Source organism: Amphiura filiformis, chromosome 7 (genome assembly GCF_039555335.1).
Source record: "Amphiura filiformis chromosome 7, Afil_fr2py, whole genome shotgun sequence".
Lineage (NCBI taxonomy): Eukaryota > Metazoa > Echinodermata > Ophiuroidea > Amphilepidida > Amphiuridae > Amphiura > Amphiura filiformis.
In genome coordinates, this window is record NC_092634.1 from 55,133,126 (window position 1) to 55,255,437 (window position 122,312).

At 38.2% G+C, this 122,312-nt stretch overlaps 2 protein-coding genes and 1 non-coding gene across 3 annotated transcripts; 1 reads left to right on the forward strand and 2 right to left on the reverse strand.

The window, feature by feature from the left end:
• Nucleotides 1–1,821: 1,821 nt before the first annotated feature.
• On the forward strand, nt 1,822–69,697 carry LOC140157361 (brefeldin A-inhibited guanine nucleotide-exchange protein 3-like). The gene is given in 34 exon segments (XM_072180531.1): nt 1,822–1,884; nt 8,823–9,072; nt 9,796–9,929; nt 11,901–12,035; nt 13,782–13,850; nt 18,805–18,918; nt 25,801–25,926; nt 28,018–28,075; nt 29,475–29,568; nt 30,682–30,807; nt 32,340–32,652; nt 33,835–33,962; nt 34,926–35,125; nt 36,383–37,417; nt 38,423–38,610; nt 39,091–39,256; nt 41,613–41,729; nt 43,145–43,357; nt 43,663–43,806; nt 43,809–43,908; nt 44,377–44,712; nt 45,275–45,438; nt 46,715–46,842; nt 47,543–47,722; nt 48,520–48,823; nt 50,352–50,521; nt 55,072–55,387; nt 56,051–56,339; nt 62,517–62,745; nt 63,685–63,818; nt 66,098–66,365; nt 67,742–68,275; nt 68,277–68,702; nt 68,704–69,697. Coding segments are annotated over 33 exon segments (7,404 nt in total). The 5' UTR covers nt 1,822–1,884; nt 8,823–8,984; the 3' UTR covers nt 69,082–69,697.
• Nucleotides 67,499–67,579, reverse strand: Trnat-ugu (transfer RNA threonine (anticodon UGU)). Its single transcript has one exon. It is a non-coding gene; the product is annotated as a tRNA-Thr (tRNA).
• An 18,820-nt stretch (nt 69,698–88,517) lies between the features above and the next one.
• Nucleotides 88,518–119,465, reverse strand: LOC140157961 (WD and tetratricopeptide repeats protein 1-like). Its single transcript, XM_072181208.1, is given in 17 exon segments — nt 88,518–88,700; nt 93,635–93,711; nt 93,714–93,799; nt 94,225–94,393; nt 102,186–102,421; nt 103,983–104,156; nt 105,397–105,544; nt 107,187–107,367; nt 107,369–107,397; nt 108,355–108,522; nt 110,355–110,491; nt 111,136–111,323; nt 112,180–112,291; nt 113,362–113,408; nt 114,242–114,325; nt 115,182–115,281; nt 119,368–119,465. Coding segments are annotated over 16 exon segments (2,073 nt in total). The 5' UTR covers nt 115,236–115,281; nt 119,368–119,465.
• Nucleotides 119,466–122,312: the final 2,847 nt, after the last annotated feature.

Genomic DNA, 122,312 nt, shown 5'->3' on the forward strand with positions numbered 1-122,312 from the left:
TTGGCAAAGAGTATTTATGAAGTAAATCTACTGCCGAACTACAGTATTATTGAAGTAACTTGCTACGGTACTGCTGATAACACTATAACAGTGTTGATGAGGTATGGCTAAAATTGGCTATATCTGCTGCTGATATCAGAACTGATAAAGTAGCTGTCTGGTGCTGATAAGGGAATTGATGAAGTAGTAATAATGTTATCAGTATTCATGACGTAGTTTATATCCACTGCAGCTGATATGAAGTTATTTACTGCTGCTATAGGGGCCTAATGGATGGTATAGTTTTCCGGCCCTGGGTTATCACTCATTTCACTCATTGGCGTCCGTCCGGGCGTGGTTTAAACACCTTGATTTCGTGCGCTTCGCGAGAAATGAACATCAATCAACTTTGACTTCACATTATGAAAATGTTCACTCGCTGAGCACGCAGATATTCCAACTGGGCCGAAATAATACTCACTGGGCAATTTGTTTTTGCCCCCCCCCCCAACAAAAAGTCCAGTATTCCACCAACGCAGTCACTAAAAACATATGCATTTTATGCCTACTTAGGCCTATATGAATTTCAAGAGGTCATAGGTCAAAAACCGTAGGTCAAAGAAAAATATTGTGTTTGACTTTTTTTATCCAACCATCCATATCTCCATAAATTCATCTCTCCATGATGCATAAATCATTTTCCCCATAAAACTAATATAGGCCTATAGGCCTACTAGTATAGTAACTAACTAAACTAATCAAACTAATTTGGTAATAGAATCAGGAGCATTGGCGTAACCAGTGGGGGCAAGCTCCCCCCCCCCCCGGCCACAAAAAAACTGGGAAGAAGTGAAAAAATTGGGAAGGTGGAAAAGGGAAGGAGAGAAAAGAGGGAAGAGAAAGGGAAAGAAGAGAAAAAGAGAGAAGAAAGAGGGAAGAAGAAAAGGGAAAGAAGAAGAAAAAAGAGGGAAAAAGGAAGGAGAAGAGAAAGGGAATTAAGGGGAAGAGACCGGTCCCTGCACTCCGTGCATCCGCGGGTATTCATGCTTGTCGGTGAACTTTAAAAACACCCCCTTTGCATCTCATTTCGCGAAGTTTCAAATAGGGGAAAAACGCCCCTTTTTTCAGCGATTTCGCGAATTATTTGCCCTTCGACAATACCCCTATTTTCGCTAAAACGCGAACGATATTTCTAATATACCCTTTTCTGGCAGAAATACCCTTTTTTGCAATTTCGCGAACACGCGGTTTGAAAAAACACCCCTTCTTGTGTGTGTTCCCGAATTCGCGTTTCTTCATCTGAAAACACCCCTTATCTCGCGATATTTTCGACGAGCATGAATACCCGCGCGGGATGCACGGAGTGCGGGGACCGGGGGAAGAGAAAAGGGAAAGAAAGATGGAAGAAGATCTATAGGCCTACTACTTTTTTCATTGTGAAATTTGTACTCTGAAACACTGATTTTTTAGCTTCTAATATGCCAAAAACCAGGAGCTCAGGGGCTCCGCCCCTAGTGACCCCCGCGCCGGGGCTTTACCCCTGGACCGTCCGTTTAACGTTTCGCGGCAAGCCGCTCGCTATCGCTCGCACATAAATACTACAACTTTTGATCAGAAATTAAGAAATTTGTCAATCTTGAGACGAAACCCCACTCCAAGTATGTTAATTTTCCACCCGATTTTCCATTTGTAATTGCTAACCGTGTATTTTGAATGGGGCTATGATCAGCCCTGTATCTTCGCCAGCCTCGTACGTCATGTGTTGCGCTTCCTATGCCTGCTGAGACGAAAAAAGAAAAAGTTTGCGCCCTCTGTTGACAAGACAAAGCTCCATGACCTTATCAATTAGAAAGGTCAAATCTATTTTTATCCCGTACACATTTCTATTGGTAACAGCTGTGTAAGGTAAGCTTAAATCGGTAATAATTGCGCAGTGTTCCGTGGCATATATTTTGAAATCATTACTGGGGGAAGTAGTTAACATATCTGGCAATATATTGTATGTTTGTGAGGGATGCAATAACCCTCGTAACACGATTTTTTCTGCGACAGATGGAGTGACCAATTTACAAAATCATGTCATGTCCATACCAATTAAAATTGACAACAAACATTACAAATTATTGAGTTATAATTTATTTGTTTAAATATAAATCTATATCTCAGCTCAGTCATAGACCTTAAGCATCATATTTCGAGGCGCGGAAAGACACCAAATTGGTGTCGTATGACCTTTGACATTCTTTTGTGGCGAGTGACATGGTCTTTCAATTCACGCTTGGTCTTGGAGTGTCCTTGACAGGCGTGACTATGCTTCAGTGGTCATGAAAGAATTCAAAAGATAACCTCTGCCCCAATAATCCCAAGCTATTGTCTGAAACTGCACCTCGGAAAATGTACGTATGGTAAGATTTAAGAAGTTAGAACTCAGTCTCAGTCCTCAAATGATAGTCATATTATAACGACCAATTTTAGATAAAGTGACTGACTATCATTGAGGACTGAGTTCCGCAGTCTAATCTCAGCTCTGCAGCTGCATAGGTCTATACTCTGTTTGTTAAACACATGTGTTTTTCACCTGTATTAAACCTTTGTTTACAAAAACCATAATGTACGATTTCCTTCAAATTTTTAATTTGTTAAATTCATGCATTCTGATTTTAAGTGATTCTATACTCAAATGCTGAATTGATACTACAGGTAAATTAAGTAATTATTGGCCAAGCTCGAACATACCTACTGCATCCATGCAGCGTACTAAGCGTGTACATAATGTAATGCGCATGCATGCTTTCTACTGCACCGCGCAATCACGTACAGTGACAGTGTGTACACATCACATACATTTATTGTGGAGCCACTAGATAGGTATGCCAGGTGAATTCAAATTTGCCATCAAACTGCATCATTTTATATATCAAATTAAAGCCCTGGAGTAAAGAAAGCCAACACTGAAAACCTTTTTGTCATAGCACTTTCCATAACAAAGTTACATCTAGTCAAAGATTGACTTTCATCAAAAAGATTCTGCTAGCAAAATTCCCCAAAACTGCATTACAGGGGGGTTTCTAGATCTTAGTCTCATGACGATAGCAGCTTTTTTTAATGGAACTGCTATCAAAATCCCTCTGAAATTCCATGAGAAGTATGTGAAGTATAGACAACATATTTATGAAGGTTTCCTTGAGCAAGCGGTTCTTTTAAATTTCAATGTAAATTTGTATTGCGGTTTAGGCCATTTTGGCTGACTAGCAAATGTGTTAACTGAGGTTTCCTGTCATACCTACACTAGACTAGTCTATATGCCCATCAGTCTGGTCACGTCGTATGACGTGCCCAGCCAATCTAAAAACTAGCTTATAAAACGGATCATTTTGCATGACGGATTTACGCATCCTGAAACACTCTTGTACATAAATAACCAACGAAACCACAAACTCACTAACTTCAACTTACACTACTCACAAAACTAAACATATATTAAGGTCGTGCGCCATGAATTGGGGGCCAAATGCGTTACATACTAAAAAATTGAACAATTTACATGGGTTTGTACTAAAACTGATCTAATTCATAAACTGTTCATCAAAACCCTACAAAATTATATATCACTGTCAAGCTTAGAGTACCAGGAATACACACATACAAACAATTGGTCAATATACAGGGTGCCATAAATGTCATATAGGGTGGAAAAGTTAAATTTTGGTTCAAAAAGTATAAAATTTTGTTCCTCTCTTATTTACTAACGTAAATACTTTTTCTGCTAAAACCTTTTCAGACATTGTAGGCTTCCAAAAAAAGCAAACATGTAATGATGAGTTATGTTGCCTTAGGCCAAGAAAAAAAAATTGTTTGCTTGCCCTCAATTGAATTTTAACAATTGGGTTGATCGGTCTGGATTTCTTTTTTTTTTTTTTCTTCTTTTTTTTAAAATTACTAGGAAACTCTAATGTTTGTATTAATTAAGGCTCAAAATATGAAAAATCAGACAATTTTGGTGTCAAAATGAATCAACTAATATTAGAAAACAACTAAAATGTTGAACACAAGCTCTAAAATACATTTTTTTACATCTTCAGAATGCAAAATTTGAAAAGAAAAAAAAAAACTTTTTCAGGAATTTCCAAAAATAGGGTCGGTATTCTTTTGTACAGTAAATAGAAAAAAACACCTTTTTCTGATTTCCAAAATTAGGGTCGGTCGGTTGAGGGCAAGCAAACATCTTTTTTTTTTTGGCCTTACTGAGATACAGGGTGTTCAAAAGTCGTACATAATTTTTTTGATTTTTATAACCTTATCAATCAAAACTTTTTTCCTCCAGGCCCTGTACACAAAACCAGTGGCATATTTGAATTCCTCATCAAATTTCCATCAAGAAAATGCTAACTTTCACAGCAGTAGGGAAACTCCTTCAAGAAATATGATAGTCAGAACATTTCGGAGCATAAATAAATACCTAGTACAGTAACATATAGGAAACGTCTAGAACCCAATGACACAGAATGCAGCACACTTGCAACAAATTAATTTTACTTGGAGTAAATCTAGTCACACTTCAAACTAGACAGAAATACCAAAACAATGGTACATAATCCATCCCAATACCTTGCTGGATTATGAAGTTACAGTAAAAAATATATTTGAGAGTCACCAAAAAACAATATTCCCTATACTTTAACACATGCCTCAGCCGTAGGCTCCTCATCCGTAGGCTCCACCACCCCTGACTTAACATCCTTTGATTGGCAATATCTCACTTTAGTACAAATAGTATGAAAGTTTTACCTTCCACAATTTTAGCCTGATAAATTAGCAAGAAAATAAGACTAAAACCAGTTCAGTACCCCTATCCATTCTTGAGATCTGTGACAAAATGTTTGGGAAAAAAATTAAAAAATGTAACACCGCCACCTTTTCCTATACCCCAATTCATGGCGCATGACCTTAATTATCCGATCCTTCAGAATAACTTGCATACGTATATATATTGGAAATTTCATGGAATCCCGTTGCTGAGAATCACAAATTTCACAAAGAAACATCAGATACACATGTACGGTTCATAAATCACAGGTGTGCGTGACTCTGAAGCTAGAATGTATACCATTCGATTGCATTATGCAGGGGTGTGAAATCTCCAGCTGATTTCCTCTTTTTTGGAAATTTCTTTGAGGCAAAATTTCAGTTTTTTCTTTCATTTTCGGCCCATTTTGAGCATATTTCAGTGCTTTTCCTCTTTTTTCCTCTTTTTTGAACAAAGTTCCTCTTTTTTCAATAGAGGTCACCCACACCCCTGATTATGACACTAGGACGTGACGTTGGCAAAATTCCGACGTGCGCAACAACCCGTTTTGTGATTTGTTGCATCAATCATTTTTCCCACTCGTAAGCCAATCAATGAACGCGACGATCCGACCACGAAAAAGCGAAGTACGTCTCTCCTGATTGGTTTTAAAAATTACTTGGACAATTGCTAAGCCAGCCAGCGTGCTCGATTCTTAACAACCATGTGGAGTTGATTTCCCGGTGGTGATTCAGCGATCTTGATCTTGATCTGGCTAACACTCCTCCTGGAGTCAGACGGTCAGGGAATGTGCGTGCGGAGTGCTTAAGTTAGTCTTGATGTTGTTCTTCGATGTGGTGGGCAACAGCTTCTTTAAACTGTGGTATTTTTTCTATTTGAGTTATTTGTTCAGGTAGATTGTCCCAGTTGAGAATTTCAAGCAATCTTTGCTGAGTGGTAATTGTTGTGTAAGCGTTGCAGTGGAGATGCCGTGATTGATGTTGGACAGGCTGTAGTAGTGTTCCAGGTGGAAGGAATAAGTGGCTTAGGTGAGATTGCTGCAGGATGGTTAATCTGTGAGAGGTTCTTCTTTTCTCCAGCGAGTCCCATTCAATTGGTTTTCAACATATTAGTAACTATTCCAGGGGTGCGAGATGAATAGTCATTGAAGACAAAGCGAGCGGCTCTTTTCTGTATCATTTCAAGAAAAAAAATTTCAATCTGGTTTATAGAATCTTTGGTGTGAGGATCCCATGCAGCCGATGAATATTCTAGAAGTAGTCTAACGAGGGATCTGTAAGCAGCTTCCTTGGTGGATTTAGGACATGAATAAAAAGCCAGTGTCCGGTTTGCCTTAGCAGATATCTGTTTAATATGTTTTTTCTAATTGAGCTTGTTGGTAATGAAGACATGTACATCGAACAACTGAATACATGCACAACGTGTGGACCAATATATTTTTGTAAACATTTTAGGCCTATAACAAAATGTATATTTTCAGTACAATTGTACAACTATCGTTTCTACCCTATGACCTATTAAAGTTACCTGTTATCAAAGTGTCCGCAAAAAAACTGGTCATCGCATAAGTATCTTTGATGCTGAAAACTAACAATATTCACACAGGGACAGGCCGAAAACCTTACCTCGTTCGTAAAATCCAGCCCATGCATGTCATAAATAATTCATTATTTTATTGTGTAAATGTCAATGATTGTGTCCATGTATTGTTATTGCACTTGCGAGAGCTAGTCCTTCAAGAATGACTCTCGGCTTGAGAAGTTTAAAACTACATGTATACTACTTCTACTACTAGTATTGAGGCAACGGCCTTCGGCCTCGCTACTTTACTGGCGGGTCACATGCTTTACTGGCGGGTCACATGGGGGTCACATTAATTAATACCGTAAAAGGCGTTCATTGATTGGCTTACGATTGCAATGAATGGTTTTTGTAACCAATCACAAAACGGGTTATATGGCGCCCATCTGAAATTTTGCACACGTCCATGATGACGTCATGCCACGAGGTGCCGGAGGTGGTATAAAGTCAGTTTCACACCTGTGATTGATGAAGCACATCATAAAATCTCTGAGCACATCCACAGCGCATTTGACAGATAAAAATTCTGAGCAACAGGATTCCATGAAATTGACGATTATGTAAGTTATTCTGCAGGATCGGTAATAATTAACAGCTGGTCTGCTTTATTTGAAGTGCATATTGAAGTTTGTAAGTTTGTGACTTCGTATGTTATGTGCAATTGATAATATTATAGGAAGCTTAAATTGGCAGGCTGTCATGCAATTTATCCGTCGCTTCCGAAAATATATTGACGTTCTGGCACCGCAAGTGTGACATGACCTCGCTGGACATAATGAAGACACCTAAGTAGGGGTGGCCACCCGTTTCATTTAAAACAGAGTCACCCAGCGATCAGGTATTAATTCAGCTGTACACGGAGACAATCACTGACACTACAACAATGGATATAGTGACTTGTTTATGACATGCATCAGGTGGATTTTACGATCGAGGTAAGGTTTCAGCCTGTTCCAGCGTGAATATTCTCATTTTTCTTCATCAAAGATGCTAGCGATGACTAGTTTTTTGCAGACATTTTCATAACAGGAAACTTTCAAAAGTCACTGGGTAGAAATGATAGCTGTACAATTGTCCAAAATATACATCTTGATATAAGGTCTAAAATTATGTGCACAAAATTTCTTGTCCATACATTGCCAAAGGCTTGGGATGTAATACGCATATGGAGCCACTAGCGTTCTGAGTGTTATGGTTGAGCTTAACTGCATGCTTAAATGTCCAAAATAACCAGTGGGGTTTCTTTCACTTCACCTTTTAAAATATTTCAGCTTATGAACAGAAACCCTGCCCGACAATTGAATACATGAATACAAAAGCCACCTAAGTCCATGCGAAGTTATTTTGAGAGAAAAACCTGTGTATCATTTTAATTCCTTCAGTTAGATTTACCTGGTCAATATGGTAAGTTTTACGTGCAAATGAGTGGATTAACCTGTATTAGGTATGACGATTAGCATTTCAGGGACTTCATTGGGGTTCATTTTAAATTTTGGACTTAGGTGGTTTTTTGAATCATATACAAAGACAACAATGTTAGAATGAGATTACCACTAGTAAGATAATACAAAATAAAGCACACAGGTATGTATAATGTTGATAAGCATTCTGCCATGTAATATAAACAACACACTTTCCTTTATTAAACCCATTTTTTGTTCAAAAGTCATTCTCTAGCAATGAATGTGTTACAAGTGGACTTTTATACATACTGGATTTCAATCCATGTGTTACAAGACTCAAATCATGGAATTGGGTGATTCTTTCATACATGCTTATTTTCACATGCCCAATAGACACAGAGAATGAATTTGAGTTGTTCTTTCATGCATATGACAGGCCTATGTATAGCAACAATTTCCCATGCTTAACTCAATTTGGCCAAAGTATGGACTTAGGTGGCTTTTGTATTCATATATTCAATTGTTACTACAGGTGAATTAGGTTTTCCAGCATTGATGTGATCAGTGTTTTCAATCTAACATTGACAACATTGAAATCATCAAATTGTCAATGTTTTTGACATGAAGGGAATTCAATAGTACTTTCCTAACATTTTAGTATACATTTTCTTGATTAATAAAAGCTAAAGGGAACAAAATTACAACCAAATCAGTGAAATCACAGTATACAGCATGTACATTTTGTACAAGCACGGTATGCCATTGTTACAAGTGACTGATGGACGATTGGTATGATTTTAAAGCTTGTAAGTAAAGATTGAAAAGTGTTTTACAAAAATGGAAAAAAATGTTTTACTTTTTACATGAATATTTACTATGTATGGTGTTCACTACCCATATCTTCGGACGACCTATCTATGACCGCCACCTCAATTTTTAAGATTTAAATGTTTAATTGAATTTAAAGTCACTGCTCGGCCATTGCACTAACAGCTGGTTATACCAGCTATATTTAATTACAATGATTTTACACATGCTGTTTGGTATTCCAGATCCATTGAGGTATAGAATCTACATACATCTACAGTTGATGACAAAACGTGGTGGCTAGGAGGTAACAGCATGTTGGTAACACGCTAAGTTAATAGACTATTCTGTAGTCTGTGACGTGGGTTTTCCCACATGTATCAAGACGGGGATTATTGATTGCAATCATGGAAGAAATTCTTGGTGAGATTTCAAAAGAGGCGTCTGGCGCACCAAGATTGAGACACGTGAAAGAGATTTCCACACAGGCACAAGGTAGGTTTAGCTTTGATTTACTTCAAAAATATAATTGTAATTTAAGAAAAGTCGTTAGATTTTGTGTGTGTTAATTTGATGGAGTTGAGGGAGCAATTTCCGAATAAGTTGCAATTCTACTAGTCTTATTACAAGACTGCCCTACCCCAACCCTAAACCCTATTCCTAAACTCTGTAAACGAGGACTAGACTCAAGTCTAGCAAGTTGCAACCTATTCTGCAATTGTACCAAGTTGAGTGCTTCGTGTAAATAAATGTCCCCTCCAAAAAATTGACAAAAATGCAAACATTACCATCCTGTAATATCATGTGAGTAAGCTTAAAACTGGCATCAGTCAGTCAGTCTTGTCAGGGACGATCGCTAAATTGCATGGACAAAACCTCGCACTTCCATCCATTCCATTGCCTAATTATGGTAGAATTTTTACCAGATTCTTGCTTGATAATGCACTTACGGGTGTAATTTTGATGTATTTACCACGAAAATGATATTTTCCATGGGCGTCGCCATAATACTATATTAGTATAGCCGTAAATCCCTCCTTTCTACCGGAGCCCCATCGGGAAATTTAACCCGATTTTAAAGTTTTTTTCACTGACAATTCACCTTCAATAAACGCCCCCCTTTTGGAAAAAATGCAATGCCCCGAGGCGTTTATAACAAACAAACAATACGGTATCCATATTTAATCAATATACAATGCTTGCATTTTTTTTATGTAGAAATCTTGATAGCACAGAAGGATGCGCCTACATTAATAGCATTTGAGTTGAGAGACAAGTGTCTACATCCCCTGAGACTGGCATTGGAGTCTAAGAGCACTAAACTCTCTGGACATGCACTGGCTGGGCTAAAGGTAAGAAATGCCTGCATCCACTGAGACTGGTGTTGGAGTCTAAGAGCACTAAACTCTCTGGACATGCACTGGCTGGGCTAAAGGTAAGAAATGCCTGGCTTTGCCTGCATCCACTGAGACTGGTGTTGGAGTCTAAGAGCACTAAACTCTCTGGACATGCACTGGCTGGGCTAAAGGTAAGAAATGCCTGCATCCACTGAGACTGGTGTTGGAGTCTAAGAGCACTAAACTCTCAGGACATGCACTGGCTGGGCTAAAGGTAAGAAATGTCTGCATCCACTGAGACTGGTGTTGGAGTCTAAGAGTACTAAACTCTCAGGATATTCACTGGCTGGGCTAAAGGTAAGAAATATCTACATCCACTGAGACTGGCACTGGAGTCTAAGAGTACTAAACTCTCAGGACATGCACTGGCTGGGCTAAAGATAAGAAATGTCTGCAATCTCTGCATCCACTGAGACTGGCATTGGAGTCTAAGAGCACTAAACGCTCAGGACATGCACTGGCTGGGCTAAAGGTAAGAAATGCCTACATCCACTGAGACTGGCATTGGAGTCTAAGAGCACTAAACGCTCAGGACATGCACTGGCTGGGCTAAAGGTAAGAAATGCCTACATCCACTGAGACTGGTGTTGGAGTCTAAGAGCACAAAACTCTCAGGACATGCACTGGCTGGGCTAAAGGTAAGAAATGCCTCCATCCACTGAGACTGGCATTGGAGTCTAACATTTCTAAACACTCAGGACATGCACTGGCATGGCTACAGGTTAGAAACAAATGCCTATACATAACTTGTCATAAGGACATAGTGGTCAAGGGTTTGACTGCTATCATAACCACAAGGTACTTTGAGGTTATGGTTTGAATCTCTGTGCACGTGGACAATGTGCTTAACCTCACTTATCTCACTCTACCCAGGTGGAATGGGGAGCTGTTTTCTTTGGATTATTACAGTTTAAGTGGTGAGAGTATCTGTGTTATGTTTGCGCACTTGGTGGTGTGAAATGTTTCAAGTTGCACCGTTGGTCACTAGCACTGTGGATATGTGCTCAAGTGGTCTTTACAATTGTCCACCCTGTATGGCTAGCTGCTGAATCCAATCTTGATAATAATATAATGGGTATTATATACCTCATATATAGATTCCTGTCATCTGATTGGTTAAAAGTGCAGTCATTGAATTAGCTATGCCCTCATTTTTAAGAATTACGTAAAAACTGAACTATTTCCTGGGCAATAGTCTTTTAAAAAGACTATACCCCGGGCATAGTCATTTTAACATCATCAGCGTGCGTCCCGATCAAACTCTATGTGCGCGATGGCGTGTTCGCATTACGCACGCGGCGCCAACGCGCTGCCTGCCAGTTGCGGTGACGCGATCGGTTCATAACAAAAAACTTTCTTTGTAAATTTTACCATGGCCTATGAACAATAAAATAGGCCTTTTAACCAATCAGATGACAAAAAATCTATATTAATGAGGTATATGAAACAAATATTGACTGCTTTATTCGGGGCATGGTTAACATTATAGGCCCGCAGTGATCTCAAAACCATGCTATGACCCTCGGCTGTGCCTGGTGTCATAGCATGGTTTTGAGATCACTGCGGGCCTATAATGTTAACCATGACCCGAATAAAGCAGTCAAAATTTGTATAATATGATTTGGCAGGTGTCTTATGATCACAAAGATGGAATTCAGTATTTATGATATTTGATAGGGAGGGAAATCAAAGAGGTTACACCATAATACTTTCCAGGTGTGGGAGTGAGGTGGTAAAGAGAATTTCAAGAGGACACAGATCTGAAAATACGTCTTAAAATTTAGCAGTATTCAATTGATTTGTGTTTTGAATTGGTGGGTGCAATGGAGAAACCCCAAATTTGGTGCCAAATGCCCCCAATGCATGCATTGCCATAAATCTATGAACAGACATGTTTATTTTTTTTATCTGTTTGCCATTTCGCAGACGTTGATATCCGACAGCAGATTTCAGGGTGATCCAATGCAGGAAAATGAAGAGCAAAGACTACCATTTCAAGTTCTGCAAGCATTAGCTATCACTCCTACTCTCCATGAAGATCTACAGGTTGAAATTATGAAGGTAATGTTTCCATACATGTAGATACATTTGTTGGTCACTAGGGCCGGCATCGACATGCCTTATGTCAACATAATGTCGACATCAGCACCTATCACGACATGTCGACATCTTTACCACAATCCAAACAAAAAATTAACATTATAAGCTTACTGAAAAACAACATTGAAAATATGTACTGAACATGGCCACTAGTATACGAATATATCGACATGTCGACATTAAAAAATTGTGCCAACGCCGCCCTATTGGTCACCAGGGTGGTCAAATGTACTGCTCTCTCTGGGTTTCTCCCTGAACGGTCATGAATTCTGTCCAAAATAGAGTCATGAATTTGATTGAGATGTTCCCATTATCAGCCCTCATGAAAGCCAGACTGACACCCTCATACCGACATAATAATAGGCTATTTTTGAGTCGGAATTACCTCTAGGATCTACAAATGTAGGGAACCGATTCTCCGTAATTATGTCCAATTATGCGCAGAGAAGTTGAACTCTATGTGGGTGGAAACCACAGTCGTCATATATGTATTTTTTTGTCCAGCATTTTTAGATCATCTTTTTTCAGTCATTAACAAGCATGAAACAATTCAGGTTCAGGTAGTTTAGTTTATAATGCATATTTTCAGAGATTCCTTGAGTGCTATCTTGAGTGCTATAATCAGGGCATAATTTAGTGTCAGAATTTTGCATAGAAAAATTGTGACAAAGTTTTATCTGTATAACAATAATTATGTATAGTAATGACATACATATATGTTTAAAAATGTGATTGCATAGCAATTTGGCTAAAATTGTGTAGTAAAATGGGATGCGATACCGATTATGTTATGCCCTGGCTATAATCCTTTTACTTGCTGTAATATGTCCAGTGGTGTTCCGAAACCACAACAGCATTCTGTTTCAGTACATCCACTTACTGTGTGTTAGAGTTGGACTGTCTGCCACAGGTAAGCTATAAAGGATTATAAACACAGCCAAATTAACCCCATGAAAACTACATGCCAATTGGACAAAAAGAAGTTTTCATTATCAATTGGACCAATCAGTAACATTGTTAAAATAATTTCACCACACATTGGGGTGAATTATTTGCAAAGCTCCATTCTGATTGGTGATTTAAGTGAAGATATCATATAATTGACCAATCAGTGGCAATGTTAGATCAGCAGGTAGTGCTCAGGGGGTTAAAAAGTCACCACTAGTTCCATCCCTATTTATTCAGAGTCTGATGAGTTTATGGTAAAATAATTTATATAATAATTTTCTATACACTTTCCTTCGAAGGTTGATACCAAATTTGATATCAAAAGTTTAATCAATCGTGAGCATAGGAACCGTTGTTTGGAAATTTGTGCAATTGTAAAAATGACATAGCAGTTGTATCACGCGGCGGAGCTAGCGTGAGTGCCAGGAATTATGTCGCCTGAATTACGTCGGCAGGTTAATCTATTATAAAGCGTGACTGTTTGTGACTGCGGGAATTTTCAATGTGGTACAAGATGTCGGGGTGTGTGTAGCTGTTTTCAGTTTACCCATGCATGTCAAAATGCAAATCAATACCCCGCTCTTTTAATTGTGCGCACGCAAGTGTAAAATGATTCCTGTACGGGTTGCTTTGGGCCACATAATAAGTTGATACCATGCATTGGCTTTTGCGTGGTCAATGCGCAATTTGATGGGCAGCCAGTGAAGCCCGATGAGGATTGGTCTAATATGCTCATCATCATGCTTTCTTTTTTTTCAGCTCCTGTTGACAGTAACCTGTTCTGCATCCTGTCCTGTGACGGCATTATCCATCATCAGAGTGGCAGAGGTAAGCCTCTTACTTACACTATAAATGGGCTAAAATAGTCTCATACAATGGCAAAGTTCAATATTCACCATAGCTACAATTATAGCTCAGAATTGACCTCAGGTGGTAGAGTTTGAGTTTTAGTACCCAGAATATTCAAAGGTCATCTCATCGATGTACAACCATATTGTGGTTGAAGTCATTTGTCCTGGAGGATGAGCATGAATGCGAATCCAGTGTTAATGATAACTTTATAAGTAAATCTTTTCATGATGGAGAGGTTTATGTTGACAGCATCATACTTTTATTTTGGCTGTTGCATATATACGGTTGTAAAAGTGCTGTGGAATTTGGAAGATATCAGGAGATCAATTGGGAGATTTTAGATCATTTCAAAGCATCACCAAAGTCACATGGTTTAGGAATGTTATCTGTATTCCATGTGACTTGGTCTTGGGGATGATTTGAAATGACCTCCACTTGAGATAATTATAAGTCTGGTATTTATTCCTAGCTATTTTGTAAAAAGTGACGCATGTAGCAGCCGACAAGTGCGTCCTTTTGATATGGTTGTACACATGTTTTGTTTGGATTTTATAAGCCAAAATGTGTCAAAAGTGGGTCAACCCTCAACCTTCCAATTACAGACTACTACAGACTATGTATCAACAGTCAAAGTCGCAGTGCTTTGTATGCTGTGAATTCTCGCATATTCATGAGGGCCAAAGTTCGTTCGTGCATGTCTAACAATCTTGCCAGCATTTCATGCCTTCATGCGTGTCAGTAAAATTATTGCGGTATGTGCGTAGCAGTTTCGTCTGCCGCAATTTGTGGAACGATTGGCCCTCATTATCGAGTGATGCTGAGACTTCAACTGTTTGTGATTTATCTGTAGTAGTCTGTTGTTACAATACACACTTTTGGCTCTTGTATCAAAAGGAAATGAAGCACCAGATTAGCTGGGATAAGTTCTGCTTCAGTATTCTAGTATTGAGGGAGGTTGTTTGGGCATATGCATTACTAACCTCCCCCCCTGTGGTAGGTAGTAAGGGGCAAGATCAGACCATCTTCCTTTAAGGGGAGTGTGCACTCTCAGAAATTTACATTAATTAAATGTGCTGTAACTTTTTAATTATTCATGCAAGATTTAAGTATACATTTATGCAAAGAAAATTAGTCATGGAATACATGTATAAATTGAAGCACTTGGTGTAAAAACAAAATATTTTGGAGAAAATCACAAAAAAAAAAAGAAACTTTTTGCCTTAAAATATTTGTAAAATACTATTTTAAAGTCTAGCACCCTAGCACGAACATATGGACTACCCAAGAACTTTCCTTGGTATTCTGCCGATGCATTAAGCTCATGCCATTTTATTTTGGGCCCAAAAAAGGAAGATTTGTCTCTCAAATTTGCATGCATAAGTATGTGAAAGCCATATACGCTGGGCCTTTTTTACAGGCTTTTTTTGTTTGTTTAAAAAAAAAAAAAAAAAGTGGCCGTGTAACAAAAAAACAACAAGACAAAGTGGGCAAAAAATATTTAAAAAAAAAATTTAAAAAAATTGATAAAAATTGAATCCCTATTTAGCATGTAGCTTTTCAATAAAAAAAAAAGGGCCTAGCACATAGCTTATTTGCTAAATGTTTGCGAGACAAACTTTTAGTCTAAATATGGTTTACCCCACGCCATGTATGTTATAGTTACGGTTAGGACGGTTATATTCCAGAATTATTCCCTTTCATCTGGTACAGTGGAAAAGGGATTACATTCAAACTGTTATTGCCATGCAGCACATCAAACAGGGGACTTTGCAGGTGAAGTCAATTTTGAGCTCAGTATTTCTGCTTTGAAAGCATTTTGCTAGCTTTAAAATGACACCTCATTTACTAAAATGGATCAAGGCATTCATATATCAAAACATCCCAAATTCTTAATACTTTCCTTATTTTTTTCTGTCTATTTTAATCAATATCTTGAAATGCTCATACTCCCCCTTTTGATTTGCTGCATCGTAATTTAGTTGAACTGATACTGAATAATATGAAATTACAGTCAACTAAGTCTATGCACATTCTGTATAATGTTATTGTAATTTTGTATTGACGTTAAGTAAGTATATTTATTCTATTGTTTTATTGCTAGCCTATAAAAGCTATAAAGCAGTTAGTGCCAGCTGTTGATTTGCTTTATAGTAAAGCCGAGTTTTGTATTTTTCTGTTATTTTATATTGTACTAGCAATGGCATAACTCATATATGACCTGTACCATGTAATCTAATTAGTGTCTGGACAGTGGATGTTATTATTTATTTATTTTTGAGTTGATCTGGGTTGTCATACATGTGTTTTGTGTTGCAAAAGAATCTAGGTTTGTAATGTAGCTCACATATTTATTATTTTACTATAAAACTGGTTTCAGTTGTAATTTTTTTTTTCATGTTCTGCAATATTATTGTGACAATTTACGTATATTAAGAAGAGTAAGGCAATGGGAAAAAACCTGAATTCTGAATACAAAGAATGTCCATCTGATATCAAATTTTTTTTTTTTTTTGAAATTCGCAATGTAATACACATTTTATGGCAAATGATTAAAAATTGACATTTTTGATAAATTAACAGTACTCGAAGTAAACTTTATAAATTTATTGATATGTACTTAAAGTGTATGTAGCTGGGATGAAAAGCTGATGATCAATTAAAAATTGTGACCTTTCATATTGAAGATATGAATTTTGTCCTCCTCTTTTGGGGAACAAAATGTAAGTATTAAATATAAGTACATATGGATTTAGAAAGTTTACTTTGTGGACTGGTAAGTATCAAAAATTTTAATAATTTGTCATAAAATTTGTATTATATACATAATTTTTTTTTTAAATCAAAATTATTTGATATTAGAAGGACATTCCTTGTATTCAGAATTCAATTTGATATGTCTGATGTGCTCTTATGTCCCACAAAAAATACTGTCGAAACGTTCACACCAGAGCCTTTGCCAATGTGTAATTGTGATATTTAGGAATTGAAAGGCTAAAAAGGAAAAAGGAAAGGAAAAGATAGAAAGGCTCAATTCAATCGTTTGTACCATATTCATTCCATTAACCACCCAGGGCATTTAACAAAGTCATTTCGGGTGGGCGCTGCGCTTATTTTTTACATTGTTTACATAATTGCGTACATAAAAAAATGGCCCAAAACATTCATCCATCATCATCAGTGTGCCACATGTTTTAGACCATGATTCAGATTTGCATAGGCAGTTAATAATATCACAGTTAACTTGTTGTGAAGTCACTGGGTGGGCGCGTATAGAGGTATGGGTGGTTAATAGAATGAATTCGGTATTTGATAACAAAGATTTTTGTTACAGATTTTGTGACTCCAGCATTTTTAGATTCCATACTTGATAGGCAGGCCCTTAGGAAGATGTTGGGTCTTGTGTTTCTGATGGCCTTTCTGTGCTACTGTAATATTTGACTGACTACAATAAGCCAAAGAATTAAGGTACCAGTTATGTTTACCCCTGTATATCTTAAACAAAGACAAATATGTCAAAATTTAAATAAGCAGCCAATACCTGTACTGTTTTGCTCTTATTTAAGGCCTTGTTTTTTTAATTGGTTAAGAATTTAAAGAAGCGGTGATAAGGAAGAAACAAAATCAGTTTTTAACGTGCTATTCAATGGAAGCATGGTGCTAGTCCTCTTGTTCAAGAACGCTTGTGTACAAATCAATAGGGCATGCAATGGCGCAATCTGCAACTTTTTAATTTGAATCTTCCTTGGGATTTGGGGTCTTTATTTCTTAAATTCGAGTTAAAAGATGCAGCTATATTGGCTGCTGGTTCCACTTATGACATATCTGTCTTTGTTCAGGATATACAGGGGGTGAACATAACTGGTACCTTAATTCTTAGGCTTACTGTATATTATGTGAGTTTTTGCCAGTATTTCAATTTTTGCTGGTTTAAACCAGGCAGAAAATAGCATTTTGCCAGTTTTTGCTACTTTGCCAGCAAAAACAGGTTTTTGCTGGCAATAATCAAACCCTGAATTGCAACAAAGCTTTGTTATTTTAATGAGGCAAATTACCAAGGCCTTGGTCACTGGCCTACTTTCGGGCGGTAGCTTTAGTATACTATCTAGAGAGGTTGCACTTTGCTCTCAGTTGAGTCCTCCGGGCTGGGCTTCCACTCTGCGCAGACTGCAGTTAGGCTGCATGCACCAAGCCAATGTAGGAGTGTATTTAATCTTTTACTAAAGGTATTAATGTAGTGGTTTAACCAATCTTGCTGCATCTATACCTAAAAACATCCAGTTGGGCTATTTGCAGCTTCATTTGAAATTCAACCTCCCTCTGTGGAAGATTCCGGTTGAATCTCTCTCAGAGGATGTATGAAATTCAAACGGAGAAATGTTCATTCCATTTAAAATTCATACTCCCCTGGGGAAGATATTTCCAAAATCTTCCACAGGAGTAGTGTGGATTTAAAATGGAATAGCCCAATAGACCTTTTCATCAGCAGCTGATTGGATATGCAGAAATCAGATTAGAAAGATGTGGCAAAAACACCACAACCAATCACACACTGTCGACAGTGCGTTCAATGAGTACCTGGCGTGTTATATGATTGTTCACACCAATTCATGTACCGTGATTTTTCTTACTTGACACAGCGTATTGAACGCATTGTCCACATGCTTGTCAAAAGCGCATTCAAAACATAATAAATTGATTGGTTGAATATGTTGTGAAGGTCGGTGTTTTTTCATTAAAGTCCTGAAAAGTCTATACTGTTTTTCAAAGATGATTAGTTGGAAAACATTTCTGAGTATTAAAACTCAGCTCACTTAAATCAAACCAGTGACTTACGATATTGATCTAAATCCAATTAAAATCCAAGATGGCTGCCGTTTTCTTCATTTCTTTTGTCTGACTTATTGTATCCCACTTACCCTTCCCCCCGCAGTTCTGCTTATCAGTATACGGCACTAGCAAACAAGAGGTACACAGAGCCTGCCAGGTTACCTTACTCCAGATAGTCAGCATTCTGGCCCAGAATGCAACATACTATATGAACCAGGTAAATGGTGTTTATAATACAAAATGGCCGCCAAATTATAAAATGGCTGCCATTTTGTCATCTCGATATGTGTTATGTTCATATTAGTGGAATGTAGTGTGTGTAGTTTGCAACAAGAAGTGCATAGTGCCTGCCGTGTTTACCGTATACCAGATAGTCATCATTCTAGCCCATAATGCAACATTCAATATGAATCAGGTATATACAAAATGGCCGCCAAATTGTAGAGTGGTTGCTAATTTGTTATGTCTCTCTATGTTTTCTTAACTAACAGGTTTTGTATGTTGAGACCATTAAAGGAAATCTGTACCATAAACTAATCAATGGCTAATATAGTTATATACCCCTAAATTAAACATACCAGACGGTCTATATGAATTTGGAATATTCCTAACAAAGAAAAAAGCACTTTTAATCCTTCGTTATCTGCGATTCATGGAAGCCGCCATGATAGCTGCTTCTGCCACAAGCAGTAGCGTAACCTTTCACACAGACCCACGGCGAGCGTATGTTGCTATGGCATTCGCGACCCCACAGCGAAATTTGGTTTTTAGTGCTATTTTTACTTTTCGTTCTCAAAAGACATTGTTGATCATAAATATTACTTAAAATACATTTTTTTATGTTCTTCTGTAGTTTTATGGGTAAAAATTGTCGCGTTTTTTTTTTTGAACAAATGTTGAATCTGAACTTTGGTAGTATTAAACCGTGTCACCAAAGTTCACGGCCGCCGAGTGCTGGTGGCAGGGATTTCGCTGGTTTCAATATCGGGTACCGTTACAGCGTAATAAAAATACATCGGTATCAATATGGCGCCGCCATGAATTGCAAAATGACCGTTCATCGTCGTGAGGAATTAAGAATTTCTCCTTTATTTGTGCATTATATAAGCTTGGGACTTTTACTGTTTGTCGTTTTTATTATTACTGCAACTATATAGCCATTGATTAGTTTATGGTACAGATTTCCTTTAACATTCTAACTATTAAATCAAGATCTCAAGGTTTGCAATATACATGTGAAAAGAAATAAACTTTACATAGTTGCACCATTACTGGTATGGGGATTTACAAATTCGGCAAATAGTTACAGCTTTAAATGATTTTTTAAATACTTTTGTGCATTGATGAAGTACTAAAAGTCAAATTCTATTAAAGGCCTCTATCTCAAAATTAGGTATATATCACAGAATTAAACCAGAGAACCAGGACTCGACGTACCGCCATCTTGATACAGGCATGGGGCAAAAATTGGGGGTATTCGGTTTCCCTCGGAATGCGCTCGAGGCATTCGTTGTCATGCAAGCACGACATGGATGATGGGCGTATTTGAGAGGCGCACTTGATGCGACCAGCATGTGCAGTATGACAACGCTTTAGATGAGATGCAGAACTGTTTTCATTCGTCTCCTCGCACTGTCGACAAGGACCCGAATACCCCCAATTTTTCCCCATAGATGACGGCGCGATTGTACATGGCGGTATTGGGAGTCCCGGTTCTCCTTCTCTAATTCTATATATAAATTATCATATTAAGGAGTGCGATATATGCTGGGATTATGGTTCAATATACATGTACCGACAAATTATATACATGTACCGACAGCACACCAGAAACATTTTGATGGGTGAGATGATTCTCAAAAGACAAGGCCTGATTTTACGTTAATAATAATGAGTGATTGTGATTTATATGTAGTGATGTCAAGTGCTAGTCACGCAGCATGCAAGTGATGCATCATTTTCCAGTTGTAGTGTTTTAGTATTCTGACCGTATTATTTTTTTTAAAGCTCACATACTGATGCTATTGTTTTCCTTTCTACCAGTTAAGGCAATGCTAAATAAACTTTTTTTTTGCCTTTGTCTACAGTATTTACTATATAGGCCTAGTAACTGTTTCATTATTTCCTTCTCATTGTTATTTAATTGTTTTTAGGGAGCGGTCATTATTTATGCAGAGGGAATCCGGATTTTAGATGGAATGCACAAGTTTTTGTGAACAAAAGGGGGGAAATCTAAATTTTTTTTGCTAGGAAAGAGCGGGGAATGTGACATTTTAATGGAGAAATTTCATAAAATAAGGTAAATGTGGAATTTCTGAACGGAAGTGAAGGGTGAAACACATTTTTTTGTCGGAAAAAATTGAAATCCCCCATTCCCTCCGGTGTAAATAGTAACCTGTCCCTAACTAATATCATTCTGCACGTTGTGATGTATACTGAGATGCTAACATACTTATTACTTATTTTTTAACATACCGTAAAAATTACCTAATGGCGCACTTGGGCTCCTTTGCCTAAGGGTAAATTTTATGTACAAATGGAGAGTGCCCTCCTCTGAAAATCCCAACAAGACTTGGGGTCCATACCCATTTTGGCTGGTTGGATTTTACAGGAGAGCACTTTTCGTTTGTGCCTAAAATTCCGGTTATGTTAAGGGAGCCCATGTGTAACATTAGACAAATCTTGACGGTGTTGCCATAATTCAGCATCAAAGCCTCGAAATGTTACTTGTTAGTACTGCTTTTACAATGAACATCTAATGAGGGCATTGACATAGTGTATAAGAAGTTGGAAGTATACGTTCCTCATATTGTAAAGAGCTGTGTTTATTTAATATTGGGCAGTAACTGAGTGCTTATCTGGCAGAAATTAAAGCCAGCTATGGCAAATTAACCTCAATACAATATCGTCCTTGGGCAGAAAAAAACCTATGTGTCATTGGCCCCTGAACATGTTTAAAGCAAAACCTCCTATGTAACCGCTTGGCTGTTTTGTTTAAACATGTTCAAGGAAGTACATGGGGGTCTTTCCTGCCCAATGACAATATATTTTATAACATATTTTATATTTCATGTATGTTAGTGCCACCATAATACCATAACTTAATGTAGATCATTCACTACCATTAGAACTAGTTTTACTAAACCATGCAACCCTGATACGTACTAATTAACATTTTCATAAATTTCATTGTCAAGATTTTCTGCTTTATCAAGATTTTTAATGTGATATGTAAGCAAATATAATTGGTCAAATATATAGAAAATAATACAAACATATGTGCTGCTTTTGATATAGAGCAGGTTTTGATGGCATTGACTCAAAAATTGTGAAAATGGAGTTAATCGGCTTTGTCATCTATTAGCTTTTTTTGGTGGATATGCTCCCCCGGAATTCAGAGATGGTGGGTCTTTGGCAGCTGATCACATACCTGTAAAAGGGGGGAGGGGTCTTGAGCTGTGAACAGTCAAAATCAAGGATCTTTCTTGGCTGTTTGGTTGCATCTGATAATCTTCTGGGGAAAATCAGAAATGAACAATTTGGGAGTCTTTTAGATCTGAAATTATTAAAAACAGGGCTCTTTTAGCATTCTGTTTGGGTCAAATTTAGCAGTCTGTAGGACCTGCGCAGTCTAATACTGGGGGTCTTTCCAAGGGCGCATACCCATATGGGTATTGGTGTTAAGTGCCCATTACTTCATCTGCCTATGGAGAAAAGAAATGCAGATATTAAAATTTAACTCCTACAGTGTAGATGTGTGGAAATATTTATTTTTATTATAAAATTCTCCCAAGCAAGTGGCCATATATGCCACGTGTTGAACCAGAATTAGGGAGCATTTTAAAAGTGGTAATTTTCGCGCAAGTAATTGTTCACACTGTAAATTTTGGATGGTTTCGCATGTTGTTAAATTCACAATTGTAAGCTGCCTTACATTTACTTATAGGCTATACAAAAGGAATATATATTTGGCAGTTGTTATTTTCACTGTAGTAGTTACTTTTAAAGGCGAAAATAAATGTTGTGCAAAAATTAGCTTTAGTAAGCTGCTGCATGTGCTAGCCATACTATGAAATTACTATCTCATTGTTGTTGTTTTTTTACAAAATTGAAAGAGATAGTTTGCTACAATCACTCACTTTACCGAAGTGTAATTGTAGTAATGCTTGTTCCATATGTTGGTGATTTATGTCCAATTATTGTATCCCACAGTGCATTGCAAATTGGGTACATTTGTTCATATATTTACTGCTGCTGATGGTGTGTCATCCATATGGGGTTTGTGTATTTTGCTGCTTTGCATTTTGGTTAGAGGTAGTAATAAAGTATTTCACAAAACACATTATCCTGTGGAATATTATTCAGAAAAGCAGAAAATGTGGGAATGGGCCATTCCAGTTGAAATCCATACAACCAGGTATGGAACCCTACTCTGCCCTATGGAAAACATGGCCATAATCTCCCACATACACAAGGATGTAGTGTGGAACCATCCGAATCACCCATTTAGGTAACCCCATCTCCCTGTATGCATGGAAGTGCACTAGCCTAGTGCCACTTCCCTGCTGTATGGGAGGTTAATGTCATGTCTTCCATAGGGGGTGTTTGGATTTCAACTGGAAGAGCCCAATTAAAGGAAACTTAGAACCACAAATTTAAAAAACAAGGGAAACCGTTCAAAATTAGCCAAATGCGAAAAATTAATCTCGCAAAAATGTTCCACTTTTACAGCATCAGTTGCGGGTCACATCATTCCTGCGTCATCAATGGAGGCAATAACTCATTGACATTTCTACAGTTTGATATGTAATGGATATCCCAGGTGTTTGGGTAATTGGAAATATACGGTGTCCCAGGATCCTTTGCAGTTCTATTGGACATGTGTGAACATACGCTAGAACATTTTAGTCAATGAAGTAGAAATTAATTTCAGTGACAGTGAATGTTCCTGCTGAATTTGATTTGTGTAAAAGTGCATGTGGAGTGCATTAGTGGTAATTTTAGCAGAGTGTTTATTATCGTTGTTAGTTAGGTTGCGAATTTAACAATACCCAAATATGAACTTTTAACCATATACTGTAAAAGTTGAAATTTTCACGTTATTAATTTTTCACGTTTTCAGTGCCAATTTTGAACTGTTTCCCTTGTTTTTAAATTTGCGATTCTTAGTTTCCTTACATTGGCCTATACACAAAAGGAATATAGTCGCAAATTGTTATTTCCGCGGTAACAGCTTGGAATGCGAAAAGCGCGAAAATAAATGAAGCGCAAAAATGTCCACTTTTATAGTAATATACCAACATGTACAAATGGTTCACTTTGTCGGAAATCATAAACTCTTATACAGTATACCGTAAAAATTAGTTGATAAGCATAATGTGCCTATTAACAAGTTGCTTGGACAAGAACACATTTTCAGGGTAGTTTGTTATTTTTTTCCTTTAAAGCCATATTATAACATTTGCTGAGGAGAACGCCCTCAGAAAATTTTTAAATTCTGGTTTTTACATGATTGTAATGTACTTTAACCAATAAAGATACTCTGCAAAAATCAAGACCTTAAGGTGCTGTAGTTTTGTCAAAATCCGAGATTTTGAATAAAAGGCTGGAACCGGTGTTTTATTATTGCAATGGAAATATTAGTTGAACACGTATGCACAGTACGTACACGGCGTGTGGGATACACATACACACACACCACGAGGATCGTACCGTATTACAACCGCGGGAGGAACATGCATGGGTACTAGTAGTAAATTCCAATTTTCTATGCTTTACCTCATTTGCTCGGCTCAAAATTAAAAGGGGACATATCTGAAGCTAACATTTTATGGAAAATAAATACTAATTAATCTATTTTTACAGAAATGTTATAATATGGCTTTAAATTAACATATTACAAATGACCACTACTGAAAATCAGTTCTTGTCCAAACAACTCGTTAATAGGCACATATGCTTATTAACCAATTTTTACGATATGACAAGGAAAATATTAACTTATCCATTAATTTTGATGCACTTTTCTTTTAATTCGGATATTTCATAGTAATACCTTTACAAGTTATAAGCTTGCTTGCCTCTTTCTATGCATACTAGTTGTGCCTTTGTTTAACATACTAATAATTGTAGCTTTTCTGCTTAATTTGATTTACATATAGTCATAATGCACTTTGTAACCCAACGTATTGTTTATTTAAAATCTAAGTTATATATCTGCTACAGCAGCTGCCAGTCAACAACTCGACAAAGTCATAAATTTTTACTACCCAATCAAAATTACTGGAGTACAAATCACACAACGATATGTGTAAAGACGAAAGCTTTGGAAATTTAGTTTCAAACTGTTAACATTTAACATGGTACTAATAATAAAACGTTACAGTGAATAATTTTATCTGGACGTGGTATGAATAAAGTACCATCACTTTGATGCAGAAAATTTGGCTATATTCCAATTGAAGTCCACACTACCCCTGTGGAAGATTCTGGAAATGTCTTCCACAGGGGGAGTATGTTTTTCAATTGTAATTGGTCAGGGTTAATCATTTTGAAACCCACACTCCCCCTGTTTCATGGCTTTACCTATATTTTCAACAAATGGGGTGAGTATTTCAAATAGAAGTTATCCAAATGTCTTCTCTATTTGAAACTCATACTCCCTCTGTATAAGACTTTAGCTAAATCTTCCACAGGGGTAGTGTGGATTTTAAATGGAATAGCCCAATGCTCACCAATCTCCTGCAGTATTACAGGCAATGGATGGAAATTAATACTCATAAGAAATGCATTCTCCAATTTTGAATAACTTTGAGAAATTTTCACCAAAATGGTTGAAAATGAATGAATTTTGCACAAAAATTAATAGTTTTGTGAAAATTTCAACCATTTTTGGTTTCCATAAGTTTCCATAATTTTAGGGTTAAGATCAACCATAATGTAGTTCCACAAGTAACCATCACTAAACCAAACTGCATCATGGGACATCATTATTATTAACCCAGTACTTGACAAAGCAATATACCTATCACCACTTGATATTAACTTCATAAAGGTAATTCCTTTTGGCCTTTTATTTTTAATCTTCATTTTCATATAGCTATGTATGGAAGCGTTCCAACGCAGCACTCAGCCGGCTGTCCGAGCAGCGGCCAAAGTCACCGTCACACAGATGCTTGGAGCAAGCGATTTAGCTGTTGGTATGCAGAAAGAAGGCGAAAGTGAGGTAAGTTGTGGCATATTTACCAATTTAGTTGTAAAGTTTTAGTCTCAAGCAATTTCTTACGTTTCACATGACTTGCAAGAGGCAAGTGATGTAATTGGACGCTAGCATATGGTGCAGACTTTATGCAGTTTTGTTGGAATTTCTTTAGGCAAGTTGGCTTCTGTACAATGGTTTGGTTCAATTGGTTGTATTGCATAACAATAGTTTTGGTCAAAGCCGTCAAACCTGTAAGAATTGAAATGTTGTAATGTGTTCATTACCCATGACAACCCGCAAATGCGAGAAAGTACCCATTTTTGGCGAGAAATGGCGAGGCTAGGCGAGGAGAGGTGAGGTAGCCTATTAAAAAGGCGAGTTAGTCGAGTTAGTCTATTAAGGGATCTGGAATGAGCGTTTCGACAGTATTTTTTGTGGGACATGAGAGCACATCAGACATATCGAATAGCATTCTGAATACGAAGAATGTCTTTCTGATATCAAATAATTTTCATTTTTTGAAATTCACGATATAATACAAATTTTATGACAAATTATTAAAATTTGATATTTGTCACATTTTTGATATATAACAGTCCTCGACGTAAATTTTATATTTTGAGATATTTGAGGTTGAGATAACTAATTTAAGCATAACTAAATTAAGTCTTAATTTAGTTTTCTCAACCTCGCCATTCCTTACTTTTTTTTACTAGGCTTCCTCGCCTAGCCTCGCCATATCTTGCCATAAATGGATACTTTCTTGCCTTTGTGGGTTTCTAGTGTCTATTTATGTCTTGAATACCAACATAACAACTGTTTTTCAACTTGAAATCTCTATTTTCAAATGTTATTAGTCATCACAATGTATCCCACAGTGCAATAAAAACTGACCGTGCAGCTTGTTGTGCATGTGTTTTTGTTCGTGGTCGAGTGATAGAGCATGACAGTGATGGCACTTAGGAGTACCATGCTCTGGTGGCTGAGCTCAAACGTCATTATCTCTGGCAAACATGACCAGTAGAGCAAAACTATTGATGTAAACATTGGCATCTCTTTTTCTTAATGCTTTGTATATTAGCCATAGGTTTCAACATTGAAAGTCCCAAGTTTTGAGATTTTCTGTGGTGGTACTACAGGAAGGGGATGGGGGATATTCCCCCCATATTTTTCTAACCCTACCCCACCCAGTTTTCTCCCACTTTTAAGGCCTTGTCAGCCTTAAAAACCCAAACTTTTTGCTGCAATTTAAAGAATGATAAATTTTATTTTTCCCCTGAAATTCACTTCCCCATGCCCCCCCAAAAAAAAAAAAATACTCATTGTGCCACCACTGTCAATACAAAGCTTGTTTGTACTCATTCTAATGCATTTTTCATGCATTTTCATGACCAAATATGGTCATGAAAATGTACTATTCTGGACAATTTGAAATTTGTCGTCTGCTGTTGACACCAGCATGGAGAGGATTAACATTTGTTTCTGTTTTTACTCTTCCATATTGTCCCCTGTTCAATTTATTCTCAGAGGCATTACAGGGGTGAATTGTCAGGGAGGGGAGGTCTTTGACGGAGTAACATAATGTTTAGAATTTTCATGGCATGTGTGTTCAGTGGTGTATACACACTGGGAAAATGTAATATCTTCTGGTTGACCTGATCCAAAAATGACTTTATTTAGTCAATTGCATGCAAAGCAGTTTGTAATTTTGGTCCTGGAAGATATCTGAAAATGTTTTGCTCTCCTTTCCAAAAAAATCCAAAATATTTTGCATTGATTGAATGAAAGGGGTCACAAACCTAGAGATTGTTGGAAAATGTCCCTTCTTGTCCCTTCCATCAATGTCAATGGAAGACATGACCTTAATCTCCCACACAGGGGTGTGGATTTCAAATGGAGTCATTCAGTCAATCAATCAATCTTTCTGGGTATTGAAAAGCATGAAATTGCCTCTCTAGGTTCTGCTTGGATTTAGCTGCATTTTATTATTCTAAATTTGAGCCCTGGATGAGTGTTATGTACTAAAAATAATTGATCACTTTGGATTCAAAGTTAGTAGTCAATAATTATTTAGTTATTTCATTGTATGAATTTGTTTGTTTGATTTATCATCAGCTTCCCAATGGGACCAAGTCGGATGAGATGGAGGAGGAAACCAAGGATGCTATGCTGGGTAAGAGGATTAATGCTCTGCATGCTAGCCATAAGCTTCAACATAAAAAAATCCAAGTTATGAGATATTTTCTCAAAATATCAAGAGCTATCTCAAGAACCACTGAACCGATACCAGGCTTGTTTGTACTCATTTTAATGCATATTTTATGCTGATTTCAAATATGTTCATGAAAATGAACAAATCTGACATTTTTGAATTTGTTAAAAAAAAATTTGAAACATGTCATCTGCAGTCGCATTTTTGTGCTATAAATATATAATAGTTATTATATACCTCATATAGATTCCTGTCATTTGATTGGTTGAAAGTGCGGTCATTGAATTAGCTATTCCTTCAAAATGAACTATGGACCGGTCATGGAAATGAACTATGGACCGGTCATGTGTGTCTCAATCAAACTGCGCAATCGCAACATCCACTTACATCCATTCGGTATTATAACAAATATTGACTGCTTTATATTCGGGACATGGTTAAAATTATAGGCCTGCGGTAATTTCAAAAAAATTTGAGATCACCTTGGGCCTATAATTTTAACCATGCCCTGCATAGCAGTCAATATTTGTATACTGTTGACCTGTGATAATGCTATATTGTGCTATTTGTTACCAATACTAAGCACATTCCCGGTCAATTTGAAATGGGCTCACTGTGGTGTGATGGTTTAAGAGACTTTGGTGTGTTCATTATTTGCATATGGGAAGAAAATCAGTGAAAATTTTGTCATTTTTGAAGCTCTACCTTTTGTCAATTAAAATGGGTATAAATTGCTGACATTTAGTGGAATAGGGCCCAGTTGAAATCCATACACCCCCTGTGGAAGACATGGCCTTAACTTTACAGAAAAGGGGTGTAGATTTCAAATGGAGTCACTCATTCAGGTAACCCCATTTGAAATACACCCTCCCTGTGTGGAAGATTAAGGTCATGTCTTCTATAGGGGGTGTATGGATTTCAATTGGAATAGCCCAATAACACTCTCTTTGTGCAATTGACCTTCTTGGTAAATCCCCTAAGCCTTTGCGAGTACACCTGAGATGTTGTCATTTGACGTCATGCCGATCTGTGCCGATGCGCACATTGTTTAGCGAACATGTTACTGTGCATTGCAAGTCGGCGTGACGTCAAATGACGACATCTCAGGTGTACGCCCATAAGCCTTTGCGAGTACACCTGAGATATTGTCATTTGACGTCACGCCGATGCGCACATCGTTTAGTGAATATCATACTGCTCATTGCAAGTCGGCGTGACGTCAAATGATGACATCTCGGGTGTACGCGCAAAGGCTTAAATGGGATTTATCAAAGAGGTCAATTTAGTTGTATCAAAGATGGGTACAAAGAGTCTTTCTAATTTGTGATTTTGGTTCTTTCCTTTTTATTTACAACTCCAGCTGAAGATGAGATAGCCAGATTAGCAGAGGTTCCCTGTGATGCCTTTATCCGAGTGCTTAGCTTCTTCTGTACCAAACTCACTGAATCACAAAGGTAAAAAGAGGGGGTGAGGAATTGGAAGGGGAAAGGTGGGAAATGAGATAATTAAGCTTACGATTGTTGCATAGATATTACTTTCATGAAATTTCATTTGAATGAACACGGCTGCAAACAGCATGACAATTGTCCGAGTACACTGTGATGAACGCCTGTGTGTGCGCAATGTGAATCCAACTCATCATGCTCATTTGCGATTGGACAGCATTTTTATTCAGTATCCCAGGTTGCGCATTCACATTGTACTTAGAATATGACAGTGGTTGGATTGTGTGTAGCTGTTGGCAGCTGTTTTCATTTAATTGAAATTTTTACTTTTGTTAGCTTTTCCACATAGTTAACACCCCAGGGTATTCTTACTTAGAATTAGTCCTGGTAGGGGTTACCTCCAGGAAGCCAGAATCTAGCATGGGTACCCAGAAAATGCTTTAGTTCCCTAAGACGATTTGAACATCATCAATCTTTTGGTTTGTACCCACAAAGGAGAGGGAAAACAGAGCCCGTACAACCAGTCAAAGTCTCAGCATCATCCGATAATGAGGGCCGATTGTTCCATGAAATGCGACAGGCGAGACTCCTACGCAATTACCGTGTATTTTCACGGTCTATCGCGTAATCGCGAAATCACGCAACTCTTTATTGCATATACGCGAATGCACGCAGATAAAAACAATTTATCGCGTCTGACGTCATCTGTCAATCAAATTCGAGCACGGTTTGTTTACAAGTGTCGTGATGATGACTTGCTGAACGCGGATTTATAACCGGGCGCCTTATTGTTAATTTTGCACCTTTCGACATGCAAACCATCTCAAAAGTTAGGTCTTTATAGTAGGAAACTTTGGTGAAGGCACCATGTCCACAATGCCTAGAAAAGCTGCTTTTTGCCTTGTAAAAGTACTGAAATTTTTCGCCATTTGCTGCTATTCCTTTTCTCCGATCAGCACCAGATAGATCGGTCTTCCTTTTACGTGCTGATTAACCTGTGTAAACCAATCAAGGATCGTAATTGACAGTGACATCAGACGCGATAAATTGTTTTTATCTCTGTCTTTAATTATAGTCTTTGTACCCTAAGATGATAAGCATTTTCTTTTTGTTATGCTACAGATTTGGTCATCTGAGTAACAGTGCTAATCAGCCACTACTAACACTGCAGTTGGAAGCTATACTAGCTATGGTGAGCAATGCAGGCCCGGAGCTTAGAAGAAGTCAAAACTTTCTCAAAGTTACATGGTAAGATATGCTTTAATAATGTAGATCAGTTAGACAGAGTTAATGTAAGCACTAGTGGTGGTCAGTGAATTGGTGTTGGGCTTGCAACCTGTACATTTGTAAAGCCAAGAATCAAACAAAAATAGAGCCCCGACTCAAGATCTGTCATATCAGTTCGGGGGCACTCGTAATAACCGGACGTCTCTGATTTCAAAGACGGGTCGGTGATTTCACATACGGGGGTCTGTGATATCACATACGTCGAGCTTTGTTGACAGCTGGGCACTCGATGCAGCACATCGGAACGAAGCTGAGTGTATTAGAATAAGCTTTCCTATGTTTAGCAAATATCTACCTGTGCAAAAATTATATCTATCTGTGCAAATTCTGACAAATGGTCCCAGAACACACTTAGATTGCAATGGCCAAAATCAAATGTTTTGAAGTAAAAAAAAATCCCAATTTTACTATCCAATTCATGAATTGGATAGTAAAATTAGCAGGCACTCAACATGCTCAACTTGGGCTTGCTACAACCCTGATAAGGCCTATACACAAAATTATTCCCACTGCGCTGCCACGTTCATCAAAATTATTTATATCGTTTGCGACTGGGTTTTGAAACTAGGGAGTATGTGATTTATGAGGCGCCTCTGAAATATGATACTGTTATGTGACATGGCGCTTCAAGAGTATTTGATATCAGAGACGCTTTGAATTAGCAGTGCCCTGAACTGATATTGGATTATCATGCAATTACTAGAGGATGGTGGTGTCTATTGGGTATTTTGAATTCATTACTCTGTAATGTGTCGAAAAATGTAAATTTCAGAAGCTTGCTGGGTTTTGTTTAATTGTGCTTGGATCTGTCCAGTTTAGCTTAGGATAGGATAGGATAGGAAGCTTTATTTCACCACGGACACCCAAATAAAAAAAATTTGTTCTTCCTTGGGGCCCTGGACATAATACATCATATAAAACATATTAAGAAATCAAGTACAAGTTGAATTATGATTAACATTTATAATCATGTTTAGATAGACTCAAGCAAAAGTTAAAAGTATGCACTCTTAGCATTATGTTTGAAAATCGATAAAGTCATAGATTTTTGAATAGTTTCATCCAAATTGTTCCAAATGATTGCATCTCTATAATATGTTAAACTACATTTCTCATAGTTTGTCCTTGGTTGAGGGTCTGGCAAAAGTTGTAATGATTCTCTGGAATTGAAAATATATCAGCTAAATAAAGAGGTGACAAGTTTTTCAAAATCTTGTATGTTAAACAGAACAATTGTACTGATGCCTATGAGAAATTGGCTTCCAACCAAGTTGATCAAGAGCAATATTACTTACTATGAAAATATATTTATTTATTCATAGAGCTCATGATTCACTGTGGCCAGTGCAAATAAAAACCAACACAAGTGTTTTTTGGCGGGCATTTAGGTGGTTTTTGGGAGTATAGTGAAGAAGTGTCCGTATTAGCATTACAAATATTATATGTGATATAGGTTTGTTATATTGTTTGTTCTTCTTTTTTTTTCATTGCAGGCAAGAACTATGCCCAGCCCTAATAGCTATCCTCGGCATCCCACGAGATGAAAAACACCTCATCTCCCACCACTCCATGCCAGGCCACGACAACGACATATCCCAAGATCACGGCCGAGGGTCAAGCAGCACCGGAACAGCGCCATCTAAGCACAGGGCAGCAAATCGCATCATATACTGCGTCGCTGTGGAGCTGGTGAGACTCATTGGTAGCGTGGAATCGTTGAGACCGGTGCTGGGATCGTTGTTTCATCATATCTTGCTATTTCCCCCACCGTCGCAGAGGAATGAAGCCTTGAATGTTCTGAAAGAGGTAAGCAACTGCTATAATCGGGGCTCAAATTTGGCGCTCTCCTGTTGCTATAATTCAGGGGTGTGATTTTTCCGGATTTTCCGGATTTCCGGATTTTGGGATTAAAAAAAAAAAAAATCCGATTTTCAAAAAAAAAAAAAAAAAAAAAAAATTTTTTTAAATTTTTTTTTAATTTTAATTTTTTTCCCCGCTTTAGAGTGGCCCTGGACCAAGAGCTAAATGCTTAACAGAGATGTCACATTTCCGAATTTTCAGTTCGGATATGAGAAAATCTCCAATTTTAAAATGAAAATTCCTTAGAACCCTGACTGGATGATTTATAGACACACTGTACTGTGCAAAAATGGTGATGCAATTTCTCATGTGTATGTGAATGATTTGATACAGTAAATGTTTTGATACTATAAAGTGAAGTATTTTAACAGTTTCTCATTTTTGCATTTTACCCCATGAAATTGCATCTCCAGTGGTGCTCAAGTGTGTAAAACCCCTCTGGCTTTGGGGGCTTGGCCCCAGCCTTCCAGGGCGTTGCCCCTGGACCCACCAGGGGCCCTTAGCGGCCCCTGGACCCCCGCCGCAACAGGCGACAGCTACGCTACGCCGCTCGCTCCGCTTGCAATTTCATTGCTTTGGGGTTTTTTTCAGAAAGCACCAATCACACCCCTGATAATTGTAAACATGTCACTCAAGTTGTAGCATGGTTGTTTGTGGAAAAATTTAGTTAGCTTGAAATTCTGATCACCTGGACAAGGAACTTACTGCTAATTGTCTCGTTATAACCCGTACGAAACTCGATCCTGGTTGCGATGTTCATTTGTGGAATGCCTATGTTTATGGAATGATGTGGGGCCGTAGTGATCAGCGAAAACCTGTTAAGTGTGCTGAGGCTTGTGGATCAATGTCTAGGCGTTGTGCCTGTGCATAGCGCACTATAAATCACTGCGCTTTTTTTTACTTGCCTGGGCTATTACATTCGAAATTTGCCATACCTCTGTAGAAGATTTAAGAATAGAAATGGCTGGTGTTAATTATTATGAAACCCATACTCCCACTGTATATGGCTTATTTAGATAGTATGTTAATGTTTGGATGTTGACTTGTTTGTTTTACATAAAAAACTTCAAAAATAAATAAATGTATGTCACTCTTTGATATAAACATTCAATATTAATATCCCAACAGATGCTGTGTAACCCAGAGAGACTATTGGACCTTGCAGGACCTCCAATACCAATTATAGGCATTGAGAAGTCACCACAATCAAAGACTGGAAAGAAGACTAGGAACCCAGATTTGGATATTCTTACCATGTAAGGCGCTATATTAAAAAAATCCTTTGTATCAAAGCTCCGGCATGTGTTAATAAAATTGTGCGTGTTATGATCAATGAAAAAGTCATATTTCAATTTTTTTATTTTTTTTTTACATTTTCTGTCCAAATTTTCCAAGAAAACAACCAAACCTGTCAGAAAAAATCAACATCGTATCGTATTCGCATTCGTTCGCAATTCATTTCCGGGTATGCCTTACGCTCATACCCTGTACCTTTTACCCACACACAGAAGATAGAGAGAACACACAGGAGAACATGAAGCACATTTGTGTCAGAATGCATAGAAATGTGTTTGACCAAGTCTTTGGGGTTGTACTTAAATATGCAAAAATGTTTTGCTTTTTTTGATAAAAATTGAATACCGTATTTTGTCAAACCCCCCCCCCCTCAAATAAACGCCCACCACCACTTTTTTCAACCAAGATGTTTCAAAAATTCCGATATTTCCATGCTATCTTGTGTAGTAAGCTTACATGTACCAAGTTGCTCACATGGTCGGTAATAGCAGCAATAAATGGCGAAAATCTGCATCAGAAACCCGGAAGTGAACCAAAAGTCAGTGTCAAAAGTTCATAGTTCGTCATTTTAGCGTGACTTTTAAGCTTACCTAATGATTTTAACGGGAATTGTCGTGCTAAAATGACCTCTAATAAATGCCCCCCCCTTGGGAAAATGTAACGGCGTTTATTTTTGAGGAAATACGGTATGGAATTACAATTTTGAGTCACAGCAGGTCAAACTAAGAGGGTTTCAGAGGGAATTTCTTTTTGTAGAAGATGTTTACAAGGGAGAGTATGTGTTACAAAATAATTAACTCCAGCCAATTCTATTTGAAAAACATACTCCCTCTGTACAAGACTTTTGCATAAATCTTCCAAATAGAATAGCCCATTTTTGCTGATTGAAGAAACTTGTTTTTTTACGCTTTTCTATCCATCAGGTTAATGGACGGTATAGCAGAAGCCACTCAATGCAAAGATGGTACCGTGTGCCATTCAAGCGTCGCCTGCGTGGGGGCGCTTCTCTCGGCACTAGAGCTGATAGCGCAGGGTAAAGGGCTGAATGACAAGCAGGTGGAGATCATATTGAAACGTGCTGAACAGGAGGAGGAAGAGAGGAATTTTATACCAAAAAGTCCAGGTGGGTGAGAATATATAGGTAGACTAAGAGAGAAAATGCAATCTTTTCAACATTTTAACGATTTCAGCATTTTTGTTAATGTTTGAAGTGTTTTTCAGCCTATTTCTGAATCAAATTCACAGAAAATGTTTATAAAAACGTGTTTTTCAGTGTTTTTATATTGAAGACCTGTTTTCATACCCGAATCTTGCATTTCTCGCCAGAAAAGATTCTTTCGTACCACAAAAACTATTTCTGTGCCATATGTATGCCGGATTCAACAACCATTACAACTGAATAAGCTTAAGTTTGACCTGATTTTCCAGCCAGAGTTTACCAAAACGGTCCATTTTCTGGCACATCCAAGCAACAGACTATAGAGGGCAGTATTTTTTTTATTTTGGCCAATTTGGGGCATAAATCTTGCTTTTTCTCACATCCTGCAAGACTTTGCAATCTCGCATTTTTGGTGAAAAAAATTTTGTTTTTATCTAAGACTATATATATATAGGGTTTAATGTAGGGTAAAATCCTACATTGTCTCAAAATATTTTCTACAGTTGATTTTTCTGAATCAATGTCGATTCCTTGAGCCTTATGGAAGAACAGAGTATCCACTGAATAATTAGGAAAGGTTAAAGAAGAAATTTAAAGAAAGCAAAGTAAATTAGCAAAAGTATTTATATATGGCATGCTTCAGAATAAGACTGGTGAACATCAGTTGCAATTGGTTCTGGGTAGATTTACTTCATTTGGTGTATTGTGGGAGATTCTAAGCGCCATTGGTATGATCACACTTCACTTGTTTAATAACAAGAGAACTACTTGCTGATTGGTTACTAGAAGACTATTGTGATTTATTGAGCCAATCAACAACGTGGTAAGAATGGTGGTAGGGTTGAAGAGGATTGAGCTTAAAGCAGGGATGCCAGTTTTTAGGCAGTTGCCTGATTTCCTACTTTTTGTTAGTCAAAATTTCTGTGCTATTATTTATATTCAGCCTGTTTTGAGACTTTTTGTAGCCCAAATTTGCGCACTTTTTCAGGCTTTCCGGAAAAGTCACTTCAGGCACTGGCATCCCTGTTAAAACCTGTATTTTAATTGCTCACTCATATCAATATATCCAATATTTAACCAATTGGAACTACTGTATGAAAGACAGTATATAGTGTCCATGAGTGTTAGTGTTAGCATACAAAGATCCTGTATGTGCAAGGGATATGGAGCCATTTTGTAATAAACATTAATATTCAATCATTTCTTGAACATTTTCTGCAGATAAACCAGAAGAAGCAACAACCAATGGCACACCAGAAGTACCACCAACAGAACCTGAGGATATCAATAGCATCAAGGACACACCTAGTGACAGCGCCTCGCCTAGCAACAAGGACATGCCTAGCAACAAGGACACACCCAGCAACAAGGACACACCCAGCAACAATGACACACCTGGCAATGAAGATGAACCTATCAATGAGGATATCTCCCACAGTGATACACCAGAGGAAAAAGACGATGGAGAAAACTGTGAAGAGCTTCCTGATGAGGTGGTGCAAGACGAGGTGGTGCAAGACGATGTGGTGCAAAACAAGGTGATGCAAGACGAGGTGGTGCAAGACGAAGAGAAAGGTATCGAGGAAACTCAGGATGACCACAAAGAAACAAATTCAGAAACAAAACAAGAAGCAGATGATGCAGAGGAAGATGTAAAGGACGATACTGAGGAGAAAGTTGATGTTGAAAAAGCTGTTGATACTATTGATCAAGATGCTAAAGATGACATCGTAGAGGAAGAGGTTGTGATTCAAGCCAAGAAAGTAAAAATGGAAAACGAAGACAGCGGGCAAGAGGATCTCGATTCCGTTGACATGGAGTATTCGTCTGGGGAAGTTGCAGCCATACTCAGAGCAACAGCGGAGCTGCGTCAAAGCAACTTGGTGGCATCAGAAAACGGATCTCCAAAAGTTCCCAACGTACCAGTTGACGGAGACGCAGGTGAAGGTGATATTGTCCACAGGTTTAGATATAATGAAGACGAAAGCTCCCTGGAAGAAATTAGCCCAATACGTGCGGAGCAAAACGATAAAGCGGCTAAGACGTTAGCTCTGTCTGAACAGGAGTTAACGGAGAAGCAAGAGCAGAGACGGGAAGAGCTTGAACGGTTGGCGAAGATTAACGAGGTGGCTGAGCGTGAGGGAGCGAGGGAGTATTCCCAGGCACTGATTCAGCTCCTACCTGTGATCATTCCGATGGTGAATACCTATGAGGTGGACGAGATGATCCAGAAATTTTCCTCCCAGTTTGTCACAAGTAAGTTATTATGGGGTAAAGCTAATGCTGGTTTCATACTTTCCTGTTGCTTTTGCCGCTCTGACAACGAATTTGTTTCACTGCCCAATTGCACTAGATACGCTAGCTGTGACCAGCGGCAAGCGGATATATTGATCACTCCACCGCTTTGCCCAAGCAGCAGCATCGCCAGGAGTTTAATTCAAGTCAACTCGGGAGCGACACCGCTCTGAGTATGAGAACAGGAAATGATTTTTGGCAGTGCTGAGCAGCTACATTGGCTTTCATAGTCATGCCATTGCAATTCAGTGGTGTGCCGCTCCACTTGCAGAAAAGTACAATTGGCATGATGAAGCATCACACGGCAAGCGGCAGAAAGGATGAAACCAGCATAAGTGTATTATTTATTGCACATGAAAGCGCATGACTATTTATCATCAGCATTGCTAGAGCTAACACTGAAAGATCGCTTAATGTTAGCTTGCTGAATGCACAGAGATTCTTAGTGTTAATCTTCGTGTTTGTTAACATAATACTTGATCAGACGAGCGCTAATACTAAGCTAAGCTACCTCAGAGGTAGCTTAATGTTCTAACACAAACTTCATTCTAAGCCTGTCTGAACAAGCCCTCAGTCAGACATTCAATGCTCTGCGTGCTAGCCATGCGCTTCAATGGAAAAAGTTTCAAGTTTTGAAATATTTTCTCAAAATATTAAGAGGTATCTTAAGAACTACTGAATCAATACTAGGCTTGTTTGTACTCATTTTAATGCATTCTTCATGCTGATTCCAAATATGGTCATAAAATTTACATTTCTGAAATTTTGAATTTTTAAATGTTTTTGAAACTTGTTGTCTGCAGTCGACACCTGCGTGAAGAGAGTTAATATAGGGCTGCTATCATGAACAAACAATGAAATGTCTGTGGAATACATAATATTTAAAATTTGAGGCAATTTTAATAAACACTCGCCTGATAATTTTCAGCAGCTTGATTTACAATCACTCAACCATTTTTTTTACAGATTACACAAATTGTCGGCATCAAGGAACAGCGCCCTCCGAGTCCAACTCAACAAACGAGCGTCTTAACCTAGCCCCTGTCATCAATGCTGATGGCATCTATATAGCTACTTACTACAGTCTCTTACTCAACTTGAAACTGATCAGGAGTGACCACTATGAGAATCCTGGTACTATACCACTCACAAAGGTAGGGTTTGGACTATAGGGAAGGAATCTATCTGAATGTGAATTTACGCGAGCATAATTTTGGACTTTATTAACTCGTGCAATAACAAAAACCAAATAGTGTTCACCAATTATAAGCCGAACAAACTTTAACATACTCATGCAAAGTACATTGTATGGTTTTTGGAAATAAGTGAATGTGATAAGTTTGATAGAGTATAACCGAATTCTCAAAACAAAAATGGTGCTCATCTGAGAGGTCAAAAGTCATCACTATATCCACCTCCAGTCAGCGGCACTAGTTTTGAAGTTCAGCGTGTTCTGCGTTGGCTGAGCGTTGTTTTTTGCGTGTTTCTTTGATCGTGCTTGTAAAAGTATGTACACGCACCAAGTAATGCTAAGCTAACAGTACAGAACACGCTGAACTTCAAAAGCTAGTGCCGCTGACTGGAGGTAGATATATAGACTATAGTAATGATTTTAATATGTTTTTCATTTACAGAAACAATTCATAGACAGTGTACATGACAGCGGTGTCTTGGTGTACTTATCGTCAACATGGCTGGGAGAGCTCTTCCAAATTGTCATAGAAAATAATATACTAGAAGAGGCTGGATACGAGACCCGGTCATATCATAGCAATAAGGCTCTTATATCCCTACTTACAGGTGAGAAATCTATAATGAAAGTGTCATTATGCTAATTTATGCATGAATATATGAATAATAATATTCTAGGAGAGGCTGGTTATGAGACCCAGTTATATCATAGCAATAAGGCTCTTATATCCCTACTTACTGGTGAGAAATATATAATGAAAGAGTTATATGCTAATTTATGCATGAATATGGTCATTTTCACGGTAAAGGGTGTAACTTTGGATTTTTAACATTTTAATCCGTAGTGTTCTAATAAAGCCACAGAATTCCATGATTTTTGGCCACATAAGTCATCTAGTTAGCATCTACCTTGGGTAGCATAATCAGCTTTGGGAGTTACTGCGTTCAGTTTTAGCAGTCTTAAATGTACTTAATATTGCCATTTTGAAAAACTATAAAAAACAGTAACATTTTTGTAAAACCCTGTGTTTTCTTCAGTTAGTTCATGGATAATTTTTCTTATCCTGAAAGTACAGTCATATGTTCAGTAAACACTGCCACATTAGATTTAATTGTGAACAGCCCTGTATTTTTGAGAACCGGACTTGATATTTGTCGCTTGAGGCTTCATTTTCCGTTAACAATTGTTAACAAACTTTGTGGGTGTAGCTTTGGTTCATAATTCTTGGTTATTTCTTCACTTCTTCTTGATTCATAACAGTTGTTATCTTAACTTGAAATGGGTAACAAAAATTAGTCGATTTGCAAGCTTTTAAAATTTTTATAAAATCTTGACTTCAAAGAGCCGTTTTTCCGTTAACTTTTTTGAAGCCTCCAAACAAACTGTTCAGCAAGCTTGTGCAAATATAAATAAAAGAGCTCATCCAATCTATTTATCAAAATGTAGCAAAGTAGATCCTCAAGTCACATGTTTTTAAATCGTGGAGATATATATCATCGTTTGAAAATGGGACCCAATACAAACTTTCCGTTAACAATTGAAGCCTCCGAAACAAATGAAGCCTCCGAAACAACAATAAGATTAATTATCATCTATGCATATCTAAATTGGTGTGTTTCATACTGATATCTGCATTGTAATTATTACTTGATATGTGCAGAATGTCATAAATTTTTAAAAAAATTGACATTATGGTTAATGTTTGAAAAATATACTGATACCCAAAAAGCCTGTTTCGGAGGCATCACATGTAAAAAACACCATACTTAACAAATGGGTGAAAAAATTAACATGTGATAAATCTACAATATCTGCCGCATAGAATCATTGATTCAATACACACAAGAAAATAACAGCTTAGATGATCCCAACACTGTTGTTTTCAAAACAACTACTTCTGCAATGTGTAACAATTGTTAACATGAAGCCTCCGAAACAAAAAAAATGACTTGCTGTGATAATTTAATTTTTGTCACAACTGAAATTCAATACTTAGTAGCAAAGCATGAAAATTGGTAATTGTGATATTTTTTACCTATTTTTTTATGTCAACTTGTAGCAGTTAGCCAAATATTTTACTTTTATGATCACCTGTGTTGTTAACTGAAGCCTCCGAAACACAAATTGCTTGAATTGCCAATTCTAAAAAATAACTCAAATTTCTGTGAAACTTGGCTGGGAGGTTCCTTTCATCAAGTAGTATTTGTACATGAAGTTAGACATTCAAATTATTTTAGGAACCCAATTAAAACTTAAAAAATATGTTTAAGGTTTGGAAATTTCCATTGTAAATGACACTTGATGTTAAAAATTTTCAAAACTGCAATTACAAACATAGCAAAACATGGTATAAAATGTAACTTATATCTGTTGACTTACTTTGGAATGGGATTTCACATGTATTCCAGCTTTCATGTCATAATTTTCTGAGGTTATGTAAAATACATTTTTCTTAGATTTTAACCAAAATGTTATGCAAATGTCAATTTTTTTATTAGAAATCAAAAGGTTTAAGCCTTGAAACATTATTTTACTGGAATTTAAGTTGCTTCTATGCATGATTTCAGTAAACAGAAACATATTTAAGTGGTTTGAAATTTTGACCCTAAAAATCAAAAGTTACACCCTTTACTGTGAAAATGACCATATATGAATAATAATATTCTAGGAGAGACTGGTTATGAGACCCGGTCATATCATAGCAATAAGGCTCTTATATCTCTACTTACAGGTGAGAAATCTATAATTAATTAATCATATGCTAATTTATGCATGCATATATGAATAATGCATGAATAATAATATTCTAGGAGATGCTAGATATGAGTCTCGGTCATATCATAGCAATATAAGGTTTGGTGGCTCTGAAAAGAGCTGTTCACTGAAGACTGCCTCTTGTCAAAGAGAACAAGCAGACCTCGCCTATCCATGTTATGTCTTCAACTGATTGTTTTTCCCCTTCAGATATCGACGGTCTTGGCAACCATCATATCAATGGTCAGATGCTTCATGATGCTCACTCACAGAATCAGAAGTTGTTATCACTGGTCACAAAGGGTACAACTAAGACTGGAGAAGCAGGTAGGATATAAGATGCGTAACCCCATGAGAACTACCTGCCAATTGGCCAAAAAGAAGTTTTCATTATCAATTGGACCAATCAGCAACATTGTTAGAATAAATTCACCGTGCAAAAAAATTGAGGTGAATTATTTGCAAAGCTCCATTCTGATTGGTGATTAAAGTGAAGGTATCACGTAATTGACCAATCAGATGCAATGTTAGATCGGCAGGTAGTGCTCAGGGGGTTAATAAATAAGTGAATAGGCTTTTTTGACAGGAATGCATGATAAGTTATAGTATTTCTATGAGTACGCCGTCAGTTATCACAGTACCGGTGCCGCCGGTCCTAGTGACAGTGGTCGAGCTGAAGTCAGAGACACATTAGAGACCACTCTCAAACTCTATCACTCTCACAGGGACGCCTGCACTGGTACTCTGATAAACGGTGGCGTACCTATAGAAATACTATAACTTAACAATAAAGTAAATCTCTTTAAAAATAAATTGGTGTTCTTTTGTGTAATTGATTCCTAAACTTTGGCTCACTTCAAGTCCACACATAAAATTAATTGTGCAAAGCATACACACACGTGTACAACTAAGACTAGAGAAGCAGGTATAGAATATAAGACACTGAATTAAATCTCTTTAAAAAGGGGAAGTGTGTGGTATCTCTGTGATTCGGTCCACTTCAAGTTAGGTACTGAGGTAGGGTGCATATTTCCCTGGTTGCAGTATTGAATTGCACACATAAAGTATGCTTGCTGCGCAATGTCGAAAGATCATTCACGTCACTTTCCACTGCCACTTCAGAACCTGAGGTGAACGAAAGTAAAGTTGTGTTTTTTAGAAGGGACCAATAATGTGCTAAATACCATAAAATTCACTGAAATTTGGGTTGTATCTTCCAAGGAATTTTACACAAAATTAGGGTTAGGATTAGCTGACACAAAATAATCACTAGAAGGATCGACCAGGCATTTTTGGTGCAAGCATATAGATGTGCTAATAAACTGTGAGACATGTTTAATGCATATGATGGTAGGCTGTACATACTTTATTCCCCGCAAGTGCAGCTGTCAAATCAAGGGAATACGTCGGGGCAAGCCCAGAGAAAATATCTCACCCTTCCAAAAATCCTTTGCAACATGATACATCACCTCATTACATCAAATGACACTTCTAGTCCATTTGTTTTCAAGTTGAGAATAGACTGGCTAAACATGGGTCGATAGTCAAGAAATAAACACATTTTGCAAGATCTGGATGTGCTCTATTCATTGAGGTGCTTTTTGTCACTATCAACCTATGTTGCACTAGACAGCAAATCAGTACAGAAAACTGAAAAGGAAGAAATGCATTGTGGGAAGTGTAAGGTATCTTCTCTGCCCTTTTATACCATTATATTGTTCCTCTGTTACATTCCTGTACAGGTATGAAATTTGCCACCCATATAATCACTACTTACTGGCATCAAATCCTGGCCGTCCTGTCCGTCCCGCTCTCAGCAAGGAATCTCTCCAGTACTGGAATTGCCTCCTTCCTGGGGTCAGAGAGTAGCAAAGGTCAAAGCAGCAGGGAAAGAGATGCCATCTGTCTCAGCTTGGATTCATTAAGGAAAGCAGCAGGCCTCAGTTGTACATTGGGTAAGTTTTACTTCGTAAAATTGAGATTTTGTCTCCACTCGTAGAGCCTTAGGGTTAGGGCAAGTGGTCCAGGATTTACGCGTGTTAGCCTTTGTGCTCCAGGATAAATCTGATTTTATTTTCGATCATTTTGGCAGAAAGGTGTTTACCACATATGCTCTTCATGCAATTTCATAGTCAAGCTGATGGTTGATTGATTGAAAACCTTTTTCGCTTATACAAAAGGAATGCCAGTTTTTCGAGTTGAATTGTTGACCAACTTTGGATTTTGTCAATGACAAATGCTTTTATTTTTTATTCTTCAGGGCTCCAGTCCCGCTGCGCAACGGTCTTTGCCCAGATCGCCAATGCTTCGTGTGTCAGCGAGGACCCATTCCAGCAACAGCATCAGCAACAGCAAGCCGAGTCTAGCAAAATTCCACTGAGAGGGCGCTCTAATAAGAGCCAGGGATTCGCTTGCATGCAGCCCATGTGCTTAGCATGGAGTCGTTGTTGTCTATGGGTCTAGAAATGGGTAGTCATTCAGAGGAGTGCTGGCAGCATGTGTTTAGGTAAGTTTACTCTTTACTGTTATCCTATTATTGGCAAATTAAGAGCATTTTTTCCCTCAGGGAAGAAATCAAAAGCTCAAAGTAACAGTATTAGGAAATGTGTGTATGGGGGTGGAGGGGGGGGGGTTATATTTGCTGACTCTTCAGGTATACTCATATAAAAAAAAAAAAGCAGTGATGTTAATTTATTTTCTGGTTTTGTTATAAACAGGGATATGTATGTTTCATCATACGCCTTATATCTGTCAAACTTTTAAATCATTACAAGTTTTATTTGCTGTGTTAAATGTTGTACAAATACAAGTACATGCCCTTAACCGTCCACAAAGGGAGTGTGAATTTCAAATTAGGTTACCTGAATGGTTGACTCCATTTGAAATCTACACTCCCTGTGTGGAAGATTAAGGTCATATCTTCCATAGGGGGTGTATGGATTTCAAATGCAATATTATTTATCTTCACATACAGATGCTGCGCTTACGTGTCACAACTAGAGCACTGCCATTTCAGCAGTGGTGGAACAAGCCCATCCGTGCAGCATTCCTTGAGTTTTAAACGATCCTCTGCCAATCAGTCGGACGGCTACAACCAAGACGATATGGGTGACGAACTCGACATGCTGGCCTCGTACGTTCAGGTGCCCACATCCTCATCGCAAACATCGCCATCTAGCATTGACGTGCAGGAGGTGATACGGCAGGAGAGTCAGGAGTCAGGATTTGAGGTTGGGTCTGCGAGGGGAGGGATGCTGAGTGCGAACAGCGCTGCTAAGGTTGTGTTTGGATTGACATCTGAAGTTGAAAGGTAAGTGGATTATTTATGTGACTTAAGATTGTATTTGCCATCATCCTAGTTCATGATGACATCTCTTCCCAAATTTAACTATCTGCTCCCTTGTTTTGTGACTCGAATATCTGTGTAAAATGTGTTGAATACTTGGCATGATTATTATAGTGATAGGGTAAAGGAAAGGGAGGCGAACCTGTATATAAACAGTTAATGGAGTGCCATCTCTATTTTCATTGGTGATTGAAGCAGACTTGCTGTAGGGGGATCACTACACCTCCACCACAGCAAGTCTGTTACCTTGCCAGCATTAAAGAACACCACTGGTGTCACCAGTACCCATTTATACACCTGGGTAGAGAGGATTATTTGAGGTGAAGCACCTTACTCAAGGGCACAACACGCATGGCCATGACAGGCTCCAACCCACACATCTCACAATCATGATGCCTATGCTCTACCGCCAGATCACACATCCCCACACATGCACATTACAGTAATATACTCTATAAAAAGATGCATATGCTGCATAGAATAAAAGTTTAACAACCTTTTTTACAAACCATACGTTCCATTACAGGTTCTTTGATGAAGCGGCCAACAATCTAAACCTTCAAGCCCTCATCGCATTTCTTCGTGAGCTACGTACATCATCCCAGCAGCAATTATACAGCGGTACATCCAGTGATCACGACCAGTCCATTATAAGACCAACATCACCAAGCAAATCAATCAAAACAACAGGTGAGATTACTGCCATAATGACTGTGGTTAAGGGTGGTTTTAACCCTGGAATTAGGAAAACTTTTGGGCTTCATAACTGCTTTATTGTTGGTCTAAAGTCTATAAAATTTTACATTATTGTGAATGACAAAGACTTGACTTTGAGAATTAATCTGTCAGGTCAAATTTGGGCAAAAATGCTCATTTTTGGAGAAAAGCAAAAGCAATTTTTTCGGACCATCTAACAAAATATTTCATGAGTCAAAAATATTTTTTTATTAATTTTTAAAAACTAGATAAAAATATCTAAGACCTGTTTTTTTTAAATTTTGACCAACTTTGAGCAATTTGCACCAAAACTGGTTTTAAAAAGGCCCAAAAATCATTAAAAAAACACCTGAATTTGGCCCAAATTTTGAAATATTAATGGTGAAGTTGACCTCACAGATGAATTTAGCAAGTCTTCCCCATTCTAAATATGTATACTTTTATATACTTTAGACCAATGATTTGGCAGTTATGAGGCCCAAAAGTTAATGTATTCAACACTTCAGATATTCAAATTGCAAACTGAAATTTGTGCCTAAAAAGTGCTTTCAAAAACAATTGTAGTTTATTCATTTTTGCCCTTCATATGTTTTGTTTACTAAGTGAGGGCAATTAGCATTGCCAGATGCAAGCCATAAACATTTCTAACGCAGCTGAGCATTAAAATCCCTCCACATTGTCAAAATGCTGCAGTCACAAGTCATAGAAAATCCCTAAATCAATATATTTATAACAAAAGAGAATCCAGACAGTGATTCAGCACCTGCTTCAGCATCCAAGGAAATAATGAATATCATCCCACAAATCACCTGCTTTTGACAGAAGATTTAATAGTCTGCTGAGGTAGAATGCGCTATTTATTTTCAGAAAAAAATTATTTTGAAGGTGGCTACCTGTAAGTTGAGGATAGATATTCACTGGCGTAGTGCATGTTAGAATATGACTGTTGCTAGGTCAACTGGCTCACTCTTTCTTTGTTACGAACCACTGATCGAAATGATCACAACACAAAGCCTATGGCATGGCATAATTCGGAACAGGTGTATGAGCCCATGCAGTAACCAATGGTTACTAATGTTCACTACGGCAGCGAATTAACAAAAGATCCTGTAGCCTTAACTCAAGTTAAGACAGGTCTAGCAAACCTAAGGTCCTGGGTTTAATCCCAAGCCGGATCACTTTTACAATGGCAAAACTGTTGAAACATGAAATAGAGTTAATACTCTTAATCCTCTTCCTGTTTCACCAGGTCAAGCCAGCAATTCTCTGCAGCTGTTCAGGATGGCAGACGTAATACTCAAGTGTGTCCGCCATTCCAGTCGACCGGTACTGCACATCATGCAAGCGTGGAATGTGGTGGCGCCACATTTTGTTGAGGTATGACCATAGCACCATTTGAACAGCATTCTAAACAAATAGATTCACAATTAAAGGCATGCCAAAATAATGTGTAAAACTCCACAAACTCATCCCATTTTGTCTCCAGGCTGCTTGTCATAAAGATTGCCATGTGTCCAAGAATGCTGTTCAATTTTCCCGTAATTGTCTTTGCTGGCTAACCTCCCACTTGGAGCAGCTAAAGAATGCTGATTGAGTATATGTGACGTGGTATATCGAAAGCAAACACTACTGGGCAGGATCGTAAATGGAGAAAAGACCAAAAATCTGCCCAGGAGTGATTTTTTCACAATTTGGGTTTGTTGCGAATTTGTGATGTTATAAAATATTGTCTGATAGTTTCAGACTGGAATATAACTGGCATCTTGTATTTTTGAGACATTTTCCAAGGTAATTCCTACTCTCAACATTGTCAATAATATTTTTAAAGGCCGATATCTCAATTTCAAATTTTATAATACCATAACTTACGAACTTAATATCTCTGCTTAGGAATGTCCAATTTCATTGGGGAAAATGGCATTGTGGAGCAAAATATCTCAAAATTTAAGATATATGTAAATACCTCAAAATTGATAACCTGCCCAAAAGTGTCTGTTTTTGACATGACACGTCACATATAACAAGGACATATAAAACTTGTGAACCAACCTCTCAAGTCATCCCATTTTGTCTTCAGGCCGCCTGTCACAAGGATCGACATGTGTCCAAGAAAGCTGTGAATGCCATCCATGACGTCCTCCAGGAACTTCTGATGGGCAAAGATGAATTACCTCACTTCAACTTCCATGAAGCTCTCTTCAAACCATTTGAGAGTCTCCTGAGACTGGAACTTTGTGATGAAGATGTGCAAGATCAGGTAATTAGGTCAGAATTTGTGTCAAATTATGAGGATGAGAATTTGCTAGTTCACTCTACTCCCATTCGGATTTTTTTTTATTTATTATAATTTTATATTGTGCACAGTGCACACAAAAGGTATCGTTGCACCAAAAACTAAAGTGATTTCTTAAAGACACTGAAACTAAATAAATCACATAAGACTTGGTGAGTACGCCTGAGAACTCGTAATTTGACACATCTTGCAGACTTGCATTGCGCAGTAATGATGTTCGATAAACGATGTGCGCATATATATGCGTGATGTCAAATGATGAGTTCTCAGGTGTACTCGCAAAGGCTTATGGGATTTACCGAAAAGGTCATTTACCTATCGACCATTTTATTTTGGTAATTTAGTTTTAGTGTCTCTATGAAATCGCTTTTGTTTTAAGCAGGTGGTGAATGACATGCATTCTCTAAATCCAGTAAATTTCCATCGTTAACCGTGTAATTTAATGGGATTATTTTGAAATTTTAAAACGCTTGAAATATCACAAACAAATAGGCCTTTGTTAATAAATAATATTAATACAAGCTAAAACCATTGGGGTTCGATAATGAACCCCACAAAACTAACCGAATATATGGAAAATGCCATACAGCCGGGCGGTTTCACAAGTTGCCGGCTCTATCATGCCACTCGCCGCCTGGTTTTAAGTGCCAAGATACCCTTTATTCGCAGTATATGTCAAGTTCTCCCAAGCTTTTTCTCGCCTATTTTATTATTTGATTTAAACATTTATTTTTCAAAACAAAAATTTACATCATTCACAGGTTGTTTCCTCAATATGTCAGATGGTAGAGGCGTCATTCACAAACATCCGATCTGGTTGGCGCCCTCTCTTTGGCGCACTGAGAGCAGTACGCATCCACCGTCATCAACCTCCGATGATGCCGCCATCCAGTCCCGCGCCTGGAGGTCCTGAAATAGAAGACTCGTCGGCGGACAGGACGGAACACCCGTTGGCACCAGTGTTTAATGTATTTGAAGCGTTTTTGAACACGGATAATGTATCTGTGTTTGCCAATGCAGCTATCGATTGTATACTGTGCCTGCTGAAGTTCTTAAAGGGGACAAGTAAGTTCAACAAAATATCTTCTGAGCCTTTGTTTTTCATTTCTATGATATCCCGGCCCCCCAACTCAACACAAAAATTGACAACCATGAGAGTTACCAAATAGTGCGGAAAAGGGGTAAACCAGTGGCGAGGACAGCGAATTGGGAAAATAGGGGGTATTTAATTTGCACTGTCCGCGAAATTTGGATCAAAGGGGTACTTGGGAAAATCTGGTAATTTTAGTGTCACTGAAAAGGGGTATTTGAAATTCCAGTCATTGAAAAGGGGTGTTGGAAATTCTAGTCATTGAAAACCACAAAAAAGGGGTTGTTTTTGGCCAAATTTTGTCCTCGATTTTGCATAATTTTGTCCTCGATTTTGCATGAAAAAGGGGGGTAAATTTGATGAAAAATCATTGCAAAGGGGGGGTCTTTAAAAGATTTGGTAACTCTCATGGTTGCCAACTTTTGTGTTGAGTTGGGGGGGGCGGGTATGATATATAACAGCTACCAGGATGTAGCTATGGTGGGCGGCAGTGAGTGGTGCTGCCCGGCACTCACTATGGTAAAATACAGCACTAATCGTTTTGTATTAAAAAATATTATCCTGTTTTGCCAAATGAAACATAGCTTAATCCTAATCCGTTAGTGAGTTCTAACTGGCAATGAAAGTCATAATTTTTATGGAAATAAGGGCCAAAAACAGGTCAAATTTTTATAGAAATAAGGGCCAAAACATGCGTTTTAAGGGCATTTTTCATATGCTGTCAAGCCCAAAGACTTATATAGACTAATTTCAAATTAGCCAAAAAATGAATCGTTTGCTTGTCCAAAGATCACTTTCTGAAGTTGGGTCGGCCGGTCTGTAATTTTTTTCCCTTAAATTTTTTTTCAGGTACCAAAACTAAAATGTGACGTGGATGGTCCAGTGTCAGTGACTGAAACTTGCACACGGATCAATTGCAGTTGCTACACTTCTACTTCTAGTGAAATGTATAAGGCCAAAAAAAATTGTTGTGTTGCCTTCAGCGACCGACCCTAAATCCAGAAAAAAATCAGGGTCGCAATTTTTTTTTTTAATGACGATTTTTACAGATATGTTCAACAAAAACTCAATGTTTTTCACTTAAAATTAATATTTGATTGAAAGACTAGTCTTAAATTGATTATCTAACATGTATCCAGTAGTCAAAATTAACAAGTGTCCCTAATGGAAGAAAGATTATTTAATATTTAGTGGGGATGTTTAAAAACTGAAGGCTTAAAAAAAAAGATAATCGACTGACCAACTCAACTTGTCCATTTTTCCCACTTGAGGGCAACATTACAAAAAAATTGGCCTAATTTGGCAGGTGTTTGGTTTTATTGATTTTTTTTTTTTTTGCTCTTCATTTTTTCAAACCAAACAAATCACAACTTCCGTCGGCAAAAAATATTGGTACATTTACAAGTAAATTGTGAGAGTTGTGTACTTCTCTTAAAAGATGGCAGAATTCCTCTTTTGATTCACTATAGATAAATTCTGAGAATTCTTACTTTTATATCTTAGGCGATACAGAATTCCTGACTGAGACAGAAGATAGCAGCGATGCCGACTCTGTGTCAACGGGTGACAGGTTCCAGATAGTGGATCTGTGCTTCCCGGCTCTCAACTACCTCCATAGATGCCACAAGATTCTTGCATCCATTTATTCCATGCCTGCACTGCCAATCTTCCAGGTAAGTACATGGGAGACAGCTATATACAGCTAATCTGAGTACGCTCTTACAATGTGTGATTTTTGAATGAGCTGTTTTCAGCAGAGTTGGTAAGACTTAACACCAAATGTGTGTCACCGCATGCAGTTGGATAGCAAAAAGTAGGGTGGGTGACATCCCTGGTTGGAGTTTACACATAGGTAGGGGAAGTGTAGGGGTGGGGGGTGTATGTGTGAGGGAGAGAAACTTTTAAAAAAGGAGTGGAGGGAGAAAAAGTCACAAGTTGGCACTTTTGAGATGCCCTGGCTGCTGCGTCGGTGTTCTTTGTTTCACACTCACTTGTTCAAGCAAATGTTATGTCTGTATGTCCTTTCTGAATAGGGGCACAATGGGCCATTCACAAAGGATATACATGTACTACTGGCTTGTACATGTACAGGTGTGCGGCAAACAAAGAGCATCACCTCGGAGCATGAAACTACCAACTTGCGAATTTACGTTCATTTCATGATATTAGGTCACATGTTTCTTCTAAATATGTCTTGCAATTTTGCCTGGGTTGTATTTCTCTTTGAAACAATCAAGACACTACAGTTTGATCAGCTTGTAATCGGCGGGAATTGTTAGGCATTAAAAATGTCATATAGTTGACCTATCTGGTCTCTATTGTGCTTGTTAGAGAAAATAGACAACGTATCGGGACTTGAATGAATAATTTGTGATGCTTCTGGCAAGATGTCACAAGACAATTTTCAAAATAAAATATATAGATATTAATCTGCAATGTTATAGGGCCCGCCGATAACGAACTAATCAAAGTATACATAGAAATTATCTGACATATATCTTGTGGATTGAAAGAAAACTTGGAGCAGAATCTTATATCTCATTGGATCTTTGTATTATATCAATTAATTTTTCCTCATTTTGTAATTTTACTATTCTCATAATCAAGCTGAGATCAACAGTGGTATGGTTTTGTTTTTTGTTTTGTTATTTATTTTTGTGTGCGTGTGTTTGTATTTATTGATTGCTTTACTTTTGTGGATGTTTTAGTGTGTGAATATACTATCATTATTACCATGTATAATTGTATATGCTTGCAGTGTTATAGAGAGGATTAAAAAGGGCATTTTCTATGATCTGGGGTGCAATGTATTGTTATGTTACCTACAAGTATACAGAACACCTAGGAAATTAAAAAGAGAATAAATATTTCTTACATAACACCTTGGAAAATAATTTTCCATGTAAATGGTCTATTCAAATCCATACACTCCCATATGGAAGACATGACCTTTGTCTTCCACACAGTGCGTGTGAATTTCAAGTGGGGTTATCTGAATGGGTGACTCGCTGCCGTAGTGCACTTTGGTTCAAGCCTGGGCTCATACATCTGTTCCGAATTTTGATATGCCATAGGCTTTGTGTTGTGATCATTTCGATCAGTGGTTCGTAAAAAAAAACGTGAGCCAGTTGACCTAGCTACGGTCATATTCTAACTACGACAGCGATTCCTAGATTCTTCATTTGAAGACACATGTTGTGAAGTGTTAGTTATGTTGGATTTCTGATTTGAACTTTTAACTTCTTTCCTGGTTTGTGGTGTGACTCTACAGGACATGTTTCAATGTGGTTGACTTCTTTATGTCTTGATATCTCTCATGGTATTGTGTGGTGTGACTCTACAGGACATGTTTCAATGTGGTTGACTTCTCTATGTCTTGATATCTCTCATGGTATTGTGTGGTGTGACTCTACAGGACATGTTTCAATGTGGTTGACTTCTTTATGTCTTGATATCTCTCATGGTATTGTGTGGTGTGACTCTACAGGACATGTTTCAATGTGGTTGACTTCTCTATGTCTTGATATCTCTCATGGTATTGTGTGGTGTGACTCTACAGGACATGTTTCAATGTGGTTGACTTCTCTATGTCTTGATATCTCTCATGGTATTGTGTGGTGTGACTCTACAGGACATGTTTCAATGTGGTTGACTTCTTTATGTCTTGATATCTCTCATGGTATTGTGTGGTGTGACTCTACAGGACATGTTTCAATGTGGTTGACTTCTTTATGTCTTGATATCTCTCATGGTATTGTGTGGTGTGACTCTACAGGACATGTTTCAATGTGGTTGACTTCTTTATGTCTTGATATCTCTCATGGTATTGTGTGGTGTGACTCTACAGGACATGTTTCAATGTGGTTGACTTCTTTATGTCTTGATATCTCTCATGGTATTGTGTGGTGTGACTCTACAGGACATGTTTCAATGTGGTTGACTTCTTTATGTCTTGATATCTCTCATGGTATTGTGTGGTGTGACTCTACAGGACATGTTTCAATGTGGTTGACTTCTTTATGTCTTGATATCTCTCATGGTATTGTGTGGTGTGACTCTACAGGACATGTTTCAATGTGGTTGACTTCTTTATGTCTTGATATCTCTCATGGTATTGTGTGGTGTGACTCTACAGGACATGTTTCAATGTGGTTGACTTCTCTATGTCTTGATATCTCTCATGGTATTGTGTGGTGTGACTCTACAGGACATGTTTCAATGTGGTTGACTTCTCTATGTCTTGATATCTCTCATGGTATTGTGTGGTGTGACTCTACAGGACATGTTTCAATGTGGTTGACTTCTTTATGTCTTGATATCTCTCATGGTATTGTGTGGTGTGACTCTACAGGACATGTTTCAATGTGGTTGACTTCTCTATGTCTTGATATCTCTCATGGTATTGTGTGGTGTGACTCTACAGGACATGTTTCAATGTGGTTGACTTCTTTATGTCTTGATATCTCTCATGGTATTGTGTGGTGTGACTCTACAGGACATGTTTCAATGTGGTTGACTTCTCTATGTCTTGATATCTCTCATGGTATTGTGTGGTGTGACTCTACAGGACATGTTTCAATGTGGTTGACTTCTCTATGTCTTGATATCTCTCATGGTATTGTGTGGTGTGACTCTACAGGACATGTTTCAATGTGGTTGACTTCTTTATGTCTTGATATCTCTCATGGTATTGTGTGGTGTGACTCTACAGGACATGTTTCAATGTGGTTGACTTCTCTATGTCTTGATATCTCTCATGGTATTGTGTGGTGTGACTCTACAGGACATGTTTCAATGTGGTTGACTTCTTTATGTCTTGATATCTCTCATGGTATTGTGTGGTGTGACTCTACAGGACATGTTTCAATGTGGTTGACTTCTTTATGTCTTGATATCTCTCATGGTATTGTGTGGTGTGACTCTACAGGACATGTTTCAATGTGGTTGACTTCTTTATGTCTTGATATCTCTCATGGTATTGTGTGGTGTGACTCTACAGAACATGTTTCAATGTGGTTGACTTCTTTATGTCTTGATATCTCTCATGGTATTGTGTGGTGTGACTCTACAGGACATGTTTCAATGTGGTTGACTTCTTTATGTCTTGATATCTCTCATGGTATTGTGTGGTGTGACTCTACAGGACATGTTTCAATGTGGTTGACTTCTTTATGTCTTGATATCTCTCATGGTATTGTGTGGTGTGACTCTACAGGACATGTTTCAATGTGGTTGACTTCTCTATGTCTTGATATCTCTCATGGTATTGTGTGGTGTGACTCTACAGGACATGTTTCAATGTGGTTGACTTCTCTATGTCTTGATATCTCTCATGGTATTGTGTGGTGTGACTCTACAGGACATGTTTCAATGTGGTTGACTTCTTTATGTCTTGATATCTCTCATGGTATTGTGTGGTGTGACTCTACAGGACATGTTTCAATGTGGTTGACTTCTCTATGTCTTGATATCTCTCATGGTATTGTGTGGTGTGACTCTACAGGACATGTTTCAATGTGGTTGACTTCTCTATGTCTTGATATCTCTCATGGTATTGTGTGGTGTGACTCTACAGGACATGTTTCAATGTGGTTGACTTCTTTATGTCTTGATATCTCTCATGGTATTGTGTGGTGTGACTCTACAGGACATGTTTCAATGTGGTTGACTTCTTTATGTCTTGATATCTCTCATGGTATTGTGTGGTGTGACTCTACAGGACATGTTTCAATGTGGTTGACTTCTTTATGTCTTGATATCTCTCATGGTATTGTGTGGTGTGACTCTACAGGACATGTTTCAATGTGGTTGACTTCTCTAGTATGTCTTGATATCTCTCATGGTATTGTTGATTTTTCTGAAGTGTATTAATATAACACATACCGTAAAACCTCGTCTACAAGCATATAGAGTGCTTCTGTTGAAAGCTAAATTAATCCTGGCACCATTATAGAGTTTTAGCAAATAAATTACAGATCCAAGCATATACAAACAAGTATTATTGTAAGACCAATCTATTGTATTGCCATATTTAAGCATGTATCGTATTAAATTAACTTTAATCAAAAACTCTATATATGCTTGTAGACAAGGTATTATTCTATATTGCTGCTTCCTGATTGAAGCTATGATAATGGCAGTGCATTCTCTGAATTCTATTTGAAGATTATTTTTTTTAAAGTACATTAATTAAAAGTACATTTCTTACATCTCCATCCTACAGGGAGCAGAATCCATCAAACTGGGTGCTAGAGACATATCGGTTCCTTCCAGCGCATCAAGCTCTGCCACAAGCAGTCCAGTACGGTCCCCTCACACCGCAAACACACAAGCCGGGAACAATACCCACAATGCAGCAGAGGACGACCTGTTTGCCCCCGTATCCATAGAGACTGTGGACGATGAATCCGGGATCATGCGGGTGTGGTTTTTGTTATTGGAGGGACTGACAGGGGCAGTGTCGATGTGTCCGAAGCAGCATCAGCCGCAGACGTTGGAACTTTTGTTTGAGTTGCTTAGATCAGTGCTTGTAATACCAGGTGAGAATAGAGGAACAGAGAGGCCCCAAGTTCGGGATGAAATCAACACTTGACCGACTGTTGACCACAGGTTCCATCCGGTTTCTATTCTAAACAATGGAAACCAGGCAGTCAACCGGCAGTCTAGTTTCAATTTCATCCCTTAGTTGACTTAAAAACCTATGAATCTCGCAATTTACATGTTGGCAGGGGTATGTGGCATGGAACACTAAATTTTGAGAACTGAGAACAAATTTTGCCGGCAAAACGGGGGCTTCAGAACTGATCAAATTTCAACCTATTTTTTGGACTAATGAAATAAAATTGGGTCAAAATATAGGTTGTTTAGCTATGAAAAGTCCAAATTTTCCTAAATAGTGGCTGAAGAGTTGCAAATTTGGGAGTCTTACTCAGATGGGGCTAAACAACTACAGCATGATTCCTAATGAGGGGTCTTCGTCCCCATACCATCTTCTCATATGAGTGACCCCCTCGGGATCCAGTGCACTAATTTCCATAACAATAGAACAGGTTGGCTCAATTCAGTGTGATTAAATCCATTGCAGTGTGATTAAATCCATTTCGGTGTGATTAAATCCATTTCAGTGGGATTATATCCAAAACAGTGGGATTAATGAATTTATAATTTAAATATCATGCCTCTGTTTTTCTCCGTTTCCCTAGGTCCCCAATTCGCCATATTTGCCGTCACCGAGCTCCTGCTCCCCATGCTCCACTCCTGGGTTCATCGCAGCCGTCAAACCCAGTCCATCTGGGACCCAACCACAGGGAACTTCAAGCACGCATGCGGCCTTGCCACGGATCTGGTCGTGGAATACATTGTGCATTTTGTGACAACTGAAATGCCGTTGATGGGAGTGTATCTGATGTTGAGGCAGTTATTGGATGTGTTGATTGAGTGCATTGGGACGTCTAATGAGTCAATATCAAGACTGGGATGCTCTTGTATTAGGTGAGTTATTGGGTGTCCAACTTTTTAACCCGCATCTGTCCTGTCACATTTAGTGCACCGAGATATACGGGCATCAGAAATTGTGGTATCGCCACTATGGTCCATGATTAAATCTCCACTCTGTATTTTCTTGTGTCTGTCATTTATTATAACCACCTCAGAACCTTCAGAATGCTTATCCTGCACAAAAACGCCTGGTGTGGCTATCTAAACATGCAGCGTTGTCATGCATGCAGCTGACTAATTAAAGTGAGGAAAATTGTGGCAATTTGGTGAAAATAAACACTGTCCATATAATCCATCTTTATTTTGAATTTTTCATTCCTCCTTTATCTAAGTTGAGCCCCGGAATAGGCAATCATCAGATGACACGGCGGAGAAAATGTGGCTGTACCACCATCCCTATGGATTCTTCCAGAGTGGGCCTGCTCTATCATAGATAGTCAGAGAGTGCTCAACTGCATAACAGGAGCATAATAACAAATTTATATCTTTTGAACAGAGTGCTCAATCCCAAAAAGGGAGAGTGTATTATGAATTTTTACACGCTCTCCCTTCTTGGGATTGACGTTAGACTGATACCTCTGCCACAGCCTGTTTCTCGGACGAGCCCTTATCAATGCCAGATGCCCACATGCAAGCGCTCAGCCACCTGTCCAAGGGCTAGGTCAATTAAGCTACATGTATATCTGATGTTTCAGCATTAATGTTTGGGGGAATAGAGCGGGAGATAAACCATATTCCCAGTATTATTCAGTGCTAAAGCCTCTTTGAATTGTTTAACGTTCAGGTAATGTGGATGCTTTTCTTGCGGATGCCAAGTTTATGCACAACCAGTGCCTCTATGGCTCCTTGAATGAACTGTTCAATGATAGAGAGGAATTTGTTGTAGTTGAAGTTTGCTGATAATTAGAGAATAAACAAAATCCACTACTACATTCTTAGTCTTTTAATTTGTATTTAACTAAAACTAGTTTATTAGGAAAAAAATAAGTTGCAAAACTTACGGTCATGAAAGCCCCCTTATTCTAAAATAAACAAAACTTGTCAACAATTTCATTTGCACGTACCATGCGTACTCTGTGGCGTATTACGCACTACGCTTACAACGCGCGCTACGTACGCGCTGCTAGTGTGAACCTCAACAAGCGTGTTCCATATAACGATGTGGACCATATCCTCTACCGGGGGAGGGCACTCAACTTAAATTTTGGTAGGGGTGTGCGGCATGGAGCACCAAAATTTGGGAACTAAGAACTCATTTTTGGGCAAAGGCTTGATGAACTGAAATTTTAATATATTTGTGGGGGTCTGTGAACTAAAAATGGACCAATTGGGCCAAATTATAGGCTTTCGCGCAAAAAAATCAATTTTTTTTGTCAAAGAGCTAAAATTTTCAGAATTTGAGAGTCAATGAAACAGTGCATGATGCCAATGTGTTTCTTAAGGAACCGCCGGAGTGCCTGAGAAAGGGACCCTTGACCGGCGCACATACCCGTACCACCTTTACATATGAGTGATCCCCCCGGGCCTCAAGTTGTATTGTCAGAGTGTGAACAGCTTGGTCCAGAGCGTCTTTTGCTTCTTGAAGATCGCCCAGCTGATATTGAGCAAAGGCATTGTACATGTAGATCATGATAATGCTGGACATATATGTATCATGGCTCACAAGACTTAAGGCTTTGTGATACAGATCGAAACTCTCCTTGTGAAATCCATGCTCATAGCACACTATACCTATGATATGTATCATACAAGCAGTGCTTATTTCAAATTTAGATGGATATTCATCAAATTGAGTCAAAGAATAGTGTCGCAGGGAATTGAGTAGTTTTTGAAGGGATGCTTTAAGAGCAGAAATTGCCGCCTTATTTTCTTGCGCAATTTGATGCGCAAATTGCAAAGCATTTTCCTCAATATTTCTGTAATTGTCATAGAAATCGGTATCGTGAAGATTTTTGATCTGGAATATTGAGTTGGACATGGAGAATTGATGTGCAATTCTTTGATGATGCAAGTCAGACCCACGTAACAGATTATTTTGTCGTAGTCTACGCTCATTTGTTGTCATTAACCCATTATATTTCAGCAATAAGGTCTTCATTGCAATAATATCTTCATCCCTGAAAATAGGAAATGAAATATTCAAACTGTGGAAGTGTGATAGAAAGTTAATATCTGCCCATTCAGGACCAGAATCAACCGTGGTACATGAAGCTACATCTAACCAAAGTCTCTCAAAAGGCAACATTTGCCAAATTTGGAAGTCACAAAAAATGACAGAACTAGTGTATTTTCTGAGGGACCACTTTGGGGTCTCGTTTGCAACTAATGAAGCAAACTCACAGAAGACAGAGTGCATTTCATACATTCTTTCTCCTGTTGCAGACTTGAACTCCTTTATAAGTCTGTATTGAACAAGACGGTACAACTTGACTTTCTTTCTCTGGCTAAAATTGACCACTACATTAGCAGTATCTTGGTTGAAAGATTTTGATATTGTTGATAATGCTATAAAAATGTCCTGAAGATTTGGATCTAAGCCATCAAATAATGTTTTAAGCAACTTGAAGTAGTTCGTAGAAATGATGAAGTCATCTGTGCTGTTAACAAGGACTAAAAGTGGTTTCTCTTCAAGTTCAAGCAACAGTTCCTCTTCATCGTAAACTCCATGTTTTAGTTGGTTACCAATTACTTCCAGCAGTAAAGGAATCCCTCCTATTTTCTTGGCAATTACCGACCTTGAACTTGATGAAAGTTCTGGATGAATATTGTGTAATAAATGTGAAGATTCATCATCAGACAATGGTTGTAATATGATCTCATATTTTGACACTCCAAGAAGATCGAAATGAGTCCTGGAGGTGGTCAGTATTCTAATTTCACTGACACACAAACAGTCTTGAATTACATCCTTGAAACTTTGGCTAGCATCAGATCCAAGAACAGTTTCAACAGTATCAAAAATAAGTAGCGTTGTACCTGTAATCAACTGCTTTACTATGCTCACAAATTGCATTGTGGTAATGACTTCCTCCAGTGGCTCCCCACCTAGTGAGATCATCGTTTGGTTCATCAGTTGTAATTTATATTGACTCAAGGTCACATTCAGCTCTTTTAAGTCAATTAAAGCCACATTGAACTGATGATGTTCTTTGAGGGATTGTCCTATAGCTATTGCCATTGCTGTTTTGCCCAGTGCCGGTGCACTTGTCAGACTGACGATCTGGTAAGTTCCATTTACCAATAGGTTTGAAGCAGTAGCTATTTCATGAGCATGACCCACGTAATAGGGGGCTTTTTGGCTTCAGGGAAGTAAGTTTGAAATTTGCTCTGTGTTTTTGTAAGGTGCATGTACAAGGCTGTACAGAATAGTACCATGAAGATGGCTAGGATGATCAAGCCTATTTGTTTGATTTTTGATAAAAACTTCTGCTGATTCTCTTGCATCTGTAAGACCATTTTAAGCAACCTGTGTATGTCAGCATTAGTTAGCGGCGTACTACCAGTTTTAATATCTTTCATTAGTTTCATCAAATCAACTGGACAGTTTAAACCATTCATGCATGTCTCAATATCATTGTATCATGTCTCAATATCATTATAGAGAGTTTCAAAGTCAGCGGTATCCAGAGATGTATCTTTAACATGCGCAAAGTCCCCATTTCTTATTTTACGAAGTCTGTATATGTGCTGGCATAGAGAGGAAGGTAGATTTATTGCATGAGAATATAGGAGCACAAAGAACAGCGTTGTAGGGTCCCAGTCATTGCGGTCACCAGACATTGGGATGTTTTGTTTGTTCCTCCTCCAGTTAGGACCTAACCTCTCTTTGTTTTCTAAGTTTAACCGACTGGGTTCATCATCATTCCATGGAGTAGCTGGATAGTGTGTATCCCATTCTGACTTGGCTAGCTCTCGAAGATGTTTTGGTACTATTTCGAGGAGGATGTATGCCAGTTTGAAGTAATTCTGTGACTTCCGCGGATCCATCTTGAATTGGTCATGAGTAAATTGTTCACTGTCACTAGGATCTGTCAGGGCACAGTTCCTTGAACCCTACATGTATATGCTTGTATACACATGGGATGCCTTCTGTATGTCTTGGGTACACAAACTCAAACTCAACACCATGAGGTCAGTTCATGAGCTACATTGTATCACTGTTATGGGGAGGTTGCTGAACCGTGTCACTGGAGATGAGACTTTTGGCTGTAAATTGTGTGGTATCTGAGAACAAACAAGAAAGAAAGAATTTCATATAAAACTGCCAATGTAACACAACCATGCAAAATAATATAGATCGATCTTCAAAAACAAGCAAACACAATTTTCATTCTTATTTTTAATATATTTTGTCTATTTGACAGGCAACATTATGCTGAAAATTCCATTGAAATTGTACTTCACAGCTCCAATGCACTATTTTTGTAATAAAAAGACAAAAATGTTTGCCTTAAATCAAGTATATATAGTGACAAACATTATTTTGCTTGATCATTTTACAAATTACCATGATGACCCTCTCCCCCAGAGAGGGAGAGCTGCTAAAAGCACTTATCATATATGATAATGTACATGTATGTATGTGAGAACAATACATAATTTTCCAAAAGGACATGTGCACATACACCCACACGCCTAATTTCAATGTGATATTTCAGCATATTTATTATTTTATTTAAAGCAGGCAAGGAAAAAATGAAAAAAAAAATGGGGGAAAAATTGTCACAGAAGAGGTAAGTGCTTTTGTTTGTTTGTTTTTTATATGAAAAGGCTATATGCAAAATGCACAATTTTTTTAATTGAATTTTTGGGCTTTTTTGTTTGGCTGCTTTAAAGCCAAATTTCTGAAATGATATAAGTTAGGAAATCCGGGGGGGGGGGGCACTCAACTTTAGAAGTGATGGGTATGTATACCGGCGTCATGAAGTAGGGGCCTATCGGTAACAAAGCATTATTTTTAAAAAGGGGTCATTGGGTACAAATAAAATAAAAGAGGGGGTCATTGAGTATAAGATTTCAAAAAAAGGGTCATCGAGTAGAAAATTTTTGAAAGTTTCGGCATAATTTTGAAAAAATGGAGCAAAATTTGAAAGTTTCAGCATTATTTTGTTGCATTTTGATGATGCTATTCCAGGAAATCTTGCAAAAGGAATGATTATTGATCAGTTCAGATCCTGAAAAACAAGTATATATGTAAAGAGCATGGATGAGAAACAAAGAGTTTCACACAGTTGACCCATGCCTAAGACATTCTATACCATTTTTCACCCTGATGTGCTAGTGACATCAGTGCGTATTTAATTGGGCGCAGCCTCAAAATTTCAAATGGCTCGCCAAAATGGCTTGCCCCCCTCGGCCTTCCAAAAATCGCTTCCCCCCCCTCTCGGTCTGCCAAAAATTCTTTGCCCCCCCCCTTTCGCATGCCAAAGTTATGGGATCCCAATTTACAAACCTTAAATGGTCTAGATACATGTTGCGAGTGCAGCAAGAGGGAAAACTTACATATTTAAGCATTTCCATACTGTTTTCCTAAGCCTTTTCAGAGCGTTTTATTTAAAATGCACCCCCTCTCGGCGTGCCAAAAATCGCTTTCCCCCAAATTTTACCCTCCCCCAGGGCTCATAATTATTGCACAGCCCCTTAGAAAGCCCTAAAATCTCAGAACTTCCAGAGGCGCTGCCCCTGGACCCCCTCGGCCGGGGCTTTTACACTGGAGGGGCCATAAGGCGGGCCCTGGACCCCACCCGCTATGCATTTGGTCGTGCACACACTCCCTCGCAAAATCTTCCCTTAACATGTTGGCACTTCATGATCACTAAAATTTCCCAGTTGGCACTTCAAATACACTAGTTGCGAAGGCCTGATCTAGTGCAACATGGGTCGATAGTGATCAAATGTACCTCAATAAACAGAACACATCCAGATCTTGCAAAATATGTTTATTTCTTGCGTATCGACCCATGTCTAGCCAGTCTATTCTCAACATGAAAACAAAGAAAACCTGTACAAAGTAATTGGAGTGTCATTTGATGAAATGAGGGGATGTATTATGTTGCAAAGGATTATGGGAAGGGTAAGATATTTTCTCTGGGTTTCACCAAAGGATGTCATTAACATGCTGGGTCAAGACACAATTTTGATCATTATTGCCTTTTTTTGTTTCATCCACAGACACCTACTACTCAGTGCGGGTCCCGTGTTCACCAATGACATGTGGACGGTAGCCTGCCGTGGCATGCAGCGTGCAATCACAGCGAGTCTGCGTAGTATAAAACTACTGATGGCGTGCTTCCACCCAGGTTCAGAGGAATACATGGGCGATGTGTGTTCCGTTAAAGTAGCGGCCAGGAGGGATGCGAGCGAGGCCGATTGCGTGAGGTTACAGCAGCTGGCACAGCAGGTAGGGATTGATGGGTGTGGGTTGGTGAATTGTAGATGTTCGGGAGTGAAATAAAGTCTGCACAAAAATTAACGCAGCTGTTATAAATACACCTATAGCTTCAGAACTGATCATTCTTTCCACAATATCTCTACATAGAAAGAAGGATGATTTATTTACACACATTTTGATACCCCATTTGTCAAATGTCGTTCAATATTAACAACACAGTAGTGCCTTTGAAGAAAAATACCTGAATTTAAAAGTTGCAGTGTACAGCGATTGATGGTTATTACGTTGTGGCACGTAAAGCCCTCCATTATCTTCGTGCTGACTTCAAATCAATACAAATAGTATAACTTTTAAATTTGGCTATTTCTCTTTAAATATACTGCTGTGTTGTTAATATTGAACAAAATTGGACAAAAATTAATGGGATATCAAAATGCGTGTAAATAAATGTTGAAATATTGTGAACACAATTATTCGTTCTGATGCTATAGGCATATTTATAACAGCTACGTTACTTTTTATGCAGTCTTTATTTATACAGTTTAAAAGTAAACTGTGATTTCACATTTCTTAAATTATCATCAAAAAAATTCCACAATGATGGACCTTGTCTTTTAATTGTGTTATATATTTAAGGGTAGAATAAAGGTATTGTTGGTCGAAGCAGCCAAAAATGTAGATTTTCATTATCTAAAAATGCAACAGTTAAAAATAGTGTCTAACTTTAAAGATAATGTGAACGGTATAAGTGAGATGTTCGGTTGGGATAATTATGAATAGATCTGTTCAGACTAAAACAAGTTACCTTTTGGGCAAATGTTTGCCGGTTTGTATGACTTTTGTGTTGCAATCAGCGAAATGGCCTGAAACATGTAGGCAACCATTCCATATATTTATGTACCCCAAATTTTGCATCTGAACCCGATCTAAACATTGATTGTCTTTTAGGTGTTTCTCTTGGAGTCGCAGCGTACCTGTGGTCTTGAGTTAGACATTGATGAGGATGCCGCTCGTTCTTTTATCTTCATCATCTACCCCCCTGATGTGGATATCACAACTAGTATTGATCTCATCAAAACAAGGTATGCTTATCTATTTTTTTGTTTTGCTGACTATATATCATCACTTCTGCAATTAAGCTTTCCTCGTTCTTTTTTATCCACAGAGTGCCTTTCAGATTTCGGATTTGAATAGTGCCTTTTTCCAGCTAGATCTTGAAGGATTCAAAGCGCTGTAATTTCGCTGCCATGGTGAATCATCACAATCAGATCGCATCATCTAGGCCAGTTGCAGCCAAACCTGGCGCAGACCTATCCGCACTTTGTTTGTAACATCCACCAATTATCTTTTCAGCTCCCCAAATTCCATTGGGTGAAGGAAGTTTTTGATAACCAAACAACTAATCACCGATTTTTTGAAGCAGGTGGAAACCGGAGATTCCGGGGAAAACCTGCGAGAGCGAGCATGGAATCGGGATAAACCAAATGCACATACAGTCCTTGGGCACGGCCAGGGCTTGAACCCGGGACCTCAGTGGTGCAAGGCAAGGGAACTACCGCTGTGTCAACTCGCTCTGCGCCAACTCGCTGTTGTGCTAGGCCAACTTAAAGCCATATTATAACATTTTCATACAAAATAGATTAGCATTTCTTTGCCAAAATGTTCGGTTTTATTGTCAGATATATCCCCTTTTAGTTTTGAGCCGAACAACCATGGCAAAGCAAAGAAAATTGGAATTTACTACCAGCGCATATGTCGCCAATACGTACCCCTCCTTCGGTCATGTTATGGTACGACCCTTTGTTGTGTAGATCACCGTCCCAAGCGACGCTTAATTTCTTTCTGCAACCATAATGGGCGCAATATATCACTAACCGCATAGTCCGAGGCAAGGTTCATTATTGTCAGGGTTAGGGTCTTAGGGTTAGGGTCTTATGATTAGGGTTAGGATTATGGTTAGGGTTAGGGTTTAGGGTTAGGGTTTAGGGTTAGTGTTAGGGTAAGGGTTAGGGTTAGGGATTAGGGTTAGGGTTAGAGTTAGGGTTAGGATTATATTCGTATTTATTAGTACTAATATACTAATAATAGTATATTGTGTGTATGCACTTTATTCCGTAATCAATAAGTATCATAAACAAACACCTGTCTGGCACAACGAATCATAGCACAGTCGTGTAGGCATTAGACTATGGATACATAGATTGTGGGTTCGAACCCCAGGTAAACCGTTGTAGAATTTTAATTCTATCGATTTCTTTTTTTATTTTATTAAGTAAGAGGAAATAATAATGGTAATAAACTCGTGTTATATCTAGCCTCATAGGCATATAATTACATGTATGTACTATGTGTTATCGCATTGCGGCCCATTATGGTTGCAGAAAGAAATTACGCGTCCCGCACGCCGTATACGTACTGTGTGTTATGAACATCATGTATGCGTTCGACTAATAATTCCATCATAATAATAAAACGCCGGTGCCTGCATTTTATTCAATATCTCGGATTTTGACAAAACTACACCACCTAGAGTCTTGATTTTTGCAGGGTATATTGGTTTAATAAAGTACAATATAATCATGTAAAAAATGAATTTTAAAAAATCAGTGATCCCTCCTCAGCAAATGTTATAATATGGCTTTAACAGGGGTGTATATTCTTCTGTTATTCACCACCAAAGGGGAGGGAATAATTTTAGCCCTTTGGGGAAGAATTTTATGTTTTGAAAAGAAGAAAAAAATACATAAAAAAAGAAATTCCAACAGGATTTAATACAGACTGCAGTGAGACTACGAATTATCTACAGAAGAATTTAACACACAAAGGCCGACTTTCAGCTTTATCAAAAATAAAGAGCCTAGAAGTATTTGACAGTCCCAAACCTGTCTCCCCTTTGAACCATAATTAGTCTTTCCCTTGATGCAGTGATTCAATGTACAGAGTGTATCATTCTAGGGACTAATTTGAGATTTGTAGAAGGAGTAAATCAAAGTATTAATGTAAATTATGAATTAACATTTTCCCTTCTGTGGGATTCAGGATGGGAAAGATTCAGGGGAAAGATGTAGCCACAGCGTGGTAGCGCAAGGGAATACTTTAAATTTTCTGGAAGAATATATACCCCTGCAACTATCACACAAACTCCTAATCCTGAGCAACAATATTCAGCCGCGGATCCAGGATAGTTAAAATCCCAGATGGAGCTGTTAGGACCTAAAAATTGCCAAACTGGGCTGATTTTACATGATCTTGCCAGGCACCCCTGGATCCGTTCAGAGCACTAACTTATCATAACACAATCTTTTCCCAGCTCTCAACACAGTTATAACTAAACTTTCCACATTTCTTTTTATACCCACAGAGTGCCTTTCAGGAACGTCGTACTAGGCCTACTATCCCACCAACTCCTCATACAGACCCTAGGCACAATCTTCCTCTATGGAGCTGAGAACCAAACATCAAGAGAACAAAACCTTCTTCCATGCAGCGTTGCCTCCACCCTTACTAGACAGGACTCCCAGTGTAGCATGGCTAGTGAAGTCATTGACTCGTCGTTGCCTGGACTACTGGCCTATCTCACCCCAAAGAATCTGGCCTTATTATTGGAGTGCTTTGTACAGTCATACCAGGTAGGTAATCTAACAATTATAGACTGAAAAAATTACGTTCCAAACGTCAAGTTTGCATAAAACTTGGCAACCATGCAGCTTATTTTTGTTAATTTGGGTATGCTGAACTCAATATTTTGAGACTGACTCTCAAAAAGACCCCCATGACTCCATAGGATCATTGATTTTGTTCCAATAACACATTATGCGTCTGGCCCCACGGATCCCAGAAATGTAATGTTTGTGCATGTACAACCTATATAGTTAAGGGGGTACTACACCCCTGCCCAATTTTGTGCCTATTTTTGAATTTTTCTAAAAAATTATAGCACATTGGGGACAAGTAAGATATGTATATTATAGGGGCAAGGACTACAACTACTGTACTGGAAATTTTATTTCAGCACAGACAACAGTTGTGGAGTTACAGTCAAAAATGAGGGAAAACCAATATTTGATCAATAAATCAATAAGTACTTGCTTTGAGTTGCTGAATTTTCAGTATAGTAGTTGTAGTCCTTGCCCCTATAGTATACATATCTTACTTGTCACTAATGTGCTATAAATTTTGAGGAAAAATGCAAAAATAAGGCCAAAAATTGGCCAGGGGTGTAGTACCCCCTTAAAAAGTTATGGAGCGCAAAAGATCTAATGTCGATTTGCTGGTTGTGTATGGGTCAAAAGGCAAAGTTGCTCCAATTGTCATAAAAGTTAAGGGGAATTGTTCACTAGGTTTCAGAACAAGAATAGTTTGCACTATCTGCGATGTCTAGTTAGCATGTTACACATAGAGTTAAAGATATATTGGATTCCATATAGGATTCAATGGCATTTGTATTTATTTATTATCTATCTTCGGGGACTTCACATCGCAGACTGTAAAAAATACTCTTTTCCTGAATCCCTTGAACTTGAGGAACAGTTTGCATCGGAGAAACTTATATTTGTCACCCTTGTACAACATTGATTTTGGACCCGATGAGCCTTATATAACTATATGTCCTATGCGCAAATATGTTACATTTCGGGATCCTTAGACCCAGACAAATAATTTGACATGCTTCTTAGTTAATTTGGACATGTTTAATTTTAATAAATATAATTTTTCACCAGGTTCGCCGTCGCAAATAATAAAGGAGACAAGTAGAGAAAATAATCCCGCCTGGGAATCGAACCCAGGACCTCAGGTTTACAAGACCTGTGCCTTAACCACTTGGCCATCGTAGTGTAGAGGTCATGATGAGTTGGTAAAAGATGTTGTTGAGTGTGTAGGCCCACTTGTCCTAATTAAGAGAAAAGAATGTGACACATGTAACTTTCATTGGGTTTGCCTTTGCGATGCCACATTCTAAAAATAGTAAAATATTCTGAATGTGTTTGTTTCTTTTTCCCCACAGGTTGCCTGTGACTTCAACCTTCGACCCGGCCTCAAGTTCCTCCTCCAGAAGGTTGCCAAGTTTGAAGTAGCCGTAAATCTCTACTGGCAAGCCGGCATGAGCTTCACCTTCTATCTCCACACGCTGCTTGAGATCTGTAACCATGCCAGTGGCAAAGATCTGACCTTTGACCGGGTCAAAGGTATTGTGACTGACCTTTCCAAGCGTGGGAACTCCGAGGAGGAGGATGTTACTATTTCTCCCCCACCTATGGGAAATGGAACAACAGCGGGGAAGAGAAAAATGAGCGACCCTGCTGGAGCCGAAAACAGCGGTGCAAAGAACGAGGACGCTGTTTCGGAAAGAAGCAGGCATAGATCGGAGACAGTTGAGAGCACGTGCAGTACACTGAGTCGAAATTCTAGCAGCGGAAAGAGCGGAATGGAAGGGATGCTGCTGAATTGCGAGCTGAGCTTCAGTCCCGACACTCAAGTGGATCATCTGGATTGGATCGTTAAACGACTTCACGGAATCTGTAACGAGGTGTGCGCGTCAGTACATCCAGATGCACGTGGAGTTCCACGTTGGTCCCAAAGGCCAAATGGACGGTGATCAAGAACAGCCGCTTTTCTTCCTGGTGGCGCCTAAGTCTCCTGCAGTTGTGACGCAGCCGACAGAATTCTTTGGTTTGGAATTCGATGAAGATGAGGACGAGGATGATGAGGAAGGGAATGTAAATGAAATGGAGGAAGGAAAGAATCAGAGTAAAAGTAAAGGAAAGAATAAGAGTAAATTTGCTGCAGCGTGGACTCCTAAAGTCAAATTTGGCATTGCAAGTCCTCAAGAGCAGGAGGTCAATGTCATGGCCCCATCCACTCCAGCAGGGAAGAAGACTGAAAAGAAGAAGGAGGAGAGCAAAAAAGGTCCGCAGCTTTACACCGTGGCAACGAGAAAAACCATCAAGAGTCTGATGCAGGAGTACAAAAAAACGGAAAACTCAGCATTCCAGGTCGGTCTTTGTCAAAAAGCCGACTTTCAAAGAGCAGATGTACTCGAAGAAGTTACAGCAGCACGAGGTTGTGTCGATGACGCCGGCAGAGCGCCAACGCAGGCAGCAGATTTTCGAAGAGCAGCAGTCGTCAATTACGCAGGATTCGGAAGCGCAGTTGAATACGTGGAGCGATATGATTTTGACGATGCTGCAGTTGTTGCAGCTGTTACCCGATTCGCATTTCACGGCATTGCTTCCTGCAATTTTCCCGTGCATTAATCAGTTGGTATGTCACGTGACAAATAGCAGGGTACGACAGGGGGTCATGGAATTTATGGACAGGGTGGCACAATTTTACGGTATTGTGTAGCGTTTACTCTTTTCTTTTGTTAGTTGACGAAGATGATCTTGATATAGTGCCATATATTGAAACAGGTCTAGCTAGCTGTAGGTTTACTTTGAATCACTAATAGATCAGGTACAAATTGCGTCCACATTTTGAAAGCATGTTCCGTTCATTTGTTTAATTTTGCAAGATGTACTTAAAAGGCCCAACCAATTTAAAACAGATTCCTTTTACAAGAATAACATGTTTGCTGTCAAAAGCACACACATCAACAGTAGCCACTGTCAACAGTTGCCACATGAACAACTTAACACTATTTTGCTGACTACTATCTGCAAATGGAGTGATCAGCCAATCAGCGGCACTGCGTTATTATGTGCTAGACATCCAAAGTATGCAAATCTTGTAAACTGATTTCTGCTGTTTATTTCGTGTAACTTTTGAGTTATTGGGTTGGTAAAGATAAATATAATTGAAAGTTCTCTTAAATTTGATAAAAGTTATGAAAAGCCAATTAATATTATGACCTATGATCAGTTATTTCAATTCGTTTTGAAAAGGCTATTCTAATTGAAATCCATACACCCCCTGTGGAAGACACGACTTTAATCTCCCACACAGGGAATGTAGATTTCAAATGGATTCAGGTAACCTCGTGTGAAATTCACACTCCCTGTTATTATATTAAGGTAATGTCTTCCTTAGGGGATGTATGGCTTTTAACTGGAATAGCTGATTTTATTTGAATTTGTGACTGTTAAATGAATTGTGACTATTAGTAACAGACATAATGAGCCAGTTATAGATGTTAATCAATTATGCTTGATATTGTATAAGTGAAAGATTATAATTAATGGTATCTTGATTTATTTTAGAACCAAATTGCAGACAGTAAAAACAAAACCAATTCACAAGATTATATGCGAGGCTGAGATTATAAAATCATGAAGAAAAGTAAAAACAATTTGTATAATAAACATTATAGAGACGGGTAACCTGAATAATTGTACTAGAAATTAGAATAGATGTAGAAATATTTCGAACATGGATATGTGGACCAAGCTTAGTAGTATGGTGCTTGGGAGAAAATAGCTTATATATTTTTTAAAACTACTATTTAATATCATTCCTCTCTGTCAGCTATGTAATTATTATACTGTACCGTAATTTATGAAAATATTTATGAGATGAGGCGGAAATTAATGAAGATGTAATAAGTGTTAGGGGGTATCCGTATCACATGCATGTAGCAGTAGCTTTGATTAAAGCATTATTGTAACATTTCCATAAATAGAATTGGATTTCTTTTCTACAAAATGTTAGTTTTCATTGTCAGATATGACCCATTTTAATATTGACCCAAATTGATGAGGCAAAACAAAGAAAGTCGCATGTCCAGTGTATACTTAGTATGTCGCCAATACGTGTTACTCTGTCGATTGTGACTGAGGTCAGTACTTTTGATGTGTTATGACCGCCCCACACATGTTACAATATGGCTTTAAGACAGATTATTGCTTTTCTTATAAAATTAACTTATCAGCTTTGATTTTGATTGTTATGAATTTAAGACTCGGGTCCAAATACTTGTCCACGTCCACATGCAACAAACTATTCCCAGCGATCATGTGGATAACTCACAGTTACTTTATTCAGTTGTAACAGGTGTGCATGTTGGGCTATTCCAGATGAAATCCCTACACCCCCCATAATGAACGACATGACCTTAATCTTCCACACAGGGAGTGTGAATTTCAAACGGGGTAATTTGAATAGGGGACTCCGTTTTGAAATCTATACCTCCTAGGTTGGAGATTAAGGTCATGTCTTCCATAGTGGGTGATGAAATTCAACTGGAACAGCCCAATGAATTAGCCAGAGTCTCAGAATTCTGCAAAGTTTACTATACAAGTATTCAATTTCATAACTGCATAATACCCCTTTCCTTTTCAGTTTCTTGACTCATTATGTTTCATTTTCATTATTTTTAAAGAATTGGACAGTAGTATTTCTACCTAGTCTACAACATGTGACATGATCTGGTCCTTGGAGGCCAAAAGTGGAAAATATGAAATCGAGAAAAGGGCAAGAATATGGAGTAAAAACAATATAATACATAAGAAAATATACATCAAAAAACTTCACAACTTTAGAACTAGGTATGCTAGACCTTTGGTGTTTTCAGTATATGATAGCCTAATGTTTGTATAAGGTAATAATTATAGTAACTCAATTTTCAAAAATGCCTCCTTTGGCCTCCATGGACCAGATTGTGTCACATATTATTTGTATGAAGAAACTCTAGCTTTATTTTACAAGTGCAATAAAGTACTAATGGGTACTAGTATTCAAATAGATTTAAAGATACACAGGTATATTTATTGATTTAAAACCTTGCCGTTTATGTAGTTTATTTGATGTATAGGGCAGCAAAGACTGGTGTTAATATAACATCCATACTTGAACCTGTTTCTGAGATTTGACCAATTGCGGTCAACCCTCTCCATGCGGGTGTCGACTGCAGACGACAAGTTCCAATTTATTTTTGTTTTCAGAATTGAACAGTTTCATGAGCATATTTAAAATCAGCATGAAAAATGCATTAAAATGAGTACAAACAAGCCTGGTATTGGTTCAGTGGTTCTTGAGATAGCTCTTGATATTTTGAGAAAATATGTCAAAACATGGACTTTTTTACGTTGAAGCCTATGGCTAGCTTGAAGAGTATTAACAATTGTCGAAAAGTAAAATTATTATAATATGTGAAAGGAAGAGAAAAAAGAAACCTTGCCCAAAAATTTGAAGAAAAAAAAAAAGTTTGGTTTTAGGCTAAAAAGCAGTTTTATCTTGCAAAAGGCTTGATTTCTTACATGCATATTTTTTCAGCCGCTTTGAAATTGAAGCCCTTTTCCGTTATCTTTTTTTCTGATTACTTAAAAAAACCTGAAAAGAAAATTATATGATTAAATGAAAATTTTTAAACTGCACCCATTGTCTGAGACACAAACCTTTCCTTATCAATTTTGATTTTCAACTTTATAGAAAATGAAATGAAAGAAATTCAACAGTACTTGAAAATATATGTAAATGCGTACATTTATGTTATGTAACTTATGTTTGATGTTTCTGCTTCAAATTATTTCAGCAGTATTTGGTGTTCTGTTGTTTTTGTATTTAGCAAGATAACTGTATTTAATTTGAAAAAGCAGCCAATGGGCTATTCCAGTTAAAATCCTTACACCCCCACAGAAGACATGACCTTAGTCTCCCACACAGGGAGTGTGAATTTGAAAATGGTGTTACCTGAATGAGTGACTCCAATTGAAATCTACACCCCCTGTGTGAGAGATTAATGTCATGTCTTCCATAGTGGTGTATGGATTTCATTACTGTTGATTAATTTAGGGAAATTCACCCTAGGCTGTTATGACACTGCGGTTTGGTGCGGCATGATCCATTGGGGGTTTAGTCACATTGAGTGCATTTTGAGATTAACCCTAACCCAACTAGGACTCACTAAAGCTCACTTTTAAAACCACTCTGCGTGCATGCATTCCACGTGACTTGATGACGCAATCAGACCAAGTCATATATACCCAGGGAATCGCTGGCGGGCCAACGCCACCTGTGTAGCTACATGCTGGGGATCTTCTGCGTGGCATGCGAGGGGTCCGAGGCTCGAATCCCAGGGGTGCCAAGTGACTTTCTTCTTCATCTTCTCTCCTTTTTCGTTCCTTCTTTCCCTTCCGATAGCCAAAAAAACACGGGTAGGGTTAGGGTTAATGGCAAAGAAGGTGCTTATGTCCATGCAGTTTCAATGCTCTACCACATCATTTCGCTATAACACTTGCCCAGAGGGTGTAGATAACCCTTTGTAGTAGACACTGACACTAACTCCATGTTCATGATTTTGTGACTTATCCCCATTTTAGATCTACAGACCTCAATTGTGACATGATCAAGGGGAATGAGTCACATGTCGGCAATTTTCAATTAGAAGTTTTTACATCATTTTCTGGCAGTTTATGAATGATACATTTTGATGCAAAACCCCATTAAAATCGGACATCTGGTAACCGAGTTATGAGCATATTTATCAAAGGCTGAAAACAATATAAAACAAAAGAATTAGAACACTGTTTTTGTCAATATCTCAAAAACAATATTAGCGACATCCGACTCATTCCTCTTGATCATGTCACAATTGGACTCTGGGAAGCATAGTCTTTTGAAGATTATTGGTCATAAATTGAAATATATGACCAAACAAAATACACACATTTGACTAATTTTCTTGCTTTTTCATAATCAGTCAAATAAATATGGATTTTTTGCTAGTATATATTAATTGAAATGGAGGAGTAATCAATGAAAAAATTGTTTTATTTTTTACATGTATTGCAATGTGTCCGATACATTCCACTCTCTGCAATCCTGGTATGTTTGATTTATGTACATATAATATTGTTAGATATATACAAAATCAGTGTAATTGGGCTGTTCTATTTAAAATTCACACCGCTGTGGAAGATTTTACTGCCATCTCAATTCCAGTTGCATCTTATGGTCAAACCAGCTGGAAAATTTTGCTAGGTTTACGCGAAATTCCAGCTGAAAATTGTCGCATTTTATCTAATCCAGTTGAAATTTGCCCAATTTGGCCTAAGATTATTCAAGTTTGTTAGGAATTCCTAAATTTGCCCAATTTAGAAAATTTGGTTTGGAATCCCAAAATCTCCCACACATTTCCCACTTTTTATGGATGAAAAAGGTTGGATTTGGAATAAGTTAAATTTGGTTGGAATTCCACAGTGGGGTTGTGGTTTTCAATTAGAACAGTCCATATTACTGATAAAGACTTTTCTTGAAACTCTGGTGTATGAATGTAAACTATACGATATGTTTTATCAATTTTATGGGTGTCCTGTTTTTTACTTTCGAGGCCAGAATATAGTATTAGTCTGATGTTTTGTGTTCATTTTGACAATGGGATATATGTTACTGCTAATTTTGCCGCTGTAATAATATATCATGAAACAAAGTCCTCAACAAAGGTAATAAGTTGAGCCAAAATTCAGTGCACCACCCAAAGACGCTACACCAATGAGTACCGACTCGGTATTGCCCTGTGTTTAATACTATGGCAAATCCTCTATCTCGGTTAGTCACCAAATAGTCTGTATCTCAGACCTGCTGCATTTATCGGCAAAAACCCGATATCAGATGATCGGCGCATCTTCAAGTGTGAGCGTAAAGGATTATGTAAGTAGCACTTAACGTGCATTATCGGTACAACGCAATACTTGCACAATGCAGACAAGCATATGCACACTTTAGATGGAAGTTTGATGGGTGCATAGAGAAATAATGCGGAGGTACACTATATTGCCCTTCATATGAGCGACATGCAGACATAGCTGAGTATGTACTCTTTGTGTCCAATGGGCTATTCCAGTTGAAATCCATACTCCCCCTGTGGAAGATTTTGGAAATTACTTCCACAGGGGGTATGAATTTTAAATGTAATTAGCATATTAGGCAGCTCTATTTGAATTTCATACACCCTCTGAGAAAGATTCAACCTGGATCTTCCACAGAAGGAGGGTGAGTTTCAAATGGAGTTGCCTAATGTGCTCTTTCAATCTGAAATTCATACTCCCCCTGTGGCATATATTTCCCAAATCTTCCACAGGGGTAGTGTGGATTTTAAATGGAATAGACCAAGTCTTTGGTGCATCATCAAAATTTGCACTGGAGAAATGAAGATGCAGCATTTTCAAAATGGACACAAAATGCAATTTTAGATATTGAAACATTCTTGTTGATTTATAGTTGATATTTATTTATAGTGTTTGTGTGTGTGTTAAATATGATTTGTGCATATATATAAAGATGATTTTATGTATATATAGTTGTAGGTCACAGTATATATAAGTTATTTGATTTCAGGGTAAACAAATCTGTATTCCATAATTGTTATTACTATTTATGATCTGTTTGGTGTTTTTACATCCATAGTATTATAAACATTTCATCTATAAGTTCTACCTTATCAGCAACATGGAAGTAACAGTACTATTGGTTAAATTGTGATCATAAAACACATTTTACAGAAAGTATAATTACTTAATATTACAAGTTATATGAAGGGTATAAAATGTTTCAATAACATTAAAAAACATGTTTGGAAACTTGCTGCAAAACATTATATTATTATGTTATTTAAGGGCTGGGGTATGAACGTTTGGACAGTATTTATTTTGGGTCATTAGAGCACATCAGACATATCGAATTGCATTCTGAATACGAAGAATGTCATTCTGATATCAAATAATTTTGATTTTTTGAAATTCGCAATTTAATACAAATTTTATGGCAAATCATTAAAATTGATATTTTTGATATTTAACAGTACTTGAAGTAAACTTTATAAATCTGATGATTTATACTTAAAGTGTATGTAGGTGGGATGAAAAGTTGACGATCAATTGAAAATTTTGACCTTTCAGATTGAAGATATGGATTTTTTTTCCCAAAACACCCAAAAAAATTAGGTCTTTTTGGGAAAAAAATCCATATCTTCAATATGAAAGGTCAAAATTTTCAATTGATTTATATAATTTACTTGAGGACTGTTATATATCAAAATTTGAAAAATATCAAATTTTTATAATTTGTCATAAAATTTGTATTATATTGTGATTTTTAAAAATGAAAATTATTTGATATCAGAAAGACATGCTTCAGATTCAGAATGCAATTCGATAGGTCTGAGGTGCTCTCATGTCCCACAAAAAATACTGTCGAAACGCATAATAAACGCTATTTTGGATCCCTTAAGTGTTGACAAATTATTTAGCAAAAATATTTGCCAGAACAATATTTTGACAACATTTTTAAAATGTTGTTGTATGTTGTAGTGTGTCTCTTTTCAAAAGTTTCAAAAATGTTTTCATAACCTTATATAACCCGATATTTAAATGTTATTTAAGGGGGTACTACACCCCTGCCCAATTTTGTGCCTATTTTTGCTTTTTTCTCAAAAATTATAGTGCATTGGTGACAAGTAAGATGTGTATATTATAGGGGCAAGGAATACAACTACTGCACTGGAAATTTTATTTTAGCACAGACAGCAGTTGTGGAGTTACAGTCAAAAATGAGGGAAAACCAATATTTGATCAATAAATCAATAACTACTTGCCTTGAGGTGCTGAATTTTCAGTGCAGTAGTTGTAGTCCTTGCCCCTATAATATACATATCTTACTTGTCACCAATGCACTATAACTTTTGAGAAAAATGCAAAAATAGGCACAAAATTGGCCAGGGGTGTAATACCCCCTTAAACATGATTATAACATGTTATTGTTAACAATATAAAACATGGTTATAATGTTAATTGTATTAATGTTTTACAAACATTTTTGTGTTTGCTGGGTATTATTCAGTATGATAACAATGAATAATTGTCAATTGTTGCATCCTATAAGAAACAATACATCTACCAATCAGTTATAAAGCATGTACCGTATTCATTCCATTAACCACCCAGGGCGCTTAACAAAGTCATTTTGGGTGGGCACTTATTTTTGATATTGTTTACATAAGTACATATATGTAAAAAATGGCCCAGAATATGGACTTTGTGTGTAGAGGCCCTGTGTTTGATACACGAGTAGTTGCATGCATGGGTTCTGCGTATAAATGATAGAGGATCATGTGTAGTAAAGTCGCTGGGTGGGCGCTTATAGGGGCATGGGTGGTTAATGGAACGAATACAGTAATTCACACATGCATTTTGAACTAGGTACATCCGGACCCATTTATGGGAAATTATTTACTTAACCTACACTCGGGTCTATATACCTTTGTCAAGTCAGTAATTTAGATGTTGCTTTTTATTGTATCTATAAATGTAATGATGAAAAGTATACATTTTCAGAAAGGAAATAATGCAAGTAATCCAACTAGCATAACAGATTCGTGCAAAAATGAACAGTTTTTGAGCAAATCTCAAACTTTGATTTTATACTTTACTGACTCTAGGTTGGTATACAGACTATAGCAGTGTATTCCCAACTCAACATTTTTCCTATTTGAATAACACCAAAACTCACTTGAGCCCATACAGGCATAGTATAATATTTCTGTTAAATTACTTTTGTTAGTACAAAAGTAATCAAGTGATATTTGTAATAAATGTCAGAAAGGATTTATGTCCATTTTAAGCTGAAATAATGCAGAGAAATGACAAGAGAAAATATGTTTCTTGACCGTTTACCATGGAGCTCTATGGGAGATTTGTTATTACAATTAAGGGGGTACTACACCCCTGGCCAATTTTGTGCCTATTTTTGCATTTTTCTCAAAAATTATAGAGCATTGATGACAAGTAAGATATGTATATTATAGGGGCAAGGACTACAACTACTGCACTGGAAATGTTATTTCAGCACAGACAACAGTTGTGGAGTTACAGTCAAAAATGAGGGAAAACCAATATTTGATCAATAAATCCATAACTACTTGCCTCGAGTTGCTGAATTTTCAGTGCAGTAGTTGTAATCCTTGCCCCTATGATATACATAACTTACTTAGGCACAAAATTAATATCACTTCAAAATTCTTGTCTTTTTGTAACAAACACAAACAATTTGGCTGATTCCAATTTAGTTTAAATTGAAAAAAAGTAAACATTACAAAATATACCAAAAATCAGGTTTGAAAAAGTAACAAAATTATTTAAGTTTATGATATTTATATTATGCCCAAAGATGACTGACATGTTGCATTATGGTGATGACTGACATGTTGCATTATGGTGATGACTGACATGTTGCATTATGGTGATGACTGACATGTTGCATTATGGTGATGACTGACATGTTGCATTATGGTGATGACTGACATGTTGCATTATGGTGATGACTGACATGTTGCATTATGGTGATGACTGACATGTTGCATTATGGTGATGACTGACATGTTGCATTATGGTGATGACTGACATGTTGCATTATGGTGATGACTGACATGTTGCATTATGGTGATGACTGACATGTTGCATTATGGTGATGACTGACATGTTGCATTATGGTGATGACTGACATGTTGCATTATGGTGATGACTGACATGTTGCATTATGGTGATGACTGACATGTTGCATTATGGTGATGACTGACATGTTGCATTATGGTGATGACTGACATGTTGCATTATGGTGACTTGTTCAATTTATTTATTATTATGATCATGATATTTCTGTAATCTTGATTCCCTTTTTTCACCCTTTCCCAAAAAACTAAACCCAAAATTATTATGTTACTAAATGTAACTGGGTGCATTCCTGGTCTCTATTATGTATATTCAAAAACAGTATTTTATTTCCTTCACTCAATAGTTTAATGTACTCTGTATTGATTGATCTTGAAATTATGGAAATTATTTTGAATGAAAAGTGAATTTGTAATTTGCATTAGAAGGGCAGGGTATGGAAATTAGAAATAAATGAAGATAATAAGCATGCAAAATATTGTATAACTATGTACTTATTGTGTCATTTACTAAATCTATAAAAAGGCATACATGTAGTCTTTTCACGTTTAACTCGGTCGATTCACAATACAATGTGCAAAAGGGAAAATGTTGACATCCAAAGCCCGCGTAATACGAATACAACACAGGAACATACGAGGGGGGTATCAAAAGTTTTAGAAATCGCACAGAAGTGAAAGAGCTATGTCAATGAAATTTTGTCAGTGCAATCACTGGTCCTTATGTACACTATGGTGCAAAAATGGTCTCATAAGTATGTTTACTTTTTTTTACAGGAGCTAGATGTCACTACCTGCCTATGTAACCGCATAACCAGCAAAATGGAGAAAATTGAGGCATGCAGCATGATTAAGTTTCATTTTCAGGGTTACAGTGCCCAGAAAATCTGTGATGAAATCAAAATTCCTGTTCCAAAAAGCGACAGTGACATATCACAATCACCACCGAAGATAACTTTCACTTCATCATCAATTTTCTAGGCACTGCAACCCTTTAAAAGCAGGATCTTAATAATGCTGCTTGCCTCAATTTTCTCAATCTTGCAGTTTATGCGCAGTAACTGGGGCAGCGGGTTATTGGCATCAAGTGCCACCTGTAAAAAAAGTAAACATACCTATGAGACCATTTTTGGACCATAATGTACATAAGGACCAGTGATTGCACTGACAAAATTTCATTGATATAGCTCTTTCACTTCTGGGCGATTTCTAAAACTTTTGATACCCCTCGTATATGTCATTGTGTGTTTAAATGTCAATATAATGATGTTACACGCGAATGCGCAGTAAAACTAATTCACAATTATAGAAGATCCATTTTTTTCTATTGATCACACAGAATCCTTCATTGAGTTGTTTTCAACAATCATTATTATCACACTTTCACAAATTCAATGGTAGCTAGAACGGCTATGTCGACCCTCTAAGTCAAAAATTGAACTGCAAGAGCAACCGCTGGCAGCGCACCATATTGTGAATCGCCAGGATTGAGAAGATCGACATGTCTGCTTCTCACCTACTACTATCTGTTCAATTAGCTTAGATTCTTGTTTTTTAAGATATTTGAAATAATAAAAAAATGTGGTCAAAGTCATCAAAGAAAAGTGTTAGCACAGCCTTAGACCCAACGTGATTTATACTTTTCAAATTCCAAAGTTCAATTTGAAACCCCATTTCTTTTCAATTTATAAAACTACACATTTGTTTTCAGTTTGTTATTTGTTATTTTGGTTTGTTTGTTGAATACAAAATATGAGAAGATTTGGAAACAAAAGATTACAGAAAACAATTCTTTTAAAGTCACTGTATCTGAAAATGTCAAGCGAATGCTGATATTCTTGGGAAAGAATGGTGGTATTAAACTCAATTTACATTGTATTGATAAAAGCAGGTGAAATAAGAATGAGATCCATAATTTTGAATGTCATTGTTTAGGAAAAAATAATGCTCGGAATAATGTTATGCATAAAACGTAATCACGCTATTTAATTTCGTGTAACAAAAACCGGTGGACCATCATCACCTATAGAACCTATCCAATAACCGGAACGGTATAACAATTGAAATGGCAGAACAGATGGTGGACAGTTTTTTTTTTTGCTAAATTTGATAGGGTTTATGCCCTTAGTTGAGAATGGACCATCCCACTTGATTTGTGAAAAGGTTGCGAACCCTTTTGGTGGACCCAGGTAACTGCCTAAAATGAGGCAAAATTGAAAAGAAAGTAGGTTTTAAATTGAACTTCTGAATTTGAAAAGTGTAAATCACATTGGGTCTAAGGCTGTGCTAACACTTTTCTTTGATGACTTTGACCACAATTTTTTATTTTTTCATATATTTTAAAAATGCAAGAATCTAAGCTATTTGAACAGACAGTAGATTAAAATTTGATGTCCATCGATTTGATTAAAGCCTGTATCTACCCGAAGCCACATACTGATATTACTGCATAGTGTTACTCACTGTTGTGCACAAGTTATGGCAGTAACGGCCTTCTATAGGCGTGTGTCCTAGATAGGGTCTTGGTGAACCTTAATAAAATGTTAGTGAATCTGGCCAATCTTCGCAGGGGGTTAAGGATACCATATGTAGAAAATAATGACATGTCGATGGAGAGTCTACATCCCTGTCGTAGTGTGACATCAAAATCTATTGTTGCCAGGTCAACTGGTTCACGTTATCTGTGTTCGGAACCATGATCAAAATTACCACAATTCAATTGGTTGCTAGCAGGTGTGCAAACCAAGCGTGAACCAGTAACTAAGGCATGCCGTATTCACTACGAAAGCGAATATTCAGAACATTTCATTCACTTCAGATACAACGTCTCATCGAGTGTTGTAAGTGCATTCACACAGATGTGTCGCCAGCATGCCAACAAAACACACTTCTACACCTGTGTACGGCCATAAGATTCTTAGCATATGTAATTGGATACCACAACTGAAATACGCACATGACATTAGTCTGAGAGGAGACACAGTCTAGCATATTGAACCAGGGGTGTGATTCAAAGCTTGTGAAATATCCTGAAAGCAGTAGGAAATCCTGAAAAATTGCATGAAATTGGGCTAAAATACCTCAAAACAGGCTGATAATCAATCAATACAATAGCATAAATGTTGGCCACAAAAAATCAGGAAAAATCCTGTAGAATCACACCCCTGTTTGAAATCTGCTTTTTAATTTTGGAACAAAAACAAAACTGAAAACTTTAAAAAGACAAACCCATACACCCCTATGGAAGACATGACCTTAATCTTTCACACAGGGAGTGTAAATTTCAAATAGGTTTACCTGAATGGGTGACTACATCTGAAGGTACCAGTTATGTTAACCCCCTATATATCCTAAACAAAGACAGATATATCTCATAATTGGAACCGGCAGCCAATAGCTGCATCTTTTAGCTAGAATTTAAGACCTCATTCATTGAAATTGTTCTAGAAATAAAAACACAACAATCCAAATACCCAAGGAAGATGGCAATTTAAAAGTTGCAGTTTGCTCCATTGCAAGCCCTATTGATATGTACACAAAGCGTTCGCGAACAAGAGAATTAGCACCGTGCTTCCATTGATTAGCATTTAAAACTAGCCTCGTGCTTTCATTGATAGAACACAAAAGTGCAACTTCTGATTTTGTTTTAGATCACAGTTTCTTTAATTTTCAACCAATTTCAACAAAATAAGGTCTTAAATCAGAGCTAAAAGGTACAGGTATTTGCTGCTTGTTCTAATTTTGACATATTTGTCTTTATTTGGGATATACAGGTGTGAACACAACTGGTACCTTAATTTTTTGGCTTACTGTATACCCCCTATATGGGAGATCAAGGTTATGTGTTCCATAGGGATGTATGGATTTTAACTGGGAAGCCCAGTGCATTCTGGGATTAGCTAATCAAATCTTAACATGAGGCAGAACACTAACAAGAAAGAATATTTTTCAGATAAATTTTATATTTATTTCAATTCTGCATGTATCATCAGCACATGCACAAAGAAGTTTTCTACAATATGGCAAAATATTCCATATTTCGCAAATATTCTCATAATCATACATGTACGTGTACATATAAAACATAGCGTATATATATTTTTTTCATAATAGTATGAAATCAAACTTTGGAAAAATCTAAACAATATTTTTTATTTTTTGCAATTTTGACAGCAAATAGCAACAACTCCAGCTGTTAAGTTTACATAAAGAAACTGCAAATGTCCATTGATGGTATAAAGAATTTACTGTACATATTTTGTCGTCTGCTTAAGATACTGTCGCATATCTCAAAAGGCTGCCTTGTGTGATTTTTATTATCACTGTTGTATTTCATATTATTTTATATTTCAGCTTGCTTCTTTCTTTCATGGATGGACATAAGATTGTAATATTCCAATAATTACCTCAACATTAATATATAAAGTTAATTTTACTATTGTAGCTTGTCACAATTCGATGACAATAATAAAGAAAATCAAACAAGGCAGCCTTTTGTGATATGACAGTATGTGAAACAGATGACGATTTAATAAATAATATATTTTACTGTCTGTACAAATAGGTGAAGTAATTTTCTACAGCAACTGGGAGATTATTCACCTAAAATTTCCATATGTGTAAAGATGTAAATCAATACACCCTCTATGGAAGACATGACTTTAATCTCCTCCCAGACAGGGGTGTAGATCTCAAATGGAGTCACCCATTCAAGTATACCCCATCACACTCCCTGTGCAAAAGATTTAGGTCACGATTTCCATATACAGGGGGTGTGTGGATTTGCAATAGTCCAATGCTTGTGTACCAATCGTCGAGGCCTCTCGCTATTCCGAAGGTCCGCCATTCCGAAGGTTCGCTATTCCGAAGGTTCGCTTTTCCGAACGTGTAATTTTACCATTCGCTATTTCGAATGTAATTAAAGGTTCGCTATTCCGAAAAAACGGTTCTCTATTACGAAGGTTCTCTATTACGAAAATTCCCAAAACACAAATAGGTTCTCTATTCCGAAAATAGAAAGGTTCTCTATTCCGAATATGAAAAAAGGTTCTCTATTCCGAATTTTCAAATATGGGTCCTCTATTCCCAAAACGAATAAAGGTTCTTTATTCTGAAACAAGTCACCGTGTTATATGACAAAATGGTTCTCTATTCCGAATACCAATTCCGCTTTACAATGTGTCATTTTCTTTTATCTTGAGTTCTTCTAATTACATGTAAAGGTAGAGAACAGTTTGAGGTTTGTAACTATGGAGTCTGCAATGTTTTGCACGTGAAGAACAATAGAAAATTAGCTACTTTGCATACAATTTGCATATAAGGTAGTCACCTCACCGTCATCATGCATGGTCATCAAGTATTGCCAATCAGTCAAACTGAAAATTCAACATAATTTTACGATGATGTAGGCCTACATCCAGTGTCGCCGACAAAGGGGGCGTTACCCCGGGGTCCTAGGGGGCCCGTAAAAAGTGAAGAAAACATACCTGACTGTGGGGGCAGTAAAAGCAAAGAAAAGGGACCTCAGGGGCCCGCAAAAGGTAAAGAAAAGATACCTTGTAATAAGACATATTTTCTTTGCTTTAGGGCCTACGGGTCAACAAAGGTCTCCTTTCTTGTCCATTAGGCCTAAGGTATCTCTTCTTTGCTTTTTACAGGCCCTCCAAGGTCTCTTTTTATGAGTCCATTAAGGTATCTTTTCTTTGCTTATTAAGCTGTTTTACATACTCACTAAGCTCTTTTCTTTCCTTTACGGGCCTCATTTCGGAATAAAGATGCTGTTTTAGATTTTGGAATGGAGAACCCTTTTTTTCATATTCGGAATAGAGAACCTTTTTTCATATTCGGAGTAGAGAACACGATGACTTATTTCAGAATAAAGAACCTTCTTTCGTTTTCGGAATAGAGAACCCATTTTTTCATATTCGGATAGAGAACCCTTTTTAATATTCAGAATAGAGAACCTTTTCTGTTTTCGGAATAGAGAACCTTCGTAATAGAGAACCTTCTTCATTTTCGGAATAGTGAACCTTCAGAATAGCGAATCTTCAGATTAGCGAACCTTCGGAATAGCGAAGTTCATCGTTATAGACAAATCCAACTTCACACATTAGCTGGGTCCCTGTCGTGTCCACAAAAGAATGATGAAAGTTTACAACACAATACAATATGAAATTGAATTTTAATCCACCCAATTGGGCAGTCACAACACCCGTTTGGTGCGGAGGGGACCCAGTAATGGCCAAATGAATTCTGACCATCACTTGGCTCATTGGATTCATCTATAGAGTCTCTGGGCAGACTAATACAATATTTTTATTGACAGCGCTGTAGGTCTGCTACAAATTTTTTAATTTGTGGGCATTTTTGTAAAAATTGTGTTTACATCCAGGTTTAAATGCAAGTCAGTGAAGCAAATGGTCATTGAGGGGATTATGAACTGGTACATATTTATACAAATATTAACTGTCTATGAGTGTGATGGTCGAAATATAATCGGCTCGTGGAATGGAACAATACATGTACATCTTTCACCGAATTATTATATTTCGACCATTACACAAATTGAAGACAGTTAATATTTGTTATCACTCAAACATAAATTCTGTTGCTCAAAAATACTATTTAACATAGGGAATACATTTTTTCATCAACATAACACCATGTTTTGCCGTGACATACTTCACATATTGGTGTCCACCCCATAACTAAATCGGCGAGTCTAAGAGTCAGCGAACGGCTTGACGCAGGCGTACTACGGCGCAGCACTATGATGGTAAAAACTATCACACGGAGGGGCTGATGGTAAAAATGATAAATGGTAAAAACCAATGAACTGTCTAGAATTTATGTATGAGTGATATAATATTTAAATATTAATGTCATGTACACACAAACATCAATAGTGATTTTATTGTACAACCGTCAATAAAATCAGACTAGATTAAAGACTGAATTGAAAAGACTAGTTTGTGTCTGACGTCAGGGCAAAGGCGCGGCGGGATTGGTTGCTGACCTGCACAGTAGGACATTTTTGGTCTGGTTGACAGGACGTCATATGCAAACTAGTCTTTTTAATTCGGTCTTCAATTATAGATCTCTTTATTTTGTATCCAATCTTGCATCTAGGGTCCCCAATATTGATCAATCAAATTGATCGTGTATGGGCTGCATAAGACTCATCAAATTAACCAGTGTTAAACACTTGGCTATTCAGAATCTAACCTCTTTGAGGAAGTCCACACTCCCCCATGGAAGATATTGGCAATATCTTATAAGGAGTATGAATTTCAAATGGAATTAGCATATATATACAAACTCTATTTAAAACTCACGCTCCCTCTGTGGAAGATTCAAGGTGAATCAGAGGTTGTATGAAATTCAAAGAGCAGCCTAATGTGTTCCTTCCATTTGAAATTCATACTCCCCATGTGGAAGAAATGTCCAAAATCTTCCACAGGGGTAGTGTGTATATAAATGGAATAGCCTAATGCGCTATATGAGTGGCTTGCGATACACGATGCATGGGCCAATTTAATTATACAATGTTTGCCAACATTTTTCAATTAATTGCTACAACACAACACATTATTAAAATTAAATTCAAAAATTTTGGGATTTATCGTGTACAATACCAATTCACCTGCAGCTTCTGCACACTTTATAGATTTTCGCCGACCATATAATGCCCAAGACACACCTTATAATTCATTAAACAATATTCAGGGATGCAGCTAAATTGAGCCACAGTCCCCTAGTCTATCCACATGCAACCATCGCAACCAGGATCAGCTCCCCGACTAATGTACAGGTATGAACCAACACAATCAGCAGCTAGTTCCATGCCCAGGCAAATTCCCAAGTTAGTGCAATTTGTTTCATGAGAACATTTCCCAACCACAATGCAGCTTGAACTCTGATGACTTATCAACTGTGCTAACTTGACTGCCAAACTTACTAGGTATATTTGCACTCTAGAAGCATGCATAGCATGCACTTGTCCATTTAACGTATACCAAACATAGAAAAGTAATCTTAAATTGTAAGTTCACTCTCCGTACATGTCCAACACTTACATTAGATTTTTTTCCTATTTGTCAGAATTTTCCACCCAACATGAAAACATCAATATAAAAGCCAAAACAAATAAATTTAATTTAATAATTTTAAAAAATCATATCATAAAAGAGATGTAAATTTCTAACACATATTCTTTCCAACCCAAATAAAAATTTGTAACACTTTCTGTGAGGATAATGACCTTTTTCAGTACTGATTTACAGATATAAGTAAAGAATCCATTGAAGTGGGCTAAATTTCCAGTTGAAATCCATATACCCTCTGGAAGGTATGACCTTAACCTCCCACACAGGGAGTGTGCATTTGAAATGGGGTTACTTAATTTGAAATCTTACACCCCCCTGTGTGGGAGATTAAGGTCATGTCATCCATAGGGGGTGTATGGATTTCCATTAGATCAGCCCAAAGTAAACTTTGCTGGGGGTCCACAGCATAATGCAGTCTCTTATACAACGGGTAGTCTATTTTGCTTCACTCAAGACATCAGCATCCGCATCACAGGATGGCGCACCTGTAGGACGCAGTCACTTCTCGCCAAATCGCCCGCTACATATGCACCGCCTTTGATCGTGCGTGCATCACACACAGACGTTACTGTCTCAAGAAAGACAAATTGATAATTACCATCAGTTTACATGTGCTCCTTGACAGTGTCAATTAATTGAGTTGCATATGGGCTCTGTTTAATGATTATCTTAATGAAGGGAGCCTTCATACCACATGTGACCTGCTACCATGAAATGAGCTGTTGGTAGTTTTGAGATGTACTGACTGATGTGTTTGTGTTCTCCGATTCACATGCACCTGTTCAAGACAATAGTATGTCTTTTGTAAATGGGTGTACAATGGGCCTTTCATGAAGGACATACTATAATATTTTGCAGTAAACCTTCGAAGTCTGCACTAACAATGTGTATGGCGCAAATTTCATTCATAAATTTCCACTCGGCAACAGCAGATCGCCTCAGCAGCCAATCAGAGAAAATACGCTCTTGTCAAAGATTTACTGCAAAATATTATACTGGCATGTACAGGTGCACAGCAAACAAAGAACACCAACGCAGCAGCCAGGATGTCTCGAAACTACCAACTTGCGAATTAACGCTCATTTTGTGGTAGCAGGTCACATAATGTTAACATCAGTATAATGAAGGCCCTCAAAGCTTAAATTGTAACATAACATGTGTCAGTACAAGTACTTTCCCCTCCTTTCTACACATCGGTTTTTATTTCAGAAAATCTTAAAAACACACATTGAATATATTCTGGAAGGGGTCTCAAAATTTTTTCGCTGAGCCTGGATTCAACGAGGTGAACTCTGGATTGCAAGTTCAGCAGAGGCGTATAGTTCGTTCTGCTTACAATTGGCAGAAATTATTCAGTTTTTGTTACTCCCCGCGTCAGTGAAGTCCAGAGGTCGCCAGTTCGAATCCAGCTTCAGTCGAATTATCCTTGAGCTTCTTAAATATAATCTTGCACATAGGCTGGTACTCACAAAAGGGGACTAAAGGTACAAGAGCGCAAGGTGTATCAGCTATAGTGCTACCAGAGCTGTGATACTCATAACCATCTGCCTGTATAACCGATGGAGTCGCATTCTTTGGTCACTAGACGTTTAACCTACAATTTGCATCAAGTCACTGGGCAAATCTTTGACAAGCTGTACATAATTTCAGATCAGTAACTGACTTCACTTGGGCAAATGAATCCTGAATGGGCCATACCTGTTGAAATCCACACACCCCCTATGGAAGACATGACCTTAATCTCCCACACAGGGGGTGTGAATGTCAAATCCGGCTACCTTAATGGGTGATTCCATTTGAAATCTACACTCGCTGTGAGTGCCAGATTAAGGTCATATGTCTTCCATAGGGGTTGTAGGATTTCAACTGGAATAGCGCATTATTTGAGTTATCCGGCTTCCTTCTGCATCCAAAACTGGGCTTCCTTTTTGTTATGATGGTGTACATAATGGTATTGGAAAATGGCGCAACCCACACACACACACATGGATTTGCAGTTTACCAATGATAGTGCTAATTATGATTTTGGTATTACCTTGATAAAAGCATGCTAAGAGTTAGCCTAGTATCAAGACACACGATTATACACCTTGTTGTATAAATAAAGATGTCTAATCCCTCAATGAAGTCTTGACAATAGGCTAATTTCGTATACGCTTACATAAAAGAATTGACCTATCTGATGTTTGTGAAATAGGTCACAGGACTAAAAGGTAGTTGTGAATACCAGTCTTCATACATAGTTTGTACACGGAAGGATGTTATAAAACAACAATATAATCATCTTTACAATTCTCGTATCAGTGTGTCCTACATTGCACCGGACCCTCTCCTCCCTCGTCGTCAGAGCCATCGGAGATGCCTGTTATCCTGTAGCCCATATTCATTAGCATAACTTCTAATGGATCGGCGTTCATTCTTCTTTGATTGGCTGTTGCTGCCGTGTCCGGTTCCGAGACACAGCGGTCGTCCGAGCTACCGTCCTGCGTTTGCAAATAGAATGGAAGAAATAGTGTTATGGAGAAATATGGCGATGCAATTCTTTTGTTATGATACCGATGCCTTTGTGATGCTTTTTTTTTCTAAAACCAATGACATGTTTAACTTCACAGTTGGGCAATTGAATACCGTATTTCGTCAAATAAACGCCCCCGGGGGCGTTACATTTTCCCAAGGGGGGCGTTTATTAGAGGTCATTTTTAGCACGACAATTCCCGTTAAAATCATTAGGTAAGCTTAAAAGTCACGCTAAAATGACGAACTATGAACTTTTGACACGACTTTTGGTTCACTTCCGGGTTTCTGATGCAGATTTTCGCCATTTATTGCTGCTATTACCGACCATGTGAGCAACTTGGTAAGCTTACTACACAAGATAGCATGGAAATATCGGAATTTTGAAACATCTTGGTTGAAAAAAAGTGGTGGGGCATTTATTTGAGGGGGGCAACTATTTGACAAAATACGGTATTGCTCCAACTATCAAATTCATTTGAACAACTTAAGAAGAATGTTTCTTATTAGGACCCAAGTGGGCGACATTATCTGTTAACACATAGATGGGCAACTTTTTTAGCACTAGAAATATTCAGTGAAAACTTTTCTTAGATGATCTTGCAGGCCACACAAAATTCACCGCCAGGTATATGTTGCCCACCCATGATAACAGAACCAGGCTTGCATCTGTAGAACATGTTCTTGTCAGTTGTTGAACATTCCACTGTCAATTATCCAAACCATGATATTGTTATTGCAGTAGAAAGGTTGCTAGTACTCTGTTTTGCATTTTCAAATCAAATGCTAAAAATAGCAGACATTTACTGGCAACAATAAGCAAGCTGCCCTTTTAAACTTTCTATTGACGTATTTGTAAAACTCACATACACACCCGTACCCACCCCTATGTGAAATAACCCACCAACCGGTCTGCTGCTTAGGACCGTGCAAACAGCGACATTACTTCCCGACTTTCAGCTGTTTACAGGGAATGTACACAAATTATGGCGATCCTGACTTTTAGACCACCCTCGCTATATAGGGCTTACAGGCATGAGACTGCACTTTCCTAAAAACAAGGCGGTTCTCGAACCACGAGTCTCGCCTGCTTTTGTGACCGCCTGCTTTTGCGATAACTGTTGGTAGAGAGGTAAATGAATTTGGCGGTTATCGGCTGGGCACGATTATCTGGCCGATGGTAACTGTACCCACCAAGTTTCATGCCCATGCAACAGTTTTTACTAAAATTTTGGCCCTGAAATGACCTTCTAAAATTTTGGCTCTAAATGTTGACTGTACCCCTCGTGCTAAGTTTCATGCCCATACGACAGTGTTTACTAATTTGACCTCAGATGACCCCTGGTGGCATCGAAATGACTATCCAAAAATTTGGCTTTAAATGTTGACTGTACCCATCAAGTTTCATGCCCATACGAGTTTTTACTAATTTGTCCTCAGATGACCCCTGGTGACTCCGAAATTACCTTCCAAATATTTGGCTTTAAATGTTGACTGTACCCACCAAGTTCCATGTCCATCCAACAGTTTTTACTAATTTGACCTCAGATGACCCCTGGTGACCCCAAAATGACCTTCCAAAAATTTGGCTTTAAATGTTGACTGTACCCACCAAGTTTCATGTCCATACGACAGTTTTACTAATTTGACCTCAGATGACCCCTGGTGACCCCAAAATGACCTTCCAAAAATTTGGCTTTAAATGTTGACTGTACCCACCAAGTTTCATGTCCATACGACAGTTTTTACTAATTTGACCTCAGATGACCCCTGGTGACCCCAAAATGACCTTCCAAAAATTTGGCTTTAAATGATGACTGTACCCACCAAGTTTCATGCCCATACGAGTTTTTAATAACTTGACCTCAGATGACCCCTGAGTGACCTCGGATGACCCCGTAATGACCTTCCAAAAATTTGGCAAAACCAAAGAACTATTTCATCAAAGTAATAAATCAAAACAGAAAGATGCTTCCTTTACGAGTTATCACTCATTGAAAGTGCTACTTTGCTATACTTTACATGGAAAGCGACTATCTTAAAGTCGCATATTTCCTTAATTACATGACCGATCAAGCTGTTATTGGGATATGTGATGCACAGTTGAAAATTAATTATTAAAAGATTTGGTGACCTCAGTTGACCTTTGACCTTGTATGTGACCTTTGACGTCACGAAATTAGAAAAAGTATGTTGCCCTGAAAAATCAAATTTGGCAATACCAAATCACTATTTCATCAAATAAATCAAAACAGAAAGATGCTTCCTTTACGAGTTATCACTCATTGAAAGTGCTACTTTGCTATACTTTACAAAGAAAGCGACTATCTTAAAGTCGTCATATTTCCTTAATTACATAACCGATCAAGCTGTTATTGGGATATGTGATGCACAGTTGAAAATTAATTATTAAAAGATTTGGTGCCCTCAGTTGACCTTTGACCTTGTATGTGACCTTTGACCTCATGAAAATCTAATCAGGTCGAGTACCTCTGGCCACGCAACTCCCCACCAAGTTACGTCACTGTACCCCATACGGATCTCCAGATAATCTGTTCACAAGGTATTTTGCTTATTACGCATATATTATGCAAATTAGGTACTTAATTACCATATTTTACGCTCAAAATCTAATCAGGTCGAGAACCTCTGGCCCCGCTTACTCCTCATCAAGTTACGCCACTGTACCCCATACGGATCTCCAGATAAGCTGTTCACAAGGGTTTTTTGCTTGATACGCATCAAATACGCATAAATTATGCAAATTAGGTACTTAATTAGCATATTTTGCGCTGAAAATCTAATCAGGTCGAGAACATCTGGCCACGCTCCTCCCCACCAAGGTACGTCACTGAACCCCATACGGATCTCCAGATAAGCTGTTCACAAGGTTTTTTTGCTTGATACGCATCAAATACGCATAAATTATGCAAATTAGGTACTTAATTAGCATATTTTGCGCTGAAAATCTAATCAGGTCGAGAACATCTGGCCACGCTTACTCCCCACCAAGTTACGCCACTGTACCCCATACGGATCTCCAGATAAGCTGTTCACAAGGGTTTTTTTGCTTGATACGCATCAAATACGCATAAATTATGCAAATTAGGTACTTAATTAGCATATTTTGCGCTGAAAATCTAATCAGGTCGAGAACATCTGGCCACGCTTACTCCCCACCAAGTTACGTCACTGTACCCCATACGGATCTCCAGATAATCTGTTCACAAGGTATTTTGCTTATTACGCATAAATTATGCAAATTAGGTACTTAATTACCATATTTTGCGCTCAAAATCTAATCAGGTCGACACCCTCTGGTCATGCTACCCCTATAAAGTTTCATCATCATAGCACTTACGGTTCTCAAGATAACGCGCTCAAAAGCTTTTTCCAACACACACACGCACACACGCACACCCCACACACGCACACACCCCCACACGGACACACACACACCATAGTGATTACTAAGTCTCTCCCTGAACATTCAGGCGAGACAAAAACTGAAAAAACTGAAAATGCGCGTGAAATTGGGCAAAAAGTACCAAAAACAGGCTGAAATTAAATAAAGTTGCGGAAATTTTGACTATAAAAAAAACTGAATTCAGTTTTTAAACTGAAAATTCTCATGCCTGGGCTTAAATATTAATATTTCATCAAGGTTTAATATTCTAACAAGCTTAAACTAAAAGTTTCATCTAAGGAGTGAAGCTTTAAACTATTTAGCAAAAATATCCAACAAGCTTTTTTTTAACAAGCTAAACCAATTTTTGAAAAGAAGCTTAAAACGTCAATTTTTTCATCGTAAAAATCATCTAAAAAATCTTTAAAAATACAGTGACCTACCTAATATTACTAATCTATGTGTCCGATGATATTCAAGAAGCTAAAATATTGTGAAAACGGGCAGGGCTTTTGAGTAATGAGGGAAATTTCGGGGTAAAATGTATCACGTTTTTCGAGAAATTCACCATTTTGAATAAACAATGTAAATGCAGAATTAAGTCACACAGTAAAAACGATGTCAAACGCGCTTGAAAATGCATGATACGCTAGCGTAAATTACCGTCAAAACGAGCGTACATCAGCGCTTGTGCTACGCGAAAACTTCGGAGCTGGCATCACCGGTTTGGTTACCCGCTCTTTTACGTCAAAAATTGCTATAAAAACATGAATTTTGGAACAAAATAAAGCTTGTTCGATGGAATAAAAGGTATGTTTGTACAGTTGAGAACATGTTTAACCTTGTTGCAAAAGTTTAATATGATAAATTTGCAATTTGTACCTTATATAGCTCGGGTGGTCTAAAAGTCAGGATCGCCCAAATTATACACAATTCTTCATCAAATGGCAACCTGGGAATGATTTTCTTTTCTCTGACAGGGCATGCACTCTATAGTTTCTATTTACATTGTTTGCAACCCACTGCACATATTTACAAAGGAAGTCCACAGTTGGAATGCAGAATTGCAGAGTATCACACTATCGTCTCTGTTTGAAGGCGATTACAAATGCACACTCAAATGCACCCATTGTCCACGGTTGTGAATATAATATTAAATAAATGTCCTCATTTTCCACACACACACACCCCTACACGTGTTCACCTCCACAATAGATCGCGTATCTGGCAAATTCATTATACATGCAATTGTGGTCATTTGCAGACCTCCGAAACCGAGGACGATCCACCATTGCAGTGTTGTCCACGGTTTAAATGTGAAATGTCATTGTGCCTGTCCTTGTTTGTCGGTATACACACACTCACCCCCCCCCCAACACATTCTAAAAGTAGCCCTAGTTTCAGACTGAATTCACTCTGACCATTATATGCATAGCGCGGGTATAGCGTTATTACACATTAAGCCACTTACATCTGGTTTCGACTCCATAACCTGACCACTGGATCAATACCACTGGTTGCTAGGAGACAGTAACTAGGATGCGGCTGTAGGCATTTCACAATGGACTCATCCCTCTTAGTACCCTCATGATGTTAGTAGTGTGACGATCCCACAGGAAGAATGACCCGTCATCTGAACCAGCCACTATGTACTGACCATTGCTGGGTAATGAGAGAAAAAAGAGGGGGAAATATTAATGCAAGCAGTGTCTTTACAAAGTAAATTAGGCGACACTCAACTTGGGCAGGTGACAACCCTGGATTTGAAGGTCAAATTAGGCTGCACAATTGTATTCAAATAATGGACAAACCTCAATTTTAGAACCAATAATCTAGACTCCAAGAAACATGCAGTACAGCCTTAGTTTACATGCATAGTTTACATGAATTTTTTTTGGGGGGGGATTGCGGGCAAAGTGAATTTCAGGGTGGGCAAAATTGACACAAAATGCTCAAAATTGCCGCAAAAAGTGGAAATGTTTGTAGTTTTGGACTTTTACTGGGGGAAACTAGGGAAGGGGGAAAGAGTTCTGATTGGGGGTATTTACCCCAATGCCCCCCCGGCACCGCCACTTTGCATAGCTTACCTGCCAAAGAAGTTAGCTTCTTTAATGTCCGTAGTAGTGTTACAATGTCCGCAATATCGTGTGTCGTAGTCACACGCTCTGCTTCGTAGCGCTTTCTCTTGATCTGATTGCTGGTCGCTGCGCTGCCACCTTCGACTTGGGGAAGACTCGGGTCTGTCTTTGTCGCTATCTGTGGAAATGAAATAGGTAGAAGCTGGTGTGAGCTTTTTGTTGTATTTTTGAGGGTTTTTTTGCTGGTGCAACTGCACAAGGAATATGGGTGAGGAATCATATCCTCATGGGCACTACCGCCCTTCTTACAGAGCCCCCGATTGGTCAATTACATGATATAATCATCTCAGTAACCAATCAAAATGGAGCTGTTAGATCGCTTTACAATTTTATGCTTAACCCTTCTGCCCTACTGACTTTTCTTACCACATCTCCGATTGGCTCAATACTATGGCTCAATACTCTTTGTAACCAGGGGCGTAGCAAGCGGGGGGACAGGGTGGACGAAGTCCATGGGCCCCAAGGGTTCAGAGGCCCCGAGCACTAAACCGAAAATTAAATAAGGGCTGATAATGGAGATGTTAAAAGCAGGGCCGGATTTACCATTGGGCCCGATGGGCCCGGGTCCGGGGCCCCAAAACTTTGGGGGCCCAAAAATTGCGCTGTGCATCTTTCTTGGTCAAAATAGGGCAAAATTGTGACATTTCCCGCGCATTCAAACAGCAAAATTCAGGTTGATTTGGGGCTAAAATAGTCTGAAAATTGAATTTTTTTCACGTGCTTCGCGCACAAATATCAGGAACAAAATATGTTAGTCCCCCTCTATATTTTAATGCATCCGCATTATACGTAAACCAAAACTTGGCCACTGAGTTGAGTGCACATGTCTTCCTCGGCACATGAGATCAGGGCCTTCAAATTTTGGCCTGTCTCAGGGCACCCAACTAGGTAAATCCCGCCCTGGTTAAAAGGGCCGTACTGCTCCTTGTCCATGGGCCCCAGATGCTCTTGCTACGCCCCTGTTTGTAACCAATGAAAGTAGTTTGTTTAATCTAATTTGGGTGGTTTTCGCACTATAGCTGGACTATGGGGCTTTGGCAGTATCACAATCATGGACGAAAGAGATAACAGACAAACACCAAACAGTTAAAGTCTCAGCATCACCCGATATTTATTTATTTATTTATTTATTGGAACATACACTTTTGTAACAGTGGCACACGCCTAACCAGCGGTGCGTTCAAAACAATATCAAACATAATTATATACAAGAAATGATTTAAAAACAATATACACGCACAATTATTATGGCACAGAACAAAAGCAAAATAAATTGCCTGTGTCAACCCAAGTTGATTTGAAATGGGTCGTTAGCAGGCAAATAAAACGAAATATAAAATAATATTAAAATAATATACATTAACATGGCAAAATACTGGCATTAATTGTGCATAGAATCATTTAACAAGAGAAGCTCTAAGAGCCCAAGCACGTTTAAGAAATGATTTACAAAAGAATCAAAACAAAAACTACCTTCTTCACTGTCTAAGGGGCCCCCAGCATCAAGCACGCTTTAATGTCCTCATTCCCAGCAATAAATATGTACCAAAAGGCCTCAAGTTGCTGCTCATAAAGGTCACTTTCCAGTTTCAGGTACTCTTCTGCTTGTGAATTGTGTTCAGAGTCCTACAGGTGAAAAGGAAGTGACTAAGATTTTCGCTGCCGCTTTTGCATAGAGGGCAGGTGTCGTCCATGCCCTCGGTCCAACCGTGGATTCTACCATTTAAGGGGAGAGTGTTTGAACGTGCTTTAAATTTGAGGCTTATCCCCCAAAAATCAGTTTTGTCAAGAAGGTAGTTTTCAAAGGCAAGTGTTTGTTTAAACTTAACATATTCAGCCAGAGAAGATTTGGTTTTGGCATTGTCATACCACGAAATTTCATACACATTTTTCATAATTTCTTTACAACATTTGGCCCAGTGTGGAGTGATCATGTTGATAGACGCGTCGTTTGTGAAAAGGCGGTTCATATCACATTTAGTGAGAGCAGATTTGGTCGAGCTTAACCATTTAAAGCGAATTTTGTCAATATTGCAATCAAGAATGAATAAAGTATTAAACATGAAGACACACAAAGCTCTATCGCAGGCATGCAATGGTGGCATGCTTGTTAGACATGGCACAATTGAACGATCCGCCCTTTGATCTGCATTAACAAATGAACATTTTTATACCCAAATTAACATGTTACAGCATTCATATCAAAAGTAATGAGTGATTAAAAATCACTTTTTGCTGCCAACACTGATTTAATTTGACATTGTTACACATTTGTGCTTATATCAAAACGGTGTTTCTCGTAACACGTAATGCGCCTCATTTCTTTGGTCACATAAAAGTTTGGGACAAGATTGTGAAGTCAATATTGAAAACACTCTGGTGTGGAAACATTGTATTCCTTTTTTGGACTTTGTGCATTATCAACGAGGTTAGAAAAGTGAGTGTGGATTCCCCCATATTTCCCAGTGGCATAGCGAATTCTGCGATGAAAGTAAAAAGTAAAGCTTTGCACGCATTTCAGCACAAAATCATTTCAAAGATCAATTTAAGACCAATATTCAATGTGGTGTTACAGAAGGCTTCTCACGAGTGACATGGAAAGACAGGAGAACAAATTCCTGGATCCTCGACAAGATTGGTACAAGTCTAACCATCAGAAGCGGCATAATTAAGCTGAAGTACTTTGGCCATATTGTCAGGAAACATGGAGGTGTAGAAAAACAGATTTTGCAAGGGGCTATGGAAGGCAAGCGAGGAAGAGGACGTCCATCAACATCTTGGACTAATGACGTGAAGCTGGTTTCTAACCAAGGAATGCAAGGTGAAACGCATCAGATCAAGTGAGATGGCGTACCTTGTGAAGACCACAGCAGCGCTACACAGCGCCACCTGACAGAGAGAGAGAGAGAGAGATTCAACTTCATTATAACTAATGAGTGACAGGCCATATTTGTGCAAATTTTCCCGCACTCTGCGCACACTTATTTCAAGGATTGGGTAGGGCGCCATTTAGAGGTTAATAACTGCGTGTCTGTAATTTGGAGGGCATTGTGAAAAATCTAAACATTTTGCCTTTGGAACCGAGGGATATTCCGAGGTCCAAAGCAAAATGTTAAGATTTTTCACAATGCCCGACATATTACCGATGCAAAGTTATTAACCTCATTCATAACCGTCACTTTCATCTCTTTACTACGACCAATAAAAGGAAGTGCGAATCACTATCTGTACAAATATGGTAGCGCGCAATCCAAATATGGCAGCCAGCACTCTCGCAATTTGTTCGACGCACAACACGGCGCGCGCAGAGGTAACTAATATTTACGCTGCCGACGCGGAGGTCCACTGTTGTTTATTAGTGACCGCGTTCAGCGTTTGCGTTTTGCCAAATAAATAACAAGAGCACCAATGGTGCTGTAGCTCATTTGTTATGGGTAATGGTCAGGAATACCATACATAGCTATGTATAGCCATGCATAGCTATGTATAGTTATGTATAGCCATGCATAGCTATATGTATAGCCATGAATAGCTATGTATAGCCATGCATAGCTATGTATAGCCATGCATAGTTATGTATAGCCATGCATAGCTATGTATAGCCATGTATAGCTATGTATAGCCATGCATAGTTATGTATAGCCATGGATAGCTATGTATGGCCATGTATAGCCATGCATAGCTATGTATAGCCATATGTAACCATGTCATAGCCATGTATAGCTATGTATACAGGGCTGCCAACTTTGAAAAACACATTTCAGTATTCTCAAACCTCAAAATCACCATTGTGCTGTGATCAAGCACAAATCAGCATTTTGAAAATATACTTACGGTTCTCAAGATATTTATTTATTCAAGGCATTTATTTATTTGTACCTTTTGCTTGTCGAGTATCCTTTGATTTTATTTTGTTTAATACAGTTTTGTTTGTATATTTAATGTCTTGGATGCACCATCGGATAGATGAGTGCCACTGATGTAAAAGCAATTTCCAAATAAAAACTTGAAACTTAAAAACTACAACACTTTCATGGTAAATGAAATTATTTAAAACAAATAAAATAAAATTTGCACACACATCTAATTTTCCTGACTTCATATTTCGAACGAGTGCTCCCTTCAATCTTCAGAACAGGGAAAGGCCACTAGCCTAGTGTTAATACCCCCAGCACTTCCCTGTTCAGACTTTCTGTTTGTCTGTCTGATGGACAATTAAACCCATCACATTCATGGTGCACCCTTATTGGGTCACATAAGTCGTGTTCACATTGTCGGACGTATGCCCGGCGGAACTTGGTTGGCGCAAGGTGCTAGGAGTAGCGGTAGGTGCTGCCAGGAGTAGGTGCAATGTGAACGATGGTCAGCATAAGTTCCGCCAGGCGTACGTCCGACGATTTACTCCTGACAAAAGTCAGGAGTAGCGAGCTGTGTGTAACTTCCGCCAGGCGTAAGATGCAATGTAAACGCAGATTACGCGTTGGCACCCGGAGTAAGTGTGACCTTTTGTTGGTCGGAACTAATAAATTACATATCGCGTGGTTGATAAAGGTCACAGAAACACCGGAAGTGGTAGCCAATGATTACGCCAACCAGAAATGAATACGGTGGAATTAGTCGGCGTAGTACTAGGAGTAGGCTAGGTGTGGACACGGGGTAGGAGTAGGAAAAATATTTGTGGAATTTTGATCAATGTTAGCGTAAGTTTACGCCGGGTGTAACTCAAAATGTGAACACGACTATACATTGTAGTATGTTCAGAGTTTGTGGCTGGTCAAAATAGACTTGCTCAAGTCCTTTCGGGCCTGATGTCTCTGTGATATGATATCTTAATCTTTTTTCAGCTATAAGGCCCTGGTCACTCTATAACCATCAAGCCCCTGTTCTTAAACATGCTAAAAGAACCAGCATACTAATATACCGGTATATGCCTATACCAAAGTACTTAAGTATTCTAGCCACTGGTATACAGAACTCTCACTTATCTGACTCATGATGTAGGCCTATACCCTAGAGCCTAGTCCCATCACGTCATAATTAAGTCCTCCCTCCCCTGTTGGCTGTTTGATAGTGACATGCCTTCAGGGAGTTCTTGCTGTTGTTGGAAACTAGAAAGAAACAGGATTGTACGGTGTCTGATCTCCGCCAAATCCCCCCTTTTATTATTCATTCCCCAATTCTTAATTCCACCCCCTTCACTTGATATCTCTAAACATATTACATGTGGTATTATAGTAGAAGTCAAATGAAGATAAATACCACTATTGTTATGCACTAGGGCTTGAATCAAGGCTAGGTCAAAAGGACATTTCACCTTGAGTAAATGTTTACATAACTAATTGGGTTTGGTGACTCTTCAAGATGTCTGAGAATTGGCAAAAAAAAAAAGTTGTTTGTTTGTCCTCCACCGCCCGCTCCTCAGTTTAAGGCCTGACAAATTTTTTTTTTTTTTCAGATTTGGAGTATCTCTGGACCTAGCTAGAGCGAAATGCTAGGATCTTTCAAGGTTGAAAATAAAATTAAAAAAAAAAACATTTTGTGTTTCAATATGCAAAGTTATATATTTGTCTTCATGTCATAGTCTATTATTATTAATGACTTCAAAATACATTGCATTAATATCATTTTAATATCATTAAAAGACTATGACATGAAAACAAACTATAACTTTACATATTAAAGAAACAAAATGTTGTTTTTTTTAATTCACAGTGAATGGTTGAAGCTTTTAGATCTAGCTAGGTTCAGGAATATGCCAAATCCGAAAAATCCGCCCACCCGCACATCCTCTTTCAAAGCTGTGGAGGACAAACAAACAATAATTTTTTTTGCCTAATTGGTGTAAATGAGTGAGATGTTTGTTCATAGTCAGGGTTGCCAACCAACAATTTGGTAGCCCAATTAGTTCTGAATTGGGAGAATTTTAGACACTTCTTGCTCATGGCTCGTGCACAAAAATAAGGGCCTATATAGACAGCACAAGCCCAATTGGTGCTTTATCTATTAACACTGAAAAGCAAACATTGAAGCCGCACTGAAGCTGTAAAGTTCACCATCTCTTTTACAAAATCACCAGATCAAGGAGTTTGTACAGTGTTTGTAATATGATCAGCACGACAAACAGTCTGCAAAGGAGACTATTCTCTGAAATTTGGTAAAATTTTCGAACAAAATGCTCCAAAAATCACACTTTCCGTCCGAATTTTCCTAGCTAAATAAGTAACAATCATGAACGATCATGCAAAGATCGCTCCCTCAAATTACCAGCTCCATTACTCAAACGATGTAGCAAGAGAAAGTAAAAAACATAGACAAAATTAGACTACGACTATAGTTCATTTGCTGCCGCAAATGAGCTAAAAATGATTGGATCGCAAGTATCGCATATATATTAATGAGGTTATGAATATGTGTCCTTAGCCATGGGCACTACAACCCCTAGCTATGCCACTAAACTTTCCCTGTTACTCATGGAAGACAAAAAAATGTACCTCTCAATTATTTCACAAGTGTCACTTAATGTGGACCAATTTGACATTAAAAATTACAAATTTGCGTTCAGGGCCGTGAAAATTGATGAGGGCCATATAATTCAAACCCAAGGCCCCCAATGGCCCTTGGAAGATTTAGGCTTATTTTGAGCACTGCTCATACATGACAATCCAATATACCCATAGCGTTTCACACAGGGCTTTGGGAGCGATGGCCTCAGGGGCGTAGCTAGCGGGGAGACAGGGTGGACGAAATCCATGGGCCCGAGGGTTTAGAGGCCCCGAGTACAAAAGCGAAAATCAAATAAGGGCGGATAATGGAGAACAGACCCGGATTTACCATTGGACCAGATGGGCCCGGGTCCAGGGCCTCCAAAATTGCCCAATGCATCTTTTTTTTAACCTCAATAACAGCATGTTTTTGGCCAAAATAGGGCAAAATTGTAAAATTTTCTGCGCTTCGCGCGTATTATATTAACAAGATTCATGATCTGGGCCTAAAAATCTGATATTGAATTTTTCGTGTGCTTTGCGCGCAAATGTCTTTGTAACATCGGAACAAAATATATTAATCCCCTTCTATATTAACTTGGCCACTGACTTGAGTGCACATGCCTTCCTCGGCACGTGAGTTTGGGGCCTTCAAATTTTGACCTGGCCTTAAGGTAAATCCCGCCCTGGTTAAAAGGGCCCGTACTGCTCCTTGTCCATGGGCCTCTGATGCTCTTGCTACGCCCCTGGATGGCCTGTGTACAGGCCTAGAAATCTGTTTGGATTCTTGCAAGAGAATTTGGCGAGAATCCTAGATTCCCCGCAAATTTTGGATTGCTTCAATTTACGTACCTACCTCCCACTGCCCCAAAAAATACTGCCATCTATCACTCTGATTAAGTCATACTACAATTCACTACAATGGGGTTCAGTTGCTTAAAGTAATGAAATATTATAAGTAGTCAAACCCGGAGTTTCACTAGTATACCATATTTCGTCAAATAGTCGCCCCCCCCCCCTCAAATAAATGCCCCCACCACTTTTTTCAACCAAGATGTTTCAAAAATGACGATATTTCCATGCTATCTTGTGAAGTAAGCTTACCAAATTGCCCACATGGTCGATAATAGCGCCAATAATTGGCTAAAATCTGGATTAGAAACCCGAAGTGAACCAGAAGTCAGTGTTTCTAGTTCATAGTTCGTCATTTTAGCGTGAGTTTTAAGTTTACCTAATGATTTTAACGGAATTATCATTCTAAAATTGACCTTGAATAAACGCCCCCTTGGGAAAAATGTAACGCCTCCCGGGGCGCTTTATTTGACTAAATACTGCATATCTTTTTTTTCTTTCTGTAAAAAGTTTTTCAAGAATATTTGTGTGAATCTAATAAAATCTCTAAAATAAACAAATTAAACCACAACTTACCACTTTCGCTCATTGTTAGCACTGCCGTGGATATGTCCCTATCCAACGCCTGACACTCCCGGTACTTTGCGTAGTCCGGGAATTTCGCCTTGAACTGCTGCAGACAATCCTGCGCTTCTCGTGCACGCATCAATTCCAGAAGGCATCGTATGAGTCTGAAGTGGGCTTTCCTATGGCTGGGGTCTAGACACAAGGCACTATGGCAGTCTCGTGAGGGCTGCGACAGATCACCTTCCCTGTAAATATAAATACATATGTGGATTCATGTTACGAACAATACAACAATTTTCGGAATAACTATAGAAAAAGAATACTTTCTGCACCCTTGCACTAGGACATATTCAGAAGTTGTACCTACTGCTAATAGTCCCAATACTAATTTACACTACAAGACTCCTATTGGGGCTGTCTGCACAAGTACACCGTCACCAAGGTACTTGCATGGTACTATGCAGACCAAGGGAGTACCAGTGTAGTACCATTTCAGTACCACTGCTGCATGTGGATCCTGTGCAGTAGCAGCATTGGTACTATGTGGGTACTTTGTGTGTACCAGTCAGAAACCTTGGCGACGTGTGTACCTGTGCAGGCGACCACAAATAAGAATCTTGTATACAGTCTGTCCACTTAGAAGTACAAACCAAATCTGTGGCATCTGGGGTCGATGCTTTGCGTCACACACGAGCGCGACGCGACGCATAAAGAGCGTGATGCACAAATCGCGCAGCAGTTGGCGCGCCAAAGAAGCATTGCACTGAAATATTTATTCTCATACCTCCAGTTTCCGAGGTCTATTTACTTTGTACTTCTATGTGGACAGACTATAGTGTAGTTAACTTTGTCAGACAGAAGACAGGGAGGCAAAGAGATGGGAAGACAACATCAATGAACGGATAGGATTAAAGTTTGCTGACTCCCAAAGGCCACTGGAGAACAGGGCAATTAAAGCTGAAAGAAACTGCTACACAGTCATCAATGTTGGTGTCCTGATGACCAGACCGGTTATGGGAACTGTAAGCTGCAAGTGAACCCTACATTTTTGGACTTTTTCTCAGTAAGTTATTATGCCAGTCCAACAACTTTCTAGCACTTTGTTTTTATTACTAAAAATTATGCAGACAAAAATTTTTTTAAATTCAATTCAATGTTGTCATAGTTTTGCCTATTAAAAGTCAATTTGGCACAGTGTCACTTAACTAGTAATTTCATAAACAATTTGCCATAGAAGTAGTGATGTAACAGGATTAATTATCAGAACGATGGGTCAAAACAATTTTTGAATGTATTGCCTCACACTATAAGCAGGCTGCACTCATCACCTGTTATGCCTGTGTATGCGAAAAATCATAGATTGAATACAATGCCACTCTTTTCAAAGACACCAATCATACTGGTGAAAGTGAAATGCACACGGACTCAACATACTGTGACATATCTATACAATTACGATCCACGTCTTAATGCCTATTCTTCGATAACCTATGGTGCGATGCACAGGTACAACATATGTCTAGTGCAGGGCAATACACACCAAAATTTTCTAACCCATCGCTATGGTCATATGTTGTTACAGCAACCACACATTTTTTAACCCCCTGAGCACTACCTGCCAATCTAACATTGCCTCTGATTGGTCAATTAATGATATTTTCACTTTAATCACCAATCAGAATAGAGCTTTTTTTGTGTGGTGAAATTATTCTAACAATGTTGCTGATTGGGCCAATTGTTAATGAAAACTTCTTTTTGGCTAATCGGCAGGTAGTTCTCATGGGGTTAAAAAGCCTAAGTACTCACCATTTCCTTTTCATGTAAGCAGCCGCTCTGTTGCCAAATAACACAGCGCTATCAGGTGTAATTTTCAATGCTAAATTGTATAGTCTAATTGCCGAGGTGAAATCTTTCTTGTCGCAGTAGTACCTATTTGCTTCATGTTTTAAAGCTTCCACTTTGGGCGGTAACTCTTTTGTTCTATGAGGGCTGAAAAGATAAACAACAACATCAATAATTATTATTATTATCATTATCATTATTATGCCATCTTAATTTAATAGTTCATCTCAAAGCCCCAGTGCGCATTAGTAAAATTGCCCGCTTTTTGTCAGGTTTTTTCTGTTTTATTTTTTTTTTCAAATCCACCACACACAAATCTCACGTCTGACATCGCCAGACGTCAAAATAGCCTAAATCGTAAATCTCAATAAAATTCTTCATCTTGACCACAGTGAAACTTCCTTAAGAGGTGAAAATGTGGTCCGTTTGTCCGAGAGATAAAAAAATGAAAGTAAATAAAAAATCTTAAAAAAATGCATTCCACATGGGTTTTTAACCTGGGAAGGGCTTTGAGATGACCTATTAAATTAATATGACCTTATTGTTGTTGTTGTTGTTGTTGTTATTATTATTTTATGCTGAGCATATCTAGGCAATGAACAGATGAAATCAGCGAGATAATGCCGCCAAAACTTCAGGGCAAGTGACCTAGTGAAGGGGAGTTGGAGTAGAGTGGGTCCGGGCATGTTTACAGGAAAGACAAGTGTAGCCGACAATCAGGCATTACTCTGACCAGACCTGTAACAAGGTCTTTATCATGGGTCAACTGTAATGGGCTATTCCAGTTGAAATCCATACCCCCTATGGAAGACATGACCTTAATCTCCTACACAGGGAGTGTGAATTTCAAAATGGGTTTACCTGAATGGGTGATTCCATTTGAAATCTACACTCCTGTGTGGGAGATTAAGGTCATGTCTTCTATAGGGGGTATATGGATTTCAACTGGAATTGCCCGGATTTTGAGGAGATCCAGTGGGGATTTTGAACCAGGCACCTCTTGCACCACAGGCAAAGACATTAACCAGTGTGCCACGCTGCTCTCCTTACTACTTTACAAAGCAAAATAGAACCAAATAATCAGAGAAGCCTCAGAGATCAAAGACCCACACTCAATAGGGATGCCAGATACGACCTGCCCGTCATTTATGACAATCACTTGACCACCTACCGGGTGGTCAGGTGAATAAAGACGCTGAATGAAGATGCCGTATTGGTGTTGCAAGCTACATTGCTGCTCAATACAGGGAGACTCTGAAAAGGTAACTTTTTAAGCTTAAAGCAAAATGTGTGTATCCAGTTTGTCAAAATCATTTCATTTCATGTCAACATCTCTCAAATCATAGGATGAAATCTAGTCTGCAGATGTATAACTAACCTTCTTGGCTGTGTGGAAGGTAGGGAGGATTGTGCTAACGTCTCTTCTAACTTGATGCCACTTGCATGTGCTATATGTTTAGCTACACCATTTGCACCTATGGAAGTACCGTTAGATGATAAGGCTTCTGCAACCTGTTCACTAACTTCTGAAATAGCAAGAAATTTATGGCAATTACTAGTAACATGAAATCTTCAAGCAACCTAGCACACAAGTAATGTTTCAAGAATTTTTTTTTAAATCGTAATGTTTTAACAAAGAATGAAAGGAAGGAAGGGAGGGAGTGAGGGAGGGAGGGTAGGAGGGAGGGAGGAAAGGAAAGGAAAGGAAAGGAAAGGAAAGGAGGAAGGAAGGAACGTTTTAACAATTTTTTTTGTAATCGTAATGTTTTAACAAAGAATGAAAGGAAAGGAGGAAAGAAAGGGACGGAAGGGAGGTAGTGATGGAGGGCAGGGGAAGAAAGGAAAAGGAAGGAAGTAAGGAAGGAAGGAGGGAAGGAAGGAAAAGAAAGGGACTAGGGAGGAAAAAAGAAAGAAAGATACAAAGAGAGAAAGAAGGAACAAAAGAAAGAGAAAGAAAGAAAAGAAAGAAAGAAAGAAAGAAAGAAAGAAAGAAAGAAAGAAAGAAAGAAAGAAAGAAAGAAAGAAAGAAAAAAGAAAGAAAGAAAGAAAGAAAGAAAGAAAGAAAGAAAGAAAGAAAGAAAGAAAGAAAGAAAGAAAGAAAGAAAGAAAGAAAGAAAAAGAAAGAAAGAAAGAAAGAAAGAAAGAAAGAAAGAAAGAAAAAGAAAAAGAAGAAAGGAAGGAAAAAGGAGGTAAAGAAAGAGTATCAGGGATATTCAAAACATTCTTCCTCAACCTTCATATCTCTGCTTCTGCAAATAGTACTTGCCATTTTACATTTTCCATGATTAATTAAAATACCATTTGTTCACTTCAGATCAGATGGTTTACATTGAAATTGAAAAAAAAGGGCATCAATACAAATCGTAATGTTTTAACAAAGAATGAAAGGAAGGAAGCGCGGGTGCGAGAGACAGAGGGAGGGAGGGTAGGAGGGAGGGAGGGAGGAAAGGAAAGGAAAGGAAAGGAAAGGAGGAAGGAAAGAACGTTTTAACAATTTTTTTTGTAATCGTAATGTTTTAACAAAGAATGAAAGGAAGAAAGAAAGGGACGGAAGGGAGGAAGGAAGGAGGAAGAAAGAAAGAAAAAAGAAAGAAAGAAAGAAAGAAAGAAAGAAAGAAAGAAAGAAAGAAAGAAAGAAAGAAAGAAAGAAAGAAAGAAAGAAAGAAAGAAAGAAAGAAAGAAAGAAAGAAAGAAAGAAAGAAAGAAAGAAAGAAAGAAAGAAAGATGGTTTACATTGAAATTGAAAAAAAGGGTATCAATACACATTTGCCATCATGTGACATTCCAATGTATAAATAATCAAGCAGGGTTTCATGAAGATCCCATTTACAGAACCAAAGAGTTGAGGCAGAACTTATTGAATGACCCTTGTATGTACAATATGGAGAATAAATAAAGAGAAGAAATGGTATAATGGGTTATTCCAATTGAAATCCATATACCCCCTATGGAAGATGTGACCTTAATCTCCGACACAGGGAGTGAAGATTTCAAATGGAGTCACCTATCCAGGTAACCCCATTTGAAATTCCACACACTCCCTGTGTGGGAGATTAAGGTCATGTCTACCATAGGGGGTGTAAGGATTTTAAATGGAATTGCCCAATCTAGGCAAAAGTAGGAGATGACAATGAATATGAAGACATAACAATATATATAGCATCATACCTTTGCACACACCATTAGTTGATTCGGGAAGTACATAATCCTTGACGTCAAAAGTCTTTGGCCTTCTCCCGCCGTAAATATCAAAGAGGTACACCTGTTCGCCACCTAGATTGACTAATAATTCTCTGCCTCCTGGACTAAAGTTCACATAGGTTGAGACTAACGAGCAGTAGCGCCGCTTTTCTGTCGCTTTCTTTGACTGGAAGATGACCTGGAAATGGAATGAAGGGTGCACAGAATAAGTAGTGGGTAAGATAGTGATACAGACACACAGACACACAGACAAACACAAACAAACAGTCAAGTTAGCACAGAGCTCACAGCTGATAAGGCATCATATCCAGTGCATGAGGTCCTGAGTTTGAGTCTCGATGAGGTCGAAAAATAAATAAATAATTACCATAGCTTGAAATTCGCCTGGATAAGGAACTACCTGCTTAATTGTCTCAGTTTACCAGTATATTACTGGTTACCAGTATAATGCTGGTTTCATACTTTCTGTCACGCGGCGTGACGCTTCATCATGCCGCTTGCACTTCCTGCAAGCGGAGCGGCACACCACTGAGCGGCAGCGGCATGACTCTGAAAGCCACTCTTGCCGTTCCACTACTCCAAAATTGTTTTTTGTTATCATACGTCAGAGCAGCACTGCTCGAGATGATTTGAATTCAACTCCCAGCGGTGCTGCCCCAGCGGCAAATCAGGAGTGATCGACATATCGGCTTGCCGCTGGTCACCGCTATCGTTTCTGAAGTAAAATCATCTTCAGAGCAGCAAAGCGGCAGGAAATTATGAAACCAGCATTAGGCATGTTTTTTTAACAGATCCATTACAAATGGGCAAAGTCCAGTCTCATCTGTTACTGAGTTCCAGTTGTTCCACAAAGTATGAGGGACAAAATTACTACACATACTCTACATCCAGAAGACATCTTACACCTCCCACAATGCATTTCTACAATGTACTGACTTGCTATTCAGTGCAGCATGGGTCGAAACTGACAAGAAATACCTGAATTGCAAGATCTGGATTAGCGCTGTTAATTGAGGTAATTTTTGTCACTATCGACCCATGTTGTAATGAACAGCAAATCAGTACAGTGAAGAAAGCATTGTGGGAAATGTAACATATCTTCTCTGCATCTGCTAAATCATACGATCTTTTTTACCTGCTACAAAATATTGCACACAATGGTTTGGTAGTTCCCCGTCATCGTCTGGTTCCGGGGCTGGGGTTCGCCACGATGCCCCTAATCTTTCCTCACGTGAGAAATGCACTGAGTGTGTTGAGAGCATACGAGTGTCGTATAACCTAACATATGGATCACTAGCACCAACTGAAAAAATAACAAAATAATATAGTAAATTTCACAGAAATGCAGGGTCAGTAGTAAACTGGGCTTACTGGGAAGGGTATCAAATTTTCAAGCAAATCATTCCTGATATATAAAGGGTGGGATGAAAAACACCCCTAAATATATTTTGGTAAAACTTCTGTAATATTCATTCAATTTCAAATTCCTTTAGCGAAGTATTTGCGGTCTGTTGTTGCTGTTTTCTTTCTTTCTTCTTCTGTCAATCTGAAAACAAGCCATAATAGCCATATGCTTTGGGCCAGTTTGACATGTACTTGGTCACTAGGACAATTGGATGGGGCACCTATGTCTCATCATCAACTTCTGGTCAAATGTCATTCACTTTCGGTCAGAGGTCATCCACTTCCGGTCAATAGCCAAAAATGTGATTTTCACAAGAAATACTACTTCCACAAATTACATAGCATGATGACGTTGCACACATGCATTGGCAATAACCAGTGTCTATAGGGTGTACAAAGAAATTGAGGTCAAAGGTCACATAAGGCACTTACATTCTGTATGTTTACTTACCAGCTAACTGTTCTGGTCTATGGGGATTCAGAGCAAGGCACTTGCATTCTGCATGTTTACTTACCAGCCAACTGTTCTGGTCTATGGGGATTCAGAGCAAGGCACTTGCATTCTGCATGTTTACTTACCAGCCAACTGTTCTGGTCTATGGGGATTCAGAGCAAGGCACTTGCATTCTGCATGTTTACTTACCAGCTAACTGTTCTGGTCTATGGGGATTCAGAGCAAGGCACTTGCATTCTGCATGTTTACTTACCAGCTAACTGTTCTGGTCTATGGGGATTCAGAGCAAGGCACTTGCATTCTGCATGTTTACTTACCAGCTAACTGTTCTGGTCTATGGGGATTCAGAGCAAGGCACTTGCATTCTGCATGTTTACTTACCAGCCAACTGTTCTGGTCTATGGGGATTCAGAGCAAGGCACTTGCATTCTGCATGTTTACTTACCAGCTAACTGTTCTGGTCTATGGGGATTCAGAACAAGGCACTTGCATTCTGTATGTTTACTCACCAGCTAACTGTTCTGGTCTATGGGGATTCAGAGCAAGGCACTTGCATTCTGCATGTTTACTTACCAGCCAACTGTTCTGGTCTATGGGGATTCAGAGCAAGGCACTTGCATTCTGCATGTTTACTTACCAGCTAACTGTTCTGGTCTATGGGGATTCAGAGCAAGGCACTTGCATTCTGCATGTTTACTCACCAGCTAACTGTTCTGGTCTATGGGGATTCAGAGCAAGGCACTTGTATTCTGCATGTTTACTTACCAGCCAACTGTTCTGGTCTATGGGGATTCAGAGCAAGGCACTTGCATTCTGCATGTTTACTCACCAGTTAACTGTTCTGGTCTATGGGGATTCAGAGCAAGGCACTTGCATTCTGCATGTTTACTTACCAGCCAACTGTTCTGGTCTATGGGGATTCAGAGCAAGGCACTTGCATTCTGCATGTTTACTTACCAGCTAACTGTTCTGGTCTATGGGGATTCAGAGCAAGGCACTTGCATTCTGCATGTTTACTTACCAGCCAACTGTTCTGGTCTATGGGGATTCAGAGCAAGGCACTTGCATTCTGCATGTTTACTTACCAGCTAACTGTTCTGGTCTATGGGGATTCAGAGCAAGGAACTTGCATTCTGCATGTTTACTTACCAGCTAACTGTTCTGGTCTATGGGGATTCAGAACAAGGCACTTGCATTCTGTATGTTTACTTACCAGCCAACTGTTCTGGTCTATGGGGATTCAGAGCAAGGCCTTTGCACTTAGCATATTCACTTACCAGCTAACTGTTCTGGTCTATGGGGATTCAGAGCAAGGCACTTGCATTCTGCATGTTTACCAATATAATGATTCAGATTAATTAGTACATTACTACAGCTGTCGGTACATGTATGCTGAGCACGAAGGTCAAATTGCCTGCAATAGAACAAAAACAAAATGTCACTGTCTTACAAGAGTACTTTGTGATTCTAATATCCCACAAACATGTGATCATGAGTGAAATGCCGTAACTATTTAGGCCATCATGCTCTATATAATATTTCATTATGTATCATTTAAGAGCAGCATGACCCAGTGGTGCTGATTGGTGAAAGACAGATTGATTGTTGTAGCATGAGCATCTCGCTACCAGAGCTGCCTAAAATCATCACAAAAGTCCTGTATCTATTAACCTTCATCTCATATAACCGAGAGTATTCTTCAAAGTAAACCATCACCTATCTGCGACAATTATGTTGCATATAGGAACACATCAGTCATCAAAAAAGAAGAAACTTGCACCTGCAGATCCGTCTGAGGATAACAAGCCTAGTGAATAAGGTCCCTTCACCATTGGGGGCAAAATTCATATTGAACTATTTGCTCTCTCCATTACTGCATTATTTTGGGGCAGATCCAGTGGATGACAAAGGCCTTGCAGCCAGTTCCGATCAGGGTAATATCTGGCTGTTTGTACACCCAATTGTGGTCTCTGGCATCATGGGAGAGCTGTGTTTCAACACTGAATGACCTAACCAGGATACATTAAAAAGTGGCTTGTCACATCAATTCAATCTTACCTAACTGTGCCGTCTTCCCCAGCACTCCAAAACATATACGGCACATCGGGTGCCGCTACTAATCGTTTCACTCTGCCAGCGTGACAGCTAAAGGCGTGTGTGGTTTCTAAATTAGGTACATTGTGAACCCTGACCTTGCAGTCGGCCGCTCCTGTTGCTATAGTGTGATCACTGGTGTTTGGTAGAAACTGCAAGGGATAAAACAATATCAACATTTAATATTTAACTTTTTCCCTCATTTGCATTTCCCGTAAGACTTTCCTCTTGCAGACATGCCAACTTTGAAATCCAGTTTTCCATACTCAGACGACCAAAAAACCATGTTTTGCACTCCAAAACCGTATTTTTATAAAATTGTATCTTTTCTACAAATCATGCATCTTGCACAGTGAATGTCTTTCCTATTCCTCACAATAAACCTCCATTTCACAGCGTATTCGTCCTTAAAACATCATTTTCTTCCAGGTTTCTTCCCATCTTAGGAAGCCATTATATTTTTGGCGTTGCGCACAAACAAAAAGTCAAACACAAACACACACCACGAGTGCTTTGTTGCATTGAACCAGCATAGCGCTCGCCTCTGCAATGCCAAAGTACTTTTTAAGATAAGTGTGCCGATTGGTCGACAAGGCCAAATTGATGCAATATTTACAAATATCAACAAATCAAATGACAGCTACGTTACCATGCAATTCAACAGGTCAAACAATGTCAATTCAGATTGGTAGTCTATTACTGCAGCCGTTTATCTTTTTGAGGCATGACTTGGTCAAGATTATCGAATACCGTATTTTTCGGGAGTTGACTGTATCACCGTATTTTTCATGTTTTACCATACAAAATACAGTGAAACTGTACTAGTTGGCATGTCTGCTCTTGTCCTCTCTTTCCCTCTTGTATCTTTTCTCTTTTTCTCTTTGCTTTGGTTCTCTTGTATTTTTTCTCTTCTCTTCTTTCTCTCCTTTCCTCTCCTCTCCTCCACAAGTTACAAGGAAAATCTTTTAAAACTTGCCCAATTGGGCTACCCAGAACTCCTCAACTTACCTTTAATGAGAATATGTTGCCATGGTGACCTGTGCGTAGAGTACATAGCTTTTTATGCCTAAGTGGATCCCATATAATTGCATTTAGATCATCGGAGCCACTACCTAGTAATCTGAAGAAGAAATTCAACAAAAGGTGTCATAATTTGTTTTCCTTTCCTGAAATACTCTGAATACCATATATCCTCGAATATTTTCCCCCGGGGTGTTGCATTTTCCAAAAGGGGCGCGTTTATTAGAGGTCATTTTTAGAATGATAATTCCCATTAAAATCATTAAGTACATGTAAGCTTAAAACTCACGCGGAAATGACGAACTATGAACTTGGGAACGATGACTTCCGGTTCACTTCCGAGTTTACGATTAGACTTTCGCCACCGTGTGTGCACCTTGGTAAGCTTACTACACAAAATAGCATGGAAATATCAGCATTTTTGAAACATCTTGGTTGAAAAAAATGGTGGGGTGGGGCGACTATTCAAGGATATACGGTATGTCAGCAAATCTTATCATAAAAGCCTAATAAATACACTCATCATGTAAATCGGTGAAATATCTTAAATTTAGTTTTTCTGGTTTTAAGATGTGATATCCATGGATATTAACTTATCAAAATGCAGAAGTCTTTAATACAAGAGCCGCTAGTTATGCTGCTGCAATCCAGCCTGAATTTAATATTCACAACTGGAAATGCATTATTTGAAGCATACAGAAAATGTGCGATGCGCAAAAAAATGCAAAAACTTGTGCAGTTTGGGTATAATCACGCATTATAGGTCCGACTGCGAATTTTAAGAATCCATAATGATCTGTAACATAATCCATGTTAAAAAAAAGTACAGAAAATATAGAAGGAAATTTTTTTTTTCAATATTGTAAATTCAAACTTTTTGGGGAGAATTTTGGAGAAAAAAATGTACAAATTGTGAATTTTCAAAAACTAGCACCATGCATTTTGATCTCAAAACTGCACATTTTCCCTATGCTTACATTACTTGCTCTGAACAAGACACATGACATAAAACTATACAGCACATCAGGCCACCATATCCAATCACCATACCAAGTTTGAAGTTGATCAATTATTGCGTTTAAGCTGCAGAATGGATTAATGAAAATGATGGCAAACTATGCAAATAAGCTCATAAATATTCATAAATATGCAAATAAATATATTACTTACTGTCCACTTTGATTCCATTCTAGACAATTGACACATCCTGAATGACCCTGGAAAAAAAAAAATCTCATCAAAATGCATGTTCCGATTTGAAATAATGCTGTGTTAGGCCAAGACAATAATGAAATGTTTGTTCGTCCTCCATCTATATCCAGTTTAGGGTCGCTGAGTCCAGAAACTTTACTTTCTTCACTTAATGACTTGTACCTGCACTTGGGTGATTGTAAAAACAATCAGTTTCAAATATTTAAAAAAAAGATTATTATTGATGAATCAAATATTGCTTGATTGTAATACATGATTGTAGGCTTAAGCACCATTGGCTGCATTGTTATTAAAACATTGCGTTTGACAGTTATTCTGGTTGATGTTTTAGGTAATAAGAAGTCCTGGAAAATCTAAGAACTGGAACACTGGCTAACTAACATGAGACCATTTTTATCACATCCAGATAATTTTTGAAATTTGTGTCCCCTGTGGAACCCAAAATTTGACGTTCAACATTTTGTCCATTATAAACTCAAGAACTGTGCATCAGAGATTGTTCGAACCCATAACACTTCACAGTTATTATAAATCCTACTTATGTCCTACATCACAAGACAATACATCATCATTACCCTTTTTAAAATAACCTGCATTTGCATCCACGTACATTCATAAAGTTATGAATGCTGACCATTTATGTTAACTAAAAAATAACTATCACACCCTGTAATCAGGGTTAGAATTTAGGTAGGGTCAGAGGTTAGAACCATTATGACTCTAATTCATGTTCTAGACTTTAGTCAATTGATTAACTTATCTGTGGGTTGGGAGGAATGAGAAAGACACAGGCAGGTGGCATGAAACACATCAATACATTTGTCCAGCCTAAGCTTACCTCTAGCTCATGTTCTAGACCTAATCTATTGATTAATTTCTCTGTGACATGGTGTTTTCTCTCAAAGCTTACGTTCCCAATATCCTACAAAATAAAAAACAGTTAGAAATGGTATGAATATGGCACAAACATTACAAGACTAAATATAGTAGGGATTTATTATGGGCATGCTCACAGTCACACAGCTATGGATAGTTTACAATATTTTAGAGGTCATATTTTTTCAAACAAAAGTCTAAGCACCCCCTGATTTAAGCGAGTAATTGAAAGTTCTATGCAATCATATGGTACTGCCGAGCCTGATGGGATAGACCTTTCAGCTACTGTGGGGCATGATAGCATATTTTGTGTACCCCCATGGGCTCCCTACCCGGTGAAATACCAACTTTTAGAAAATAATCAAAACTTTAATTTTAAAACAATTTTGTATAACTATTTCGATAATAATAAAAAGAACACTGCTTTTTAGGATATTTAAGCACATAATATTGAAATTGCTACATCATGTTGTGCTGTCACATGTGGCTTAATAGGTTTTTTTTCATATTGAATGTTTTTTTTCCACAAATTGAAATTTGATAAAAACTGAAAATAAACTGAAACCTAAGACTTGATACTTCTTGATGCATCTGGTGCCTCAAGAGGTCATCTGGCAACTGAACCCTGTCTGAGCTGGTCACTTGATAGACAGCTAGGAGTTTTAATGATGACCTTACCATACATGAGATAAGTTATAGTGAAGTCTTGTGATGGTTGTTCAACCCGCTCTCAGATGGTACATGCTACCACTTATCTTGTGCACAGGACTAAGGCGTCAAAACAATACCTACTAGCCGTCTATCATGTGATCACCTCAGCAGGTCAGGTGCCGGATGAAGTCTAATTAGACACAAAGAAGGAAACATAAAAGTAGTATGGTCCATATTTCAATGGTACTTACACATATTTGTCTTCTACGTAGATGGTGTACTATATTGGTTTGCTGTAGATCCATGATGTCAAAGGGCACTTATGAAGCCTTGGAATGGCTTCAGTGTCACCTGTAACAAATCAAGACACACTGTGATGTCAAAGGTAAGGTAGGGGTGCTTTAAAGGTAAAGTAAACGCACTATAAATTTAAGATATTCAAAGTTCTGAATGTCTTAGTAATTCTGTTGATTGGACATCCGGGCATGAACCGGCTGACAATAGCACTGGAGTGAAAACAGCATTCACTGAGTGTATCACAAGCTATCACACTATTGTGCCAGGTTGTTTTCACTCCAATGCATGAATGGATGTGACATGGCACCGACCGAGAGAATTAATGAAAACCGCAGCGAGAAAGGTTTTATATGAATAGCAGTGGTGTAGTTGAGCCCTCAATGTCTGAGTCTGAGTCCTTGGTATTCGAGTCCTAGCCAATTTGTGATGTCCGAGTCCTGAATGTTCGAGTCCGAGTCCTTCAAATTCAAGCTCTAGGCTTTTCACCAACTTTAGAAGAGCTGTTTGCACAGCCCTATACTATACCCTATGTGGGCAAGTCATACTTCAGTATGACTTGCCCTGAACGTCCATATATGTTCAGAAGAGACGGATACATTGCATGAGAGCCTGCCAATTTAAGCTTCCTATAATATCAATTGCACATAACATACGAAGTCACAAACTTACAAACTTCAATATGCACTTCAAATACAGCAGACCAGCTGTTAATTATTACCGATCCTGTAGAATAACTTACATAATCATCCATTTCATGGAATCCCGTTGCTCAGAATTGCCCATTTCATTTTTATCTGTCAAATGCGCTGTGGATGTGCTCCATTAAATCACAGGTGTGAAACTGACTTTATACCACTCGCAGAAAAGCCAGCCTTGTGGCGCTGGGGCATGACGTCATCGTGGACGTATGCAAAATTTCCGACGGGCGTTATATAACACGTATTGAGATTGGTTGCAAAAGCCATTCTTTGAAATTGTAAGCCAATCAATGAACGCGACGGCCTTTTACGGTATTAATTAATGTGACTCACCAGTAAAATCGTCTAACCTGATTGGTTTACAAAACTACTTTGATAATTGCTAAGCCAGTCAGCGTGCTCGATGCAACAATCTCGTAGCGGTTTTTTCGAGGCGAATTCACGTGGTGATCCAGCGATCGAGTATAAATTCAGCTTGACAACTGCTCTCGCGCGAGATCGCAGGTGCAATAACAATACATGGACACAATCACTGTCATCTACACAATGGAATAATGAATTATTTATGACATACATCGGCTGGATTTTACGATCGAGGTAAGGTTTTTGGCCTGTCCCTGCGTGAATATCCTTAGTTTTCAGCATCAAAGATACTTGCGATGACCAGTTTTTTGCGGACACTTTGATAACAGGTAACTTTTATAGGTCATAGGGTAGAAACTATAGTTGTACAATTTGTACGAAATATACATTTTGCTATAGGCCTAAAATGTTTACAAAAATATATTGGTCCATACGTTGTGCTTGTATTCAGTTGTTCGACGTATAGCCATATACGTCGAACAACTGAATACATGCAGAAAGTTGCCTGTTATCAAAGTGTCCACAAAAAACTGGTCATCGCAAGTATCTTTGATGCTGAAAACTCAGGATATTCATGCAGGGACAGGCCGAAAACCTTACCTCGATCGTAAAATCCAGCCCATGCATGTCATAAATAATTCATTATTTCATTGTGTAAATGTCACTGATTGTGTCCATGTATTGTTATTGCACCTGCAAGTGCAGTTGTCACGCTGAATTTATACTCGATCGCTGGATCACCACGTGAATTCGCCTCGCGAAAACCTCTACGAGGTTGTTAAACATCGAACACGCTGACTGGCTTAGCAATTATCAAAGTAGTTTTGTAAACCAATCAGGTTAGACGTACTTTACTGGCGGGTCACATGGGGGTCACATCAATTAAGGCCGTCGCGTTCATTGATTGGCTTACAATTGCAATAAATGGTTTTTGGCAACCAATCACAAAACGGGTTATATGGCGCCCGGCCGTCAGAAATTTTGCACAGTCCATGATGACGTCATGCCCAAGCGCCACGAGGTGGAGGCTTCGCTTGCTTTCGCAGGGGTATTAAGTCAGTTTCACACCTGTGATTTAGTGAAGCACATCATAAAATCTCTGAGCACATCCACAGCGCATTTGACAGATAAAAATGGAATTTGCAATTCTGAGCAACGGGATTCCATGAAATGGACGATTATGTAAGTTATTCTGCAGCATCGGTAATAATTAACAGCTGGTCTGCTTTATTTGAAGTGCATATTGAAGTTTGCAAGTTTGTGACTTCGTATGTTATGTGCAATAGATATTACAGGAAGCTTAAATTGGCACGCTTTCCTGCAATTTGTCTGTCGCTTACGAAAGTTATTTGGAGTTCAGGGCACGTCACACCGAGTGTGACGTGACCTCGCTGGGCATAGCACAGCCCCCTGTGGCCATTAAGAATTTAACAAGTCATCTAGAGGAGTTATAAATCGCTCTTGCAAATGCAACTTAAGAAGAACTGTAGAGGAGTGATTGCTCTCACTCCTCTCAAAAGGCAGTCCCTGCTGGGGGGCACTCAAATATGAAAGTGCGATACATGTGCCTACCGGAGTACAACACTTAAGTTTGTTCAGCTTTTACATAGCACTGAATATGAGCATGTTGCCCTTGGGGTCAACGCTAAGTCAGGTTTGCCAATCAGGAGATTGATTGATTTGCCCAGCGCTCGGATTTTCAAATACGGTAGATCGCTATCCAAATAAGGCAGATCGTAATAAACAGCGCCGTTCATTATGACTTAATTGATTTCCCCCAAACATCATATGATCAATGATGTCATGATGAGCGGCGCTGTTTATTACGATCTGCCTTACCTGGATAGCAATCTACCATATTTTTTATGAGCAGCGAAAAGTCCACTCCACGACTATGTACATGTGAATATGGTGGTGAATGCACGCTAAATCGCGGCGACACATACACGTAGCTCCTTGGAACTCACGGTCGAGCCGTGAGTTCCAATTATTGAACTAATCATGCAGGGCTCGAAAAATGTTAATTTCCGGGAAGCAAGCTAAATTTACCACAACTTATAGCATATTTTTAAATACCGTACAACAAAGACATAATTTCCCTCCAAATACCAGAATTTCCCTCCAAGCACCAGAATATCCCTCCAAACACTAACATTTCCTGGGAATGAGATTCCCAAATTCCCCACTTTTTCAAGCCATGCTAATCATGTATGTAGGTATGCAAGGCAAACCTTAGTTAACACATTTGCTAGTCAGCCATATTCGCCGACAATGTCAATGCATATTTACATAGAAATTTAAAACAACTGGCCGAAGAAGGCAACCTACATAAATATGTTTTCTATACTTCACTTGACCCAAATATATGATTTTTTATGGTGATAAGACAATCGCACATGAAATTTTAGAGGGATTTTGATAGCAGTTCCATTAAAAAAAGCTGCTATCATAATGAGACTAAGATCTAGAAACACCCTCGAAATGCCGTTTTGGGGAATTTTGCTAGCTGAATATTTTTGATGAAAGTCAATCTTTGACAAGATGTAACTTTGCTACTACGGAAAGTGCTATGAAAAAAAGGTTTTCAGTTTTGGCTTTGTTTACTCAAGGGCTTTAATTTGATATATAAAATGATGCAGTTTGATGGCAAATTTGAATTCACCTAGCATACCTAATGTATGTGCATGTGTGAACAGCATGGAAATTTCATTGTATGTGTCGTAAAGTGTCGAAAAGGAATGTCAGTTTTTATTTTGACATGTCGGATTTAGGGTTATGTCAACAATAATACGACACATACGACAATCGACAACACCTTTTATAGTTAAATATTCTGTCAACTGTATCTTGGACTTTATAGCACTTTAGACATGTAGACTATAAAGAGCAAAATATAAATTATAATAATAAGGTGAAGGTTAAGCTTACCTAAAAAGTCGGTACTGTTCTGTCAATGACTCAGAACAGTCAGTTCCTTGCCCCATTTGGGTCCAAAACTAACTCATGTTGATCTACACAACATAAACAAATAAACTGGACGCTTAGTTTTCCCAATAAATAACTTGTTTCCAGAACTTACCACAAAATGCAAAGCAATTCTTGCCCTTTAAACCACTGTGCCGTACTACCAACTTGTTTGGGTGACACGAGTAAACAGCGCATGCGTCAACATTGCAGTTCCGTGTTGCAAAGTAGTCAAAATTCTGAGTCGCAACTTAAAATATGGTCTAATAAAATGCTTATTCATAACATTTATAATATAATATAAGACCAAATTTTGTCTTAGTAAATACTATATTTATCATTTATAACTAATTTTGCTGCACAAATAATTTAATATAATATAAAATTGTAACAAAATACATTTTTTCTGGAGTAACATTTTCCAAAATTTACTCCAGAGGGCAACAAACACCAAAACAATGGCAGCTGTTAGGCTGATTTTGCAGAGTGACTGGGACGAAACTCTTAGGTTTGTGCCATAAATTGCGTAAAATAAAATGGTACCAGTACTATGGTATAATCATTTTCAGTACTGGTGTCAGTTTTATGAACAAAAACAATGTTCATTTGATTCAGAATTTGGAAATGCTGCTGCAGCAAAATCGTAACGAGTCAAGGGGTGCAGAATTCTGCAGCTTGGCAAACACAGTCAGAGTCTGTTTCTGTTCCGTAACTTCCCTTGGGAAACTCAGCATAACAGACAAAGTTGCACTTTCGCTAAGCGGGTTAGACCAGTTACATTTTAATGATGAGAAACGTTTTACGTAGATTTAATCAGTCATGCTTAGACTTGCTTGCCAGTCCTATATACGCCGTACCTATGTATATAGGGGGTACTACACCCCTGCCCAATTTTGTGCCTATTTTTGCATTTTTCTCAAAAATTATAGCGCATTGGGACAAATAAGATATGTATATTATAGGGGCATGACTACAACTACTGCACTGGAAATTTTATTTCAGCACAGACAACAGTTTTGGAGTTACAGTCAAAAATGAGGGAAAACCAATATTTGATCAATAAATCAATAACTACTTGCTTTGAGTTGCTGAATTTTCAGTACAGTAGTTGTAATCCTTGCCCCTATAACATACATATCTCACTTGTCACCAATGTGCTATAATTTTTGAGAAAAATGCAAAAATAGACACAAAATTGGCCAGGGGTGTAGTACCCCCTTAAGGACTGGCTTACGCCATTTTGGATGTCAATGGGAAATACACACTTAACCAGTCCGGTCCGACTGCCTGATCAGGAAGTACTGCCGAATCAGGCAGTATGTTGCCGAGTCAGGCAACACAGGCTTTGGTAACCCTTCCGAATTTGACAGACTAAGGACTAAATTGTTCATGGTGATTTTATAAAAGATCGGGGGAAATTTTACTTTGACACACATGAGCTACATGTAAGTTGACAATTTTTCACCGGGCGAAAAATAATTCCACCTGGAGGAAAATAATTTAAATAACAAAACAATTTCTAACGGTTTTTTAAAAATTTGATTTAAATATGCAAATTAACTTTATTTTAACTAAGATTGATGAAAAAATACTACTAATTGTACATCCATTGATAATTATATATATTTTACCTACTTCTTTACTCTAAACCAAGAAATAACGGTATATTAAAAGATGCTCTATTTGAAATAGAGCATTGCATTGTGGGATACCATGCTGCCTGACTCGGCAACATACTGCCTAATTCAGCAGTACTTCCTGATCAGGCAGTCGGACCGGACTGTTAACCATTTGCGCCGGTTAGAAACTTGAAAAAAAATCTTAAAAATTTTATCAATGTATATAAAAGTGGTACCAACCTTATTGTGCTTGCTAATTTAAGACTCGGTTGAAACAAAATTAAGGATCGAATGCATTTTAGTGTCCAAAAGGCAAAATTATCGTCAAAGTTCTGCGAAATCTATGGCAAAACTGCTACATGAATTTACGCTGAAGTCACAGAACCTTACACCCAAAGGCAGAACAATGTCAGAAATGGTACTATGCTGCTGCTAAGCACTAACTTAAAAAGGTAGCTTTAAATACCTGGTTGACTGCTTGCATGTTTTTCTTTTTATTGTCATTTTTCTCTTCAGATTTCCACTTCTGAAAGTCTTCTGAAGTTTTGGCATAAGTCTTGTTTATCACATTCAAAGTATCAACATTATGAATATGAGCAGATGCTTGGTATGCAGCAAAGTTAGGCCAGCTTTTAACATTCTCTGTGAGAAACTCATGGTCTATTTGTAAAACTTGCAACCTTTTGTGAACCATGAATCTTGGTTGACTAGATCAGCAAGGGTAGGCATTTGGGAAATTTGGGCTTCCCAAACCCAGTACCATAAATTCCATAATGATCACTTGGTGCATGCATTACTTCCTGAGACTTAACAGCCAAGAGTCTGTCAGCTAATGCTTATTTCTCCTCTTTTGGCACAACACTACTGAAAAGTGCACATGGTACTATCTCTGCATTGAGGTGCAGAGATGCCTTCAGCCTTTGGAAAGCTCTGATTTCACTTCTTGAAACCACAGGATCTACGGCTTCTAACATTAACAAAAAGTTGTACCGTACTCAAGTTATTCCATGGTGCATTGACAGCAGAGTGTGAGCAGACTTGCATGTAAACCACCACAATCTGCTATAGATAAGGGTAGCAAATATCACTAAGTCCCTCACTCTTGGCAATTGTTGTCTTGTTGTAATTGTTCCTTGGGGAAGTTGAGAATTTGAAAATTCCAGCAGACAGATCTTTATGGCATCATATATAGAAGCTTGGCCATCCAACATGCTTTGTGCAGTGCTCGGGGGTGCCTAAAATTCACTTTGTCCTTGCCACCTAAAAATACAAGACATAGTTCCACAAACTCCTGATGATGATCATCTTTTGAAGGCCTAATTCAGGGGTTAAGGTTTTCTGAGCACTAGCTCTCCAAAATCCCCAAGCTTCTGCTATCCTGTGCTTTCTCAATGGGGAAAGGTTCAACTAAGGGACCATTCACAAACACTTGTAAGGGGGG